The sequence below is a fragment of the Martes martes genome (assembly GCF_963455335.1).
Source record: "Martes martes genome assembly, chromosome: 16".
Taxonomy (NCBI): Eukaryota; Metazoa; Chordata; class Mammalia; order Carnivora; family Mustelidae; genus Martes; species Martes martes.
In genome coordinates, this window is record NC_137904.1 from 31,868,720 (window position 1) to 31,987,423 (window position 118,704).

General features: G+C 44.1%; 1 protein-coding gene and 1 pseudogene across 4 annotated transcripts; one reads left to right on the forward strand and one right to left on the reverse strand.

Moving 5' to 3' along the window:
* Nucleotides 1–16,385: 16,385 nt before the first annotated feature.
* Nucleotides 16,386–76,111, reverse strand: YPEL2 (yippee like 2). 3 transcript variants are annotated; one of them, XM_080826049.1, is made up of 5 exons: nucleotides 75,898–76,111; nucleotides 55,784–56,097; nucleotides 22,448–22,491; nucleotides 21,323–21,431; nucleotides 16,386–17,419 (listed from the first exon to the last, which is right to left on the reverse strand). In XM_080826049.1, the coding sequence occupies exons 2-5, from the start codon at nucleotides 55,898–55,900 to the stop codon at nucleotides 17,330–17,332; spliced, it is 360 nt and encodes a 119-aa protein (XP_080682175.1). In that variant the 5' UTR covers nucleotides 55,901–56,097; nucleotides 75,898–76,111; the 3' UTR covers nucleotides 16,386–17,329. The 3 variants fall into 3 exon arrangements, with proteins under 3 accessions (XP_080682175.1, XP_080682176.1, XP_080682174.1); XM_080826050.1 differs by lacking the exon at nucleotides 75,898–76,111 and adding an exon at nucleotides 74,987–75,670 and having other exon boundaries at nucleotides 16,790–17,419; XM_080826048.1 differs by lacking the exons at nucleotides 16,386–17,419; nucleotides 21,323–21,431; nucleotides 22,448–22,491 and having other exon boundaries at nucleotides 54,855–56,097; nucleotides 75,898–76,105.
* On the forward strand, nucleotides 26,809–27,813 carry LOC308356651 (glyceraldehyde-3-phosphate dehydrogenase-like; annotated as a pseudogene). The gene has a single exon. The product of its transcript is annotated as a glyceraldehyde-3-phosphate dehydrogenase-like (transcript).
* Nucleotides 76,112–118,704: the final 42,593 nt, after the last annotated feature.

The following is a 118,704-nucleotide window of genomic DNA, read 5'->3' on the forward strand; positions in this document are numbered from 1 at the left end:
ATGGTGAGTGCTGTGAAATGTGTAAACCTGGCGATTCACAGACCTGTACCCCTGGGGATAAAAATACATTTTATGTTTATAAAAAAATTAAAAAATTTAAAAAAAAAAAGAATGGGGCCCAGGTCTTCCTTTCACCAATTGGCCACAGTAGCTTTTTGATCTGTGTATTTCTAAGAACCAGGTGAAAGGACGCTTCAGGACATGGTGAAGGGCATGGATCCCAGAATCTCAGATTGGAAGAAATCCTGAGAAAATTGTAGTCCAAGTTCTTGCTATCAGGCAGGCCTGAATTTAACTCTCAGACAGATGGGAATCCTTTCCAATACATCGTTGAGCAGCTGTCACCATGCTGCCCCAGCAGTATTGTTCTTGTGATCACACACATTTTGCTGGAATTACTTCACTCATTCGATACGTTAATTTAAAAAATATTTACCAAGCACCTACTACGTGCTGAATACTATTCAAGGCACATGGATACGGAGGCGAGAGGACAAAGTCCTGCCCCTCATGAGACCAGCCATACATACAGATTGAAGAAGAAACAAAAACAGTGAGAAGAGGGAGGGAGGAAGGGAGGACACAGAGAGAAATGTTATGAAGAAGATACAACGAGAACAGAATGCTGAGGCGGAGCAGGAGTACTGAGGTGGGGTTTTCAGAGGGTGCCTCTGAGCTGACATCTGACCAGAGACGGATGGATGAGAAGGAGCCCGCATGGGAGGACATGGAGAAGAGCATGCTAAGCAGTGGAGACTTCCGTGTAAAGTCCCTGAGCAGAAACAAGCTTGATGCACTCAAGGCACAGAAAGAATTCCACATGGTTGTAGGCACTGAAGCTGCAGGTGCCAGAGTACATAGAGCCTTGAAGGATGAATTTTATTCTAACTGCGGCATTAAGGCAGAGGACCAGCGAAGTCTGATTTAATGCCTTGAAAGGATCCTTGTGGCTATTCTTGGAAATACGCTGTAAGGGGCACGAGTGCAAGAAAGGAGACCCGCTGAGGTAGTTGTTGCAGGAATCCAGGGAAAGGAGGATGAATGCTTGGACCAGGTCGTAGCATCGGAAATGGTGAAAACTGGCCAGATTTGAGATATATTTTAGGGGTAGAGCTAAAAAGACTTCCCTATGGGTTAGGTATGGGGTGGGAGTTGATAGAAAAGGGAGGAATCAAAGATGAGTCCTCAATTATGAACCTAATAAATTGGGAGGAGAGTAGTGCTATATATAGAGACAGGATTGTTTGGGAGAAATTACATACTCGTATCTTTCTCCTCCTCTAGATTGACGGTTTCATTGGGGCAGGGCCCCTAACTCTCTCGTTCACTGCTGTATGCTCAGTGTCTGGCTTGGTGCTTGGCTTGCAGAACAATAAAAGCATCTACCAGTCCTGGAGCGTTAGTACATGCACAGTGCTGTGCTCTACTCTTTATATTCATTGTCTCATTTACTTCCCACAGAAGAACTGTGAAGAGATACTTGATGGGTTTTTTTCTTTATTTGTTTTTAATGTAGGCTCCAAGCCCAACATGGGGCCTGAACTCAGGACCCTGAGATCAAGAGTTGTAAGCTCTACCCACTGAGCTAGCCAGGGGCCCCCAGAGATACCGGTTTGAATCCTCATTTTACAAACAAGGAACTGGGTTCAGAGAGGTAACGGGACAGCCTCAAGGTCTCACTGCTACTAGTTAGGAAAGCTTAACAGTGGTGTGTCTGGCTCCAGATTCTATGTTCTTCATCACTGTATCACACGGTGTGGGTGGGTAGATAGATGGGTGGTTGGGTGGATGGAGAGTTGGGTGGGCTGACAGATGGATCAGTGGATGGGGATGGATAGATGGATGGATGGAAGGCAACATACTTAGTGAAAACCTTCTATGCTAAAGTGGCTAAGGGAAAAACATATAGAAAGTTCTAGAAAGCTTGGTTAAATTAAAATACATATATTTCAAGAAATTATCTTAGCACTTTTTCAATGATCTGGGATGACTTTCAGAGCATTAGGATCACACGAAACATTTCTGATGTTTGAAAATATTTCTGGGGTAACGTGATCAGAATAAAGGCAGAAAATATTGCTGCGAGTCAGGCAGCACAGAACCTGGAGCTCCTCAGCAGTGTCATTTTTTACTTCCATGGCTAAACAAGCACAGCAAATCTCGTTATAGGTTGTGGCCTATTAGGATCAGTTCCACAGTGCTTCTAGTAGGTGCTCCGTTACACCATGACTTGCTCAAGGAGAGGATCCTGCACTTAGTTGGTGCTGACACAGTGACCCAGGTGGGGAACCTGGGACCCAGCCCAGATCCCTCCCTTTCTATCACCAAAATAATGAAGAGAAAATTTGTTGAGCATTTACTATGCCAGACACTATTGTAGGCACATGGATCTCATTTGATCTTTACCATAACCCTATGCTGTAAATACTATTATTATTCTCATTTTATAGAGAGGAGGCTGAGGCAGACAGCTTACATGACTTGGCAAGTCACATTGCTGGAAGTGAATGGAATCAGCGCAGGCTGAAACCACACAGCCTGTGCCCTGAACCCATCTGCGGCCTCACTGGACAAGCCTCTAGTCCTGTGGATTCTGCCTTTTTTTTTTTCTTTTAAGAATTTATTTATTTCTTTGACAGACAGAGATCACAAGTAGGCAGGGAGACAGGCAGAGAGAGGGGGAAACAGGCTCCCCACTGAGCAGAGAGCCCGATGCGGGGCTCGATCCCAGGACCCTGGGATCATGAGCTGAGCCGAAGGCAGAGGCTTAACCCACTGAGCCACCCAGGTGCCCTGGATTCTGCCTTCTTAGGCATCCTGTCATTCATCTCTTCCTCTCTATCCCCACGGTTACTGCCCTTGGCTGGACGCTGTGTCTTTTCTCATCAGCAACAGTACTACATCCTCCTAAATTATCTCCCTGTTCCCATCTGGCCTCTCTGCCCTTCTCTCACCCTTCCTTCCATAACTGACCAAACTGGAGTTTGATGACCACGCTGGCCTCACCCACCTTATACAGCCTCTTCTTCCTCTCCTGCTGTTCACCATGAACCCTGTGTTGTAGGCATCATCAAACATGTGCTCTCTCAGGTTGGAATAGTGGGGCTGGGCTGCCCCGTCTACCCACAATGCTTCCTCCTTTTCTCCTGGGTGCAACAGCACACCCTTCCTTATGTACTTGCATGCACACATACCTTGTCTATTCAGTGATTCCTCTTTATTCTTTGAGACTTGGCTCCTAAGATGCCTCCTCTATGAAGCATGCTCTCACTCTCACAACCAGATTCGGGTACCTCTTCCTTTTCTCTGGCACCACCCCTTCATACCTCCGATGAAACCCACCATCTTTTTTTAATTGCAATTTTCTCTTTACAAACTCTCTCTTTTTGATGGTAAGGTCCATGAGGGCAGGAACCATAGTTATCTTGTTACTGTTGTATCCCCAGCACCTATACATATTCAAAAATCACTGTTAAATGAATAAATTAGGGACTGCTGAGATGACTCGATTTTCAAAGTAGATCTTGAAATCTGGAAAACATTTGTTCTCACACTTTCCCACTGTCACACTGATCTACCTGGGGATTTTCACTGCAATGGGGCTCTAAGTGGTAGTTATACAGTAGAGTGGTTAGGAATGAAGACTCTGGAGTCACATTACCTAGATTTAAAATTTGGGGCTATCATCTACTAGCTGGGGGCCCTTAGGAAGTCACCATCTCACTAAACCTCAGGATGTTTTAAATTTTATTTATTTTTTTACATTTTTTTATCTTTAAGTAATCTCTATACCCAGTGTGGGGCTCAAACTCACAACGCTGAGATCAAGTCACATGCCCCACCGACTGAGCCAGCGAGGCATCGCGGTTTACTGAGTTAATGATAGGACCTACATTATAGGGTTAATGTGAGAGCTAATGAAAAAAAGAACATGAGGAGGCATTTGATGATTGGCACAGAGCTAGTGCTCAATACATATGATCTGTTATTATTAGCTATTTTCCCGACAGCTTCACTTGACCCCATTGTCACCATCATTCTTCGAACCAAATGTCTAGAGTCTGGTTCTCAAACATGGACACTCCATCTCAGCAGGTTTTGCATTTGCCATAGTACTGGGTCACCCTGGAGACAGAGCCTTGGGGAATATGGATCCAGATGGTAGCTGAAACCAGGAGTGGCCTTTTGCTTGTAAGTTATGATTTATTGCCTAGAAACCAAAGTAAGCACTGCCAACCAGTCAGCAGAGTACCTCAGTTCTTCAAAATTCCCACCCTTCTCCCTTCTTGCTCTCTCTCTCGCATTTGGAAAAACAGAGGGGACTAGTATAGGCAGTTCTGGATATGAACAGCAAAAGGAGGAAGGAGGAAAAGCAGCAGGATGTAGAGACCGTCAGGTAGTCTACAGGGTGTTGGCCACACAGAGGAGTACAAGAAGCAACTTCCGGGTCTACAGATCCCCAGTGTGTATTTCATACGTACCTGGAAGACGTATCTTCTTTGAATTCTCATGCAGAAGGAAGGGGTTGAAGTTTCCATTTCAGATGCGAGTTTTTTAGGTGCCAACTCTAGCAGCCTGTTTCGAGGACATAGGAGTTTCACTGGGGCCTTGAGCTAAATGGCCAAGATTATAAATTGCAAGATTATCTTGAAAATGTGTGTGTGGATGAAGTGAATGAGGAGTAATGAGGAAAAGAACAAGACTGATTCCTCAAAAGGTTTCAAAAGCTTCATGGCAAATCACCTTCCAAAGAACTAAGAAAATACGTAATTTGGGATCAAGGGTTAAGGTTGTCCTTTGAATGCACAACCCTTCATAATTATTTTACATGTGGCTACTTTAGCATTATTTTACATTATTTTTAGCATTATTTTACATGTGGCTACCTTAGCTACTTTAGCTGTCACCACAGCCGTCTTTCTGCAAAAGTTCCCATTTCTGGTTTGAAGGACACGAGGTTAGAACACAAGAGTTAATAGAAGGGGTTGGTTTTATAATCTTTTTTTTTTTTTAAGATTTTATTTATTTATTTGACAGACCGAGATCACAGTAGGCAGAGAGGCAGGCAGAGAGAGAGGAGGAAGCAGGCTCCCCACCAAACAGAGAGCCTGATGCGTGGCTCAATCCCAGGACCCTGGGGTCATGACCTGAGCCGAAGGCAGAGGCTTTAACCCACTGAGCCACCCAGGCGCCCCTGGTTTTATAATCTATACCCAGAGCACAAGTGGGTTTTTCTAAAATGGATCAATCAGAAAATTTGGCCAAACTGTTTCCTACCTAGATAGATGACAAAAAGGAGTCACTTTGGAGAGCTTTTGAGATCCTATACCTGGGTCCCTCTTTCCAACACCTGCTCTCTTACTTCATTTTTTCATTCTTGTCTTTATGTTTTCTTATGAAGTAAAAGATATTTTTGCTTATCATATAAAGCCACTTTTAGGGATGCCTGGGTGGCTCAGTCGGTTAAGCCGCTGCCTTCGGGTCAGGTCATGAACCCGGGGTGTTGGGATCGAGTACCGCATCGGGCTCCTTGCTTGGCAGGGAGCCTGCTTCTCTCTCCGCCTCTGCCTGTTTGTGTTCTCTCTCTCTCTCTGACAAATAAATAAAATCTTTTTTTTTTAAAGCCACTTTTAAATTTCTTTCTCGCTCTTTTCCTTGTTTGGTCAGATAGGAATTTCTGTACATTTATACCATGAGAGGAATGTGGCAGTAGAAATCGGGTAAAAAAAAAAATAGAGAGAGAGAGAGAGAGTATCCACATCTATCGGAATGACTAAACTGAAATATAAACAAACAGAATTTTCATGGACTGCTGGCAGAAATGCAAAATGACACAACCTTTTTGGAAAAAGTTTGTTAGTTACTTCTAAATTTAAACAACCACTTGCCACATAACTCAGCAATCTGATTTTCCCAAGAGAAGTAAAAATATAGACACAATATGCACAAAAACCTGTTCATAGATGTTTATAGCAGCTTTTTCCTAATACCCAGAAACTGGAAACAACACAAATGTCCATTGCTGGTAAACATACTGTGGTATATCCATATGATGGAACACTATTCAGCAATAAAAAGGAATGACCTATTGATTCAAGCAATAGCATGGATGAATCTCAAAGTATTATGTTAAAGCATTCTGAAAGAAGACAGATTGGGGCACCTGGGTGGCTCAGCCAGTTAAGCAGCTGCATTTGGCTCAGGTCATGATCCCAGGGTCCTGGGATCAAGCCCTGCATCAGGCTCTCTGCTCAGTGAGGAGTCTGCTTCTCCTTCTTCCTCTGCCTCTCACCCCTACTCATGTGCTCTCCCTCTCAAATAAGTAAATAAAATCTTAAAAAAAAAAAAAAAAAGACAGATTGAATGAGTTATGTTATTATATGGCATTCTGGGAGAGGCAAAACTACATTAACAGAAAATCAGTGGTTGTTGGGGGCTGGAGATAGGAGGGGCTTATTATAAAAGGGACATGAAAGAACTTTTGGAGGTGATTTAACTATTCTATATCTTAACTGTGATGGTTAGTTATGTGACTGTATACATTTGTTAAAACTCAGAACCATACACCTCAAGGGGGTAAATTTTGCAATCCATAAACTACATGTGACTTGAAAAATGATTTGTATTTCTTTGGCTTTGAGTTTCAAATATTAGGCCATCAAAGGTAAGAAAATAATACTCCAGGCAAGAACAAAGCATTTGGGAGAAAATACCATACATGAAAGTAAGATGTACCCACCTCTATCCCTCACTTGAAAGAGATTCCCTAGATTAAAGAGATAGGGATGAGAGAGGGAAAGAAAATGATCAGAGAGATTAGTGGGGTCTGGAGACAAAAAGGTTAAACCTAAAGAGACCCCATGGAAAGGATTAGAAGCCATGTTCACTGACTGCCCGATCTATGACTGAGTGAGCCCATACATGGCCTCACCAGGTCATACTGCTGAGGACTTTCCTTGGGTGGCAGACCGCACATCACCCTCTGGCAGCCAGCTGAAATGATTCATGTTTGTGCCCCCTGCTTAGCTCCGTCCAACATACCCCATGTGGAGAGACCCTTTTCCTCGCTATTACATGAATGACTGCCGGCCATCCCAGGCTGCTCCCCCCTTGTACTTAGATTGGACTGAATGAAACCATCTGAGAACCTTCGCTCCCACCATGAGATGTGAAACACATGCCTGCTTTAGTAACCTTTCCTATCTTCTGAACTTCTCTCTCATTTACCTTATTGTTTCCAGTGGAATGAAGTTAAGAGCTAAGACAATCTTTCCCTCCCACAACAGTCAATATGTAACACTAGTTTCCTCTTGGGTTGGGGTTGAAAGGAATAAGTCTTTTGTTCGATGACCATCCTTATATCCACATGAGTATTTGTTCATCAAACATAAACTGAGCTACTAGTGCAGTCAACCGTGAAGACTCTGGGTTCCTCCCTCAGAATCTGGTAAGGATCACAGTACAGGCCTGCGTCAAGAGCTGGAGGGACCCAGTGGAAGACAGGCAGCAAGGGGTCTCTGAGAAGCCTTTCTACAACTATACTTTTCAGTCCAAGCCAGTAATAGCAATGGTGGCTCTGACCTTTCCCTCATTGGGCAACTATCCACCGCCCCCGCCCCCACCGGCTGTTAAACAAGTACTCCCTGAAAGGGTTGAGAAGACTCCCTGAGGGCAGGGATCTCGTCTATCTCCAGCACAAAGTCTGGCTCATAAAGACTCGTGGAAAGAAGGTGTAAGTTACTGTCTTTGGGGTATATACTCTTTGCCAAATATGAAGAAATATCAACCAAAATATGCTGAGAAAATGTATGCAATGAAAAAGGATAGTTCTAAACCATCTTAGGATTCTTCTCATTTGTTCAGTGATTCACATGCATTTTTCTGCTCGGAAGGACACACACCCCTGCCTTGCTTCATCACTACTTCTGAAACGACAAAAAACGTTTCTTCAGCTCTAGGGAGCTGGGCTCCATCTCAGCACTTGCGTACATTATCACACTTAGTGTTTATGACCCTAAGGACCGTCCGTGGAGCCTCAAAAGGGAACCAACTAGCCAAGGTTACAGAGCTAAATTGAGCCTGGAAGCCTGCTTTTCGGTCCCCACCTGCCAGTTGGTGTCCTGCCCACAGGCAGAAAGGATCTTCACAGGCATTCTCGTGTGGAATTCTGCCTGCCTCCTGGCATAGCTTTTTCGACCAACTCTCCCTCAGGCTAACCCTGGATCTACCCCAGGCAAGATGAAATATCCGAGGCCTTGGACACAACAGGTCCTAACCAACTCCTCACCAGAGTCTCTGTGCTGACTCTGATTTCTCCTTTGCAAGATGACGACCCACACCCCCTTGTTAAACACAAACTCCCACAGGAGCTCTTCTGACAGGTAGGGTCCCAGAAGGTCAGTGGCTCTTCTTTCCTCAATCTTCCTCCCTCAGATGGCTGGCATTCTCACTGGTGCAATTTCTTCATAATATCATTGAGATATAAAATGAAATGAAACCCGAGTCCTGGGGCTGTCTGTCACCATGGAAACAACTTCAAGCCTGAGTGCCTCCAGAAGTGGGTGCTGGTCTTACAGTAGCAGCGGAAATCAGGGATGGGGAACTGGACAAAGCTGGGTTGGCGGCGGTTTGGGTCTTAAACACAGCCATGTTCAACATAGGATTATGTCACCGGTGGCATTATCAACCTATATTCTTAATTTTTGACACTGTGCCAGTCTGGTACACAACATACGAGGCAAACGAACGACAGCTCAGATGATCCCACTTTTGTGAAGGGACATTTTAAAGTCTATTAAGGTGGCTCAAAGAATGTGGTAGGGGAAAAAAAAAAAACAAATGGTAATAAATTTAAAGAACATTCTGTGGATGGATTTTTTTGCTTCTGGGAATGGGAAACCAAATTTTCCCAAGAGACTCCATTATTAAAGCCATAAATAAAACATCCCTGCTTGGTTGCTGTGCTGGCGGGGCCTTGCTCTGGAAACTAGCATTAGGGACAGGCAGTCCAGGGGAGTCTGGGGAGCTGAGTGAGATCTGAGAGCATTCTGTCCTTCTGCGTGTTGCCTATCAAGGCCAGGGTGCAAGAACACAGAGCCAATTATGCTTGACCGAAGACCACCGAAGATGGTTACTATAACAATTCTCAAACAAGATTCTAAAATTCAAGGATGTTTTTCTAGCCGATGCCCTTTTTTTTCTTTCTATACATGTTAACACCATAGAGCTAAGAGCAAGTAGCATGGAACAGGGACCACTAGCCTGGTCACCTGGGTGCTGGGTTCTAAGGTCAGTCTGCTACTTCCCAGGCCCCACACCAGGTGTTGACTACACCTCCTCTCCTCCTCTGTAGAGGTGGGCTGGACAGATGAATTTTGGATCCTCACTATCCTTTGTGCTAACAGTGCTCCACGGGGGAGTGGCAAGTGACACTCGGTAAGGCCTATTGGATCTGGGCAATGTGCTGGGCACTTCATGGCTATTATTTGATCCTGACAATAACTTAAGTGTGGTTGCTGGTATATCTGATTTACAGATCACAGAAACCATTCCCGAGAACTGCAGGGACTTCCTCAAAGCGATCAACAGATAAGCATGCAGTCAAGCTTCAAATCCCCATCTATCCGACTCCAAAGCCAATCTTCTTTCTACTCGACCCTGGTAATTTCTGAGCTTGGAATAAACCATTTGCATAGTTTTAATTCAAAATAAATACAACTCAATAGTTCTGTCATAGTTTTCAAATAGGGCCTTGAAAAATACAGCTTTCCCAGAGCTCTCCTCCCTCTCATTCAAATGATCCCATTATCACCTGGGGAGGAGAGAGGGGCAGATTAGAAGTTTCTTCATGCCACATGAACTTCCGATGTTTGGCTTGTTCCAGGCTGGCCTGGAGAGTTACCCCCAAACGTTCCCCAAGGAAATGTGCTATATGTTAGGATACTTTAGTCACTTCTGCATGGGCATGGTTTTCATTTCCATCTTTTCTACCAGTCTGAACAACTAACTGGAAGCAACACTTCTTCCTCTTAAAATGAAAGCCCTGCAACCAACAGGCCTGAAATTCTATAAAATATTTTAAAGGTATGATACAACTCAACTCTTCCTCAGTTCTAAGCTCCTGGCTTCCAAAGGAAAAGCCAGAATTTCTATTTCATGAAAAAAAGAATAAAACGGGAGTCAACAAAACACTCATGACAGTCTGGGTGTGTGCTTGGTCTCATCTGTCAGGAAATTTCATATCTGGTGGTTATTCCTGCTTCCTGAATAGTAGGCTGGGGCCACAGAATAGAGGGGGTGTGTGATGGAGGAGTTGGGGGGTGAGGGGAGGACTTCAAATCAGAACAAGAGTTTAAAAATCCCAGCTCTTCCGTGAGCATGTTATTTACACCTGGAACCTCAGTTTTGTCTTCTGTAAAGTGGGAGTATCTGCTTCACAGGACTGTTGCAAAATTAAGCAAATAATGGAAATAAAAATATAATTTAACAGGCCACTTCATAACAGCACTTGGTAATCATAGCAACCACTGTATTACTGATTCCTTGCTATGTGCCAGGCACTGGGCTGAGCTCTTTCCATAGATGACCTTTTTACTAAGTGAAACCAGTATTTGAAATCAGGCACACTAACTCCAGAGGTTGCCCTGTGCCCTGCTCTAGGTTCAGATGAAAGGATTTATGCTCACTTGCTTCTACAGCAAACAGCTGCCGGTGAGGGTGGTGGCTGATGCGGCTGAGATTTCCCCAGCTAGGGAGGGCCACGCATAACCCTTTGTTCTCCCACTGGGTACAGTTGGTACCACTGATTCTCTGCTCCCTGGGATTAGTTTCCTGACTAGACTTAAGCACATAATAGATGTCCAAAAAAAGTCCTTGCTGAATAAATAAATGCAAAGAGTAAACGGAATGTTCCATATGTAACCATTTACCTTACGCAGGAAACATTCAGTGCTAACCTCCTCTCTTCTCCTCTTTGGGATACCAACATACTAAACAGATTTTGAATCCACATTAATTCAATGTTCACCAAGCAGCTGTTAAGTACCTACTATTAATCAAGGGGCCAAGGATTACACATGTGATCTACCGCAGAGTATTAAAAACAACAAAGCCCAGCTTACGCTCAGCTATGGAACACACAATACTTTTCAGGTAGCAGTGACCTTTGTGGCTCCGCTTAACATTAATTTGCTGATTCACATTCCCTGACCCCTCATATACTAAGCAGTCACGATGGGCAGACTTTAGAAACTGTTCTGTGAAACCACACAAGAATTAAGAAGGCTGGAGGAAGAGAGAGGCTGACATTTGGAACACAGTGCAGGGAAAGAACATAGAGTGGTGAAGCCAAGCTATGTGTGAATCCTGACCCTGCCATTCTCATGAAACCTTCCTGACCTCAGTTGCATCATCTATAAAATGGGAATAATCGGCATTTATCACTGCTTTCCCATGCGGTGGTGAGGACTCCTGGGATGATGCGAGGAACTGCCTCCCAGCCATGATCTTAAGTGAGGTCACATAGGCAAAGCACCCTACCCAGGGACAGGCCTGATGTCCTGGACAGCCACTGCGGTGTAAGAGCTTGGAAGGGAGAGGACCCAAGGATTGCTAGTTTGGAAACGGTTGTCTCCCACACATGTTATCTTTTCTCTCCTCCCGGTCTGCCAAAGGCAAACAAGAACCAAATGATAACAGACACATCCACTGAAGCAAAACAGGTCACGGGAATAAGATAATTCCCTCAAGGACAAATAAAAGTCAACTGCAGCTAGGCCCAGACTGGGAAGGTGACAATTCATGGGAAGACAAGGTATTTCTTATTTTATAGAGAATAGGCTTTTAAAATACTCTCACCAATGTGAAAACACACAAATACACACACACACACACACATTTGGGCGGTTGTAATATCCTCTCTCTTCACTATTTAAGTTGCCTATATAAGGTGAGAACACTGTAAGCTGTGGAGGCAAGCTTTTGAAAAAGCTGAAGTCTAGGCAAAAATATTTAGTCTGTTAAATCAAGGCACCACGATACACAACTGTGGACTCTGCCTGGCGATGCAAGGCGATGCATATGGAAGATACTGGAGTTGAAAAGAAAAACAGACAATTTACTAGAATGGTCCAACTGCCTTACCCAGTGCCTATAGAACCTAACAGATGTTTAATAAATATTTGCTCAGTGAGAAGACTTGAGTTTCCATATACTATAACTGTGACTACTTCTTTCCCATTGTCAGCCAATTATTCAGAGATAATGCTGCCTCTTTGTCACCTCATTTTGTGGTTTTACAATTCTTTTATCTCTTCACTTAATGCAATCCAATTTCCCCCAAAGAAATTGGTATAAACAGAAAAGTTTGCAGAGTTTTAAGAATACAGGGCTTAGTAGACAGAAATCCTAAAGGTCACTCAGGCATTTCTGATATCTGAAGATAAGAGAAGCATTTGCAGATAAGCAGGAGACCTGATTTTTATTCATTAATTGGCCAACTGTCCTTGCAGTAAACAACCCCGCAGGGTCTCTCAGTCAGAGCTCTGTGAATGGGGTTAGACAAATGACCTCCTACAGGCTTTTCAGTTACTTTCAATGTTAAAAGTCATGATAAAACATGCTGGGTCAATTACGACAGTAGAGCCCTCCAAAGAATATTTGAAAACTTTATTTTCTCAAATGAGCACCAACACAGATTGGAAATATGACAGAAACAATGCACTTTTCTCTAATACTGAACCACTATGTACAAATACAGGAAAAGGTGAAGACAAATTATTTGAAAATAATTATCTTTGTTATTGAAGCAAAGTGACCTGAAAAACGCCACCAGAAAAAAAAAAAAAAAAGATAGGGAAAATAACAAAACCCAAACCCAACAAATACAGTTTGTAAACACAAGCATAAATAAACAGATTCCGTATTTAAAGATCGTCTCTGCAGGTTGAAAAGGGAACCAACTCTCACTTTCACCAAAATGTTATATAAAAACATACAGGCAGATTGAATTTGGTGATGGGAATAGTTAGTTTCTTCTTGGCTTTACCTTTCACTGCTGGCAGATTTCATGACTGTATTTTGCTTAGGAAAATGAAACATCTCTCTCCTCTACCTTGACCACCAGCATGTTTCCTCATGCAAGGCAGACTCTGTTAAAATATGTTAAGCTGATTGTGTTGAAGATTGGATTTCCCAGCCTCTTCCTGAACCTGAGGCAGTATGGCCTTAAAATAAAATAAACTGTTTACTTACAAGGTATGTGTATTATTTTACTGATGTTCTTTCAACCCAAACCAGACATGGCTTCTACAACAACTGGAACCCTAGGGTATGTAAGGAACACACGCACATGTCAGTTAGAAACACAGATTTGATTCCGTTTGACCTTCACAAACAACAGATTTCCTTTACCATCTGGGAAAGCTGAGCACACAAAGAAAAAGGAGCAAAGTGGCAATAGCTCCATGCTCAGAAAATCAAAATCCTCATGGTTTGTGCTGTTGGTCCACTCAGAAAAACAACAACCAGCAAGAAAGGGAAGAAAGCCTTATGTGCCCAAGGTGTAAACTGTAGGTATACTGTCCCCAATAAAAAAGAAAACAGGAGGCACAGTCCAAAGTGCTTTTTACACACTTACACACACACACACACACACACACAATAAAAACAAGATTCCGATTTATTGGAAATTCTTCCAAAAAGAGGAATCACTAAGCTGTAACTCTAACTGATTTTATTTATTTTTCTTAGCCAATATTGGTGCAAGAAACTATTTCAATTCTCAACCTGGTAATGAAACTGCAGAGTCTGCTCCATAGGTGGGGGCGGGGCGGGGGGGTGTGGAACAGAGAAGCACTGCTTTACTGCCTCTGTCCAGACAAAAGTGATACAGATCTTTTTTTTAAAAAGAGTATATTGGTGATCACTTGTTTCCCTTAATATATACTTCAAGAAATGCAGAGGAAACCATAGAATTTAAAAATGAAAATAAAAAGTGCTCTCAGGGGATCTGAGAAAACAGCACCAAATATATTATTTAAAAAATTAAATATTATTTACAAAAGTATATTTCACAAGCAACTTTTTTTCATATATATATCCACTTGAAAATCTTTTTCTAAAGGGGACACCTCTTTTTCACACACTGACCCACCTGCCAAGATTTATCCCATCTCCATGATCTTGCTGTCTCGGAGTTGGGGCAGCACTCGGTCGGGCCCAGCTGACAATCTGGGGCCATCAAGTCTGGCTGTATCTGATTCATGTCAAATCAATCCATCACAGCCTGAGACTAACATCCTGGGGTCTCGGTGTATCCAGGGCCACCGAGGCCACACGACCTAAGACAGCACAGGGGAGATGGACCTAGAGGGTTGGCCAGCTGGACTTCAGTTGCAAAGAAGGCAGCTGCTGGCTGAGGTATAGAACATCACGCCTTTCCCTTTCTCACTTTGCCCTTTCCCCTGCCCTACTCCCTGCACCCTGCCGAGGCTTTACCGTCAAACTCCAATTCCCTGAACCTGCCAGGGGTGAATGGATGAGGTCTTTGGTTATGCTCTGAGTCAATAATTTGGTGAGGAAATTAAAGAACGAACTGACTGAGGCCATGAGTTGATGTGTCTCCATCACTCCGCTGCGGTCTCTCCAATACTGCTTGACGTTAGGTAGACAAACCATGAATGGAGCTGAAGTTATAAGAAGCACTTTTGGTTTCATTGACACAAAGGGAAAGCCTAATGAGTTGTTTTTTCCCCCCTGTAGTTATGGAAAAACCAACATTCTACTCAGATCTTTCGCACCAAGTATGGTGCCACACACCCACTGGATGCTCAATGGGTAAGAACTGGAAAATCAAAAACAAAAACAAAACCAAAACCAGAACCTGGGTCTAACTGGAGCCTGCTCTGATCCATGCCAACAGTCAGAGGCCTCATCTGCAAGGAAGAACAGTGGCACATCGGTCTCCTGTGCCCCTTGAAAATTCTAGGGCACCCCGTGTCTGGTTTCTATGTCACCACATTCCATTTTCAGTATCAAAGACAAAATCCCTACCCATGCTTAACCCCCATTTTCTTTCTATGGAAAGGAGTATCAACAGCCAGGACATTCCCTGAGCAAAGGGGCTAATCAAAATCTCTAAGTGAAGGCCACTACCTTCAGCACAGACAGAAAGGGGGACCTACGGTTTTTGTGCTGGCAAACCAGCTTAGGAATGTGAAAGTCGAAAATGTTTTCATTGAGATCTTGGCCCTGGGAGCCAGAAGAACTCTTTCTTTGGGAGTGGAAATGAAATACTTCTTCTGAACCTCAGTCTGCTTTTTAGTAATGTGGGGAGCACTTAATCTCCCAGGGTTGCTGAAGTACCAAAAAATGTGGGTTAAAAGCCTCTGGGAACAAGATTCAATTTCTAAGAATCCTTTTGTGTCACAGAAGCCATTTACCGCTAAGCCTGGAGCCACCCAGCTTCCTGTCAATCCTGCATCAGTCACCCTCCAGGGCAGGACCACGCCTAGCACCTAGCTCTGGTCCCCCTTCTGCAATCAGACCACAGCCACATGAAAAGGCATTTCCACCATGGACTCACTCCCTACGGGAATTTGTCTGAATTCTGGAAATGTCCCTTGCCGGCTGCTTGAATCCTGATGAATCAATTTTATAGATTCTTGTCTCTACGAACTCACTCTTCCGTGACTTTTAAGGTGAATTTTCCTATAGGATCAGCCTACTTAGAGAATGAGATGCTGAGAATTACCTAACATAACCTGCACATATCTTAACATTAATTACATTTTCGGTCTAAGCAATAAAATTAACTCGGTTAAATGAGTTTTGGTCATGCACAGTGTACTGGCTTAGCTGTCGGTAGAATACACTGCACAGTGTTGGTTAACTGTAACAAACTCCTTTCTCTCAGGAGACTTGGTAAGGATTTGTTCTCCATTTCCTTAATATGAAGAACTTTGGTTTGGGTTGCAAGATGGGAGGCAGGGGCTAATATTGGAATTTGTAACTTGATGTTGGCTATCACACCCAGGCCCTTCCCACTAATGGACCACTCACAATTTCTCTCCACACAAAGCAGTCAAGTCCGAGAACAGATCCAGGGGCATGAGGAATCTCCTAGCCAGGTTATCACTCAGCTCAAAGCCTTGAGACTTTGTTTTCCACAAGTCTACAGGGATAGAACTGGAGAAAAACACCCAAAACTCTATGTACAAAGAATTGCTGATCTCACTGAAGCCACTGCATACCAAAGGGGAAAGATACACTAACCTGTCATGGTTCAAATCTAAACTATTCCCAGTATTGCCCCACCCCACCCCCCTCCTTGCCACAAGGCTCTTCTCTTACTAAGGGTCAGGAAAAAAGGTTAGATAGTCAGAATTGCTAACTGGTTCTACTTTTTATTGTTTCTGGCGCAGCATCTGAGCCATTTCTGTAGGAGCTCCCAAACTACTGCCCCCTTTGTTCCCTGTCCTCCTCAGTTACTGATTTTACTTGGTTGGTGGCCAAAGCCTTTGGGATGTTTGAATCTTGCACCCACGGCAAATGGCAGTCCCCCTCTTCTCACCTACGGTTACTGAAGAGGCAAAGATGACCCGAAGGGGCAGTGAGGCATCAGAGTTATCAAAACCACCTGGGCTTTTCACCCTCTGCTTCCACGACACCCCCAACTCAACCCAGGAGAACCAGGCCCCTGACCCCCTGGAGTTAGGGCCAGTTCCTGGACTCACACGCTAACCTGGCACTGTCGGTGTCAGGAACAGAAGCTTCTGATCAGAGAGAATGCAGTCATGAGGTATTTTTTTTTTCTCTTTGTCCTTTTAGACAAGTCGATTATTTCAAGCCTAAGTTACCAGGACTCCGGGAGCAGCACAATTTTGTTCCTACCTCTAACGGCCCATCCCCTGCCCACCCCTGGGACCCTCAAGGCTCTCTCCTTCCCCTCTTCCTCACACCCCCGTGCTGTGCCACTGCTCTCCCGACAGGAGGCCATCAGGCAGCTCTTCTATGGGCCCTAGGGCCCTGATCAAGGTGGGCTGCCGCCATGCGGTCAGGTATCTGTTCCTTTTGTTGTTTTGTTTTCAGCCAACACTAGAACAGAGAGAGAAGCCAGGATCAACTCACAAACAGATACAAAGCAAAGAGACAGAGAGACAAAGATTTAGAGGCCGGTCACCAGAAAGACGGTGTCAGGGTGGGAGAATGCCCCAGATGGCAAGGCCCCTAAATGGATGGAACCAAGTGTTCAGTCACTCTCTCACGCTTGGGTAGAATGTTCGGTTGGATGGCGTTCACGTGGACACTGGGTTAGGTGGAAACCCTCCGATCAGTCCCAGCCATTGTCCTTGATCATGTGTGCTAGCTCAATGATGTATTTGCCTTCTTTATATTTCTGGCTGCTTTCAAAGGCATGTTCCTAGGAGACACAAAGGAAAAGACAATGAATGACCAAAGACAAGTATGTGACTTGTAGCGTGGGAGCAATCAGGACCGCCCCACCCAGGACGAACGCATTCTTGCCACTCGAACATGCCACTGAGCTCCAGCTCTGAGGCAGCCCCGGGACTCTCTCAATATTTACAACCAAGTTTCAATATTTTGCAATTTAAGTATCTGAAACATTTTTCTCAATATTTACCATAGAATTTCTTCAGGATCTCTCTCATCATTTAAGGCTTTGCCCAAATGTCATCACCTTAGCAAGGTCTTCCCCACCTATTCTACTTTAAAAGCAAAACTTCTACCCCTGACTTCTCTCTCCCCCCTCCCTTTCCTGCTTCAATCTTCTGCACGGCACTTATGATTTTCAAACCCACAGTACAACCTGCACATCTACTGTAGCTACTGTCTCTCACCACAGTGACACAAATTTCATGGCAGGCAGAGGTCTTCATTTACGATGTTCATTGCTATATCCCTCGTGCCTAGAAGACTGCGTGCCAGGTAATAGGTCTTCAATAAGAAACTGCTGTGTGTGTGTGTGTGTGTGTGTGTGTGTGTGTGTGTGTGTGTAAAATCTGAGGGAACTTGGTTTGGGATGCTAACCAGGAATGTGCTCTATGGATGTATCCATCAAGTTTCTATGGCAGAACCCTCAACTGCACTTTGTTCTGCTTAGAGAAAAGACACTCAGGGAGAGTACTAAGTATTGGGGAGCCAAACAGGTCTCTCTCTTGTTTATCTTGCTGTTTCTATGTCAAGTGTGTTAAGTCTGTTTTTCCTTCACTGCCTTTCTTCAGGGAGTAAGGAGCTCCACGGACTCCAGCCTGAAGAACCTGGCAGCCCTCAAGCCCCACCAGCTGCCCGGCCTCCAGAGAGAAAAATGCAACAGAAACCACCTGGCAGATAACCATCCTAAATGTACAACACTGTGGGTGGGCTTGCAGGCTAGTAAGCCACACAGGGGGATATTAAACAACAATAAAAAAAGCCCTGCACAGGTAGAGGCTCAAAGGGTATTTTATTCCCAGGCGTAGATGTATAAAAACAAGTTGGTATGTTGTATGAAAAGCATTGGTCATCAGAGTCATTAGATGGCTGAGCTCGATGTGCAGAAGCAGTGGACATCAGCTTTGTTTCCCAGCCTTCCAGCTCAGGAAGGGACCCAACCCTCCCGCCTGTAGTCCCAACTCCCCTGTAAGTTCTGGGCAATATTTGTATGAAATGCATCTTCAATTCCTAGAGCTCTGGGGATCTGGGACTCTGAACAAGGGCTCACACTTGAGCCTCTCACTGAGAGAGGAATCATTCCACAAAGTGGAGAGGGGAGGGGCGTTGAGAGAAAATGTGCAAACACATCACACACACACAAGAGCTGTGGACTCAGCAGTCATTTCCCTGACACTTCATTATTCCTCAGTTCCGTGTGTGTATGTGTGTGTGTCTGTGTGTGTGTGTGTGTGTGTCTACACAACAAAGGAATGTGGTTCGAGAATAAGACCTATTGTTCCACGGTAGTGTGTTCAGGATAGGGGGGAGGTAAAAAGAAAACTAGGAAAGTAAGAATATGTCCCTATTAAACAACAACAACAAAAAAGCCAAAAGGAAAAAAAAATTCAACAGCCCCCAAGCCACAGGACACTTGCAAAATGTCCTACCTGGACAGAACACTAGATGTGGAGTCTGCAGAGCATCCCAGACTGAACCCTGGCCGCAGAAGCATCACTTAACCACTTGCGTTTACAAATGCAAACTTTCCGTTTACAAAACTGGGAGAATTATTAAAAGTACTTCACAGGATTTCTGTGAGGGTCAGAAGAAATAATGGAATGAAAGCCTGGAGCATGGCCTGGGATGTGAGAGGTAATCAATAAATATTTGGGGAGATGGAGGTTTTCCCACTGTCCTGTGCATATCACTATGCTTGTCAAGCTGTTTTATCTGTCTACCTGTAGTTTTCCTCCTTGATATCATGGCTATAAACAACTTCAAGGGCAGGTGTTAGATTGCATTTACTTTTCTATCCAACACGCAGTCTTTTAATAAACCTTTGTCAAAGGACTGAATCATTTTACCTGAAGTAAGGAGCAAAACCAACCAACTCAGATTTATCTTCTGTCTGTAATCCTGCACATCTTCAATGGATTAAGATGACCAAGAGGTTGGAGAAACAGAAGGGAAGAACCTTTCTGAATAATCACAACCAGAACCGTGGCCCCCGGATGACCCAGAGGGGGCCGCCGGCCATCCAGGGGAGAAGAGCCAAGGCCAGGTTTCCCACAAGAGGCAATCAGGGCAACCATAGGGATCTGTGACCATCTTGGCATCGTGAAACATGCCATCCAGGGTTTCTTTCTAATTCTGAACATTTCAAGGGAGATGTGAAAGACAGGATGTAAAGGCAATGCCGCTCCATGGCAGACTCTCCCTGTGGCAGTGAAGATTTGCACATTTTTAAACTTTGGTTAAATGGAATCATGTTTTTGTTTTTGGCAGATATTGACAGGGAGAGAGAGAGCACAAGCAGGGGGAATGTGACAGGGAGAAGCAGTTTTCCTGCTGAGCAAGGACTGGATCCCAGGACCCTGGGATCATGACCTGAGCCGAAGGCAGACGCTTAATGACTGAACCACCCAGGCGCCCCTGGAATCATACTCGTATGTCGGGCTTCTTTTGCTCAACATCTCTTTTATTTAAATAGACTTCATATTTTTAGAGCAGTTTTAGGTTCACAGCAAAAGGGAGCAGAAGGCAAGGAGGTTTCCCCTGCACTCCCTGCTCCCACATAATGGGCAGCCTCCCCCATTCCCGGAGTCCCGCAGAGTGGCGTCTTTGTCATAATCAACAAACCTACACTGACACATCATTATCACTCTGTGGGCAGTTCTGACAACTCCTCCAGGCTCTTCCCAAGCTAACTAAAAGCTACCTAACCACAGATCATCTGAGCCAGCCCCACACTGACCCTGGGCAACTGATGGGACAGGGAATTTACAGCATTTACGTGGAATAAACTGTCCTCCCAGAGATGGGAAGACTCAATATCCCTACCATGACTGGGCAGAAGAAAGCATGTGAAGATATCTGCCAGTAATTAATGTATCTACCAGCAGTAACAACAGAAGTTTATTTTCACCAATCACCCATACCTCCTCTCACCCTGACGAAGGACTGCTCACTCTAGGTGTCACGAAGACATTAAAAATACTTGTTGCGTTAAACAGTCAAGGAACAAATGTCCAGTAGAGAGATCCCAGCCATGACTATACCTAAGAGTGGACATTAATTAATATGTTTGATGATGCTAGCACAGGGCCTAGGACCTGAGCGATGTTTGGGGGACATTTACTGGATGGGTTCTGTAGTGAGACTCCCAGATGCCTATATCCCAGTTTGGCCATGTAATGGCTAGAAAACATCAGATGGACTATTCACCTCCCTATGCCTTCGTTTCCTCATCCACAAAATAGGGATTAAAATATGACCTACCTTCTAAGAATGCTGTGAAGAGTACATAAAATAATACAGGCCTGGAACACAGTAAGTTCCCACAGTAAGGGAAATGTTATGTGCTGTTGTTATTATTATTATTAATAATAATAATTAAATTGTAAAGGAGATGTGTGTGTGTATCTGTCCATCTCAGGGGCAGGTGCGAAGGAATGAGTAAGAGAACAGGACTGTCAGAGGAAAGGGAAGAGTGTGTGTGGCAGACAGGAGCGTGCCAGGAGCTGCTCTTTGGGTTCAGCTGCCTGTTCCTGGACTAAGAACCCCACAAGGCCACAGGAAGCCAGGAGAAGAAAGCAATCTTCCAGCACGAGGCTCTCAGCTACTCCCTTCACAGCCCTCTCGCCACCCGACCAGACTCCTCAGTACTCACATATTTCCAGCCCAGAGTGGTTTTGCAGTTTTCACAGTAAATGTCTGCGACTGCGTGGAGTCCTGTTAGCAACACTCGCTCTTCTGCGGGCCCGCAGCCCACATTAACTCTGTGCCAAGGGACGGAGAGAGAGAGAACGGGTAGTTAGTCACACACTAAGCCTCAGTCGTTCAAGCTGAGCTTGCGGCGAGAAAATAACTGAGCACGAATGCCTCAAGAGAAGCCAATGCTGAGAAGGGCGTTGTTTATGACCAAACATGGTAACAGCCCCTAAAATGTAGCCACGTGGAAACATCTCCATTGAAATGCATTTGGGATCTGCAAGTTCTGATTCAGTGAGTCTACAAAAAAAAAAAAAAAAAAAAGTCTTTATGCTTGAGACTTTGCTTGGAATGTTTCTAACTAATCCTTCTAACCTTGTGACCTAAGGGGACTAAGTGACGGCCACACTGTGAAGACCAAAGCCAGGAGCATGGGTCCTCAGCTCAGAGCTCACTGATGACTGAACACAGCTGAAGATGTCGAATGTGACATCTGCACGGTCTTGTCCCTGATTGCAAGGATGAACGAGCCCCGTACTATCTCCAGCGGAACATGCGAGACTGCCATTCTCCCAGTTCACCACACTTGTGTGAATTTCACCTTCCTTTCCCAGGTAAGAGGCTATAAATGCCATGCCCCGCAGCGACGGAGAGCCCTCTAGGCCAAGACTGCAGTGGGGAGGCTCTTCACTGCCCACACCTTTTCCTCCAGTCCCAGCTCCTGCAGCGGACCTCTGTGTCTTCTGTTCGACCTCCTCTCTTCCCGGATGACTCATCTTAGACCCGGTTCTGAAGCCTCCATGATGAGGCTCTCGGAGGCACTTCAACTTCTTCCCTATGAGCCTATAGCCCTCTGATGTGCCTACTGTGGGTAGTAAGTGTGTTATTTTTAGCCAAAGATGCTGCCCCCCAAAAAATTCCCCAAAGATTTGGGGAATGCTGCCTACTGTGGAGAGTAATGTTTCGTAAGGCTTTTATCATGGCAGAGGGGGGCAGGGACCATTGTTTAATTATCACTGAGCGTTCCTTCTCCCCCCACCCGACAAAATTTGCACCAAACCATGGATGTACCAGAGACACTCACACTGAGTTAAAGAGGTATGCTCGTCCTTGACTTCCTTGGAACGACTGAAATGCAAGAAAACAAATCGATAGTTAGAGATCCATTTCACTCACCCATTCGGGAAACCAGCCCCAAATCACAACAGTCATGACCTTCTAGGATGGACACAGCAACAACAACAACAAAAAAAAAAAAAAAAAAAAAAAAAGACTCTGAGCCATTTAACAGCCGAGGTGGCAGCTAGCATGGGGGAGGACAAGGGGAGATAATAGAGCTACAGCTTGGGCCAGCCCACATTCGGACTGTTTTCATCAGCCCAGGTGAGAAGACAGAAAAACCAAACTCCACAATTACCACTGGAAACTTCTTCCCTCCTGACACCATAAGTTTTATTAATCCACCCAGATAATCGACACCGGCCTTTGCTGGACCCACTTGATTCCAGGGATCTGTGCTGGCCATAGCTTTCCTCCCATTGGTTAGGGAAATCAGTGCAAGCACTTTGCTTGTCCTCTTGGTCCTACCCTGAGAAGATGGCAAAGAATCCCCAAGGCAAGAAGGAATACACCACCAAACCTGTACTTCTCACCTGCTATAAATCCTAACTGCCCTAAGAGTAAAAATCCTCCCCACCGGGAGCACGGGAGCTCTACTTTCGAGGTGTAAGCAACTTGATCTCTAGATCACAGGAATGCTCATTAAGCAGCAATCCCATTTTAAATTCTAACTTAAATATGAGCTGCTCTCTTCCGGCTGAAGGGTGGCAGGGAATAGGAGAAACGTGAGCCAGACCTTACCATGCAGTCTGGCATCTACTTCCATTAACACAGGCTCTCGCCGTGTTTCTCTCCTCTGGTTACACTGAAATGTCTGGCTGACATGAGCCATCCGTGTTATGCACCACTGCCTGCATTTTTAATGTGGTCTGACAATCGTACTCTGAATCCAACCTCCTAGTCTTCTCAGAAAACCACTCTAAAAACAAACAAACAAATAAGGGACTCTCCCATGACCTCTATTACTCCGTGGCTGGAGAAATCCAGTGGTGACTGATTAACAGAGCACCAGAGGGTAGGAGAGAACCAGACAGGACACAGATCACTGCACACCAGACAGCCACTGTCAGAAATACAGGACTTTAGGGATCAGTGCCACCCGCCAGAACCAAAGGCAACATTTCTGGCCTGTGGAAAAACTGCCTTTGGGGCAGCTGGATTGTTGGTTGCCTCCGACATGCAAATGCACCAGAGGCTTGTGCTCCCAGGGGTAGCTCCAAAAAGCGAGCAGATGTTCCCCCAGCTGTCGCTCAGACCTAAACCAGCTCTTTCCTTTGGGTTTTGAAACATTCCTGGGGAACAGAAGAACTCCCAAGCTAGCATGAAGCAGGCATAAAAACCTGGAGGTCTATGCTAGGTGTTTGGAAGAGACGGTGTCCCTGTGACACAGACTACGGTTGAGACCACCTGTTAGTTCAGCCCTGGAGAACAAGACACCCAAGCACTGGCAGGGAAGCAAAGCCTCACCGTCTGGCCCCACCAACCTCTGCAGTCCCTTCTCTCGCTAGAGTGTCCTTTGCTCTAGTCAGGCTGAACCACACACAGTTCCTGGAACTTGCATTTCCCCCATCTGGCCACAATGTTCCTTCAGAAGGGGGGGGGGGCTCTTCCACCTGACCAATGCTACGCCGGCTTTGGCTCAGCTTCCTCTCTTTCGTAAGGCTTTCCCTGCCCTCCCCCGGAAGAGGCACCCATTGGCACCCATGTTCAGGACTCCTCCTGTTCCCCATCTGTTCCTCTTTCATAGCACTTAACATACTGGATCTAATGTATATGTTTATTTTCTAACTTCCTCACGAGATGGTGAGCTTCCTGAAAGTATAGGCCAAGTCTTGACTCTCTCTGAACCCCTAGCACAGAGCACAGGAATCTGGCATACTGCAGGCATTTACTAAATATTTACTCCACAGGTGAATTGTCTCTGATTTCCTTTATTTCTCTAAGTGGCTTTACTGATATGTAAGTGATGTTGTAAACCGTACCTGTGTAAAGTGCACTATTGGTATCCACCTGTGAAAACATCATCAGGATCAAGACTGTTACACCCATAAGTTTCCTCTCGTCCTTCTTTCTTTGCCTTCCGTCCCCTCTTCACTCCCTTCCCACTCATCCACAGGCAGCCCCTGCCGTCACTGTCGCTTGCGTTTTCCGCTTTTTTATAAACAAAATCATACAGTACGCAGTGCTTTTTGTCTGGCTTCTGTCACACAGCATAATTACTCCAAGATTCATCCATGTTGTTGCATTTTATCAAAAGCTCATTCCCTGAGGCACCTGGGTGGCACCCTCACTTAAGCTTCTGACTCTTGGTTTCAACTCAGGTCATGATCTTGGGTCGTGAGATCGAGCCCCGCATCGGGCTCCATGCTCAGCGTGGAGTCTGCTTATCCCTCTCTCCCCCTCATCTCTCTTGTTCAAATAAATAAATACAATCTTTAAAAAAAATTCCCTTTTTATTGTTAAGAGTCGTATTCCATTCTATGCATTTACCGTAGTTCCTTTTTATTTGGTTTGATTTTCGTAAGTGATTTGGACTCATCAACCTCCCAAGTCCCCTTACAGCTTCAAAATTATATTCTCTTACGATTCATGGTTCTACATTATGGATAATCGGGAGCATCATCTTCTAAGAAACATTTGTTACAAACTTCAAGTTTGGAGCTTGGAAGCATGTGGTTATGGGAAAATAAATTCTAGAAGAAAGCAGACAGGAAGATGACAACACAAAGTAACACACCTCTATTATTTGTAACAGGACAAGGCATTTATTTCCCCAACAAACACAGATCATCTACTATACCTAGAGACCATCAGGAATGCAGGGAGAGAAGCAGCACTGTAAGACTTCCCAGGGTTAGAGGTATCCCCAGAAGGCATATAAGACAATCGGAGTAGGGGGGAGAAAACCCTAAAATTTTAATCTACTTTTATCTTTTTACATTTTTATCTCAAAAAAAAAAGTTTCAGGGGCGCCTGGGTGTCTCAGCCCTTAAGTGTCTGCCTTTGGTTCAGGTCATGCATGATCCCAGGGTCTTGGGATCCAGGCTCGCATCGGGCTCCCGGCTCAGTGGGAAGCCTGCGTCTCCCTCTCCCACTCCCCCTGCTTGTGTTCCTCCTTCTCTCACGGTGCCTCTCTCTGTCAAATAAATAAAGAAATAAATAAAATCTTTTAAAAAAAAGTTTCACTGAACAGTCATAGAGCTTTGCCACTGGGATCTTCCCTGGGCTACCGCCATGTGTGCACAGGTATCCAGAAGGAAGTGTGGGGTCTCACTGTGTGTGTGGTGTGACAGTGGTACCCTTCAGTCTTTGCTTTCAGCATATTGTGAATACTGCTGTTTTTTGTGCAAAAGGATGTCAGTAATGAGACTAATCTTAAAACAAACAAACAAACAAACAAACAGACAAAAACGGGATACTTGGGGCTCCTAGGTGGCTCAGTCAGCTATGTGTTTCGGCTCCAGTCCTGAGATCGAGCCCCCTATTAAGCCCGGTGCTCAGCAGGGAGTCTGTCTGAAGATTCTCCCTCTCCCTCTTCCTCTTCCCCCTGCTCATTATCTCTCTCTCTCTCTAAAAAAGTAAATAAAATCTTAAAAAACAGGATATTTAAACAGTAGGATCCCTGCAATTTTTTGTATAGAATAGCACACCACAAAGAGGTTCACTTACATCAAAGTACTTACAAATGTAAAAAAGTCATACATTTTTCTTCTGTAAAAAGATTAACATTCCAAACTCCCTGGCCTTTGCTGTTAAAAAGTAGCTGACAATACTATGGCACTCTTACTCTGCAATATTTTCCAAAGAATAAACCCACATAAATCTGTCCCTTCAAAGTATAGGTGGTATTTTAACAGGAAATGGGAATATAATTTCTTTTCAAAAGGTACTTATGCTATGGAGAAAACTGGTATCTGGCAATGTATCCATTTTATATGATCTTTGTACTTTAGAACTGGTATGACTGTACAAAAAATTGATCAAAATGAATGATATTTAGAAGATAATGCAGGTGGAAATTTTTGTGTTCGGAAAGATTTCTTAGATCCTGCCCCATAAACATTTTATAAAAGAAAAAGACTGTTAAATTCAATGTCGTCAAAATTTCAATCTGAGAAAAGTTAAGCCACAGACTAGGAAAAAATACCCAGAAATCACATCTACGACAAAGAACTTGCACCTAAAACATACAAAGAACTCTCAAAATTCAACAATAAGAAACAAAAACCCCAATTTTAAAATAAGCAAAAGTAGCTCTCTGCTCCTAACCCATTCAACAGACATCAGAATTTTCTGGTGCAGTGCCACCCACATCCCCAAGACACAATGGTAAAGGTCAGAGTAAACGGAATTCGTCATATTGGGTGCCTGGTCACCAGGGCTGCTTTCAACACTGGCAAAGTGGATATACTGTTGCCGTCAGTGACACCTTCATAGGTCTCAACTACGTGGTCTCCATGCTCCAGTAGGATTCCACCCACGGCAAATTCAACAGCACACTCAAGGCTCAGAATAAGAAACTTGTCGTGAATGGAAAGTTCATCTCCATCTTCCAAGAACAAGATCCCTCCAATATCAAATGGGGTGATGTTGGTGTTGAGTATGTTGTAGAGTCCAGTCCACTGGGCTCTTTGCTACCACTGAGAAGGCCAGAGCTCACTTCAAGGGTGGGGCCAAAAGGGTCATCATCTCTGCCCCTTTCTGCTGATGCCTCATGTTTCTGATGGGCATGAACCATGAAAAGTATGACAACCTCCTCAAGATTGTCAGCAATGCCTCCTGCACCACCAACTGCTTGGCCCCTCTGGCTAAGGTCACCCATGACAACTCTGGCATCATGGAGGGACTCAGGACCACAGTCCATGCCATCACTGCCAACCGAAGACTGTGGACAGCCCTTCTGGGAAGCTGTGGTGTGATGGCTGAGGGGCAGCCCAGAATATCATTCCTGCTTCTACTGGCACCATCAAGGTAGGCAAGGTCATCCCTGTGCTGAATGGGAAGCTCAATGGCATGGACTTCCTGTCCCCATCTGCAATATGTCAGTCATGGAACTGACCTGCTTCCTGGAAAAAGCTGCCGAATATGATGACATCAAGAAGATGGTGAAACAGGCATCAGAGGCCCCCTTCAAGGGCATTCTGCGCTACAGTCGAGAACCAGGTTGCCTCCTGAGACCTTAACAGTGATACCCACTCTTACACCTTTGATGATGGGGCTGGCATTCTCCCTAATGACCACAGTGTCAAGCTCATTTCCTGGTATGACAGTGAATTTGGCTATAGAAACCAGGTGGTGGATGTTACGGTCCATATGGCCTCCAAGGAGTAAAAGCCCCCTGGATCACCAGAACCAGGGAGAGCGAGAGAAGAGACAGGCCCTCAGCTGCTAGGGAGTCCTTGCCCCAACTCACCCCTGGCACACTGAGAATCTCATGACCTCTAGACAGTTTCCATCCCAGAACCCCAAAGAAAGAGAGGGACTCAGGGAGCTCCTCAATCATCAATGAAGTATATCACCAATAAAGTGTACTGTACCCAGTCAAAAAAAAACCCCTCAAAAATGTTTAAAATAAAGAATAAAATGAGCCAAAGATTTGAACAGACTTCACCAAAGATAAACAGATGGTAAACAGTCACATGAAAAGATGTTCAGCATCACTAGTCATTGGGGTAAGTGCAAATTAAAATCACAATGAGATACCAACCCTCATACCGGTCAGAATGGTTAAAATTAACAAGTCAGGAAACAACAGATGTTGGCGAGGATGCAGAGAAAGGGGAGCCCTCCTACACTGTTGGTGGGAATACAAGTTGGTGTAGCCACTCTGGAAAACAGCATGGAGGTTCCTCCAAAAGCTGAAAATAGGGCTGCCCTATGACCCAGCAACTGCATTCTTAGGGATTTACCCCAAAGATACAAATGTAGTGATCTAAAGGGGCACCAGCATCCCAAAGTTTATAGCAGCAATGTCCACAATAGCCCAACTATGGAAAGAGTCCAGATGTCCATTGACAGATGAATGGATAAAGAAGAGGTGGTATACTTATACAATGGAATACTATGCAGCCACCAAAAGAATGAAATCTTGCCACTTGCAATGATGCAGATGGAACTACAGATGGTATTATGCTAAGCAAAATGATCAGTTAGAGAAAGACAATTATCATAGGATCTCACTCATATATGGAATTTAAGAAAACAAAACAGAGGATCATAGGGGAAGGGAGGGAAAAATAAAACAAGATGAAATCAGAGAGGGAGAAAAATCACAAGAGACTCTTAATCATAGGAAACAGACTGAGGGTTGCTGGAGCGGAGGAAGTGGGGAATGGGGGAACAGGGTAACTGGGTGATGGACATTAAGTAGGGCACGTGAGGTAATGAGCACTGGGTGTTATAGAAGACTGATGAATCACAGACCTGTACCTCTGAAACTATTAATACACCAAATGTTAATTAATTGAATTTAAATTAAAAATTTTTAAAAACAAAACCAAAAAACTGTGGAATGAGATTCTGAGAACTTCCAGGTTAGTGAACACATCACAGCACTCAGTGAGTGACATGCCCTGAAAGGGCATGAAAGTTCCACCCTCAACCTTTGCTCTCTGTTTCACCACCATTTGGCTGTTCCTGAGTTGTATCCTTTATAATAAAATGGTAGTCATAAGTTAAAAAAAAAACAAAAACACACACACATACACAGTGAGAATCAGGACACACCTATTAGAATGGCTCAATTTTTTTAAGTTAACAAAACCAAGTAAAGAATGTGTAGCAACTGGAACTCTCTCATACACTACAAAACAGCATAGCCACTTTGGACAAGAGTTTGGTGGTTTCAATTATCCAAGTTAAATGAAAACCTATGTTTAAGCAAAGACCTGCAGGAGAATGTTTTTGGAGCAGCTTTATTCTTAATTGTCCAAAACTGGAAACAACCTAAATGTCTCTCGGTTGGCGAACGGATAAAATGGTGCCGCCCATATAACCGTAGTCTGCAATACAAGGAACCAATTGCTGATACACATACCAACATGAATGAATCTGAAATGCATCAGGCTATGGTAAGTGGTTGCCAAAGATTACAGCTGGGGGGAGAGTTTGACTACAAGGAGTAATGGGGGAGACAGAATTATTATCTTCATTACAGGGGTGGTTATAAGACCAAGTGTTTATCACGTATGAGGACTGTATACCAAAGAGTGAATTTTACTTCGTAAAACTAAAAAAAAAAAAAAAAAAAAAAAAAAATTAAATCCAGTAAAAATTTAAAAATAAGCCATCTCTACAATCTCCCATCCATACACTGTATTTCTGTATTTAGACAATTAGGAAGACACAATTTCCTAATCTATTCAAAAGTATCCCAAACAAAGAGCCAACTGCAAAGTTCTGCAAAAACCTTTGTGTAACCAGGTAAATGGGTTGGAGCATGGGGATCATGATTTTCATAAGCACAAACATGCTAATCTTGCATCTGAATCTGCCTTTCTTATAAGAACTTTCCAGTAAGGGAAACTGTTAAAGTATGAAAAATACTCTCATTAGGACATACCTTAGAATTACTATATCAGAAAGTGATAAACCAGTAATCTTTTTAAAAGAGCATATTAAATCACACAGCTTCAGTAAGATTTGAAAACCAATTTATAATAGTGTTTTCTTCCTTTCTAAATTTTAATTATTAATCATTTCTTTGAATATAGGTTTATAATGTGTATATTACATAGCAGTATGTGTGTACCACTCTTAAGTATCTACAGACTAGGAGTATATACTCAAAACATTTTACTAGTACGGATGTGTGATTTTAAAAGTCTGGGGACCATTCTGGGGGTTTCTGCCTGCTTCAGGGCACGGCCTACGAGTAATTTCCCCTAGCCTGGCATAGCCCAGAATTCCTAGAGAGTAGAGGATGGGGAGGACACATGGCAGAGAAGAGAAATGCCAGCCAGGCCCAGAGGTGCCGCCCAGGGACACTGTGGTTCCCCCAGGCCACTTCCACGAAGTGTGCTGGCTGAGGCCCACACTATGCAAAGGGCTGTCTTGGAGGCACCACCCCCTCACGTACCCTCCTGGATAATGGTGAACCTGCTGGCTCAGCTGGCACTCAGGACCAGCTGAATTTGCTGGGATAGAACTCTGGAAGCTCTTCCACCATGGCTTCCACTCTGGGTCTCTGCCAAGGCAACATTTATAATGGGGAAAACAGCCACTGAGAACAACAGGCATCTTGCAAACAGACAGACGAGAATAGCGCTGGCTGGGTCACTGTATCCTGTGGGGCCCGGCCCAGCCTGGCATACCCAGGCACGGCCTGGCACTCCCTTGAGTGAGGGTGGTACCAAAGGTGGGGAGACTGAAAGGAAGTTAAGGAAGCAATTAGAATGGAGCAAACAGAATTTCAGACCAGGAGATCCCAAACAGACTGTCAGACACATTTGTTTGCTGTCATTACCGCCAGGCAACAAGGCCGTTCTTTTCCGTGTTGTGTATCAACGGAGGCTGGTTTCAGGACTCCAGGAAAGGTTTTTTGTTTTTTTAAAAAATTACACAACACTTTTCGTCTGTCCTTTAAAGGAAAGTAATAGTTCCAGGCCCAGCCCTTCCAGCCAGCTCAAAGGAACGGAAAGGGCTCTGAGTTTCCTGTTTAGTATCCAAAACCACTGATTTCTGGCCCCTTTGAAAGTCTGAAGGCAGTAATTCCGTTTAAAAGCAAGGGGGACCGTTGAAAATGAATACTTTTCGGGGGGAGGTGGCAAAGAGCAAACAGGGGTTCCCTCCCATCGGTACCAGGCACAGGTCCTCACCCTTGACAAGACCCAGGCATGAAGTCGTCCTAGCATGAAACAGAGCTTCTCCAACCTGGGCCCTCTCCTCTCACTGGGAAGGTCAACCATTTTTTCTTTTTCTCTTTTTTTGGGAGGGTGGGGGAAGAGAGATGGGGGGGGCGGGCAGAGCCAAAGAGGCTCTACACCCAGCCCAGAACCCAAAGTGGGGCTCCATCTCACGACCCTGAGGTCATGTTCTGAGCCAAAACTGAGAGTCCGATGCTCTACCGACTGGGCCGCCCAGGCGCCCTAGAGGTCAAACATTTTTAATGAAGCATGTGCCTCAGGAGGGGCAGAGATATGAGGGAAGCAGATGTCTATCTGTCCACCCAGTTGCACCACCTGGGAGCTAGGTGCCTATCTGCATATGAGAAGAGGATCTAGCCTTGGAATCAGAAGATCAGGATCAAATCCTGGTTTTACCACAACTTATTATCTACTTGACAAGGGGAGAAATATTCAGTCTCTCTCAGCTTTGACTCTTTTACAACTGCAGATGGAAACCATGCCTATTTCATAGGGTTTTTGAGGATAATAAGTAAAACAAGGTAAATGAAGTCCAGAGTAAAAGGAAGGTTAGTTCCCTCTCTTTCCTCTTTGGCCTTTTCAGGAGCCTGGACAAGTGAGATGAAAAGGCTGATCCTAATCTACTTGGGTTTTCAAAATCCTTTTCTTTGGTGACTTTGATCTCCCCATTTCTCTATTATGACAAAGGGCAAGGGTTCCACTCTTTGCAACTCAACGTCTTCATAAAAATGGAGGGATGAGACTGAAGCTCCCCACGATCCTTTCCAGTCATATTTTGTGAATCCTTTAAAGAGCTTAGTGCTTGCTTCTTCAACCTCCCAACCACAGGCAGTGTGAATTACATGGGCTTCAAATAGGCAGACTACCAGAGCTTTAGTCCTGGCTTTGCCATGTACCAGCGACGCTACTAACTTGAACAAGCCAATTAACTGCTGAGACTTAATTTCCTAATCTGTAAAATGGGCACAATAAAACAGTACTCATACCCGCTTTCCATGAGAAATAAAGGAGATGCTGTGATGAAAGAAAGTGCTTCATAGGGACACCAGGGTGGCTCACTTGTTAGGCATCTGCCTTTGGCTTGGGTCATAATCCCAGCGTCCTGGGATCGAGTCCCACATTGGGCTCCTTGCTTAGTGGGGAGCCTGCTTCTCCCTCTCCCACTTCCCTTGCTTGTGTTCCCTCTCTGGCTATGTCTCCTCTCTCTGTCAAATAAATAAATAAAATCTTTTTTAAAAAATCAATAATAAATTTAAAAAGAAAGTGCTTCATAAACTTCAAGGCTTTATGTATATTTTGTTGTTGTTACAATTTTTTTACTATACGGTTATAAAAGAACTTATTAGTACACAAATAAAGTTGAGTTCTTTTTAACTGAAATGTAATTCCCATTATCATAAAAGTCATCCTCTTAAAGTATACAATTCAGTAGCTCTTGATATATTAGTAAGGTTGTGCAATCATCACCACTAAAATTCCAGAACATTTCCACTCTCCAAAAGAAATCTCATGTCGTTACCAGTCACCTTTCACGCCCCCTGTCCCAGGCCCTGGCACCCACAAATCTATTCTCTGTCTTTCTATATTTGCAAAAGGCATCATACACTATACTATCAACCATCTGAGCAAGAAGACAGCAGAAGTATTAGACAGAGATACAAAGGAGGGTTCAAAAAACCCCCTGCCCTTGGGATGTTGGCTAAACATCCGGCCTCAGCAGATCCGACAGTCTGCTGGGGAGGGCCCAGTCAGTCCTTTTTCCTTTCTCATTCTTTTCTCCATCCATGGTCAGGCCCAGTGGAGTTTCCCATTTAGGGTCAGGGTAAGCCACAGGCTCCATTCCAAAGAACTGAAACCCATGCAAAATAATACTGGATCCTGTCTGGACTTCACCCTTGAGGAAGCATATGGAGAAAGTGGGAAGGGTGATAATAAGGAACAATAAAAATGATGCAAACTTCCAGAATTAGAACCCAAGTGCAACTTAGAGCCAGTAAGCCTTTAGCTAAGAGGAATAGAAGACTAAGGGGATTTCTTCCATTTTCTCTGCCATAAGAGGAGGAGGAGGAAATAGACATAAATGGAAATAAGAGAGACTTGGGTTAATTATAAGGGAAGAAGTTCCTGACTCTGTAGGACTTCCACATGAGGACACGAGTCACTAGGAAAGATCAAAGCCATTTATATGTGTTTGTGGATTACAAAAAGCTTTCACATATCTGTCTAGAAACCTTGAGATGAGCTAGGAAGCCAGGTGGGCTGCCTAGGGGCAGAAGTATGGCCTCCTACAGCCCTCGCCCCCTGGCTTTGAGCTCTGGTAGGTCTCAGTTCACCCTCACATTCCCTCAACAGATGGAGGGAGGGGCTGAGAAGGCACTGGCTCTCAAGGAGGAAATATCTGCTGTGTGGAGTCATAAAATTCCAAGGGCATGGAAGCATACATGATGCAAATGATGCAAGGACTGAACGGCAAAAACAAAAGGTGCTGAGCAGTCTGGGCGCCACAATTTATTGCTTAGAGGGGAATATTCTGGGATCTAAGTTACTTAACGGTCAGACCATTCAAATTCACCTTCCTGTTGACCTGCCTAAAACAGGCTGCTTTTAGGGATGGACATAGACTACAGAGAAATGTAAGGGAAACTGAGAACGGACTAGAGAAAGAGCCTGCAAAGTCTGCTCCCTCTTGATGTCTGCCGGATGTTCACTGGAAAGGATGCAGGCTTTGGAGCAAGCTGTGTAGCCTTGAGCAAGTCACTGCATCTTTCTGAGCCTCAGGGTCCCATCTACAAAAGGGAGAAAGCGAATGCCTACTCCATTACGCCCTGTTCTACAGGGATGTTGTGTTCAACAAATGCCTGTACATAAAGCACAGTGCGTGGCTCATGAAACAGCACTTAATAAATGTCTGTTTCCTTTCACCACCACGGGCCTTCCAGATTTAAAATGAGAGATGCAGGACTACTCTGGAAGGGGTGGGCTGTCTTGCCAGAGCCTCCCCAGACTCTCTTCCAAACCCCCAACAGCCACAGAGCCCCACATTTCCTCTCCCACACCTCTCCCAGATGTTCTAAGAGCTTCAGATGTGGTTTGGGGCCGTGGGGTTGTTCTGTGTTGAACCAAGAGCAGATAAGACTCCCTAGTTTGTGGCAAAGGGTTAGGACAGCAGATGCCAACATAAACATGCAGCCAGTGGGAAAACAGATGCTGCCCACTCAACATCCTGCATTCACTCCTTGCTCTCCATACAGAAGGCCCAGAAAACATGCATTCTTCAGAAAGATAAAAGAGCAGGGGATTCCTGTAATCAGACAAGCCCCACCCTCCATAGAAGAAAGCTGGTATGTCGTCACCCTCACTAGGACTGTTCCATGGAGACTGGCTTCTGAGTTAAGAGAGTAGAGGTGGTAGAATCAGAATGCAATGGCAGCCAAGTGATAAATACTGGGGCCCTTTGCAGTTCAGTTCAAATATAAAACTAAAATTTCAAGGGGGCTGAAATAATGGAACTCAAATTTCTCTCAAACCCCTCAGCCTCTTGGAAATAATTCCCTATGAGCTGCTAAAATAGATAATGCAAGTTAATATACCCAGGAAGGACAAATACCAATTTCTTGGATTTCTGTTTCAATCCACACTTCTGTTTCCAAAGCCAGCTGGACACTGGTAGATAGGGATGTCCTTACACCACAAAAGATATCTGATGTCAGGGGGCAAAACCCACAGACTAGTGTAGGGGAGAATGAAGACAGGACATCAAGGGTATTGTCCAAGGGACTCCCTAAAAGAAAGGAGCCTAACACAATTAGACTAATGCTGACATGCATATAGGGCATCAGTATACAAAGCCCTTTCCCATACGTTAGGTGATTCAATCTCTAACACAACAGAGAAAACTGAAACCCAGAGCTGTTTGGATGACTTTCCCATTTCATATAGCTTATTAAGTCAAGGTCAGAACATAAATCTATGGCTTTTGACTCCAAGTTCCAAGATTTTTCTAGAGCATGTTCACCTGGAAAACCTGTCTCTTTGATGAAGAAGGATGGATCAAGCTGTCAGAATTGATGACAATCTCTCAGGCTATTCAGCTTCCTCTGCTCTGATTCCATATTTACTTAGCAACTGCCTAAATTTAATTCTCTCGCTCAAATGGGTTTACCTTCAAGGAAGACAACACACAGTCTGAGCTTTCGGGATTATCTGTTCCACTGTAAATTAATGAATTAAAACTCTGGTCTACCAATTAAATTCCTGTGAGTTGTGCTAGGTGAACGGCTTCACCAGAGCTTGGCCACTCTTGAGTGGAGAGGTAAAATTAAATTTGTAAACCTACAACGCTTAAGGCTGACTGAAGACCACCAAAGGAATGTTCTCTGCAACCCAGCTTGAAAACAGCCTTCCCAGCTCACCCCTGAATGAATGATTCTCTTTCACAACCTGTGGGAAAAAATGATTAAAAGCAAAGAAGCCCCTTAAAATTCCTTCTTTGGCACCTGGATGTCATGGCAATGAGCAAGAGAACCCAGAAAAGTGAGCTAAAAAAGAAAGACAGACTTAACTAATTGTAGTTTTCAGGAATCTCATGCAGTGGACTACAGTTTGGGTACAGCAGAGGATCTCAAAACAAAACAAAACAAAACAAAACATACATATGACTCTGTCCAGTTTTAATTTCACAGACCATAGGGACTTGAAGGATCTTCAAAGATCAGCCACTCATCTGATACATGGCTCCTACCCACATTTCTACCAAACCTCTTCCAGGGATAGGGTACTAGCTACCTCCCCAGGAGGCCCATCCTACTTCCAGTTGCTCTGACTCTACCAAAGTTCCTTGTATGAGCTGAACTCTGTCTCCTGAGAGCTTCCTGAATGCCCCACCTTTGTATCCTCTGGTGCCAAATAACACTTTGAGTGACAGCTTTAGAGTTCACATCAAGGTTTCCTTGTACCGGCTGAACTTCCCCCGGGTTAGGAGCTTGGTATGATGGAAGAATTATATAGTTGTATGAGAGATACAGTTCCCAGCTGTGGCACTTCCTCTACCATGTGCTCTTGTGTAAACTCACCTCTGGCCTCAAGTTCCTTCTCTGCCAAATGGGACTGCAATACCCACCTTACAGAAAGTCAAGGGGATGGCACGGAACAGGCTTTCATAAATGGCGGCACTCTTCCAGTACTTCCTTCTAATTTCTGTATGTAGCGTGGCTGTACCCTTACCGAGTTTACCACTATTTTCTAAACTTCATTTTTCACTTCCTATTAGGTAGTCTCTAAACACCTTCAACACTCTGCTCTCCTGGAAACGCTAAGCATAGCACAGGGCCTTACACAATTGACTTTGGGTTGCACATGCAAAAAGCAGGTTAACTAACGTATTGCTCCCCACTGTGGCAGCTGTCCAGCATCGGGCTTTCCTCCAGCGAGCAGAGTAGCACACATCTACACCTACCCCCTATATCATACACCACCACCCTCACCCAAGAGACTGGGCTTAGGAGTCCAGTTATAAGAAATAGTAATGAAGGATGAGACAATGTTATTTAAAAGGGCCACGGTGGGGCTTGAAGAAATCACAGCCAAAAGGCTCTTATGAAAGAGAGAGGAGGGGCGCCTGGGTGGCTCAGTGGGTTAAAGCCTCTGCCTTCGGCTCAGGTCATGATCCCGGGGTCCTAGGATCGAGCCCTGCATCGGGCTCTCTGCTCAGCAGGGAGCCTGCTTCCTCCTCTCTCTCTGTGCCTGCCTCTCTGCCTACTTGTAATCTCCGTCTGTCAAATAAATAAATAAATAAATCTTTAAAAAAAAAGAAAAGAAAGAGACAGGAGCATATAAATGAGGATAAGGTGCTTGCCAAAGTGCAAAAGCTGGGCACTGGTAATTCAAGGTACTCCTTCTAGAAACAGAACATGACTGGGTCAGAATAACTAGCTCACTCACTCTCACCCCTGCCAGACAAGGCTAGCTTGTCTGCCTCCAACAACATGATGTCCTTGGGCAGATCTCTGATCCTCTGAACTGGGAGTTGCATCATCTGTGAAATGAGGGGGTTGAGTAAGGTCTCTTCCAAGGATGAACACTCTGTGAGTCCACGTTCTCAAGAGAGTAAACGCCTTACACATTAAACGATCAATTCTGACTCAGAGTTAGACCTCTCCTCTCGTGTTTTTAAACTTCCTGTTTATCTGCATAAAAAGTCTTTTCTGTTCATCAGCTGGCCTATCTTATCTGACAATTCCTATTTTAGGACTCTCATCTTCAAGACAGAGACTTAATCCTTTTCACATATTCTGGTGCTCAACCTTCTTCCCTGGCCAACACAAAAGCCCCAGGCAGATTGTGAAATATCAGGCACTGGAAAATCATTTTCCAAACAAAACAGTTTTGTGTCACATGAATGTAGTCTATGATTTAAAAAGAGGGGGAAAGGGTGCCTGGGTGGCTCAGTCGGTTAAGCGTCTACCTTCAGCTCTGGTCATGATCTCAGGGTCCTGGGATGGAGCCCTGCATCAGGCTCCCTGCTCAGCAGAGAGCCTGCTCCTCCCTCTCCCTTTGCCCCTCCCCTCTTTGTGTGCTCTCTCACCCTCTCTCTCAAATAAATAAACAAAATCTTTAATAAATAAATAAAATTAAAAGTGGGGGAAACTCTAAATGTCCAATAGTAAGGCTGCAGCTTAGAATCTTGTGATAAATCATAACAAGGAATGCTGTGTGCCTCCATAATTATGAGTCAACACCTGTATCTAATAAGCAGCTATGGATGGCCCAGACCTTGCTGGGCACCAAAGAAAACAGAGCATGCCAGCTCTGTCCTGAAGGTGCTTATAATCCAGCTAACTAGAAAACAGGACTAAAATACCCAAAATATGGTATCAAACAATGCGTATCACTGTGACACATTATGGATGTGAAAGGAGTTTTTGGGAACACATTTGGAACTGAAGAGGATGAGAACACTCTACGGTTACTGACAGAGCAGAGGTCTTTCCCACTGAAGAAATAAGAGCACTTAGCCTAGTCTCAGCAAGACCCATCTACATCCCCATCTCCTTCCTAGGAGAGGCTAATAACTCCACGAGAACTCAGCAAAGGTCCCTAGATGTTTGCAACCATACCTTGGGTCTTCCATAGTTTGCTATCACCTCAGGGCATTGTCTCAAGTATTATCTGTGTTGTTTTATAAGTCAGTAAAGACAACAGCTGATGGGGACAAAACCACTCCTGGAAGCTAAGTCTCAAGAAATCCCTGCCTCTCTTTTGGCTGAGTGTAAGCATTGTCTATTGTGCACACATCTTACACAGGGCATTCTTACCACTCCCCCTTCCACTAATTTTTCCCTACTGATGGGGGTGGAGATGGTGTGGGATCCTTAACAGCAACAGGCAGCAAATTTGAAAGCAGAACTTTTAGTTTTTAAACAAGGACCAGCCAGTTGGACCACAGAGTGGGTGTTTCCATGCAAATTCCAGCACTTTCAAGTTGCTCCATGAACTTTGAGCCCAGCCAGGACAGCAAACCTTGTTTTTTTGCAGCCAGCTCTTTGATTAGGTCTAGAGAGGGACTCAATTAGCATCATGGAAACACGGAGCAGATTTCAGAAAGGAAAGGTCAGCTGCAAGCCCTAGCATTTGCTATCAGCCATCTGCCAAGCAGGAAGTGCTACTCAGATCTATTTTTAATCATCTTCCCTAGGCGAGGGCTCCTGGGAGAATGCAGAGGCCAGGCTTATTCCAAGACAAACATTTAATTGCTACCTTTCTGTACACATTTTAAAACAGTCTCTGGATACTCAACACTAGCTTATCCATCCATGCCCAGTTCCTGGGTTCTAGTGCACTGGTATCAACTTGCAAGGCTGTGTTTGGAGGCCACAGTTGAGGACCTCGTTTTGAGGAAATCTCCTGCCTGAAATATCAACTACTCCACATAACACAACAATCCCTGTACCCGGGTTCCAGTGATTTGTTCTGGCTGCAGAGGACAGGGAAGAGAGAAAATGTGTGTAAATCTGGGAGTACATGTTCATTCCCCAGAGCAGTGAGCCGGGCAAAGCTAACTGTGCAAACTTCCTGCTCATTTATTTCAAGTGCATCCACCTCTTCAAAAAGGTAAATTAAAACCAGTTCATGTGGCAGTAACTCATCTGTTTACTCAAGATACGGGTTGGCAGGGGCACCTGGGTGGTTCAGTGGGTTGAGACTCTACCTTTGGCTCAGGTCATGATCTCAGGGTCCTGGGATCGAGCCCCACATTGGGCTCTCTGCTCAGCAGGGAGCCTGCTTCCTCCTCTCTCTCTCTGCGCCTGCCTCTCTGCCTACTCGTGATCTCTGTCAAATAATAAAAAAATTTTTTTTAAATTTTTAAGAAAAAAGAAAAAAGAGATATGAGTTGGCTAACCAAAGAGTAAAGGTTTCTTCTCAGTTCCCAGGGACTCAGCCTGTGTTGTGGCTGGTCATCCAGGCCCAGGAACATTTTGTCCGCTGGCTTCATCCCCCTCCTGACTAGTAGCAGCACTCATGTCTCAGTTCCAGCCAGCCCAAGGAATGAAACATCTCTGCAAAAGTCTGGACAGGGAGTCAGGCACGGCCGTGGCAGTTATGCAGAAACAAGAGCCTGGCTCAGGAGTCCCGGCATTCTCTTCTCTCAGCCCACACATCCAACAGAGAGTTTCCTTGTCTCTTGACACTTAAAAACTTTCAGCCTCCTATTTCCACCCTACAGTAAAGTCTGAGCACATGTACAATTATGCCTCAGCCAAGTGAAGTCCCATCTACCAATAAAAGGCAAGGGATGGATGGATGGCTGCCACTCAGGGCCTGCCCCATCAAACACAATACTGGGTAGCAGCAGAACCCATTATGCCGCATGACAAAGAGACAAAAGGGTCTGCTCCAGGTTTTACCCACCTCTCCACCCTCCCTCTTCTCTCCTCTTAGGAGCTTATCTGTCAAGAGAGCAACCAATGGGAAAGCTAAGCCGAAAGGGCACCTTGGCTGTGGGATCTTTGCCTGACAATGTGAAATAAGAGACTGAGTATTTGGGGCAACTTAACACCAGCAGGAGCCCAGCCAGAGGGTCAGGGAGGAAGGGACTGAGTAGGCAGACAAGTGTTTCACAGGAGATCTCTCTCCCAGGGTGGAATTCCTCCCTTCAGTGCTGTGGAGCTCTACTCTAGTGAGCTGGAGACCACATGTCCCTGGGGGGTGGGGGGGGGTGGGGAGCCACTGCACAGGGTCACTCTCCCTGACCCAGTTGGACCACAAATTAATTAGGGCTTCTGAGCCCTGCTGACTCTTGAGTTCCTCTTTTTTCTGGTTTCAGGAGCAAAAGGAGCTAATTAGTAAACAGCTTAAGAAAGAATAACTCTACTTCCACCCCTGCTGAGAATCACCTATGCTCTTTCTCCATCGCTTCCCATGTGCCATGGCTCTATTAAAAAACAAACAAAGAAACAAACAAACAGACAAACCAGGGGTGCCTGGCTGACTCAGTCAGTTAAGCATCCGCCTTCCACTCAGGTCATGATCTCGGGGTCCTGGGATCAAGTCCCGCATTGGCTCCTTGCTCAGCGGGAGCCTGCTTCTCCCTCTGTCTGCTGCTCCCCAGCTTATGAGCGCACTCTCTCTCTCTGGCAAATAAATAAATAAAATCTTGAAAAACAAACAAACCCAGAGACCACTGAGTGCCATGTGGGTGCAAGTTCGAGACCCCAGGAACAGGGGGTTACCTTGAGATTCAGAGCCAGGCATACAGCCTCAGAAGCACCAAGAGAGTAGGCTGGGCTGAGTTTCTCGGCAAATTTAGAGCAAGAAATTCTTAGAAGTATGAACTGAGAGTCACCCTTGAATTCCAATTCTGGTTCTGCCATTTCCTAACTTGGTCCCCTCCAACAATTCAATGTGGCTAAGTCTTGTCTTCCTCATCCCCAAATGGTCACAATGGTAGTATATCTCTCCCTGGGTCAGTCTGAGACAAAAGATGCGAGTCACAGAAACAGTGCCCAGCACTGTGCTAATGGTATTTTGTTAGCACTCTGTAATATGATGACTATTACCACCACTATTAGAAGATGGTCTCCAAAGAACTTTCCTTTTTCAAACAAACTTTAGTCAAAACCACCCTTTGTGGGGTGTGCAGGTGGCTCAGTGACCCACTTAGGGGGTCGGTTCAGTGCTTGGCAGGGAGTCTGCTTGTGATTCTCTCCCTCTACCACCTCCCCACTCCACCTTGTGCATGCTCTCTCTCAAATAAATAAATCTTAAAAACAAAACAAAACAAAACATAAATGCCCTTTGTGCCATTGGGGAGTGGAAAGGGCTAGAAGGTAGACAGTAAGCCCTGGCTACTTTCAAAGTGCTGAGGACGCTGGGACTAGGGTGAGGCAAGCCAGAAAGCTGGCACAGCATTTTTAAGGAGGACCTTGGTTGGAGGTACCGCCCCTACACTTGGACAGCCCTGAGAGTGGGTGTCTCCTTAAATCTCGGGTCCAAAGTGACTTGTTTCCTTCCCCTAGGCAGGGCTTTTGTTCCAGTCACATCCAGACCTACAGAATGGGAATTTCTAGAGGTAGGTGGTGAAGATTGGCCTTTTTATCCCAGGTTATTCTTATGTGCTGTCAGATCTGGGAATCTGTGCCCAAGAATCCCTGTTTTCTCAGGCCAGTTTCCACCACCCTCAGGCGTAGGCTAACATCTGACTCTCCCCTTCACTCTCCCCTGCTCCCAACCCCCATGACTCCACCAAAAGCCTTTTGAGTTCTGCAACTCAGTTCTCACTTTAACGTAATAGAAAAACTCATAAACGTGGGGTTGCAACTGCCACCTCATGATGACTCAGTGAGCTTCAAGCAGCCAGCCAAGAGGGTCACGCAAAAGGGAACACATGCTCCAGCAAACCAGAGAACTGTGAAAGGCCCTCTTCTCAGAGTTATGGGTGCTTGGCGTCTGCTAATGCTTTATCTGGCTGCTGCTTAACTGAAGGCATCACCAGGGAGGAAATGAGCCTGCCTATGAATTATAGCACTGGTTTGATTCTCAGCATTTTTGAACTTGATACAGTATCAACCTTCATGTCCACACAAAGCTCATGGATATACAGTTTCCAGAAGGTGGGTAAGTTGATTTTATGAACTAAGCCATGCTATATATAACGTTCTAGTCCAATCTCAATCAAATGCTCTCACTCCCTTGCCCGAAGTGCTTTTCGTGGCTCCCCACAGCATACAAAACTGAATCTAAATTCCTTAGCAGGGCCTTGTGCAATGCACCCCTGCTGACCTCCTGCTTCCCCTTCTCAGCTCTCCATCTCTCCTTTGATTCCTTACACCTGATCTCTGCTAAGCTATTTCTCTGCCTCTCATCAGAATGAACCCCCTTCCTTTTCCCATTCACTTAGAAAAAACTCATCCTGCTCCTTGCCCCTATAGCATAGTGAACAATCACCTCCTCAAAGGTGGTGTTTCACTACATCTTATAATAATTTATCTGTCTGCCTTCCCCACTAGCTCATAAGCTCCTTAAGGGCAAACATTTTCATGTGTCCACTGCTGTTTCCCCAGCGCCTCATGCAGCAGTACTCCACACATGTTGAATGGTCAGAGAGGTGACAGGACTTACTCGATGCCATGCTGAAGAGTTTGTGGCAGAGCCAGGCCTGGAGCAGAGGTGGCTTAACCCTTCATTCAGGGCTTTTAAAATGATGCCTCGGACTCTCCATCTGTGGGGCCCCACACGGTTTTCCCATGAGGGTGATGAGACCGTGTGAAACTATGTGCACTGTCCGGCTTAGTCACCTTGTAATTTTGGTGGGAACCTGGGGCTGAGGCTGAAGTCTGGCCTGAGCAGCTGAATGACACCAGAGTATCAAGCAGGGCTACTCAATGAGCGCAGTGCACCGGCTCCTACAGCATCTGGACCACCTGTAGCCACCGTGATGGTTTTAGAATCCTCCTGAAATCACATAACCCCTTTCCCGAACACTCACTTCACAACACTCATTCCTGTTCTGTAGCCTAGTAATCAGCAAATAATGCGCAAGGGCCCAACTGAGCCTCTCACCTGTTTCATGAGCATTTAACTGGAACACAGCCATGCCAGTTTATGTCTCTATGGCTGCTGAGTTGGGTGGTTGAGACCATATGGCCAGCAAAGCCTAAAATATTTACTATTCGGCCTCCACAGAAAAGTTTGCCGGCCCCTGATTTAGCTGAAGGCAGAGGGATGGAAGACTCCTAAGAGTGCCCTCCCCCAGCAAGAGACTGGCTGCCCCCACTCTGCAAGTTAGTGGACCAACTGGCTTTTGCATGATGTCATTTCTTTTTTTAGCACTGGTTACAGGCCTGGGATCTAGGAGGAGATTTTTGCCTGACAGAGACACAAAGGGGCCTGAAACACCTAGCACGTAGCCTGGGATAGAGGAGTGCTCAGCAAGTGTTTATTAAATAAAGACACAAACAAAGGCCTGGGAAGTGAGTCCATCTGTGCCCCGGAACCCAAGTCCATCCTCCCTCCTGTCAGTTTCAAGGTGACCAGTCACACAGGTGCCTGGCAGCAGCCCGGTGACCTAGATTTGTCAGACCTTATCTTATCGGCTTTCCTTCCTCGGGTATTTACCCAGCACCTGCCCCCACAGTGCCCAGGGCAGACTGGCCTGTTGTTTTTACAGAGAAGGAGACAGACAGGGAGGAGCTTTCCTCCCCCACAGATATATACTTTGCTTTTTCTTTCTCCTGCTGAAGCAGGGATCAGGAAATACCGGGCCTTGGAGCTGACGGAGGTCCAGTAAGTCGGGTTTCTCCTGCTTCCTCTCTCCTTCGGTCACCTGGGTGAATCTGTCTGAGGGCTGAACCTGAAAGGGCTCTCCAGAACTTGTCATTTGGAACATTCTGCATCTAGAGGGGAGGGGCTGAGGGTAAAAGCGTGCAGCTTTCAGAAGTAAACAAAGCAACCACCACCCAAGGGTTAGAGGTCTGTTCCTGAGAACAGACATTCCTTCAAAGCCACATCAGAGAACAGCAGGTCTAATTCACTGGCCACCTTGAACTTCAAGAGCCTACCTGGCACTTCTACTAGGCTGGGGTAGCCCAAGCTGACACTGCAGTGGATGACTGGGACAATCAGGGGGAAAAAGCTGTGCACAGGTGGGAAGCTCATGAAAATCAGGCAAACTGGATGGAAAGCACTATGGAAATGTTGGCTTCTCAGCTGCCTCGGACAGCCCTGGGGAGCAGGTTCAGGATAGGGATCCCCACTTCTATTGCCACCAGCTGCTTCTTCAGATGATGGGCTTTCCAGTGACCAAAGGGTACTACACACAAGCTGGGTGAGGGCAGAGCATACACCTGTTTGCCACTGTGTTCCCCAATATCTAATACACAAGAGGAGTTCACAAAATGCGGAACAAACTATAGGGTCTAGAGTGGGAGGTTTCACTCTGGGATCTTTCGTTATGGCAAGGAATAACGTTTCTGACCCCTCATGCGTCTGTTGGGAGAGTGCAAGTTACAGCAGATGCTACTGATGAGACCAGCCCTAATGGAGAAAAAGGAGTTTCCTGGTCCCCCAAAGATAGATCATGTTCCTTTTGACAATATAAACTGTCCCTTCAAAGACCCAAAGGTGTTAGGGGGCACGGGGGAGGGGGGGGGCACGGGGGAGGGGAGAGCCAGTGCCACCTGTTCTTGACATCACTGTGGTCTGGAGGGGAGAGAGTTCAGGGACTGATGAGATGTTGTTGTTGTTTTTAGCAGCAGCTGGCAGAGCCATCTCCTCCTCTCTTCCTCTCCTCCCCCCTCTGCCCCTGAGTCACAGCCCAGCCACCAGCAATAGGCAAGGGAGGGGAGGGAAGCCCAGAGCTACAGTTCTCCTCGGCTTGGCAGCCCTGACCCCAGAGACAATACTCTGGGTCACCAGGTCAAACCCTCCCCAAAGGAGCTGACTGAAGGCTTTGGAAACAAAGGTATCAGAGATTCTTTTCCAGCTTTGTTTTTTTTTAAATAATGAAAATGGCTTCCTTCAAAAGAACCTCTGCTCCATCCCCACCAGGAAGCATCACAGGGTGAACCAAACTGACCACCAATTCTCTGGCTGTGGCACCAACGCCCAAGGCTGCCTGGGTTGCTATTACAGTAGTGAGGTCTCTGACTGCTGGCTCTGGGGGACGAAGGAAAAATCACCACCTGACAGACCAGAAGGGAACGGAGCAGGGGCAGATTTTCCATTTAAATTCTAGAGTGGCCTCAAGGTTGCTTGTGGGGAAGCTCAACCCCATCACTGTCGAGAGAGTGGAGGCTGCGATTATTTATCTCCAGAGACCTGCTGGTCCCTTCAGAATTACAAGGAACCAGAGATTCGATGATCCTGTGTAGCTGAAGGGCAATAGGGGAGACTCGGGAAAAAAAAAGGGGGGCCAATACACCAGGACAGTTAGGGGCGCCAGCATGTTTGCCACTCTGGTTTTGCTTAATGAATATACTCATAGGTAACAATTACCAACCTTTATGGCGTATTTCCTATCATGTCAGGCACTGTGAGAAGTACCATATATTGATGACCTCAGTAATTTCCTCAAAAATCTTATAGGTATCTAGTATTACTATTACTTCCATTTTCCTATAAAGGGCATTAAGACACAGAGAGGTGACTCACCTTGCGTAACTACTAAATACGGAAGTCAGGGTTTGAACCCAGGTCGTCTGGCTCTCAGATTACATCGTTATCTGCTAAACTATGTTGCCTTGTATCATTGGCTGCTGCTCTATTAGAAGCAGGAGATGGGAGAGGTGGGCACTCACCTGAATGACAGGCTGAGCTAATGCCTCATTTGGAGGGCTGAAGAAAAAGGAAAGCCAAAAAGAATGGTCTCGGCCAAGATCATACACCCTTGATGCTTTCATTCTGCCCCCGTTGGCCATCACCTCCAGGCCTGCCTCCAGCATTTACAAGCATCAGTTACGTGCAAGGCAGTAGGTGGTTTGGCAGAGAGGACGTGGCAAAGTAGAGTCAAGAGGTTCTCTGGGCTTTGGTTTCCTAATCTGTAAAATGAGGACCTGAGGTAGAAAATCCAGGTTCAAAGGTCCCTCAAACTCTAACTCTCTGTAGAGTCTTTGACTCCAGGTCATTTAGAATCTTAGTAGGAAGCAAGACAATTATGTGTAAAAAGTGCATGTAACCACAATAACACAAACCATATTATTATAAGACAGTCATTATTAATTGCCAAAATGAACAACCAGGCAGTGAACTTCCCTAGGAGTTCAAGAGAGGGAGATAATCCCATAGTCTAACAAGACGTCCTAGAAAATACTTAAACTGTTCTTTAGGAACGGGTAGAAAGTGAATAAAAAGAAAGGAGGACTCTTCAGTCAAGGAAATGACAGGAAGGAAGACAGGATAGGATTTACCACCAACACTACTGAGAGATCAGAAAACGGTTGATGGTGGAAAGCCTGGGTGGCACAGTGGTTAAGTCTAACTCTTGGTTTCTGCTTGGGTCTCACATCAGGCTCTGTGCTCAGTGCAGTCTACTTGGATTCTCTCTCTCTCCCTCTCCTTCTGCCTCTCCCCCCTGCTGTGTGTGTGTGCTCACTTGCTCTATTAAAAAATAAATAAATAGGGGCACCTGGGTGGCTCAGTGGGTTAAGCCTCTGCCTTCGGCTCAGGTCATGATCCCCGGGTCCTGGGATCGAGTCCCGCATTGGGCTCTCTGCTCAGCAGGGAGCCTGCTTCCCCCTCTCTCTCTGCCTGCCTCTCTGCCTACTTGTGATCTCTGTCAAAAAATAAATAAAATCTTAAAAAAAATAAGTAAATCTAAAAAAAAGAAAATAGCTGATGCCAAAAGGAGCTACCTAGATATGACTGTCAAGCTATTGTAAAGAGGGCATAGACCTGTCTAGATCTGTATTCCACACGGCTTCTTGGTAACCTATAACCTCAGGCAAGTCACTTAATTCCCACCTTGAAGGGATCTTGTAAAGTTAAGTGATGGAGTAAGAAGGAATCCCTACCACACAGATGTTCAAGAAACAGTAGGCAGCAGCGTACATTTCTCATCCTGTGTTTTTTAGGGCTGGTACCCAACCACATCTGCAAACATTCTCCTGCCCTCCACAGTGAGCCTCACATTCTCATGCATCCCAAAGATAACAGGCTAAGTACAGGAATCATGGTGACTTCATCTCCCTATCGCTGGCACCTGGCAAAGAGCTTGGTATGTTGTTTGAAATAAAGAGTATTATTAAACTGAACTATCAGAATATGACAGTGGATTCTGTTCAAGCCCCCAAAACAAAAGAGCCGGACCAGCAATGGCACAGCTTTACCATTCCAGAGACAGACCGAATGCCAGTGCTCAAATAAAAACATAGGGGGAGGGTCCTGCACCTAGTACATGTTTCCCAGAGAAGACACCCTGTTGAAAAGCGTGTCTTTGGATTTTGAGTAAGTACACAAGCTTGCAATCATCAGCATCCTTACTGAATGCCAAAACACTAATGTACAAACCAGTCTTATGATTGGAACCTTACAGGCATCTGCAAACCACAGAGTTAATTTTCAGGGTAAGCCTCATAACTCAAGTCAACATTTCCTTTTGGTATTTAAAGCAACCACATAGAAAGGATCGCATTTGAGCAGATTCATGTTCCAGCTGCCTGCAGTCTGCAGCAAAAAACACAGATGATTCACCAGACTTGGTCCTTAGCAGCTCCTCTGATAATAAATGGGTGAGCAATTCTACTTGTGCCTATATCATTCATTTCCACAGGGAGCAGGCACGACTATGGGACAGGTCGGCCTCCCATCCAAAGACTGTGACCTCCTGAGCTCCACTGCTCTTATTTGTAATTACAAATGACAGAATTTTTTTAAAGCCCTACAATGCCTGTATTTCTTCCTCAAGTAATGCTCAATGAATCTTCGCTGAACCACGACCACGTGCCCCCAAACACCCACAAGCCACCGCGACGTGCACACACTGACTGGTTCCTCCATCTCCAGTCTCTCTCCAGCAGTTTGCCGACCACACCATGACAACATCTGCCATCTCACAGCAAAGTTCTCTGGTGTTGGCATTACGTGCTCAGAAACTTCAGCCGTACCCAACTGCCAGCAGGAGAACGTCAGGACTTCTATTCTTCCAACAATCTGGCTTCTTCCAACAATCTGGCTTCAGCCTACTCCTTCGATCTGTTTTCACACAGCTCCTCAGTATCTAACCTAAAAGAATGGGCTGTTCCCCACATGCTTCCTGACTCCACTTTGTTATTCTTGCTGTTCTTTTTACTGGCCCCTCCCCATCTATTTCCACGTGTCTCAGTTCTTGTCTCCAGGCACATCTCAAAGTCACTTCTACCAAGTCTTCCCACAACTTCGCACTTCTAGACAGATGAATCTTAAGGTTTTGATCAACCTTTTGAGAACCTGAAGGCAGCTATGGAACCCTCCCATGAAAAGCCAACTACACACAGAATTAAACATATAATTTCAAGGATCCCTTGAAGCCAGTCCATGGACCCCAAGTTAAGATCCTCTAGGTCTGTCTCTCCAGTTCAGAATACTAATAGTCATTCACTCGTATATTCAATGAAAATCTACAGCAGTCTTTCCGAGCTGTGCGGAGTGCTAGAGAAACAAAGATGGTATCACAATTATCTCCTCAAGCAGTTCACAAGCTAATGGAGACATGCACTGTTACACTGCGATAACTGCTCTAAGATAAACATAAGGTGAAACACAAACTTCAAGAAGAGATGACTTATGAACCTATTATCTTCCAGCTAGAGTCCAAGTTCCAAGATTAGAATATTCTAATACCTCCTAGAGTGCCACACACACACACACACACACACACACACACACACGAGTACATATTTAGTATATGTGCAATGACAGAACAGAGCCAATGAAACAAAACAAGTCTAGGCACAGTGCCCACTGCCATTACCCACACATGCTAGAGGCCTCAGAGATTCAGTTAAGGTGGTCGCATGTTCAAACAATCATGCTATACAAATTATCCCAGCCTTATTTATGGCTTATCTCATCCTGAAGCAATTCAATCTCTATCCCCGTGGAGAGAAGACAGCATAAGATATTACATCTTAGGAGCTCCAAATGGTTTCTTTTCACCAAGGAACACAGTCATCTAACCATATCCCTTTGTTTGCAGATTTCCTGTATAGATTTGGTTCACCTGTCACCCCTTCCCGAGGGACCAACAGATAACCCTTTTGCCCTCCTCTAGAAATAACACTTCATTAGAAGATCAGGGCTTTCGGGGCTCCTGGGTGGCTCAGTGGGTTAAAGCCTCTACCTTCAGCTCAGGTCATGATCCCAGGGTCCTGGGATCGAGTCCCACATCGGGCTCTCTGCTCCGTGGGGAGGCTGCTTTCTCCTCTCTCTCTCTGCCTGCTTCTCTGCCTACTTGTGATCTCTGTCAAATAAATAAATAAATTTTTTTTAAAAAGAAGATCAGGGCTTTCAAAGGTCAGATACTTGGGAAAAAGAAGTCAGTAATTTTAGGTTAGATATGTTTGTTTGTTTTTTTACAAAAGATAGATTGATTGAATATAAGGGCACGTGGGTGGATCAGTCAGTTAAGTGTCCAGACTCTTGATCTCAGCTCAGGTCTTGCTCACAGGGTCCGGAGTTCAAGCCCCATTTGGGGCTTTAAAAACAACAACAACAACAACAACAACAACAAAAAACACTGATTGAATGTGTTAATGGGGCTTATTGGCTTACTTTGGAACTCTTCCATAATTTATCACTTTTGCCTTTGCTATACCTCAGAAATGCTCTGTAGGAAACCAACAAACATTCAATGATGTTTTATGAACATTGCAAAAGAAGCAAAGGTGCCCACTGTGGTGTGCGTCCTACCAGCATAGTTGTTCTCAATGTCATTTTTCTTAAAACCCATCAGTCACTCTGATACAATCAAAGGTTCTACTATTTTTTTTTAAGATTTTATTTATTTATTTGACAGACAGAGATCACAAGTAGGCAGAGAGGCAGGCAGAGAGAGAGGGAGGGGGAAGCAGGCTCCCAGGATCCTGGGATCATGACCTGAGCCAAAGGCAGAGGCTTTAACCCACTGAGCCACCCAGGCGCCCCGGTCCTACTATTTTAGAAACAAAATTTTCACTTTTTATGATAAAGATAATTATAGGTTTATATACAATCTAGTTTTTCTTCCTCCTAGGAATTCAAAAGAAATACTAATTTTATTGAATTATAGTTTTTGTAAAAGTCATTGTCACATATCCACTGGATACCAAAAACCTCTTAATTCATAAAATTAGAATTCAACATTATTTTGCAAGTCAGGAAAGCTCAGGATGATCTTCAAGAGCCACATCTTCTCATCCATAGTCTTCGTGAATTATTCCGCTTAATGTGATACAACCATCATCAACGCGGCTACATACAATCCACTTAGAGAAAAAGTAATGAGTGGCTTTTTAGAAATTCTATTCCTGTATTTATTATTTTTTACATCAATTTTCCAGGACATTTATTATACATTAAAGACAAGCTGGTGGATGGTGTGAATTAAGAGAAACGCATCCCCAGTAAGTAGACTGGAAAGGACGGAACAGGTCTCTGTACCTCCATATCAGCACCCCTCCATGTCCACTACCTTCAAGCCACGATGTTAGGGGTACAAGTCTCTTTGAGAATCACTGATGTGGAGCACTAGTGCTCGGAAGCTGAGGGTGGCAGGGGGTGCCTGGGTAGCTCAGTCATTGAGCAGCTGCCTTTGGCTTGGGTCATGATCCCACAGCCCTGGAATCGAGTCCCACACTGGGCTCTCCGCTAGGTGGGGATCCTGTTTCTCCCTCTCCCTCTACCCCTCCTCCAGCTTGTGTGCTCTCTCACTCACCCGCTCACTCTGTCTCTCAAATAAATAAATAAATGAAATCTTAGAAGCAGCAGCAGCAGCAGCCTCAGAGTGGGAAATGGCAGGCAGAGGGGGCCTCTCGGTAGCCAAGAGACCAATACGCAGCTTCAGAACATCTTCCTCCCTGCCACTCCTCTCAGAGCAATACTCCATCTTACATCTATCTAGGCAGGCAGGGAAAACCAAAATGCTACTGCTGTAAGCCCAATGGAGCCCAAAAGAACCGTCCTCCTAAAAGCTCCCAGCCTCAGGAGGAGGTCCAGTGGTTGTAAACAGCCAGAGCCCCTCCCACAGAGCACAACCAAGGGGTATGCAATGGAGAGGTCTGACTCTGAGGTCATGGAACCTCAGGCCAGTCGCTGAGCTGCCCATGGCTTATTTTCTCATGGAGAGAGGCTGGGCTAGATGACCTGCAATTCCGGGAATTTTGTATTTGTCACCAGGAGATAATCTGACCCGAAGATCTGACACAGTGATAACTTACATAGCTCTGGATGGTGAGGAAAAGATTTCAGCCTTCCCCCTGGACTGGGCACCCACTCCAGAGCCTCGCACAACACCATCCCTCTAGGGCCCCAGAACACTAGAGCAAACTGTGTCTTGGAATGAGGCCACCATCCCCAAAGTGAGTTCATGAGAGATTAATCCAATTCACCATTCCCAAATAGCCTATTCCACAATGCCATCAAAGGGTGATGGGTCAGCGGCAGGGAGGCAAAGGAAGGCTTACAGACAGAAAATTGTCATGGAAAAGCTTTGTGAAGATCTGGTTTTTCATGACAGCTAGTTTCCACTGAAATGAGCAATAGATTGTTCTCGCTTGGGGCAACTAGTTGTTCCAATTGAAACTATTATTATTTTATAACCAAAGTATATTTTTATAATGGGGCTTGCACCATTAAGCGAGAAACAACAACGTGAGCAATTCCTCGTGCCAATTTAAAGTACCTCCACATGCAAACACTCCAGCATTTAGACCACAACACCCCCTAAGAAAGAAAATGTAGGATGTCTCAGCACATTCCCTAGATAGCTCTGTCATCAATTCAAAGAGGACCCCTACAGCCATCCTACAGAGAAAATGCCCTATTACCTTTGAGCAGACACACACAACTCTGCTTCTACGGCCTTTGGAGAAATCCAACTCCTGGACTCCAAGTTCTGAAGTCAAACTATCTTGGCTAGACTAAATTTGCTTGGTATCAGGCAAGAATAATCCCTCCACCACCCCCAAACCTTCTCTGAACAGCAAAACCAAAAGAAGCAAAGGGACTTTCTATTTGCATAGGAGCTTTGTGATTTGCCAACCACCCCCACACACCCATGATCTCATCCAGTCTCATAACAACCCAGTGAGGTAACCCTCCTCACCTGACCTTCAAATAAGGTATGCCTACCTCACAGGACTGTCATGGGGATGGCACACAGTGAGCACACAGTAAGTGCTAGCTACTAGGCATTACTCACAGCAGCGAATATTACTTTACTCATCTTATTAGTGAGAAGCTGAGACTCAGAGGCTGGACAGTTGATTCCAGGCAATGAGGCCTCTGGGGGTTTACAGCAAGCTGGGAAGGCAGAAAGGCTGGTGGCGGATTCTTTCCGCCACATCGGTAGAGACCCTAATTGTTCAAAACATTACAACTACACATTTCCATGGGAGCCCAAGGTCCCAATCCTGTACCCAGTTCTCTACCAGCCACAAACTCAGAGCTTTAGTTCTCTGGACCTTTGTGTTGCCTTCTCCATAATGAAGTCAGGCCCCCCACCCCACTTTTTTAAAACCAAACAAGGGAATGTCAGGCTTCCAGATGAAAGGCTCTATTACAAGTACAAAGTATCATTTAATTACACTGCTGCTCCAGTTATCTGCTTCCCAGCTCCTAACTCCCACTGGGCAGATTGTGAAACCGCACAGGAGATTATGTCAAGAGGGGAGAACAGGAGAAACATTCTCTCCCTGAACTTTCTTAAATGGAAGAGAGAAGCAAAATGAAAAGAAAGGCCCATTTTCCAAGGAGGGGGCTGGAGGAATGATGTTTCCATTAAGCGGACCTGCCTAAGAATCTATAGATTATTTAACGCCGGGGGTGGCTGTGGAGTGAAATAAAGGAATCTTTGTGCAGCGCCGGCCACAGTTCCCTCATTCCCTCCCCACAGCCAGGCATTTAACCCAACTCTTTAAATCATCAAGCTCTAATGCACCCCATCTGTGCACCGGTTGTAGCCCATGAAACTGAAGCCTGTGCTGACTTTGGCCTGGACTTGTGAATGAGCCTTTCTGCCCCAAAAGGGGCAGGGAGGAGGACTAGAGGCCAACAAAGACTTTTCTGCTCATCACTTGTCTTCTCCCAAGGCTCACGCCCCACCCATATCTATTTGATCATTTTGTGAGCTCTTGACCATGGGTCAGGTTCCCGACCAGGAAGATACAAAACTAGGAGATGTGGTCCCAGGTGAAAGAGGATGTAGAAAAGCTCCTGGGAGAGAGGAAAGAGGTGAAGGGAAAGGGCTGCTGTTGGCTGAGGCACAGCCGCCTGAAATACCCCCATCTGCATATTCAGGGATGTTGGTTAGTTCCAAGTGGTTGGAACATAAAGCAAGGAACTGGCAAGAAACCTCACTCAAAAAGGCCAGACTGTCCAAGGCCCTGAATACCAGGCTTTAAACATCAATGCTGAAGACCACTACCATCTCCACATGTTCCCTCTGTCCATCTTACAAGACCCAGCTCAATACCACCTCTTCCAGAAGCCCATCTGGATTGAACACGCTCAAAGAAACTGCTCTCTCCTCTTTGAGCCTCTAATTTGCATTCTTGGACAGCCTCTCTGAGTCTCAACTTCTCCATCCAGAAAATATGATAAACATCATCTACCTTAAAGTCTTCTTATGAGGGTTAAGTGAGATAACATTTATAAAGTGTCAAGTAGCAGTTTTTAGTACATAGAAGGTGCTAGGATCCATTTTATTGTTACCTAAATTTCTTATGATACATATGCACTTCCTCCTGGTATTAAAAAGATGTCTTGGCTTCCATTTTCTCTGGAGATTTCGAGAAACAGGACAGCTCACATTTTCCCTCCAAGTTTGCAGGCCCCCTTCCAAAGCAAAGGGGATGGACTCCTCTCTTCCCTCACTGACACAGTCTCCCCACATCCAAAATTCCAGACTTGAGGGTTTCCCAAAAGATTCAAGAGGAATCTGAGACAAGGTGAGTACGTTGGTAGAGAAAGAAGCTACAGGCTGGCTGGAACATAAATGGCATAAAGGAGAATTAGCAGAAGCCTAGGGAAGTGAAAGTAGGCCAGAGGCCAAGACTCTGAGGGCTCCAGGGTTCAAGCTCTGTGGTAACCCTAGATCTTGGGACAGGCCTGGAAGGACTTCTGTCCTCAGACCTGATTTGAGAAGCCCCACAACCACAGACATGGTTGTTCAAGCAGCCTCCTTCACTTCCTGTCAAATCAGCCAAGTGGACAGTACTGTTCTAGAACTACTGATCCTTCATCCCTCTGTGGCTGGGACTACCAAGCTAGAGGCAGGAAAAGCAATGCCACCTTTACTAACAGATCAAGAACACTACCTTTTTTTTTTTTTTTTTTTTTTTTAACTGAGTCTGAATATGTAGAAAGGTCGGTTTCTTTTTTCTAATCTTAATGGCCTGAGTCCGTGTTCTGAGGAAGGGTGCTTTTTAAGGGGAAGAGGTCCCCATGATCTTTCTCCTTTTCATGCATCCTAGTTAAAACCAATTTCTCCTCCCATGGGAATTCAGGGCTAGGAGAGAGGGAACTCCCCTGAAAATGCTGCCTGAAGGAGCCAGTTCCTGGATTGCACAACTGGGATGTTAGGTTTATTGGTTAACAACTCCCCCAACCCAACTTTAGGAAGCAGCTGCTAAAGTGTTTCAGGAAAAATAGGGTTCCATTCTTTCTTCTGATTATGATCAAGTGTCACTCCATATTTTACCTTATGCAGAAGCCCTAAAGATCCCCGAGGCCAGTGAGTGGGTCAGCGCTTTACCAAGCCACTTTTGGTCCTCCCCAAAGGCCACCCATTTTAGTAGTTCAGCAGTGTTATAACCTTCCCAGGGAGCTTGGAAGGCAATATCCTCTCATCTCAGCTAAGAAGCCCCTCCTACGAGGTATCCTGCCCTGACCACCTTTCTGGACTTCTCTTTCCAGGCAGGCAGCACTCTACATGGCGTTCACCCGCCAACTTGAGCTAAGCCAGCCAAGTGAGAGGTTCCAATCACTGCTCAGCCCCTCTCCCCTCCGGCCTGAGAGCCACCAGCCCCCCACCCTCCAACAGAGATCACATCTAACTTTCAAAATTACAAATTAAACTAGTACATCCTCCCTCCAACTCAGAGTTATCTCTCAGCTGAGTGAGACAGCCACACACGTTAGCCCTCTCTGTACAAGAGATAAAGTACAAGGATCTTGGGCTCTTCGGAAGAACTTGTAAGCCTATGCAACCTTATGAGCCAGAAATGCCCCCCACCCAGAGGAGGGTAAGGAAGGCCTACAGGGGAATGTACCTTGGAAATGAGTTCATCATGATTGGCCAAGTGGGCTCTGCAGTGAATGCAGCTGTAGGTCCGGTGGCAGGAGGGCAGATATGCCTGGAAAGTCTTGGATCTTGTCATCTTCACCATTGGCGCCGCTGAGCGTGGGGTGAACTCTGGAGTGGCCCACGAGGCACTCCCACAGGATGGGTCGCACGGGAAACACCGGAAGACACAGGTAAAGGCCGTGGTTTGGCAGGGGGTGGGTGTGGGGCAGGCTCCACACACTGGTGATGTCTTCAGAGGAAGGACCCTCAAGCAGAGGTCGAGGGCTGGTTCTCAGCAGCCTGCAATGCCAAGATAAGGGGAATACCATGAGCTGATGGAACAGGGCTTCCTGCAAAGCAAGTCAAGTCCAACTGCCACCCAAGAGAGAGGGCAACATTTACAGGAAGAAATGACCGCTTTTCTGTTTCTTACCATCATTGTCAAGACACCCAATTATGAGAAAGGAACTACTGGGGATCTCAGTGCTGCTGCTTGTCCAGAGTTGGAGGTTCAGTATCAACCCAGGGTTCTTCTCAGCAGTCACCCAAGGTAACACCCTCCACCAACATTCAGACACTGGCATGATCACCATTCTTAGGGAACCACAGAAGAGGCCAGGATTAAGGATGTGCCACCTGTAGCACCAAGGAGAAGACTCTTAAGTGGCCTCCTCTTCTGAGCCAACCAAGATAAAGGCTAAATGAAAAGGGAAAGTTTAACCTCTACAAAGTCACTAGATCAACAGTCATGCATGTATTTCTCATCCATCTCCACAAACCAGTAGTCTTCCACTACTTAAAACCACCACCGACCAGATACCTGGGTGGCTCATTCAGTTAAGCAGCTGCCTTCAGCTCAGGTCATGATCAAGGGGTCCTGGGATCAAGCCTTGCACTGGGCTGCCTGCTCATCAAGGAGTCCGCTTCTACCTCTGCCCCGTGCTCGCTCGCTCGCTCTCTCTCTTGCACGCGCACACACACTCTCTATCAAATTAAATCTTAAACAAACAACAACAACACCAAAAACCCCACCATCTACAGAGATAACAAACACCACGCCACCCTTTGCTTGGGACTAAGCAAGATACAAAGGATCAAACTCCCAACCAGCAGGGTTCCTCGTGGCTAGCCAGCTCTTTTAGGCAAAATTATTTCCTTTGCTATACCTTGCCCAGAAATAGATGCTCAGTACTTTTTTGTCTGAAAAGCAAGCAAGCAAATGAATGAAACAAATGGCATAATCAGACTCCTGCATCTAGAATTCACAATGACAGTGAATTTTACCAGAATTTCTCTTCAACCCTCAAAGTTTCCATTAGTCATCCCACAGCACCAAACATCTCTCCTGCCATTGCCTCAGCAATTCTATTCTACTGGGAACCAAGGACACCGAGAAAGTGGGTGGTTTCCGGGCTATGTCCAAGTAAAGGTCTGAGGGGAAAGCCCTAAGGTCCAATGCACACTGTGCCTCTCGGGCTCTCCTGCCTGAAACTTCTGGACCTGCCTATTCCTTGGGCTTCACTGACAGGGGTGGTGTTCCCACTTGCCTACCTCCCAGGGGAGGCACAGTGTTAATTAATGCCTGCACCACGCTTTGAAGATAAAATTATTTAGAGAGACGGGGGAGGAAGACAAACAAAATCAGATCTTTGCAGGATTATGTCTGGGATCCATCTGGATGTTTAGAGAAAGCTGCAAATCATAGTTCTCTTTTTCCTCTAAACCTTACTAACTAAATATTTCCAAAGGACTGCTGTCCTCCTCCCTGACATCCTTCCCACCACAGCAGTCACTGAAAGTCACTACACTCCCGGGACTCTGCACATCTTCCTGAGGGGCCAACAGCACTGCCCAGCACCAGGCTGAAGCAAAACAGCGGTCACTACTCTCACCCCGCATTTCCCCTGTGCAGTCCTGAGCCACGCAGGGCTGCCCCTTCAGGGTGACCAATTACACACGAGATGCCCTACTGCTGAAGGAAATCAGACCTACAAGGGCCGAGGCATAGTGTCTTCCCTGCTTGGTCCACCCACCACTATTTTTAAAGATGTGAAATCAGGTGACACTGAACATTATAGAAATACTTGGATACATAGTCTTGGGAGACTATGGAGGGGAGAATGGGTTTCCCCGGCATTGGAATTAGGACTGGCCAGAAGATGAGGAAGGAAGACACATGACCTCTTGGATCTAGGGCCCCTCTTTCTCATCCTGGACATCCTCTGATAGTAGGTAAGGTGAAGTGTGGTCAAAACGTAAGCCCACGGTAGCTCAATCGTGTTGTATGTTGAGGCTGTTGAGTTGTTATAGGCAGTAGAAAGAGACAAGTACCCTGTCTGAGATTTCCTGAAATACCCTTGAACTTTCCAATACCCCTGTTTCGCTCTCAGAAAGGGCGGTATCTCCAGGAAAGGAAGGGGTGGTAGGTCAGGGTAAGAAATAGGAAAAACAGGCAGGGAAATGAGCTGGAGGCTTGCCCCAGGCCAGCTTCTGAAGTCCACAGCCCTCACTGCCCAGTGGGGAGCACTTGGAGCAGGGGTCCCATCAGTGTTATAAAAACACTGAAGAAAGAAAAGGAAACCATGAGCCCTGGCTGCCAGTCTGGGTTTACAGAGCAGCCACAGAGTCTGTTTTCTTATACATGCAGACAGCTTCTAAATTATGCATTTCCCCAGAGTAGAATTATTTCTTTTCTCACTTCTCTTCTGTAGGAAACAAAAAAAAAAAAAAAAAAAAGTTTGCAGGCAGGGGTTTCTGGTTATGCTCAGCTTTAAATCTGAATTCTAAAATTCGTTCAAAGCTACCTTCTGAAGAATAAACATTTATAGTCTGTACTATACATACATACTGGACATACAAACCCATACCCACACACACATTCATCACACACCATAGCTCTGAACTTAAAGACAAGAACTGACCCCGTAAGCAACGTCCCAGGCTGCTTGGTGCTGGAGAAACCTCAGAGTGCCTAGCCAGCCAGCACGGGACTCTGCTGTCACTCTGCTCCCCTCCCTCTCTCACAGGAATTCAATTCCTAGGCATCCAAAACAGGACTCCCTCCCTGAGAAGGAAGAAAGGAAAAAGTGGCTTGTTGAAATACGCATCTTGTTCAACTACGACAGGGCAAGATGGAAGCAATGAGAGGAGTTAGGAGAAAGCAAGCTGAAGCTGAATCAAGAGAGGGTCCTTGTGCCTGAGAAGAAAGAGAGCAGGCTGTCACAGGAAAGAGGTGACAGCGAGGTCCCAGAAATAATCACCTATTACTGTCTTCTTTCCTAAGGGAAAATTTTAAAAGCTGCTTCTTTGAGTCAATTGTTAGGAAGGAAAGTAAAATAGATGGATTTATTCTTTTTTTTTTTTAGTGTTTAAAAAGATTTTTATTTATTATTTATTTATTTGAGAGAGAGAGAGAGAAAAAAGAGAGTGAGAGAGCATGAGCAGGGTGAGGGACAAGCAGGCTCCCTGCTGAGCAGACCCTGAGATCATGACCTGAGCCATGAAGTCAGATGCTTAACCAACTGAGCCACCCAGGTGCCCCTGAGTTTTTTTTCTTTAAAGGAAGAAATGACCGGTATGGGGCTGTAGAACTCACCACATTCTGATTTTTGGACTTTGGTACTTATAAGGGGGCCACAGGCTCCATGGGGCTCCATGAGTCCAACTCATGGAGTCCAACATACTGTGGAGTCCAAATTGATTTCCAACATTCGTCAAATGAGCTCGATGTTTAAAAGCCTCAGGGCACATGTACAAATTAAACACCATTTTAAGTGAAGCAATAATCCATCACAGTGGAAATTAAAGGAAGATTTGCTACCACCCCCAGCTGGCTCCCGCTGATCAGCATGGAAAGAAAAGATGTGAACTATTATGATTAAAAACAAACGCCTCAGATACTGCACTCAGAGAGCCAAAAGCACAGGCAGCACACAGCGAACCTGGCCGTCTCACCTGACAGGCCTCTTCCAGGGAGCCACCAAGGCAGCTGGAACTCAAAACAGAAATGTCTGCGTGGCCCCAGGATGGAGGGGTAGGAGGTACCGATGCTCCAGGTAAGCCATGAAGGAACTGGATGAACGAGGTGCGACACAGGGGGCCACAGAAACTGAGAAGATGGGGGAAGGGGACGCCAGGGTGGCTCAGTCATTTCGCATCTGCCTTCTGCTCAGGTCATGATCCCAATCAAGCCCTGCATTGGGGCACTGGGCTCCCCTCTGGGCAGGAAGCCCATTTCTCCCTCTCCCTCTGCCTGCTGGGCTCCCCCGACTTGTGCTTGCTTGCTCTGTCTCTGTCAAATAAGTAAACATATTAAATAAATAAATAAACAAATAAATAAAGCAATGGCCTGGTGAGGAGAGATAGGAAGGATGCCTCAGGCTGAGGTCACAGCATCAGCAAAACCATGCAAGGGTGTGTAAAATATAGTGTATTAGGGGGAACTAAAAGAATTTGGTTGCTAAACTGGAGCACTTAGGACAGTCCCTGACACAGGGCAGACCCTTAATGTCAGCTTAAAAAATGGGAGTGCAGAGTATGAGATGGCAGAGAAGAGTGTGAAGCAATGCGTGGGTGCCGATGGCAGCTGGCTGTCAGTGGTAAGACGCCTGAAACCTGACAGTGCACTTCCTACCTGCCAGGTGCCCATGCAGAGTATTAGCTTAGTTAGTCCTCACAGAGCCTTCAGAGGTTGCTATTATTATTCCTCTTTTCTTATGAGGAAAGTATGGTCCAGAGAGGTTAAATAAACCTGCCCCAGGTCACACAGCTTGTGTAGGATAAATCTGAGATCTGAAATCCCTGAGCGAGGTTCCAGAACCCATCTTCTAAACCACTGCCCTGCATTGCCTTTCTGAAGGCCATGAGAGTGGTCATGGTCAAATCCGCTTTTTATACTGGCTGAAATGCAGAAGGTGGATTTCAGGGGGAAAAGAGGTGCAGAGACCTTCTAGGGTTGTGTAAATCAGAGATGCTATGTTCTTGGTATTCCCTTAGGGCCTGTGGGAGCATGGCCACTGAGGAAGCCACCTCTTAGAAGGACCTCAACAGCAATTAGGGTAACACTCCAAAGGCTCCTCCAATGTCATCACCTGCTTATCTTTCCTTGAGAAGAGAAGTCTAGGTTTGGAGAAACATCATCCCAATAGGACCATCTCCTGTGGTGCCCAAGGACAAGCTAGAGTGTCCTCACAGAAGTGGCAATGTAACTCTCAGGTCTCCTTTTTCTTTTTCTTCTTTTTTTAAGCAGCAGCATTTTTTTTAATTGACCACTAAGAGTAATAATAGTTGTAATTGTGGTGTGTATTGTGTGCCAACACTGTGTATGCTCGGGCATCCTCTTGTTTGCTGCTCATAACCCTGTGTATGTTGGTATCAGTTGGGGAAGCTGATGGCCCAGTGGCTGAATAACTTGCCAAAAGTCACCGAGCTAGAAAGGAGTAGAAGCGATTTGCGATTCCACACCCCACTTCTTTTCCAGGCAGTCTTTGCCCACCCTCCACCAAACACCCAAAAAAAAAAAAAAAAAAACCAACAATGGGATGGTCTTCTCCTGGGGCTGGAGGTGTTACTTCTTTTATTTTCTTTTACTTTTTTTTAATGTTTTATTTATTTGACAGAGAGAGAGACAAGCACAAGCAGGGGGAGTGGCAGGCAGAGGGAGAAGCAGGAGGCTCCCCCACTGATCAGGGAGCTGAGCCCAATGTGGGGCTTGATCCCAGGACCCCAGGATCATGACCTGAGCCATCCAGGCACCCCTCACCAGGCCCTTTAACTTGTCCATTAAGACTCAGCTCAAGGGGTGCTTTCAGTTCAGATCATGATCTGAGTGTCCGCTTTCGGCTCAGATCATGATCCCGGGGTCCTGGGATCGAGTCCTGCTTTGGTCTCCCTGCTCGGAGGGGAGTCTGCTTCTCCCTCGCTCTCTCCCCTGCCCCCTGCTCATGCTCTCTCTCAAATAAATAGAATTTTTAAAAAGTCTTAAGGGAAAAAAAACAAAACACCTCTCACCTCTACTGAAACACTTACTATATCAAAACTAAAATTATCCTTTCCTGCCTCTGTATCCTCTACTAGAGGTAAGCTCCAAGAGTAGGGACCACATTCTTGTACTCCCTGGACTCAGCAGCACACAGTAGCAGCCATTATTGAACTAAACTCCCTCTGTGCCCCATTGGGCTGCTGACTAGACCAGTCCACCCACCCATGTGGGTAGCAGACATGACTGTGGTCCCTCCCTTCTCCCTCTAGTAATGAGGTAGGAGGCAAAGTTACTCTAGGTCCCCAAGGCCCATGAAATACTATTCTACCCTGACTGCCCCCACTCAGATCCTGTGCCAAGATGCCCAGAACTATGGTTCCTCAGGACTACAGATGTTCTAAGTCCTGGGTGTGAACCAAAGGCCCGTCATTGACATCCAGGTCCATTCTTTGCTTTTGTGGGGCCTAGGTTAAATATATACATGTATTGGGAAAGGGAGAAGTCCTGATTAGAGGCAATAAAAGGCAACAGTGGAAAAGACCTGGTGAGCCATTTCTAGGACTGGGAGGCAGAAAAAAGAGACAATGTCCGTGGAAGGCCTCTATCCCAGAAGGAAGTTCCTCCTTTCCCATTTCCTAATCTCACCAGAATCCTGAACCCAGACCAGGGAGCGGAGACCCAATTTTCCTGCACCATCAAGTAAGTGAGGGCTTACAGGATCTAGAAGCCAACGGACCTGGGTCCAGTCTCGCTTCTTCTCACTCACTAACTGCCTCACCACTGGGCAAATTGCCTGAAAAGGACCAAAAACACTGCCTACCTTGTGGAGGAGACAAAAGAAATCAAATGAGACATTCCAAGTAGAGCACTCACCACAGCACCTGGCACCTGCGTTTGCATTCAATACTGCTAATTAGCTACAATCGTCCTCCCCAGCAACGGAGAAAAAGTGCGGGAACTGTTCCTATTCACATGACCCAAACAAGCAGTGTCTCTGTCTCCCATGTTGATTCATGGTGGTCAGAGGGTCAGGGCCTAAATTAATCCACTTAAAGGTACACTGTGGTTTTAAGCAAGTTCTTGTGGCTTAGCTGGGGATCTTACGTTATTGCCGTATCATTCCAAACAACAGACCAATCCATCACTTATCGCAGTGGAAAAGTTACCCTGGCAGCCCACATTGACTCATGAGGCCACTACTAACAACTTTACTGAAATGCCCCTATTATAACGACCGCAGAGCTGATGAGCAATGCACACAGGAAAATCACTGTCATCATTTCATAGTTACCCACTGTATAGCACCGGACCCAGGTGGTACTTCATTTCAAATTCATCCCGATGATAATAAAAGTCAGCTTGGACAGTCAAGGAACCATGGTCTTTCATAAACAAAGCCAACCATTCATCTCGACCCTGGACACAGAGCCTAGTCTTGATTTACAGGGCTTATCTGTCAGATGATAATCCTACATGAGCTCTGAGATTCCTTCGGCTCTTTAAATCCTGATTCCATGCTGTAAGGATGTCTCTGCCAGCCAAATCATGCCCCAGAGTCCAGTAGCCATCCACCAGCCTTCACTGTGCTAAGACCTTGATTTCAGCGAGATCACAGAACATGTCAGTCGTGCAGAGCCCACTCAGAAATGGCTGCTGGACGGTGCCTTTGCAACATCTGTTGGCAGAGCAATATATTACTAAATGGCCCTCAGTTCAACACTCTGGGGACCTGGGAAGGTCCCCACATGAGGCCTGCACCTGTCAGAACATCTGCAGAGAGGGGAGGTGGTTCCCCTTGAACATCCAGACACTGGCATAGAATTCACCAGGTATCAGACCGAAGTAGCTGCTACTAGCTGGCTATGAAGAGATCAGGTATTACTTTGCATTGTTTCTACAATTTCAATAATGTTAAAAACCCAAATGATCTGTCTGAAGATTCATTACCAAGGACACCTGACTAAAGTTCATCAATGGTTTCCTCCTTTTTCTTATACAACTCCCAACTCCAAAAAGAGGATTTAAGGTAACTTACAAAAACAAACAATACTTTTTTTTTTTTTAAAGATTTTATCCATTTATTTAACAGACAGAGATCACAAGCTGGCAGAAAGGCAGGCAGAGAGGGTGGGGGGGGTGGGTAGCAGGCTGCCCGCTGAGCAGAAAGCCCAACGAGGGGCTTGATCCCAGGACCCCGAGATCATGACCTGAGCTGAAGGCAGAGGCTTTACCCACTGAGCCACCCAGGCGCCCCCAACAATACTTTTAAAATAGATAAAATTAGGGTAAGAAAAGCAGAAGAACACAAGGTGAGTTAGGACAGAGAAATGCATGCTTATATTAAGCTGCTAAATATTTACTGAATTTCAACTGCGTATTTGGCTTTGAGCTCTGTAGTAAGCAAGGCAGAAAAGAAAAATCAGTAGTTAATAAGGTTTACAGTTCCTATAAATCCTGGTTGTTCAAGCTACAGATTTTTTAAAAGTATTTATTTATTTATTTATTTATTTGAGAGAGAGAAAGAGAGCACTTGAGCATGCGAGCATGAGAGGGGAGAGGGTCAGAGGGAGAAGCAGACTCCCCACTGAGTGGGGAGCCTGATGCGGGACTTGATCCTGGCACTCCAGGATCATGACCTGAGCCAAAGGCAGTCACTTAACCAACTGAGCCACCCAAACGGCCCTCAAGCTACAGATCTTCTAAGAGACATTTCTCCTGTAGGTGGTTGCAGAGGGAACCATGAGCAATGAACCCAGTGGACAAGATCTTCAGCACACACCAATAGTTCCTACCATAAAACTCTTCCAAGATTGTTTCTCAGCGGTCCCTCCATGAAAATGCACAGCTTAAGTCAACACCAAAGGGCAATTCAGTAAAAGGGATTCTACATGGGGGTCAAGTCAGGGCAGCCCAAGAACACAGCTTTCTGATGATCTGGCTAGATCCACTGATACAGACTCTCCAGAGGAATGGAAGAGCTACAGAGCCTTCTGGCAAAGCTCCATGAATATCATTTATCACAACCAGGCTTTTGAGTTACAAAAACATGGGTAGCCTCCAGCATGCCAAGTCCAAACACTAATACTTTTGAATGCTAACACCATTTGGCTCTGGTGTTGCATTCAGTTAGTTCTCTTACGGTTGGTTCAGCCTACTTTTCCCTCAAACTCTCTCCTTCTGCACCTCATGCCTCTCTTGCTGCTTCTCTTTCTCTAAGCCTCCACCTCTCTGGCTGCTCTTCCTTCCTCCTCCTCCTTGGAGGTGCTTCTACCATGTGCCTGACTGCCTGCTCCCCATGTACATCCTTAGCCACACCCAAGTCTTCTAAACCTCTGCCTCCTGCCCCTGAAGCCTGGATTCCTTTCTAAAGGAGGCCTCTAACTTCTCCTAGGAAGGCATTTCAAACCAAATGCCTCCAAAGCCAGCACCATTTTTCTTCTTCCCCTGGGTCCTACCACCCTCATCCTAATTCTGTTCCTTTCTTCTGAAGGCCAAGTTGCCAAAGCAGTCAAGACCCTTTACTCTTTCTCTCCCTTCTCTGTCGTATTCCTTCAGTCCCCTAGTTGGCTCTGTAATCCAGTTTCCCAAAGCCACCTTCATAGCTACGGCCAGCAGCACTGTAAGCCCTCCCCTCCCGCATCCTGAACTCACGTGACAGCTTCCTAAACTGGTCTCCCTGACTCAGCTCTTACCTCTCCAGCCCGTTCTAGAATTCTATTTATACAACACAATCTGATCACATCGCTCATGTTTCAAAACCTCCAGTGGTTTCCTAGCAGCCTATAGGACAAGGTCCAACCCCTCCAATAGCACTAAGAAACTGGGCTGATTCTCCTTATCTCTGTTCACTATCACCTTCCCACCTCCCTGCAAACCTGTTTCCCCAGCGGACCAAGCTTGCTCACCACCTTTTCCCAAGCGGTTCAGCCTCTTGCAAAGCCCTAACCTATCTTTACCACCTGGTAAACGCCTGATCATCCCTTAATACCCAAATGAGACCCTAAGCAGAGGTGGTGGCTCCCTTTTCCCAGCATGCAAAACACTCTTTTTGCCTGAATGGCACTCCGTCACACTGCTCCCATCTGTCTCCCAGACTGGGAGGTTCCTGCAGCACAAGTCCAGTCTTTAATGCCCCTTGGCTTCCCCAGGACTCCTAGTCTCAGGCATATCAGAGTCTTCTTCCCCCTCCCCGGAGAATCTTGATAAATGGTAATTAACTGAGTAAAATGAGTGACCATCAGTGAAACTGTGCTGCCCTGTAAAGCTGATATTTTTAATCTTACTTAAACACTATCCAGTGCATTTAAAATATCTAATTCTGGCCATCACATGGGACTCGCATACCATTAGAGCTCCACAAAGCTGAAAAGCCAGCAAACTCCTGTGATGTCAACTCGCTTGGTCTGGCAGATGGAGCATGAAACTCAGAACTGTGGAGCCACGGCTCCAACACAACACATGACAAGACTGTCTGATGCCTTTATCTGTGCTGTCGGATGGCAGAAATACTTCCCATTCCACCTCCCCTGGCCCTTCACACCATCTGAGTGCCACCAGGTAGCTTCCCAAGGGACCCTCCCCAGACTGGCATGGACTTCTGACCCCCAGAGAAACCCTCAGACTTCCAACCCACAAAGGTTCTTTCTCCCAGGGTGGTCCCCACAGAACCTTCCTGGGAGGAGAAAAATGAATAGTCAGATACGGTTCAGGTCAGCAAGGAAAGGGGTCCCTAAACCCTGCCCCTCGATTCTATGTTCAAAACAAGGCTAGATCTGCCCTTTCCCTCCAGTTTCCCAGAGACTGCTGCCCTCAGCATCAGTCCTTGTATTGTACAGGCTCAAGAGGACAATCCTAGTGAAAACAAAATAAATACCTTTTTCTCGTGATTTGAGACCCAGAGTGGGGCTCGGTCCATCCCTCTGCCCCCAGACAGGGCTACACTTGAACCACAGTGTAAAACAGTCACTTAGAAGATCTATCAAGAAAACAACATTCTGGAAAGTAACGTAAGAGATGGCAGACAATCTTTGGAAGTGACTTCACGGGGGACCCGTCCCCTTAGCCTCCACCAACGCCCACTGCCTGGGTTCCTCTCCCACAGGCGGAACACTCTTCACAGCTGCAGCTGTATTTTACCAGTATTTTACCGGGGAGATTATCTGACTGTCGTCTGTATCTCACACTCTCAAAGATCAAATATTATTTACTGAATAAATGAACTTCTTTGGACCCTGGGCACTGCGTGACCTTGATTTCTCTTTAACTGCTGCTCCCCAGGGCACAGCTGGGGCCCCAATTAGTTACAAACCATCCATCCCCAATCTGCCAATACGATTCTGTTGTTCAGCTGTCAGCATGCCTTTGGCGTCCTCGCTTTAATCTCCCAATTCAAATAAATCCAAAACTCTAGACTCTGACATCTGTGGCTAGGCTTCCCGCCTCTCCACAATTGGAATTTGGAAACTGAACTTAAAACTCGAGAGGGGGCGGGGGGGGGGGGGAGGCAGAAGCACTTTCAAAGGGAGGCCTGTATGTCTAAAGTCCTAAGCTTCACCACCTCAAAGATGGACGTATACTGTCCTAAGAATTATTAAACTGCCATCCAGTATTGCCATCTACTGAAGAAGAGGAAGAGGAGGAGGATGGGGGAGAGAGTGATTCTAGAGCAGCTTTCTGGATTTCTCCTGTTACGGGAATGGCAGATAGATGTTAGGAAGAATTGGAACTTCTTTTCCATTCAGGCGTGGCATATCAAGGGGCGCCATGGATGCTGCCAGTGCAGCTTTTCATATAATTCAAGAAACATCCACAAAGCTGGTTGTTTATGGTAAGTCCCTGCCTCCCCCCACCCCCACCCTGATTGTGAGCCATTCCTGGCCCAAGACCACTTCTGGTTAATCATCCTTCCTACCCAGGCCAAAGCCTGGCTTACAGTAAGAGCTCAGACTTGTTGGTCGAAGGAAGTGAGGGGAGGAGGTAAGAGGAGTAGTCATCTGCTGTCAGTAAGCCTCCAGGATTCTACAGTTTATAATAATAATTTCCTATCTTGGTTCCATGAGGGGCCAAGTACTTGATATAGATGATCGCAATTAATCCTAACAACCCAGAGAGGCAGGAATTATTATGATTACTCTTGTTTGAAAGGTGAGGAAAAAGTTCAAGAAATTAAACATTTTGCCCAAGATCACTCCACTAGAAAGTACCAGCACCAGGATTTGAATCCTTGGACAAACCTCTACCCCTACCCCACATGGATCCTTCAACCCAGATGAGCCAGGGAAGATGGGCATCATTGGTCCTTAAGCCCTTATTACAGCAACAAGCAGAACACCTTCCAGAGGAAGAGCCAAGTGCTCTTAGAACATCTTCAAACTCTCAGGGCTGGCTCACCGCTTCAACTTTTAATTATAGAAATACAAGAAAACAAATGAGGGAAGGGAATAACCTCAACCAGAAAGCAGGACAACATATCAGACACAAGAAAAAACCAGTTTTCAGTTCCTGTCATATCTTCCTGCTAAGGGATTTTTAGCTTTAAGGCAGCAGTCATACATAGGGATCGTTTGTTTCCTTTAGGATTTGAGGGGGAAAAAGAATCATGTAAGGAAAACTAACCAAATGCCCTATTTAATTTGCATTTATACACAGTACACATGCTTATACATCATGTATATACAACAAATACTGAAAGGGAATTCATTTCTACTTGACAGTCCATTTGGCTGTGGATCAATTTAGGGAGGGACCCCCAAGAGACAAAAGACCAAAGCAGTAAAAGAAGATATAAACAGGAGGCAAATATAATGGATGACACATGCAGGAGATACAAACAAGTGAAGGAAAGGAAGTGGTAAAATACAGTGAGGGGAAGGAGGCCAAAGGTCAAAGACGCTGCGTAGGTGGTTTCTGCTAAGGAGATCAACTACCTCCGTTATTCCCAGGCCTCAGACATGTAGGGGTGACTACATCAGAAAAACTTGGGAAAACTGTAGGGGGGGACTATTATTTGCTTGCTTCTATTAGATTCCCCAGCTGAAAATTCTCATTTTGTAGGCCTGTGGTTGGACCAGAAATTCTTATGGCAGCCAGGTTTGGGAATCTCTAGGGATAGTCCCATTTTTGAGGATGTCTATCATCTATGTCAACTAACCACTGTTCACAGACTTCTGTGAATGGAAGCCAACAGTCCACTTCCATGGAGTTACTCTAAACTGTAGCAATAGTGGGGTATCTGGCTGGCTCAGAAGAGCATGGGACTCTCGGTCTCAGGGTTGTGGGTTCGAGCCCCATGCTGGGTATAGAGACTGCTAAAAAAATAAACTTTGGGGGGAAAAAAATAAGTAAACTGTAGCAATAGCAGCCCAAGCAAAATCCCAATGTTCTCTTTGCAACATCTCATGTGCCTACTGAACATTCACCACTCGTTACCTTTTATGTTCATACCTCTGTGCCTTTGCACACACTGTTCCCCCTGGAGCGTTTCTGCATGTTTAAATCCTCATCATTCTTCACACCTCCATCTCCAAACGCCCACCCTTCTTTCCGTAGCTCCGTAATGACTTTAAGCATTTGTACCTTATACTCTGGTTATTGATACATATGCCTTAATCACTCCTACTTGAGTATATGCTCTTAGGGGCAGGGGCCATAGCTTATCCCATCTTCATCTCGCAAAGGTCTTATATTATCTGTTGAATTGTTATTAGCCAGGAAAATAAAGCAAAACCAAGGTTCATTTTCAGTCCTAGGCCAGAGGTTCCTCTTCTAAGCAGCCCAAAATAGAAATCAAAATTCTACTGACTCAGGCAGGATATGCTCCAAGCCTATCCTCTCTTGCCCCAGGTACTCACAACCAAACAGCACGGAAAACAAAACAAATCATTGGTAAGGTCAGTATTTCCTATTATTAAATTTCTTATCAGATAAAATAATGCCACTTTCTTCAGCAGAACCAAACTCAGCTCCTGTTCATGACAAGACCCTGTTTCAGCCTTAGTGACACCCATCGACCATCTGGGTATCAAGCCTTCCTTCCCTAATAAGAAATAGACAAGGGAACTCCAGACACTAGAGACTAATTTCATTCTGAGCTGGCAATCTAGTTTCAGATCAAAACCACCAAATCCGGACATACCACATTCTCAAGACCACAGGGGAAGGCTGTAGCTCAGGAAACAGGAGAGCACAGGGCTGCTGACCCAACCAGGAATATGAGTGGCAGTGTTGTTACCTCATAGGCAGAATATTCCTTTGCCTCATCACAGAAAGGAGGTAGGCTTTACCTAGGATCAGGACATTATGGGTTATCTGGGGGTTTATTCAGGAGTTGACATTCTTCAAGAACGTACAGGAACAGAAAGAACTCTGGGCCTGGAATTGAAAGATATGGTTTACAGTCTCTGTTTCGCCTTAATTAGCTCCATCTTAACCAAGTCCTTTTTGCCTACTTGAGCCTCAATGTTTGTATCTCTAAAATGTAAAATCTGAAATGATTTTAATATCCAAATCAGCAGCTATCCAATTAAAAAAAGAATTATAAATCATTAACTTGAAATTAGAGAAAATACAAATTACAAGGAAAAAATTAGGATGAGGGGCCCTAAAGTTACTGAAGTCAGGCCACAGATTTGGCTCTGTGCTTCCTGGCACCCAAAGCAAAAAGGAGAAACATGATCAGTTATACATTTCCAATTGTCCACAAAGAAATATCATGCCCATTCCTCAGGAGAGGCAAAGCTTTTTCTGGCACCTGCCCCTGAACGAAATTTCTCCTATTAACTACTTAAAGGGGATACTAAATGAAACTGTAGCTTAAGGGAGCAGCAACATCATCCCTCATGAGAAATATTCTAGAGTTATGAAGCTGTTTAGGACTGTGTCCCTCCATGAAAGCAAAGGGCAGGACACCGAAGTTCATCTCAGTGAAAATAATTCTGGGGGGGCTGAGGTAATATGGGCCAAACATGCAGCTTTCAGTCAGCCTAGCTTAATCGAAGGATAAACTAAGAATGGCCAGAGGAATAGGCAGACGACGTGTCCTTCCAAAAACTTCCATGACTTCTTTCACATAGGTGTTATCAAAAGTTGGGCAGCAATTTGTGATTAGAGGATTCCTAACTTCCACTCCAGTCTTGATAGATCTCAGTGACATGTTTGCTCTTCATTTACTGGCACTAATTTAAGATCTGGTGGTTTTCTCCCTCTTACTGCACACTCCCAAATCAATGGGTTGGGAATTCCTGCCAAAGAGAGGAGGGAAATCTAACTATGAGTGTTATTATTAAAAGCTAACAGCAGGGAGCCTGGGTGGCTCAGTCGGTTAAGTGTGGGGCTCTTGGTTTCAGCTAAGGTCATGATCTCAGGGTCATGAGATGAAAACCCAAGTCAGGCTGAACACGTGGACCGAAGTGGGCTTGAGATTCTCTCCCTCTGCCCCTCTCCCTCTCCAGATCGCACGCACGTGCGCTTTCTCTTTAAAATAAATAAATAAAAGCTAACAGCAAGCGTTTATGTGCCAGGCTCTGTGCCTGGTTTCCTATACATCTTCTCATTTTGTCTTATCAATTCTGTGATACAATAACTATTATTAGTCCTATTTTACAAAGAAAGAACAGATTTAGAGATTTTTAGCAAATTGCCCAAGGTCACAAAGCTAATTATCCAGGTCTTTTTGGTTCCAAAGCCCAGGTTCTTAGCCCTACTTAATAGTGCCTCCTAGTATCAATGAAATGTGATTACTGGTAGGAATGCTTGTTTGTCAGGAAAAGTGAAAACAAAATAAAGCTACTGGGGGAGGCAGGGGCTGTTTATTAACACAACAAAATGACAACGGAACTTCTAGAGACCTATTAAAAAGTGTAAAAGGGTGGAAAATATTGTGGAAAGCGGAAATCCTGAAATAAATTCCAAGGGAACACTATCACACCCCAGGAAAAGGGAGAGAAAAATTATTTTCCTCTTCTCCTCTTGAAAATGAAAAGTATTATTTCCTACTCTTAGAGACTCAAAACCTTGGCTCTCTTTAGTTATTCATTCATTCCACTGATGGGTAGATACTTATCCAGAACTACCGATGCCAGGTACTGTCAGCAGTGAGACAGAAGCATCTAGCCATCAAGCAGATAATGTATTTCCAGATGGTATTAAAGTCCCTCGAAAAAAAGAAAATTAAGGGGATTAAGAGGGGCCGGGACTGGGAGTTGTTGTTCTAAATAATTGATCTGAGAGAGGCTCTCCAGAGACCCAAGAGCCAATCCCGTAAAAATTTATAGAGAATTGCATTCTGGAAAGAATAACTCCCAGTAGAAAGGCCCAATGACAAAAACAAACCTTCAACATTTTAGAAACCTGAGGAAAGGTGGCACACATCGACCTGGTAAGGACCTGTAGGAGATGAGGGGGAGGAGGCTGGAGGAAGGAGACAAGATGTACAATATCCACAGGGAAGGGAGTTGGATTACAGGAAGCCACTGGAAAACTTTAACCAGGGGAATAGCATAATCCAATTTTATTTTAAGCCCTCCAGGGGCTCTATTCCCAAATCTCAGGGAAATTCAGGTAGGTGTGGTCCTTTAAATATGCACGTCTCATCTTTTGTTAAGGAAAAGATCATTAAAAACTATCAACTCTAACAAAATACCGTTAGCCTGCAGGCCCTGGTTTTCCAAAACTGGGAGGCTCAAGTTTAAAAAAGATGACTCCCTTTCCACAGTTTTAGACCCCTTCAGGCTAAGGGAATGTAACAGAGCACCTAGTGGTTTGCTGATGGACCCTAGGGAAATTCCAAGATAACTGACAAAGGAAACTGACACTGATCCTCCATTTGAGTCCTACCTGGACATCTCTTCCCTCTCCTTTTCTATACTAGGACATCCTATCCTCTGCCATCCATTTGTTGCTTTCTTCTTTATTACAGGCTTAAAAACAGACATCCTAAATGTGAGTGGCTTGACCATACTGAACATCATTCATTTCAACAATCCTACAGTTAGTATTCCCATATTAAGCATACCTTTGGCAGGAAGGACCACTGTTGAATTTGAACTGGGATAGAGTTCTATTTGAAGCTAAATGCAGCTTTGATTAATTCAAGGAAATTTCTTTTACCAACATGTTTGGACTCAATAAGAGGAAAACTTCTAACACGGGGATGCATCAGGTGTGGGTATGTTTGTGCCTGAAGGTAGAGATAGAGGTTAACAAGATTCACCTGCACATAGGAGCCAAGATGTCATCACAGGAACGAACCAGGGCTGAGGTAGGCAAGGAGGTCAGGGAAACTCTTATTAACAACTCATCTTATTAACAACTTATGCTAATATCATTAACAACTATTGACAAACCCCTGACTCCCCCATACTCCCAAACAAAATCAACAGCCTGCCTGCCCTTCCCCCAGGGCACATGGCTTGGAATACCCAGCTATTAAACAACACTGACATTTTCTACTGGCCAATTGTTAATACCCCAGGCATAATAACTATGTCACTGCCTCAAAACTATCTGATTTTTCACTGTTTTAATGATTTGAAATAATCTATGAATAGTACAGCATACTCATCAGCACTACTCACAACCCCAATCCCACACACCTAGAAACATCCAGCCATACAGAACACCAAACAGCAGTCCTCAAATGGACTGAGCAGGGTGGTGTGGGAGGGATGGGGGGTTCCTGTGGCCAAGGCTTCACAGCAGCTAAAAGCAAACACACTCTTGGACTTTTCAAAGCCTAGGCTAGTGTGACCAGCAGATGAGTGATCTTGAGTTTGCATAGAATAGGTTACATACGTGACTAAGGCTTTGCATGCTTCATATCCAGTTAATAATGCCTTTCATTGTTCATTGCCCCCAATTCCCATTAGATCTGGGTTTCTCACTGACCACCTGCATCACAATCTCATGGTCCACTTAATAAAAATGCACCCCACTGAGAATAAACATCTCCAGAGTTGACTGACAGACTGCATTTTTAAACACTTTTCGGGTCATCTTTGTGCACATTCAAGTTTGAGGACCTCTGTCCTAGAGCAATGTTTCTTAAACAGTGGGTCATCACCCATTCACCCATTTGGTAAAGAAATCAAATTAACAGGCCATGACCAGCAGTTGGGTTTTTTGTTTTTTTAATGGAGGAGAAAAAAATAGCACACTGCAGGTAGCAAGAACATTTGTTTCCTGGAACTTATCACAGTTGTGGACCTCAGTGCAGTGATGTAAAAGGTATTCCTTACTTTGGATCCCAAAGTTTGAAACCACTCTCCTTGAGGGAAGAAGCAAAACGGTACCCTTGTACTTGATGTTTATTTCCCATTTTCCACCCCTAACTTCAAGTTTTTTTGTTTTAGTTCAAGCACAAGATACCAAGACAGTTCCCAGAAATTCTATTATCAAATCGTAAACCAATAAGGTAAATAAGTTAAGGAGAGGTATGAGCCCCAAGGCCCCCACTCTTGCCTGAGACCCTTACCATGAAGCTGGGGATAAGGGATGGTGCCAAAGGGAAGTTGGCACAACTCTCCTCAGGCTGGACCGTTCCTTGGTAAAGAACTTATAGCCACTCATATCACAGTTCAGAGGAATTAAAATGTTCCTCATCAGGGGCAAGACTCACCCTTAGTATAAGTGCTAAGGAAATGAGGAGAGGAATAAAACTCAGATTCAGCCCATCTTTGCATCCTGTGGCCATGAAGTCAAAGGAAAGCTAGGGAGTGGTCATCCAAGCCCACTGATTACAAGCCCCGGATTTCCCACAACCCGGAGAGTACTGCAGAGCATCAAGCACGTGAGATCAAGTCCCTCCCCAGAGCCAGTGAGTGACAGGAGTCACCTCTGGCAAGTCACTTAAGTTCTAACCCCAAGCTCCTTGCTCTGCCCATGTTCAGTCACCAAATGGGATACAGGGAAGCAGACAACTTCCCTGCTTGTCCAACGCTCTAGGACAGGGAACCCCATCTTGCTGGAACAAAAAAGAACAGAGGAAGGGTAAAGAAAAGATAAATAGCCAGAGGTCTTGTTAGCACTTAGATTCACCAGAAGCAAGGACTCCCTTAAAAGAGCCTTGTAACTCCAAGACAGCAAACTGACAAGAAGGCCAAAAAGCAAAAACCCCACCAAACCCAGGTGCAGGTTCGTGTGCCGTTCATGGCGGTGGGACTACGGGAGGGTCTGCTAACTTGCAACAGAGACAAACGGAGGACACTCACTCACTTGGCTTTTTAAGTGCTTGTAAGCTGAGAGTGAAGTCAGAGGTGGCAGTCTCCTGGGCTTCGTCCAAAAGAACAGGTGGCTACCCCAACCCCCAACGGGAGAAAAGCCACCACTTGAGTCAAGACACCCAGAGGAGGTCAGCGGCCAAGGAGGGTGAACTTGAAGCAGTTGAGAGGTCGGGGCTGCCCCTCTGCGCCAGTTCCTGGGAGGTACTCGCTGGAGAGGCCCCTACATTCCATCGGGCAGGAGAGAACTCGGCGCCCACCCCCTTGGCAAGGGCAGTGGGGAGGCTCCGGGAAGCGGCCAGGCAGGAACTCGGCTGCGGTTACCTCGGCCCAGGGCCGGCCAAGCGCTCCTGGGAGTTTCGTGGGCTGCCAGTCCCCCCACAGGCGGGGGGCCCCGAGGGCGGCGGCCCCGAACCCAGTGGCTCCAGTGGAGGCCCGGCGTCACCGGGGACAGAAAACGCCCGAAGCATCCCTTCCGACCCCACGGAGCCCGAACCCGCAGAAACTATGCTGAGAAGCAGCAGCGACCCGGTGTCCAAGTCCCATCCGCCAAAGCACGCACCCTAGACTTGCCCGGCTCCTCGCACAAGTCCCCGACCCCGACCCGGGAACTCGCGCAGCCACGGGTCCCTCCGCAGCCAGCCGCCGGGCCGGCAGTGTTTGTAAACAAACCGGTCACGTGGCCCCGGCGGCCCGCTTCCCGCCCCGCGCGCCCGAGGCCCCCACGGGGACCCCACGCCGAACCCCGCCTCGGCGGCGCAGCGCAGGGGGCGCCGCGCGCTCCGCCCGGGCCGGGCCGGAGGGGCTCCGGGAGCGGAGCCCGGCGCCGAGTACCAGGCGTCCGCGCTGACAGCGCGCCCCACGCCCACGCGCGCCCGGCCCGCGCGGCGCGCCAGGTCCGCTTACCGGGCAGCAGGCTGCCCCGTCCGGCCAGCGCTGGGCTCGGCTCCGCCGGGGTGCGCAGCAGCGAAGGACCGCCCGGCTGGCTCCCGGGCTCCGGGCGCGCTCTTAAAGCCACAGTCTCCGCCACTGCCGCCGCCGCCACTCCGCATCCCTCCGGGTCGGGGCCGGGGGCTGCCCTGTGACGGACGCGCCCCCGCGCCTATCCCCTCGCCTCAGCACATAGCAACACGCCGCGGGTTGGCTCGGCTCGGCCGCAGCCCATCCGCCCCAAGCCAATCAGCGAAGGACGGAACTCCGCCCCCCGCTTCCCCAACCTCCCACCCCCCACCCCTCTGTCCTGGGCCGGCTGGGGTGCGGGGAGTGCTTCCAGAGCCCAGTCTGGCCCGCCGCGGCTCCGCGGGCGAAGCTTGGCTAAGCAGGGCCACCGGCTGAAGGAACAGAGAGACAGAGTGATGAGGATGGTTAGCTTTCAGTGCTTGGGAAGAGACCGTTTATTTGCGTTTGGGTTTTGTCCCCAGGACAAGGCTGGGATTCCTGGAACCTAGGGTTAGGAGTGGGGAGGCTGTATAGTCCTTAGACTTGTAGGGCCAAGGCAGCAACTCCCTCCTTACACCTTAGCCATTTCTAACTCAGAGCCTAAGTTACCTGAAGAGGGCCTCAGGACCCCGGCCAGCTGAATTTAATAAGATAATGCCAAACCAGCCCAGGCCCTAGTCCGAAGCAAGGCACGTCTCCACTTCTCTGTGTTCTGCCAGTAATTTCAGAGAGTAAAAGCAGGAAAGATGTGGTAGGGGAATTGGAAGGCGCCCAGCCTCGTATTGCTGCTGATTTTCCGAAGCTTTTGCAGGGAAATGCGGATGGTTAGCCTAGAAAAGTAAGATGGTCAGTGACCAGAGGGGAGGAGCCCACGTTCTGGATCAGTGCTTTTCAAGGAAGAGAAGGTTAAAAAATAAGCCCAGGCAGTCAGGAAATCCAGGAAGGCACCAGGTGGGTGGAGTGGGGTAGTCTCCCTGCAGGAAAACAGGTCAATTTCAGAAAGAATGCTGGCAGGGGTGAGGGGAAGAGAGGATCCCAGCCTTTTCACCTCACCACCAAGGTTCTGCAGTTCCTCAGAGAGCGGTAAGAAACCCCATGTTTTATTGAACAGCTCTCAGGATGTGAGATGCCCCTGGAGGTACAGCTGACTCGACCCCCTTCCATATACCGGTTTGCACATAAACTGAGAATGTTCTGGAGTAGACCCCCATGTGGCTCTAACTTCACCTGCAGCTCTAGCCAGCTGTCTTTAAACTATATCTGATTCAGTTATATATTACATATATATTATAATATATATGTTATATATATTATATATATATTAACCGAACCCTGATGCATTTACATCGGGTTCGGTTAATATACCTTGCATGGTTGGATGTGAATCCAGTCCTAATGTCAGTAAAATGTTTGTATAAACAACAAAAGTGCCTCAAATTCATTCATTACTTATGTATCAGCCACAAATTTGCAATCCGGGTGTAAGCAGGAGCACCACGTCACTGTCACTGTTCACATTTGACAAACTTGGAAAGAAAGGTTTAACATTCCTTTATCTGAAATGTGATGGACTCTTTTTAGAGGATCAAGAGGTTGATTTCTATCTAGCTCTGATGTGCCTTCTGGGCAAATTTCTTTGTCTCTCTAGGCCTTCATTTTTACAGTTGAAAACGAAGATTGAGATAGCATGATTTCTAAAGTCCTTTCCCCTCCAAAATTCTAAGGAAGGCCAGGAAGTCAAACTTGTTACAACATTTCAGCAGTATTCTCCTAGTGAATATTTGTGTTGCCAGATCAACACTCCCCAACAGTAGATGCTGCATTAGTTTAACACCCTAGGATACCAGGATGTTATGTAACAAGATTGGTGGCTACTGTTTCTGTTTAAATAAAAGATAATGTTAGCTAAGGAGGACAAGCCTGGTGTAGTGGTTCAGAGGGAGATCTGAGGACCCCTGCAGGCCTGCAGTGTGTATGCAGGGGACTGGGGAAGGGAACAGGACGGTAGGACCAGGAGACATTAGAACCAGCCAGCCAGTCAAGGACAACAACAAAAAAATTTAATAAGCCTGATCATGCCTACTCCCAGTCAAAAGAGCCAAGTGTAGTGAGTTGCTAAGCATGAAGGTAGAAGTGGAACAAAGTAGTAGAAGCAACTTCTGTCTTTCTGAAAGCAAGCACCTCTAATTGCCCCTGAGTACATACATTCTCAGTGCCTATTATGTGCAGAATTTCCTACCTGCATGGTAGTATTCTGAAGAATCTGCTGAGGAGAGAAGCTGGGACCAATGGAGAGTGTGTGAGAACAGACAGATATTTATCCCCTTCTCCCACCTTATTTTCATCATAATACATATCACTCTGAAATTACTGTATACACTGATTTATTTGTTTTCTGTTTCTGTCCCATCCAGCTCTCAAGTGTCAACTATATGAGAGCATCAGGGACCTTGTCTATCTTGCTTCCTGTTGTTTTCCCTGTGCCAAGAGGATCTGACATTCAACCAATATTTGTTTGTTCAATAAATAACTGAACAAATAAATAAATATGCCTACTGCCTCACACCCTTGACCCCACAGTTTCCTTCACTTGGAATGTTATTCTCTCCTTAACCACCTCCACCTTTCCCCACCGCTTCTTCCTCTCATCATTCCATCTCAAAGCCTTTTGCTGAATGACTCAGGCCAAAAATCAGATCAAATGTCACTTCTTTGGAGAGTTTCCCTTAACCTCCCTAGAAAAATTAATTTTTTCTCCTCAGTACCCTCATAGTACTTTATCCATAGTCCTGTTATATCACTCAGTTATCAGTTATCCATCCTCCTGCCAGTCCCTCCTGGGCTGGAACCTTATCAGATGTCTTTGTGTTTTCAGCAGCTGACACATGGCAGGCCCCTTCTCAAGGTTTGTATCTGAATTGAATCCGGTAGAGATCCAAACAGAAGCAGATAGGGTCTGTCCTCAGAGCATACTGATCAACAGATAGCAGTCTTACTTTGCAGTATGACATTAAACCTGAAACTTAAAGGATATTCTATAATAAAAGGGCAGCCTGCATTTTAAAATCACAGTACAATAGAAAGTTCCTGGAGACTAAAGGCTACAGGCTCTCACACTACCATATCACCTGGGAAACATTCCCTTCTGCCTCTGTGAGGTGGGGAAGTTACTCCTCCTGGGCTTTATTGTACCCCCTCCTCCCCCAGCAAGTAAAATCCCATGACATTACATCACAGAGGAGGGCCTGGTGCCATCTTCCTGTGGACAGATCTTGGTAACAGTGCTTTGTTTCTTTATGTACAATAAATGCTTTCTCTGATCCTTGTCCAAGTCCCTCATTTTCAGTCATGAAAGTGGCTGATTAAATGCTTTTCAGACTGTAAATGGGTTAAGTGTTGTACCTAAGTCCTCCTGAACATACTCCAACAAAAAAGCTGCCATCATTTAGTGAGTATGTATTGTGCACTGAGCAGTTTCTAGTCTATCTAGTTGTATTTAATCCTCAAAGCAACCTGGAAGATAGGTAATTTCTTCTCTCTCTCTCTTTAAAGCTGATCTTATAGAATTTGAACCCTGATCTATCTAGCTTCAAAGTCCATTCACTTTCTTTCTTCTACACCAGCAAAGAATAAAAATGCTTCTCTCCTCTTCAAATATCTTAGTCACCTTTACAAGGAAACTCATCTGAACATCAAACTACCGACAAAGCAAAACCCTATATCGAGCTAAAGGGCCTGGGAACAGGAGTTGTAGGGGCATAACACTTCCTTAAAAACTTAAGGAACAATAATATTTATCTTATTCTTCCTATGTTCTAGGAGCTACTATAGACACTTTACATGCCTTGTTTCATTTAATTCAATCTTCACAACAAGGTACCACAGTTCTCTATACCTTAAGCACTGTTCAAAATCCACAAAGCTCTGAAAATCAAAAAGTGAGTTTGGCAGAGCTCATATGGAACAATAACAGAACACTAGTATTCAATAAGTAAAATCTGTAGGGTAAAGAAACACTTGACAGGATACAAGCAATTATATTGTTCTTCCTTTATTTTCATAAGCTACTAATAGCACTCTCATGGAGCTTCTTTTCATTCCCAGTCCTTCCCACGTGGACTCGTCTCATTATTTGTCTCATCAATAGGTTGTATCTCTCAATCGATTATAATACTGTTGAGGATGTCTCTCTTTGCACAATTTTTAACTTTCAACAAACTAATATAATAAATCATGGAAGATTTTTCCATGCACCACTTTTCAAGAAAAAAAAAAATTGATGCAGCTCATTTGATGGCAAACTTCAACTGATATGAGGTCATTCGTAGGCTTTGTTAATCCCATCTAGTATATTCATATGTTTCTTGTGGGAATATTAATGCTTGAAGAGCTCACACTCCCTAGGGTTTTATGTGATATATAGTGTATGCACTGAAAGCTCCTAGAATTTAAAACCTCTCTCTCGGGAACCTGGGTGGCTCAGTGGGTTAAAGCCTCTGCCTTTGGCTCGGGTCATGATCCCGGGGTCCTGGGATCGAGTCCCGCATCGGGCTCTCTGCTCAGTGGGGAGCCTGCTTCCTCCTCTCTCTCTCTGCTTGCCTGCCTACTTATGATCTCTGTCAGATAAATAAATAAATCTTAAAAAAATAAATAAATAAAAATAAAACCTCTCTCTCAGGGTTCCAAATACGGGATCAAGGACTATGTCATTATCCCTATTTAATAGATGAGTGAACTTAAGCTCAGAGATGTTAATTAATTTGCCCAAGCTCACACAGCTAGTAAACAATAGAGCTAGGATGAAAAATCTGTCTAAAACTGTGAAAACAAAATTTGGAACACCTCTGATGGATAAGGGCTCATTTTTCTGAAGGCAAAGATTGAAGTGACAATTCATGGTAGAGGAAAAAGAAATAACTTATAAAGATATGAAGAAAATATTCAATCATAATAATAAGAAAAAATTTAAATTGGAATTATAACAAGGTGCTATTTTTATCCTATTAGATTGGCAAGTAGTAAAAGGTTCAATAACATTGTGTTGGAGAAGATATGAAGAAACAGCCATTAAAATGTTCACAGTGAGGTAAATTGTATGATTTCTATGAAGGGCACTTTGGTAACCTCTCTCAAAAGTAGAAATTAATATAGTCAGAAAGTTCACTTCGAGGGACTTATCCTTAAGATACACTCACACAGAGGCACCTGGGTGGCTCAGTGGGTTAAAGCTTCTGCCTTCGGCTCAGGTTGTGATCCCAGCGTCCTGGGATCGAGTCCTGCATCGGGCTCTCTGCTCGGCAGGGAGCCTGCTTCCTCCTGTCTCTCTGCCTACATGTAATCTCTGTTAAATAAATAAATAAAATATTTTTTTAAAAAAGATACACTCACACATGTGCACAAAAATGAATATAAAAGTATATCGTAGCATGGTTAGTATTAGCAAAAACTCTCTCCGGGGAATTTAACTTTGCTGTTGATGAAAGGCCAAACATTTTACAGCTCTCTAAACCTGATAATGGGAGATGATTATTTCCTCTATCCTGTAGAAGAAAATCTCAGAAATTATTTTTAGCCTGTAGGCCAGTAGCCAGTTTTGTATGAAAATTAACAATTTCAGGGGCACCTGAGTGGCTCAGTCAGTTAAGCATCTGACTCTTGATTCAGCTCAGGTCCTGTTCTCAGAGTCCTGGAATCAAGCCCCACTTTGGGCTCCCTGCTCATCCGGGAGTCTATTTGAGGATTCTTCCCCTCTGCCACTCCCCCTGCTTGCTTGCTCTTTCTCAAATAAATAAATCTTTTTGAAAAATTAACAATTTTATTTCAGAATTTCTTTTTATCCACTGACTACAATTTTCAATTTTCAGATGTTCTTTCTTTCTTTCTCTCTCTCTCTCTCTCTTTTTTTTCCTTTGAGAAAGAGAAAGAGTGCATGGGGGAGGGGGCAGGGGCAGTGGGAGAGAATCTTAAGCAGGTTTCATGCTCAGCACAGAGCCCAATTCAGGGCTCGATCTCATGACCCTGGGATCATGACCTGAGCTGAAATCAAGAGTCAGATGCTCAGCTAACTGAGCCCCCCAGGTATCCCTCATATTCTCCTTCAAACCAACTTTGTCATCCTGGTGGGTTCTTCATTATAGGTTAAATAAAACTTGAATATATGCTTTCTATGCATTTGTGTTAAAAATATGATTTTTACCTTTTGAGACTGATGCTTTGAGATAACCTAAATCCATCAGTAAAGGACTGGTTAAATAAATCACAGTGCCTTTAGACAAAGGAATACTATGCAGCCATTAAAAAGAGGAAGGTCTAGGGGCACCTGGGTGGCTCAATGAGTTAAACATCTGCTTTTGGCTCAGGTCATGATCTTGGGTTCCTGGGGTCAAGGCCAATGTCAGGCTCTCTGCTCAGTGGGGAGTCTGCTTCTCTCTCTCTCCCTCTGGTCTTCCCACCAGTTGTGTGCTCTCTCTCTCTCTCTCTCTCTCTCTCAAATAAATAAAATCTTAAAAAAAAAAAATGAGGGGCACCTGGGTGGCTCAGTGGGTTAAAGCCTCTGCCTTCGGCTCAGGTCATGATCTCAGGGTCCTGGGATCGAGCCCCACATTGGGCTCTCTGCTCAGCAGGGAGCCTGCTTCCTCCTCTCTCTCTCTCTGCCTGCCTCTCTGTCTACTTGTGATCTCTGTCTGTCAAATGAATAAATAAAATCTTTAAAAAAAAAAAAATGAAGCAGATCTATATGTAGGTCTATATATTCCATAAGTTATTCCATAACTTATCCCATAAGTTCCCTAATGAACTTAAACACCTAGAAAATTGTCTGAGCACATAGCAGCATTAATTTGCTTCTGGCTGTGGTAACAAGTGACCCCAAAACATTTCTTTTTCCATCATTGATATGCAGGGCACTGCTCTAGGCTGAGGGTCACATGTTAGGTTTAGACTGGCTTCTAGTATCTTATTTAGGGGCCACTGCTATACAAGAAGCACATGAAACCATATGATGCCCCTTAAAACCTCTACTTTGAATGACACACTGTCACTTCTACCTACAATCCATTGGCCAAAGAAAATATGGCCAAACCCTAAGTCAAGAGAGAAGTTTATTACACTTTTCTTAACTAGAAGAGCCTCCAAAGTCAGTAGGATGTGTAACCCTATCATGAGGAATAGAGAAAAATATTGCAATCTATCACAATGCTCAATAAATATATAAATATATATTGAATAAAAAGTGAACAAATTCCAAGAATTAAGTTTTTTTTAAAAAGCATGGTGCAGAACAATTGTACAGAGCATGCCACCATTTGTTTTAAAATACATATTTACATGTAATATATATACAACTATGCTTTGATATGCCTTTGCTACCTCTAGGAAAATACACAAGAAGTTTGTAAATGTGGTTGCCACTGTGGAGAAGAACTAGAGGAGGGGAGCTTAGGAACGAGAGGGAGAGCCTTACCATTTAGTATCATGTGTGTGCATTACCTATTTAAAAGTAAAATTAAGGGGCGCCTGGGTGGCTCAGTGGGTTAGGGCCTCTGCCTTCAGCTCAGGTCATGATCCCGGAGTCCTGGGATGGAGCCCCGCGTCGGGCTCTCTGCTCAGCGGGGAGCCTGCGTCCCCTTCTCTCTCTCTCTCTCTCTCTGCCTGCCTCTCTGCCTACTTGTCTGTCAAACAAATAAATAAAATCCTTAAAAAAAATAAAATAAAATAAAAAAATTTAAATTTAAATTAAATTCTCTGGAGGAAATAAAAATAACAACCCAACACTATCTGACCATAGAGTTCAAATTCTAAAACTCTATGCTATAATATCGTTAGGATAAAACATGGATCAGAATTTTGTTGTTGTTCTTAATTCATTGCAAACGAACTGTACATGGGATCTCCTTTGTCTCTAGTTCCTGGAGACTTACTTATAACACAGCACTAATTATAGCAGAATTCCAGCTCGACCAATTTTTTCATGTTCTGGAGCTAGAGTTTTCAAACTCTGTGGATGGCTTCCCACTCCTGGGAAGCCCTGTATGTAAAATCTCTGAGGGCAGAGGTACAAAACTAGTTCATTCCGATCCTTTCAACCAAATTCACTCTCTGTTCAGCTGTTTTGCTCCTGAGTTTGAACAAAACCATTCTCCTGATAGTAAAATGTGATAACGACGGCTCCCTCATACTCATTTCGTGGTTCTTACAGAGCAATCGAGTCCATAGGCACCCCCAAATCTTCAGATAAAGTTTCCCTCAGGACATAACAATAAGCAGAATCAAAATATGATGGAAGATATTGAACATCTACACAAAAGACTCATCTAGTCAGCAAATAGGTAGAGGTTTGTTTTTTTTTTTTTTTTAGATTTTATTTATTTATTTGACAGAGAGAGAATGAAGGGGAGCTGCAGAGGGAGAGGGAGAAGGAGGCTTCTCTGCAGAGCAGGGAGCCCGATGCTGGGCTCGATTCCAGGGCCCTGGGATCATGACCTGAGCCGAAGGCAGACGCTTAACTGACTTGAGTCACCCAGGGACTCGTAGATGGAGATTTAAGAGTGCCACCGTCCAATTAAGGATTAGGGCATAATTTCTAGAACTATTGTTCTAGAACTTGAAACTATTGTTCTAAGGACGACTATATATAGCTATTGTATCTAAAGCTGCAAAATATTCTAGGCTCTGAGTGAATGCACTGTATTATACGTTGTCTGAAGAATAGCCTCATTCATTCCTGAGGTATCCCAGTGAAGAATGGGAATTCCACAACGGGAGGGTTGACAGTGGTACCTCACTCAATGCTTGCCTCTCAGCATTGAGTGTGTGTGGCACGCTCAATGTGCCAAGTGTGGCACCTTGCAGTTTACTAAGCCCTGTTCAGCGGATTTACAGATTATATTCTGTCAGTAGTACTCAGGTTTTCCCTTAGTTGACTCTCGCGAAATGGACAAGGGCTTAACAAAATTCCTGCAAAGAAACCACAAATTAAAGAGGATACTAATAATTAAAGCACAAGCAAACTGTAAAATGGTAGGGTTGACATTTCTATTACCTTTAATATAAGCTGTCAGCTACATTATTCAGTAAAAGCGGTAACCTTCTTGTCAGATCTGACAAGAAGATGATACCAAAAAAAAAAAAAAATCAAAATTGTCTGCAGATTGTATGAAAAATGGATTATAGGGGCGCCTGTGTGGCTCAGTGGGTTAAAGCCTCTGCTTTCAGCTCAGGTCATGGTCTCAGGGTCCTGGGATCGAGCCCCGCATCGGGCTCTCTGCTTGGCGGGGAGCCTGCTTCTCTTCCTCTCTCTCTCTGCCTGCCTCTCTGCCTACTTGTGATCTCTCTCTCTGTCAAATAAATAAGTAAAATCATTTTAAAAAAAAGGATTATAATTTTTTTTTCTTCTGTTAGGAACACACAACCAGAAAAGAAGTTTGGAGATCTCTGGTTTGAAAAACTGACTCCTGGAGAGCAAGAATTTGTCAGTGACTCTCCAGCATGATCCAGACAGAGGGTGCCTGGCCAGAGTCTGAGGTATTTTATTCTACTTCACTGGTTATGCTTACAGAGAGATGGACTGAATCCAGCTACTCTAGCTAGCTTGATGGTACCATCTTTTACGATCACCCAACTAATTTCTTAATTATATCCTTGGCTTTCAAGTATAATTTATGGTTCAAATGTGGCTCCAAATGTTGTCTTTCTTACAAGGAGAGAATGTACCATCTGGTGTTAAGGTCTGGTCATTGTGTAATTCAGCATTGGACTTCTTGTGAGCTTGGTTAATGTGGGTTTATTCCCAGGAGACTGCTCACTTCTGAGAGTTATGACATAGTAAGTTCCTGGATTTGTGACGGTGATGCCCAGACCCTACATGACAAGGACCCTCAGTTCCCCCAGATGACTTCTCGGTACTCTCTCTTAGCGGTGGTTGGCAGTAACCTAAACTCTTCCACCAAAGACCCTAAAGGGCAGTACATTTAGGGAACTGGATGGGCCTATTTCTAAAAGAAGGGGTTTTCTAGCTCTGAATTACATTAATCTGTAACATACCTAATGTTATTCTTGCTCAACAGCTTTTTTCTTCTATGGCCTCAGGTTTTGAATACTGTTGATTTGCTAATTTGTAAGCTGATTGTTGCTTTGGTCTGCCTGGCACCAAGGCCCAGGATCCCAACAAAGGCTCTCAGACTGCATGATAGCCAAGATAAACCAACCTGCAGAGCAGAGTTTGCAAAGACTTCGGAGCAGCCTCTCCGCTAACCTGGCTGGTGATGGTGGCAGAATGCTAACTGATGACATAGCCGGCCTCCGTAGGATTCTCTCTCCCATGACTGGACTCTTCCTTCTTTGAATAAAACCAAAATAGATCCATTTTCTTTAGTCAAATGACAAGATCATCAGCTGTCCTAGCAGCTTGGCTGACCAGACTTTTATTTTAGCCTCACTGCCTGATGGTAATATTCCAACTCCAGCAATTTCCAGGGGTAAGGAGCAGCCTACATAGGGAAGGTTATGTTGGGCCCCATGGAACTGGACTTTAGATCAATTAGAATGGCAGTTCTCAGTCTTCTTTGCATATTAGAATCACCGGAGAGCCTTTTAAAAACAGCACTGACTGTGCCCTCCTCCCAGCCATTGTAATTTAATTGGTCTGGGGCTCAAGGACCTAGGCACGGATGCCTTTGAAAGCTCCCCAGGTGATACGTGCAGTCAGTGAAGAAGACCACAGACTTGAGATCTTACATTCAAAGGTTTGAAGCTGACACAATTCTCTTGTAAGCCTTCTGCTCTGAAGCTCCCTTCAATCATCTGCTCACATCCCGTTTTGCAATTAGCTCACAGACATGTTTGCAAAAAGCTGAGAAAGTAAAAACGTGTTAATGATACAATGCCACACTTCACCGGTTGCAAGACATTTTCTTATATATTCTTTCATTTGACTCTTTAAATAACCCAGTGAGGTAAGCAGGACGGGTATCATTATCCACAATTTTCTGGTAAGGAAATTGATATCCTGAGCTGACCGAGGCCCCAGACTTGTGTTTTTTGCTCAGCACCCTTTTAATTATGCAATACTTACTCTACGGTGAAGGTTAATAACCTCGGCTGCCAAATATAGGCCGAAAATAACGCGCAGGAGTCAAAAACGAAGACTTTACAATCAGATGTAAAAATCTGAATTTTAGTTTTGCTACTTACTAGCTCCATGATCTTGAGCAACTATGTTATCTCTTTGAGACTCAATCTTCCTCACCTGAATATAGTACTGGACTATAGAACCCGCTTCAAGGGGGGTATCAATGAGATTTAACAGTTGATATTCTCATGACACGATCATGCCACATTTACCTACTTGTTAGTATAGAAATGATCTCCAAGATTGTTTTTAAGTAGTTGGGCTCCTTTATTCTATTAAGTTGTCTTCAGTATCAGTAGTTGATTTTCTTGCCTGATACTGATTGGTTCATGATGGTGGCATTTCTAATTATAGTCACCAAGTGATTCCTTTTCATTTTTTTTTAGATTTTATTTATTTATTTGAGAGAGAGAAAGCACAAGAGTGGAGTGAGGGGCAGTGGGAGAAGCAGACTCCCCGCTGAGCAGGGAGCCTCACGTGGGGCAGACTTTCCTTGTTTTTAATGACCTCGACAGCTTTGAGGAGTTCCGGGCAGGTATTTGTAGGCTGCCTCTCAACTGGAATTTGTCTGATATTTTTCTCACGATCAGACTGAGATTATGGGGTTTGGGTAGGAAGATCGTGGAGGTAAAGTACCATTTTTATCACATCATTTCAAGGGGACATAAACTATCAATATGATTTATCAGTGTTGATGTTGACCTCCAACACCTGGCTGAGATCCTGTTTGTCAGCTTCCTCCACTGTGGTTACTCCCCACTCCCCTTTCTTTTCTTTTATTTTTTTTTTAAAAGATTTTATTCACTTATTTGACAGACAGAGATCACAAGTAGGCAGAGAGGCAGGCAGAGAGAAGTCGGGCGTGGGGTGGGTTACAGGCTCCCCGCTGAGCAGAGAGCCTGATGCGGGGCTCGGGGGTCAATCCCAGGACCCTGGGATCATGACCTGAGCCCAAGGCAGAGGCTTTAACCCACTGAGCCACCCAGTTGCCACCCCCACAACTCCCCTTTCAATACTGTATTCTTTGGTAGGAAGTCACTGTATACAGCACACTTTTGGGATTCATACTCCTGTCCTTTACTATGGAATCTACGTAATTTATTTGGAATTTTTCCCGCACAGGAGATTGATCTCATGCTTCTATTTGTAAACCTTTTGCCGTCACCTCCCACCCAGACACGACAATTAACCTATTTGGTGGTGGCCATAGATAGCCCCGTAATTGCCCGATTAGAACCATAATGAGGTATAGGGAGACCTCTTGTGGTTAAATGAGGGCATAACGGGACAACTACAGGTTCTCACCTTCCGCCCCTGACAATCCCTTCAGTTCAGTGTTTCTCCACAGGATTTTGCTCCCCAGCCCTTGAGACCATTTGGCAACATCTGGAGATGTCTTTAGTAGGTTCGACTTTTAGGAGGAGATGCTACTGATGTCTAGTAGTAAGAGGCCAAGGATGCAGAGGTTGAGAAGCCTTGTGGTCCAGGCAGTGTACAGGTGCACAGCTACAGCTATGCTCAAAGGAATACCGTTATAATGGGGTGGGGGGGAGACCCTGTTTTGTGAAAAAAAAAAAAAAAAGAGGACAAATTCTTCAATAAAATGTGGGCTCAACACTGTCACAGCACAGAGGAAATGGTCAAGTGACTTCTGGGAATGTGCAATTTCTATTTGGGTCAACCTTGTTCACATGAATATGAGTGGCAAGAGCTCATGCTGTGGAGCTGAACAGAAGAGGACAATAAATGGAAAGCTTTTCTGAGCAGAAGAGGTACAGATAGAGAAAGAAACTCGACTGGGGCCAGTATTTTGAGAAGGTGATTATGTGATAATACTCTTCATTTCAGATAAATTTTAAAAAACTAAATTTGGAGGGGCACAATCAGCTAAGCACCCACCTCCTGGTTTTGGCTTAGGTCTTGATCTCAGGATTGTGTCAGGCTCTTTGCTCAGTCTGGAGTCCGCTAAGGTTTCTCTGTCCCTCTCCCTCAGCCCTTCCCCTCTGCCCACATACACATGTTCTTTCTCTCTCTCTCTCTCTCTCTCTCTCTCTCTGAAATAAATAATAAACTAAATTTTGAGGGTTGCTTGGGTGGCTCAGTGGGTTAAAGCCTCTGCCTTCGGCTCAGGTCATGATCCCAGGGTCCTGGGATCGAGCCCCACATCGGGCTCTCTGCTCAGCGGGGAGCCTGCTTCCTCCTCTCTCTCTGCCTGCCTCTCTGCCTACTTGTGATCTCTGTCAAATAAATAAAATAAAATCTTAAAAAAAAAAACAACTAAATTTTGAGGGAAAAAATTACACCCAGTCTGTTACAACTGCAATCCAAAACTTTTGATTGCTCTCCTATACATATATATTTTTGTTTGTGCAATGAATATAAGCTATTGTATTCCACTTTTTTTTACTTAATATTGTATCTGAAGTATTTTTTCATATCCTTAGAATTCCCATTACCTTTCCTAAAGTCTATAATAATCCATTATGAAGGTAAACCATACTATAGCTGTTCTAGTTAGACAATTACACTGTTTCAAATTGTTCTGTTTTCTGATGTTGCCATATAGTATTTTTCTTTAAAGTATTTCTTCATTTTTTCTTTAAAGATTTTATTTACTATTTGACAGACAGAGATCACAAGTGGACAGAGAGGCAGGCAGAGAGAGAGGAAGAAGCAGGCTCCCTGCCAAGCAGAGAGCCCGATGTGGGACTCGATCCCAGGACCCTGGGATCATGACCTGAGCAAAAGGCAGAGGCTTTAACCCACTGAGCCACCCAGGCACCCTTTTAAATTATTTCTTAAGGGTACCTTTCGAGGAGTCCAATTCTTAGGGTCAAAATGTAAACAGCATATGGCAACACAGAATGGATAAGAATATTGAATTTGGAACTAGGCACCCTGGGTCCAAAACTCAGTTCTGTCCATTACCACCTGTGCAACTTGAATGATTTACTTAAGCTCCCTGATCCTCTGGGGATTGTGGTAATGATTAAACGAAATTGTGTATGCCAAGTACATCATATAGATGATGGCAAATAGACAAATTACTGTTATTCTTTTTCTTTTTTCTTTCTTTTCTTTTCTTTTTTTTTCCCCTTAGGGCTCTTGATACTTATGTCATGTTTCTAAAAGACTGTACCAGCTTCCAATGCCACAGGCAATGCAAAATAGGACCATTAAAAAAAAAAAAAGGAACCATTTTTACTACAATCCCATGAGTCATTTTTTTGGTAAGATTTTATTTATTTATGAGAGAGTACGAGAGAGCCCACAAGTTGGGGAAGGGCAGAGGGAGAAGCAGGCTCCCGGAGGAGCAGGGAGCCAAATAAGGGACTCGATCCCAGAGCCCTGGGATCATGACCTGAGCTGAAGGCAGACCCTTAACCAACTGAGCCACCCAGGCACCCCACAATGAGTCATTTTAAGGTTAGCTTAATTATTAGGAATTATTAGGAATTATTGGGGGAGGGACAGAAAGAGGGGCTTCCTGCTAAGCGTGGCGAGATCACAACCTGAACTGCAATCAAGAGTCAGATACTTAACCTGAGCCACCCAAGTGCCCTAGGAATAAGTTTTTAATTAGGTTATGTTGCTTTCGTGGGCAAATTGTCTTCCTAACAATGCAAATCTGTAGGTAAAGTGTGTTTTGAGATCACTTTAACCAGGAAAATTTGTGTATGGGAGGAGAGACACAAAAAGGCCTTGAATTTCATCACTCCTCAGAGAATTTGCGGTGAAGGAATGTACCTTATATTTCTGGCAATTATGCAGAGCCTTCAGCTGCATGATGTTGGCTTAGGCCTTGCTTCCCTGCGAGTGCCCACAGCCCTTACAACTATGGCACCCCATTCCCCTCCTGTAAATGTCCCCATTTGGCCCTTCTTGTCTTTCCCATAAGCCTGTGAGTTTTCCTTTATTGCGGGGCACTTGGGTAATCCCGAAATATAACTGAGCATTTCAGCTGAGAACATATACCCTCTGGTTCTCATTAGAATCTTCTAAGTGCTTTCTCTTAGGCTGCATAGGCTATAAAGGAAATAAATATATAAGTCAATTCATAGCCTCTACCTTTGGTTTTGCATTACGAAACAAAGGCTTGGGCCTGAAAGTCTTTGCCACCTTCTGCGCTAATAGTCCGTATTTCCAGGGTAAAAGAAGTCCCAGCTGTATGGAGAAATGAATAGTATAAATTGGATACATATAATTTCTTTTTTTTTGTCTTTGTATCTTTATCTTCGAGACCATCAAATTTATATATACTGTCTCCTTCTGATGTTTCTAACATCTATACTTTGCTATAACTGTAGAAAATTATAGAAAAAAAATCTAACCACTATTAGCCCTTTAAAGTATTTACCACAAAGGGCACCTGGGTGGCTCACTCAGTTAAGCATCTGCCTTTGGCTCAGGTCATGATCCTGGGGTCCTGGGTTCAAGCCCTGCATTGGGCTCTCTGCTCAGCTGGCTTCTCCCTCTGCCTCTGTGGTTCCCCCTGCTTGTGCTCTCTCTCTCTCTCTCTGGCAAATAAATAAGTAAAATCTTAAAATAAATAGTGCTTACTACCAGTTTTTTCTATAAATATGTAATGATTTATGATTTTTAATATGAAATTTGAATGACATGGCATATACAGTGTTATTTCCTACCTTTTCTCACTTACTATTATATTGTGAAACATTTACCTGGATTTTCAAAAATATGATTTTTATTGGCTCCTTATAAATATATTTCATTTAATGATTCCCACTATTGCTTAAACATTCTGGTGACTTCTAAATTTCATAATTATAAATAATTCAAGGGGGTGGGTGGGGGTTGGAGTAACTGGGTGATGGACATTAAAGAGGGGAGGTGATTTAATGAGTACTGTTTGGTTGTTGTTTTTTTAAAGATTTTATTTATTTGACAGAGAGAGACAGTGAGAGAGGGAATACAAGCAGGGGGAGTGGGAGAGGGAGAAGCAAGTTTCCCACTGAGCAGGGAGCCCAATGTGGGGCTTGAACCCAGGACCCCAGGATCATGCCCTGTGCCAAAGGCAAATGCTTCACTGACTGAGCCACCCAGGTGTCCCTGAGTACTGTGTTATATGCAACTGATGAATCACTGAACTCTACCTCTGAAACTAAAAATACACTATTTGTTAATTAATTGAATTTAAATAAAATTAAATAAATAAATAATTCGACGAGGATCCTTGAACATATATGTTTATTCATATTAATTATTCCCCAAGAATAGTGTATTACTTTCCTAGGGCTGCCATGACAAACTACCACAAAGTGGGTTGCTTAAAATGTAAGAAATGTACTGCCTCACAGTCTGGAGACAAGGAGTTCAAAATCAAGGTGTTAGCAGGGCCCCGATTCCTCTGAAATTCTTCCTTTTTTACTCTATCTTGTGTTGTTTGCTGGCAATCCTTGGTATTTCTTGGCTTATAGAGTGGTATGAGACCCCTTATCCATGGTTTCACTTTCTGTGGCTTTAGTTACCCATGGTCAACTGCTTTCGGGAAGCAGATGATCTTCCTGACAGATCCTGGGAAGGTCCACAGCCGCCCAGCACTACGTCATATGCCTGCGTCAGTCCTCTCACTTCGTCTTATTACATCAGCTTGAGGTATCGTCTCACATCACCACGAGAAGAAGTGTGAGTACAGTACCATAAGATATTTTGAGAGAGAGACCACATTCACGTAACTTTTATTTCAGTACATTGTTATAATTGTTCTATATGATTATTAGTCTTTGTGGATAATCTCCTACTGTGCCTAATTTATAAATTAAACCTTATTGTAGGTATGTATTATACAGGAAAAAAACCATCGTTTTTATAGGGTTCAATACTATCCGTGGTTTCAGGTATGCAGAGGGGTTCTTGGAACATACCCCCCCCCAAAGATATAAGGAGGGGGAACTACTACAGATAAATAACTCCAATCTCTGCCTCCAAAGCCACGCAGCTCTCTTTTCTCTTTACGTTTCTTTCTTCACATGGTGTACTCCTCTCTTGGGACGCCTTTTATTTATTTGTTTGTTTTTTGTTTTATCTATTTATTTATTTGTCAGAGAGAGAGAGCACGCATGTGTGAGCAAGCACAAACAGGGGGAGGGGAAGAGGGAGAAGCAAGTCTTGATGCGGGACTTGATTCTGGGACCCCGGGATCATGACCTGAGCCAAAGGCAGAACCTTAACTGACTGAGCCACTCAGATGTCCCTAAATAAAATCTTATTAAAAATAAATTTTAGGGCGCCTGGGTGCCTCAGTGGGTTAAGCCTCTGCCTTCGGCTCAGGTCATGATCTCAGGGTCCTGGGATCGAGCCCCACATCGGGCTCTCTGCTCAGCAGGGAGCCTGCTTCCCCCTCCCCCTCTGCCTGCCTCTCGGCCTACTTGTGATCTCTCTCTCTCTCTGTCAAATAAATAAATAAAATCTTTTAAAAAAATAAATAAATTTAAAAAATATTTTTTAAAGATTTTTTTATTTATTTGACAAAGATCACAAATAGGCAGAGAGGCAGGCAGAGAGAGAGAAAGGGAGAAGCAGGCTCCCTGCTGAGCAGAGAGCCGGATATGGGGCTCCATCCCAGGATCCTGGGATCATGACCTGAGCAGAAGGCAGAGGCTTTAACCCACTGAGCCACCCAGGCTCCCCAATTTAAAAAATTTTTAAAGAAAAAAAGAACTAGCTTCCAACAAAAACTATTCTGTCACCAAGAATGGGAAGGGAGTAGACAGGAAAGAAGGTGAGGAGTCAGATTGTGAAAGGTGTTGTGTGTCATAGGGGGCTCAACCTCTAGACAATGGAGTGCTGAGATCAAATAAATAATAAAGTGATGATGAATGGCACAAATAGTAATAACTGTGGGCATGGAGAGGAGGGAGTTATTACTTCAGTGGATGATCTTATCCCTGAAATCAGACCTGGGTAGGAATTCCAGCTCTTCCACTCATCATCTGTGCACAAATTTTGTAGCCCTTTGAACCTCATTTGCCTGACCCCTAATAAAATAACAAAGCTAATAACACCTACCTAAATATCTGTTGCAGGAACTAAGTGAGAAAAATCTGTTAAATGCTAAACACATAGCAAGTACTTGATAAATGTTATTTCCAACCATGCCAGGTCCTACCTTTATGATTAAGCTTACAGTTGAAAAGTTGACACTTTTACTTATCACTGTTTTCATGCTCCTGTACTTCTCAAAATCCTCTACCCATTTCATTTTTCATGTCTACATTCTTGCACTTCTACCCTAACACAAATACCTTTTTGTTATACGTTCCTTATCCTCTCCCTGCATTTTACCTTTCGAATCAACACCACCATTCTAGGTCTGGAGGCACCACCTCCTCCATCCTGTCCCCTTTCGTTATATCATGTTTCTTAAGCTTTGCTTCACTAATTTTTTCTACCTGATTCCAGGGTCAAAAATCTTGACTATAGAGGTACCTGGGTGGCTCAGTCATTAAGCGTCTGCCTTCGGCTCAGGTCATGATCCCAGGGTCTTGGGATCCAGGCTCGCATCGGGCTCCCTGCTCAGTGAGAAGCCTGCTTCTCCCTCTCCCACTCTCCCGGCTTGTATTCCCTCTCTCGCTATCCTTCTCTCTCTCAAATAAATAAATAAAACCTTTTTTAAAAAATCTCGCCTATAGGCAATTTTGCTTAGGGAGACAATGATTTATTTATTTTCCTTTTCTGGCTTCTGAGAAAATAATACTGAACAACTCAACAATCTTGGGAGAGTGAGAAATATGAACCAATGTCCCCCACTCTTCTGCCTTCTTAGCTTTGGGCCCAGAAGTCAACCAACTAATGTCTTTGTCAGTAAAACCTGCAACTCAACCCAAAGATTGACATCATTGTCCCCAAGCCCATTTCACAACCTGTAAGCAGTTTGTAAATTAGTCATAGTGCTGATTATAGGGAAAGAAGAGTATCTCCTGTTCCAGACAAAAATTGATTTGTGAGTACATCCAGAGCTGAAGCTACAATATAGCAATTCATTTATTTAACAAATCTTTATTGAGATCTTCTATGTGCCAAGCATTGTTCTAAGCTCTAAGATATAGCAGTAAATGAAACCCAGTCCTCCCTCTCATGGAACTTGCATCCTGGTGGGAGAGAGGGATAATAAATAAGCCAATATATTAATTATATAAAACATGTCAGCTGGTGATATGTGCTATGGATAAAAAAAGAATGAGGAAAAAGAGATGAGAAGGTAGAAAAGGCTGTTTGCTTTTTTTTTTTTTTAAGATTTTATTTATTTATTTATTTGACAGAGAGACATAGTGAGAGAGGGAACACAGGCAGGGGGAATGGGAGAGGGAGAAGCAGGCTTCCCGACAAGCTGGGAGCACGATGCAGGGGTTGATCCCAGGACCCTGGGACCATGACCTGAGCCGAAGGCAAACGCTTAATGACTAAGCCACCCAGGCGCCCCAAAAAGGCTGTTTTAGATAAGTGAATTTGCTTTTTTTCTTCCTTTTTAACTATCAAGATAAACATACATACTCTAAGGTATGTAAACTATTCAGCTGTGCACAACTTGGTGAATTTTTACACATATTCCTATAAGCACTGCTCAGGACAAGGAAACAGAACATTTACAACATCCCAGAAAGTTCCCCTGTGCCCCTTCCCAGTTAGTGCCCACCAAGAGCAAGCTACTGTTCTGACTTCTATCACTGTTGATGAATTTTACCTATTCTTGAACTTCAAAAAAAGTGGAATCCTAAAGTATGTATGTATTTGTGTCTGGCTTCTTCCACTCAGCATAATGTCTGTGAGATGAATCCATACTGTTTAAAGTTAAGGGAGCTGTCCCCTTCATTGCTATACAGTATTCCGTTTCATGATTATATTCACAATATATCCATTTTCCTCTTTTTTTAAAGATTTATTTTAGAGAGAAAGAGCACATGAGCAGGAGGAGGGGCAAAGGGAGAGGGAGAGAAGCAGACTCCTTACTGGGTGTGAAGCCCAACACAGGGCTCGATCCCAAGACCCCAAGACCATGACCTGAGCCAAAATCAAGAGTCAGCTGCTTGTGTGACTGAGCCATCCATGTGAATCCAATCCCTTCTCCCCTTGATGATAGTTGGATTACTTCCAATTTGGGACTATTATGAAGAAAGTTGCTGTGACTGTTCTTGTCTATGTCTCTAGGGGTATGCACTCATTTCTCTTGGGTATCTGCCCAGGACTGGAATTGCTAGGTCATGGAGTCGGCATGTGTTTAACTTTAGTAATTAATGATGAACAGTGATTGAACCAATTTATACTCCTCTCGGTGGTGTATGGTGGTTCAGGCTCCTCCACATCCCTGCTAACACTTCAATGTGTCCGTCTTTTTCATCTCAGCCATTCTGTGTGTTTGTTAAGTGATTTTTTAGCACAGACCTGAAGCAGTATGCACTGCTTGGAATTCCTTGTCTCTGGAAGAGCAGTACAAAGGTTTCAAGGGAAGCAAAGGGGTCAGTCAGTGTGGCTGGTATTGAGTAAGCAATGGAGAGAGTAATAGGAGATGAGGTGAGAGGTGTGGGGGCTGGGGAGGCTAAAGTAAGCCATTTTAAGATCTTTGGCTTTATGCTGAAATAGAGAAAAAAATCATTGGAGGGTGGGGTTGTTTTTTTTTTTTAAGATTTTACTTATTTATTTGTCAGAGAGAGAGAGAGAGTGAGCAGCTGCTGCGATGAGCAAAGAGCCCTATGTGGGACTCGATCCCAGGACCCTGGGATGCTGACCTGAACCAAAGGCAGACGCTCAACGCTCAATCAACTGAGGCACCCAGGCCTCCCCATTGGAGGGTTTTTAAAAAGAGAACAGATGTGATCTAACTTGAGTTTTTAACTGGACCACTTTGGCTGCTTTGTTAAGAGTAGACTAAAGAAGACCAAAGGAAGAAGCAGAGCAGGGAAAAGCAGCTTTTGCAGTAATCCAGGAGAGAGCTGGTTCGGGCTTGGGTCAGGCTTGTGGCACTGTACGAAGAAATAAGAAGGGATCCGATTTTGGATGCGTTTTGAATGTAGACATGACAGCATTCTTGGATGGGATTGAAATACAAGAAAAAGAGTATCAAGCATGATTCCAGGTTTTCAGACTTGAGCAGGATGGGTCTTTTGTACAAACTTTTCGGTATGATTGATCACACAAAGAATCCAGCAGGGGTCCCTCTTTCAAACCTCAACGTAGTAACATCAAGTTTAAGAAAAAGCTCGTGTGACAAAGCTGTGCTGGAATAGCCTTGAACCTGCTTGCATTGCAATCAAGAAACTGTTCCGACTGGAAGAATTTAAGCCAATTTACAATTATAACTGACAAAGATTGGCTTTGTTTATAAATCTTCCCCAAAGGCTCTATACACTTTACAAATGCCCCATGGCCAGTGGCTTCACCTCAAAAACAAAGCCATTTCAAAAGCAGAGAATTAAGAGATGTGAAAGAGGCAAGGGAATCTAGGTCAGGAAAACTAATGCTTTTTTATAAGAACATAGCACAAAGCTATCTGAAATGCTTAGTTAAGCTAAACAGAGCTCTAAGTCGTACGGAAGTGCTTAGAAATGACCTAAACAGGAAGCAAAAATATTCTTCTTCTTTCCCAATACAAGAGCAAACCTAAGGGAGTGGCTTAGGGAATGCCTAAGGGAATTTCTTCATTCACAGAATGAAATGATCCTGGTCAATAAAAAGTTTGAAATTAATACTAAATAGGCCCAACATAGCTGTTTCGCTTTCTCAGAAAATTATCCAAAATGCTTACGAGTCAGTGTTTCTACGTGACAAGATAGATTTCTGCCTTTCCTGCCTTAGTAAGAGGGCAAGAACACACAACGATTTGTGTCACCTTACTTTGAGAAAGTGGAATTCAGAAATTTTCGAGTGACAGAAAAAGTGTGAATAATGCTTTGCTAGAAATGAAAGCAAGAGGAAGTGGCATTTTTCACTGGCTTCTACTGGTGACAACTAATGGCCCGCATCTTCCAGCCACTGTCCGCCGGAATGGAGGGTGGGAACTTGAAATTACAGAGGTTCACCAGTGCAAAGGTGATGTAATCATTCATGTGAGGATTAAATCCACAGACCTGGCTGCATCATCAGGTCCTAACTAACTGAACTAAACAGTCCTTCTTATGAAGGCTTGGCCAACTATGACTCATGGGCCAAATTTCACCTTTTATATGGCCCACAATCTAAGAACGGTTTTGACATTTTTAGATGGTTGGGAAAAAAATAAAAATAAGAATAATGTCTTGTGATGTGTGAAAATTATGTGAAGTGTAAATTTCAGTGTCCATAAATAAATTTTTTTGAAGATTTTATTTATTTATTTGACAGAGAGTTCACAAGTGGGCAGAGAGTCAGGCAGAGAGATGGGGGGAAGCAGGCTCCTGGAGATCATGACCTGAGCCGAAGGCAGAGGGTTAACCCACTGAGCCAAACAGGCGCCCTCATAAGTAAATTTTTATTGGAACACAGCCCCACTTATCCATTTAGGTAGAATCTGTGATTGCTTTTGCATTTTAACAGCTGCCTTGAGTAGTTGTGACAGAGACCCTATAGCCTGAGAAGCCTAAAATATTTACTGTCTGGTCCTTCCCAAAGTTTTCCAGCTCTCTGCTTGATGTCACACAGAAGTATAAAAGATAAAAATAACAGTTGAGGGCACCTGGGTGGCTCAGTTGGTTGGGCGTCCACCTTCGGCTCAGGTCATGATCCCACGATCCTGGGATCGAGTCCCACATCAGGATTCCTGCTCTGCAGGGGAACCTGCCTCTGCCTCTGCCTCTCTCTGTCTCTCATGAATAAATAAATTTTAAAAAGAAAAAAAAAAAGAATAACAGTTGAAGGAACTTATATTTCCAAAATGCAATTGAGGGCACATCTTGAAAATGGAAAAGCACAAAAACAAAACTGGTTCATGTTGCATGTATATAGCTTTTACCTGTAGTACTTGGCATTCCTTTTTTCTAGGCAGTGGAGAGCGATCCCTTTTCCAAGAAAGAAAAGGGATACTAATCCCTTTAGTCAACTAGAATCAGATGATATTCATGTTTTCTGTTCTTACATTGTTCTTTTTCATGGAGAGTTAGTAAAAGAGAAAAGGTCGCTTAGGGTTCAATAATACAAAATGGGGATTCAGTCAACCCGTACACGTTTGGATTAACATTTTTAAAATGGGTTTTCAGGTCAGAGACCTTGTGTGTGTGTTTTGCTACTGTGTCCCTAGACTCTCTACAATGTGAATGCTCAAATGTTTGTTGAGTGAATACACTATAATAAACTCTCTGTTCACGCTTAAGAAGAAAGCTATATATATACTACATTTCATGTTTTCCTCTGTCAGTGGTATTGAACACAATTTTGGGTACTGTAGCCGGGACACAGGGGTGCAAGAGCACCTGGATTCTGGGATCCCAAATAGGTGCGGCCACTCACCACTGACAAAAATCCAAAGCAAAGAGACAGGCAGTAGTGAAACAAGAAAGGAATTTACTAGAATCTCAAAGACTGTCTCTAAAGTGCCAAAAATACCTCCAGGTTTAGAGAAGGAAAATGTGGGACAAAGGTCAGTGGGTGCATGCAGGTGGGCAGTGAAGGTCAGGTCATCTTTGTCTTGGGGTCAATCACAGTTGAGATATTGCTGGCCCGGGGCAGTCCTTACTGCTTGAGGGGGTAAGGTATGCTTTGCCTGCAAGGTCTTTTGCCTGAGTTTGGAGATAAGCTGGAAAGAAGAACTTTATCAATTAAAGAGTTTGAGGTCAAAATGGAGCTAGCTGACGTCCTCTTTCAGGTTGGCCAACATCAGACAGTGAGAGCAGAGTCAATGTTTTACAACCTTGCTCAACCTCCAGATCACATCTTCTGCAGTCAAAGCGTTTTTCCCCTTCAGTTGTTTTTCAGACTGCTGATTACAGAAGAAAATGCTGACCAAAACAAAACAAACCCCAAACCAGAATGCTCTTATTTACACAAAGAAATTTATGTTACCTTCATTCACTAAATACTGAAAGAAGTTCGTGGGGCTCCCAGCTGATTTTTCTAATTGCAAATATGAGATTAAATTATCTGAAATATGAACCCTGAAGAATGTTGTTGTCATCCATCCAAAAATTTTCATGACTCAGTTTCTCTTTTCTTGCTCTTTTCAACTTGAAGTTTTAATGAGGATCTGTCGTGTACCTCATATGCATTTCACCAAGTAGGGACAGAGAGTAAGAGCAGAGGTGAGTAAGACGAGCTTCATTCACAACAGAATCTCAGTGTAATGAAAGATTTTTGTACATGACTTTAATAGCTGACGGGAAAGTGAAATTCATGTAACTACACTACACATTGTAGACGAAAAAGAAAAATGTAAGAAATCTCTCCTGTACTGGAAATTACTTAGTTTTATGACAAAAACAAAAAGTCCGACAAGAGCACTTTGGAGTTGTTACACTATCATTTAAGATCTTCTAAAGATTATTGCCTAAGTGGTCTCAAGAGGTAAATAGCCAGAACGTGAATGGTTCTCTGAAATATTAAGTACCAATGCACGACGGGTGAAGAATGAAAATTTCCTTTTGCCTACTATAAAAAAGAAAAGAAATAGAGAGACATAAGTCAGATCTCCAGGTTCTCTCCAAGTTCAGATACTAAATGTTAATCTTTGTATAGATCATGAGATTTTCTGCCATCAGAAAACCTGTTTGAATGCTCTGGGATTTACTTGATCGTCAACCGTGGGCAATTCTTGGAACTCTTGAGCTTCTGTCTCTTCTGTCTCTTGGCTCAGGTCATGATCCCAGGGTCCTGGGATCCAGCCCTGCATCGGGCTCCCTGCTCAGCCGGAAGCCTGCTTCTCCCTCTCCCGCTCCCCCTGCTTGTGTTCCCTCTCCCGCTGTGTCTCTCTCTGTCAAATAAATAAATAAAATCTTTATTAAAAAATGGAGATAATTTTACTAACAATATCAGTCAGATATGGTGCCTCAAGTTTTCTCAATAGTTTGCGATGAACCAGCCACACCATTTCTCTCAGTTTTCCCGTGAATAATGGCACACATTTGTGGGGCAGATTGCCTGGGTTCGGTGACATGAAACGGCTCTCAGGCAGAAGCGACATATTCTAATGGGGGTCAGAAGTCACGTGGGTATCTCATTAACTCAGGTTCCAATTAATTAAACTAACCAGACTATAAAATGCAAAGATATCGGGCAATTAAAAGACCAACTAAGGATCACAGGCTCTGGGAAAGAGAAGCACCATGAAAGAATTCTAAAGATCAGATGGCCTCAAAACTTTTGGTTTAAAGCAACAGCAAACATCAGAATTGTTTGGGTTTTTTTTTTCTCTAACTTGCCTATTTATATTGTTTGCCCCTATTTCTTTTGGGTTCTTCATCTTTTCTTTCTTCATTTGTGTGAGCTCTACATAAGATAAAGAACTTAATCCTTCAACTATCCTATGTGCTGCAAATATTTTTCCCAGTTCTTTTGATTTTAGAGTACTTTTGGATATATGGTCCAAATTTTCAACAGCTCGTTGGGATATAATTAATATATCATACATCCAGAAGGTTTCATTTTTTATGTAGTCAAATGTATATATATTTTCCTTCTTTGGTTTTGGATTTTGTTTTTAGGAAAGGCTTTTACAATATAACATTATTTTAGCCTATTTTTTTAAAGATTTCATTTATTTGAGAGAAAGAGAGCATGAGCAGGGTTGAGGGGGAGGGGTAGAGGAAGAGGGAGAAGCAGACTCCCCACTGAGCAGGGAGCCTGATGTGGACCTGGGATCAGGACTTGAACCGAAGGCAGACGCTTAACTGACTGAGCCACCCAGGGGCCCCAATTTAGCCTATTTTAATAAAAAACTTTTAATGATTTCATTCTGAAATTTAAATCTTCATTTTGATTTTGTTTTGTAATAACATATGTGGCAGGGATTCTTATTTTTTATTTCCCAGGTGATTAGCAGGTGTCACATACCATATGTATAATCCCATTTTCTAACTGGTTTGAAATACTATCTTTATAATGAGCTTAATTCAAATTTCTATTTTTCTAGAAACTGTAGTTTTTATTTCCAAACAAAAAATTAGCTTTTAGTATTATAAAATCAGTTTGTGAGCATTGTAGAAAATTAGAAAATACAAAAACATACTAACACAATCAAAGATTATCTTACTGTATATTCCTTTGAGATATTTTTCTTTGGTAAGATATGTAGATATATGCATTTTTACCAAAATGAGATTGTATCCTTGTTACTTTGTAATCTGCTTCAATTTAATGATCTTGACTTACTCATTTCAGTAATTGTTCATCTCATTTAACACCTGTATACAAATTTCAACAATCTCCAAATGGCCTTTACAGTTGGCTTATCAAAACCAGAATTTAGGGGCACCTGGGTGGCTCAGTGGGTTAAAGCCTCTGCCTTCGGCTCGGGTGATGATCTCAGGGTCCTGGGATCGAGCCCCGCATCAGGCTCTCTGCTCAGCAGGGAGCCTGCGTCCCTTCCTCTCTCTCTCTGCCTGCCTCTCTGCCTACTTGTGATCTCTGTCTCTGTCAAATAAACAAAATCTTTAAAACAAACAAACAAAAAAACAGAATTTAATCCAGAATAATGCATCAAGCTGTTATGTTTCATAAGTCTCTTAATCTTTTTTCATTAACATATAATGTATTATTTGTTTCAGTGGTACAGATCTGTAATTCATCAGTCTTACACAATTCACAGCACTCCCCCTAGCACATACCCTCCTCAATGTCCATCACCCAGCCACCCTATCACTCCACCCCCGTCCCCTCCAGCAATCTTCAGTTTGTTTCCTGAGATTAAGAGTCTCTTATGGTTTCTCTCCCACTGTGGTTTCATCTTCTTTCATTTTTCCCTCCCTTCCCTTATGATCCTCTGTCTTGTTTCTCAAATTCCTCATATCATGAGATCATATGATAATTGTCTTTCTCTGATTGTGTAAGTCTCTTAATCCTGATGAAGTAGGAACACAGTGCAGATCTTTCTACAGTAAAGTTCTTGGGACTACTCTTCCAGTCCTTGAGATTTTGCTCATAGAGTACATACTGACATTTCTACTTAGAATCTGAGTGACTATATGTCAGAAATATCATAGAAGTTGTTTTTTTCTTTTTCTAAGTTTTTATTTTTAAGTAATCTCTACACCCAACATGGGGCTCGAACCCACAACTCCAAGATCAAGAATCACAAGCTCCACTGACTGAGCTAGCCAGGCGCCCCATAGAAGTTATTTCTACAAAGGCTGGCAGAATCTCAGACTTTACCCTAAACCACATACCAGTTGCGTAGGGGAGTATAGGTCAGGTAGTAAAATATAAACAACATTTCAAATAGAATGCAAAAGGAAGAACGTGGAACAAAGAAGTTCCTACAAGAGGAAGCAATCAACCCCAGATGGAAATAGGGTACTTGTGAGGCTACAGGACTTCTGTTGGTCAGGGATTTTTCAGGAATTAGTGCTAATAATTCATTTCAAGAACTCAAAAGAAAGATAACAGAAATTCAAAATACGGTAAAGGTCATTAACTTGTATGTTTTCCTATAGAGCTCTTCAAAAGCAATTTGCCAGATTTTAAGTTTGTTTTACCTTAGCTCATGTTTAGATATTATACATATCAAATCTTTGGTTTGTGAGAAAGTTTTAATTGGATAAGGAAGTGGCAAGACAAAAATTTGAAAATCCACAATTCACTGTTGAAGCCCTCACTATGTTTTTACTGATGCCTCAAAATATCCTGTGAATAGAATATTTTTGGATAATTAAACAACACAGAATAGATTGCAAAATGAGAAAAGGAAGCTATGGAACAATATAAATAGTATGATATCATTTGTGATAAAAACAGAATGATTTGTTTATACTTGAAAATATTCTGAACACATGATGGACAGTTGTCATCTTTGCAATGTGGAACTGGATGAGGAATGAAAAAACCATTATTTTCCTCTACATGTATCTATAATTTTTAGATTTAAAAAATAGAACATTTTTACCCTCTGATGTTTCCAGAAGACCAGAAGACATGTACTGAAAAAGCAGAGTAAGTTAGAACACGGACACTAAAATCACATTCATTAACAAAGTGTAATCAGGGTGCCCGGGTGACTCAGTCGGTTAAGCATCTGCCTTCCATTTAAGTCATGATCCCGGGGTCCTGGGATTGAGCTCTGCATCCGGCTCCCTGCTCTGCGGGAAGCCTGCTTCTCCCTCCCCCACCCTCCCCCTGCTTGTGTTCCCTCTCTCGTTGTGTCTCTCTCTCTGTCAAATAAATAAATAGAAATCTTCAAAAAAAAAAAAGTGTAATCATTTTATTGCTGGTATCAGGATAGGACTGAATCTGGTGCAACAAGAGGACGATTTCTTTTTTTACTTTATTTTATTTTATTTATTTATTTGACAGAGAGAAAGATCACAAGTAGGCAGAGAGGCAGGCAGAGAGAAGAAGGGAAGCAGGCTCCCCAATGAGCAGAGACCCCGAAGCTGGCCTTGATCCCAGTACCCTGAGATCATAACCCGAGCCGAAGGCAGAGGCTTAACCCACTGAGCCACCCAGGCGCCCCAAGATGACTATTTCATTGGACTTTTCTTGTAGATTAAAGGTGGCAAAGTAGCAAAGCATAGAGAATTTGAGTTGGAAACCAAAGTGGGCATCGAGGAGCCAAAATGATCTGTTTTCCGTGGCTGTGAGAGCTCCCAATAATTGGAAGAGCACAATTAGAGAATAAATATACTTCTATTGGGGATAGAAGTGTTTCTATTTGGGTATGTTTATTTATTTATTATTACTTTTTTTAAATGTGCCATCTAGGAGCTCCACATCTGACTCTTGATTTCCATTCAGGTCATGTCCTCAGGGTCATTAGATCAAGCCCCACATGGGGCTCCCTGCTGGGCACAGAACCTGCTTAAGATCATCACTCTCAGGGCACCTGGGTGGCTCAGTTGGTTAAGTGTCTGCCTTCAGCTCAGATCATGATCCCAGGGTCCCAGGATAGAGCCCTGCTTTGGACTCCCTGCTCAGTGGAGAGCCTATTTCTCCCTCACCATCTTCTTCTGCCTGCTCATGCTCTCTCTTGCGCACTCTCTCTGTCTCTCAAATAAGTAAATAAAATCTTAAAAAAAAAAAAAGAAATTGAACCACTTTCTTACACCATACACAAAAATAAATTCAGGGGTACCTGGGTGGCTCAGTCGGTTAAGCGTCTGCCTTCTGCTCAGGTCATGATCCCAGAGTCCTGGGATCAAGCCCCGCATTGGGCTCCCTGCTCAGCGGGGAGCCTGCTTCTCTCTCTCTCTCTCTCTGTTTGCTGCTCCCCTGCTTGTGCTCTCTCTCTATCTCGATGTCAGTTAAATAAATAAAATCTTTAAAAAATAATAAATTCAAAATGGATGAAAGACCTAAATATGAGACAGGAAACAGTAAAAATCCTAGAGGAGAGCACAGACAGCAACCTCTTTGACCTCAGCCATAACAACTTCTTACTAGACATGTTGCCAGAGACAAGGGAAACAAAAGCAAAAATGAACTATTGGGACTTCATCAAGATAAAAAGGTTCTACACAGCAAAGGAAACAACCAACAAAACTAAAAGTCAGCCTATGGCATGGGAGAAGATATTTGCAAATAACATATCTGATAAAGAGTTAGTATCCAAAATCTATAAAGAACTCATCAACTCAACACCCAAAAAAAAACAAATAATCCAGTTAAGAGATGGGCAGAAGACACGAATAGACAGTTTTTATAGAGAAGACATCCAGGTGGCCAACAGACACATTAAAAGATGCCCAGAATCATTCATCACCAGGGAAATACAATCAAAACCACGATGAGATACCACCTCACACCTGTCAGAATGGCTGATATTAACAACACAGGAAAGAACAGATGTTGGCAAGGATTTGAAGAAAAGGGAACCCTCTTAACACTGTTGGCAGGAACGCAAACCGGTGCAGCCACTGTGAAAAACAGTTTGGAGGTTCCTCAGAAAGTTAAAAATAGAACTATCCTATGACCCAGCAATTGCACTACTTGGCATTTATCCAAAGGATACAAAATTACTGATTTGAAGGGGTACATGCTCCCCTATGTTTATAGCAGCATTATCAACAATAGCCAAATTATGGAAAGACCAAATGTCCATTGACTGATGAATGGATAAAGAAGATGTGGAATGGAATATTACTCACCAGTAAAGAGAATGAAATCTTGCCATTTGCAATGACATGAATGGAGCTCACGTGTATTGTGCTAAGTGAAATAAGTCAGTCAGAGAAAGACAGATACCATATGATTTCACACATATTTCGAATTTAAGAAACAATATAGGGTTGCCTGGGTGGCTCAGTCAGTTAAGCATCTGTCTTCAGCTCAGGTCATGATCCCAGGGTCCTGGGATCGAGCCCAACATCAGGCTTCCTGCTCAGTGGGGAACCTGCTTCTCCCTCTCCTACGCTCTTCCTCTCTCTCACTATCTCTGTCTCTCTCAAATAAATGAAATCTTTAAAAAAGAAAACAGATGAACATAAGGGAAGGGGGGGGGAAGAAAAGAAAGGGCAGCAAACCGTAAGAGACTTTTAACTATAAAGAAAAAACAGGGTTGCTGGAGGGGAGGTAGGTGGGGGCATATGGTAAATGGGTGCGGGTATTAAGGAGGGTACCTGTGTTGAGCACCAGGTGTTATATGTAAGTGATGAATCACTAAATTCTACTCCTGAAGCCAATATTAACTAGAATTTAAATAAAAAATTGAAAAAAGGGGGGGGCACCTGGGTGGCTCAGTGGGTTAAAGCCTCTGCCTTTGGCTCAGGTCGTGATCCCAGAGTCCTGGGATCAAGCCCCACATCGGGCTCCCTGCTCAGCGGGGAGCCTGCTTCCCCCTCTCTCTCTGCCTACCTCTGTGCTTACTTGTGATCTCTCTCTGTGTCAAATAAATAAATAACAATCTTTAAAAAAAATTTTTTTTAATTAATTGTGGCAAATTATACATAACATAAAATTTAGCCTCTTAATTTTTTTTAAGTTTTAGGTGGAGTTTTAGTAAATGTCAGCTAACCAGTTTTACACAGATAAACTTTCACATTTTGTTTTTAAATGAGTAAGGTAGGGGCACCTGGGTGGCTCAGTGGGTTAAAACCTCTGCCTTCGGCTCGGGTCATGATCCCAAGGTCCTGGGATCGAGCCCCGCATCGGGCTCTCTGCTCAGCAGGGAGCCTGCTTCCCTTCCTCTCTCTCTCTGCCTGCCTCTCTGCCTACTTGTGATCTCTGTCTGTCAAATAAATAAATAAAAATCTTTAAAAAAAAAATAAATGAGTAAGGTAGCATGCTTTGCCAAATATTACAGGCCCCCTTGTAACTTTTGGAATGACTGTATAGATAGAAAGCCCGAATTATCTACCACCAAAAATATATTAAAAATTAATTTTGAACTTATTTTTTTGAACCATACCTTTATTTAATCTGTCCTAACCATTTTTTAAAAGATTTTATTTTTTTAGTGATCTCTACACCCAATGTGTGGCTCGAACTCACAATCCCAGAAATCAGGAGCAGCACCCTCTACTGACTGAGCTAGCCAGGTGCCCCCCTCCTAACCATTTTTAAGTGTACATTTCAGTGGTATTAAACATATTCACACTGTTGTGCATTCGCTACCATTTATTGCTAGAAGTCTTCTAATCTTGTAAAACTGAAACTCAATCCATTAAGCAAACTCCTCATTCCCCCCTGCCCTAGTCCTTGGCATCTGCCATTTTACTCTCTGTCTGTATGAAGTTGACTATTCTAGGTACTTCATATAAATGGAATCATATAATATTTATATTTTTGTGACTGCCTTATTTCACTTAACGTAATGTCCTCAGAGTTCATCCATGTAATAGCATATTGCCAATTCTCCTTCTTTATCAAGGCTGAATAATATTCCATTATATATATTTATTCATCTGTCAGTGGACACTTAGGTTGCCTCTGCCCGTTGACTGTGGTGAAGAATGAACATAGGTGTATGTGTATCTTGGTGACAAATTCCAATTTTCAATTTTTTTGTATATGTACCCAGGAGTGGAATTGCTATAGGATAATTCCATTTTTTTAATTTTTTTTAAGGAATTGCCCTACTATTTTTCTATAGCAAGCTGCACCATTTTATAGTCCCACCAACAGTGCACAAATGTTCCAATTTCTCCACAGTCTTGCCAACACTTATTTTCTGAAAAAAATTTTGTAGTAGCCATTGTAATGATTGTGAGATGGTTCTCATAAATTTGTTGTTGTTGTTCTCATAATTTTTTTAAAATTTTATTTATTTGTTTGTTTATTTGACAGAGAGAGAGAGAACACAAACAGGGGAGGGGCAGAGGGAGAGGGAGAAGCAGGCTTCCTTCAGCAAGAAGCCTGATACAGGGCTCAATCCCAGGACACTGGGATCATGATCTGAGCTGAAGACAGACACTTAACTGACTAAACCACCCATGTGCCCCTTAAATTTTATTTTTTAGAAGATTTTATTTATTTATTTGAGAGACAGAGAGTGAGCTGGAGCCGGGAGAAAGAGACAAAAGGTGAGGGAGAAGCAAACTCCCCACTGAGCAGGGAGCCTGACACATGTCTCCATACCAGGACCCTTATCTCGCAACCTGAGCCCAAGGCAGACGCTTAACCAGTTGAGCCACCCAGATGCCCCTGTTCTCATAAATTCTTAAAACAAATTATTTGGGAGAGATTCCAAAAACTGAATTTAGAAAAAGACATCTTTTTTCATGAGAAAAATGTTGCTATACTTCTTCTTAGCATTTCCCACCTGAGCCAAGAGGTTATTTCTTCCATGATGATATCATTTATCTAAGTTCTGGATAGGTTAAATTTGGATTGTGCCAAGTGATTAATAGGGCCAGGTATATCCTGTTTCATTTTGCAAAGCTGCCTATATGCTTCTTATTTCATAATCACATGACCTAAAAATGATGACTTTGGGAATACCCAAGAAAAAGGGAAATGAATCAGCTAAAGAGAAGAAGAATTGAATTGGCCAGGGAACAAGCAGGAAATAGATGCACACTCAATTTAGAATAATTTGAGTATTGTTTAATAAGAGATCATTTACAAAGGTATGAGGAAATAAGGATAGTGATATGCCCGAGGCTCTCCAAGCCATGAAATATAGAAAGCTTGGGAGCTGTTACTGGAACTTAAAAGGAGAACGTGCTGGAGACAGAGCCAACTTGAAATGAGCTTGCCCTTCAGTCAAGGGACTCAGTCAGCCCAAAGCAATTTTTTTAAAAAAGATTTATTTATTTGACAGAGAGAGAGCAAGAGAGCACAACACAAGCAGAGGAGAGCAGCAGAGGGAGAGGGAGAAGCAGCCTCCCCAGTGAGCAGGGAGCCTGATGCGGGGGCTGGATCCCAGGCCCTTGAGAGCATGACCTGAGCTGTAGACAGACATTCAACTGACTGAGCCACCTAGGCACCCCCTCCCAAAGCAATTTTATAGAGAAAATCAATACCAATCTCTCTTCTCTCTCTCTCTCTCTCATCTCATAGTAGGTTCCCACTGGCAAAACTGGAGGGAGAATGGGACTGGTAATAGGACTTAGATAACATTTGTCTATAAGGTTGTTGGTTTTTTTTCCACTAGAAAAGACAAAGTCTCAGCTGGTGGAGCCTGTGATTCTTGATCTTGGGGTTGTAAGTTTGAGCCCCAGGTTGGGTATAGAGTTTACTGAAAAAAATAAAATCATAAAAAAAAGAAAAACACAAAGGCTCATGTAATCATATACTAATGGTTGTCAGTTCTGGATGTTAGACTCACAAATATTAACTTACTTTTTTGTTTTTAGCTGTGATTTCTTAATTCTCTCAAAAGTGGTGGCACAGTTTTCCATCTGCTCCCACTGTTGATAAGATCAGTTACTGTTGGGAATATTGGCCATTGATTCCCATTTCCGTGTACTACCAATATTGTTGAAGCTGTGTCAGAGAATAGTAAATGCATTTGACATGTGGAGAGTTTCCTTTTTTTAAAGAGATTTTATTTATTTATTTGAGAGAGAGAGAATGAGAACACGGGGTGGGTGGGGCAGGGTCAGAGGGAGAAGTAGACTCCCCACTGAGCAGAGAGCCTGATGCTGAACTCAAACCCAGGACTCCAGGATCATGACCTGACTGCTTAACCCACCGAACCACCCAACCACCTGAGATTTTCTCCTTTGTAGTTTTTATTTAGAAAGTTCACTTTTCATAGTATCACATTATAACCTTCCCTTCGACCTGGTTTTTAATGTTTCTCTCAGTATTGAATGGTGAATTGAAGACAAACTAGAAAAATCAGAGTGAAAGGGAAGGTTAAGAAGATGCAGTTACATCAGTTCTAGTTAGGTGACTATGTCATTTCCCTAATTTCAGTTTCATCTAAAATATGGGAATGTTGATCAACCTACTCTGCCATGTTGTTGTAAAAAATACATGAGAATGTATGTAAAAATGAATAAAACCTAAATACTTATATAGATGTAATATATTACCATTATTCAGCAACACCCAAATTTTCAAACTCACTGTTACTTGAATCTTACTTTGAATTTAAATGTTTGAGAAGGTGTTTGTTTGTTTTCCTCTAGCAATCTATGGGCTTGTTTGGTATCAGCTGTCTGTAAATCTCCAATTAGTTATCCTAGAAAACTAAGAAATAAACATCAGCTTCTTTCTAATACTTCTGGGCCATGCTAGATTTCCTGTCTAACCGAGCCCCACCATAGGTGGCCACAGTGTTTCCTTCTCCAAATCTCTCAGATTTCCTCCATTTACCCTTCCCATCTCTACCTTGTCCCACACATAATCGATCTCCAGCTCTCCCACCTTGCCCCATCCCCAAATGTTACAGACTCCCTGAATTTTAGGGGAACTGAATTGTGCCCCCAATATTCATATATTGAAGCCCTAACCCTCAGTGTGACTATATTTGGAGGTAGGGACTTTAATAATTAAGGTTAAATGGGGCCCTAAGGGTAGGGCCCTAATCGGATAGACTGATGTCCTTTTAATAAGAGATCTCTCTTGGGGCACCTGAGTGGCTCACTAGGCTAAGCATCTGACTCTTGATACCAGCTCAGGTCTTGACTCAACCAGCAGAGCCACCTGGTCGCCCCAACATCCTAGGTTTTTTTGTTTGATTTTTAGATTTTATTATTTGTGTGTGTGTATTTGAGAGAGAGCGAGAGAGCGCGTGCGCGCACAAGCAGGGGGAGGGGCAGAGGGAGAGGGAGAAGTCGGCTTTCTCCTGAGCAAGGAGCCGGATGCGTGGGCTCAATCCCATGACTCTGGGATCATGACCTGACCCGAAGGCAGATGCTTGACCTACCGACTGAGCCACCCAAGAGCCCCAACATCCTATTTTTATACTCCTATTCTTCACTGGAGTATAACAACAAAAGATAACCTCTGCCTCCTTTTCTCTTCATTCTCAATTGCCTAACTAGACCATAAACACTAAGTAGGGTAGGAGTTGTTCTGTATGCTTCCAAGCTGTAAGCCAGGCATCCAGCATGGCAGGGATTCATAAACATTTATTGAATAAGTTACAACCCGTTCAGTCTTGATTGAAAGAAATCCTTGCTCACATGTCCTCTCTCCATAGCTCCAGTTCTCTCCACTACTTCCTTCTTGCTTTCACACATTGATAAGCCTCCCCATTCAGAACACAACCTGCTTGATACCACACTGCCCTTTCAAATGTCCTGGTTCTCCAATTTCTTTGAATAAATGACTGATTTTACTAGCCTCATTTAGTATCATTCAGTCCTCTTCATTCCCTTGCAATCTGCCATCAGTTAATAAATAAACCGTAGTTAAGGAGGCTTCCTTTAAGGGGCACCTGGGTGGCTCAGTTGGTTAAGTAGCTGCCTTTGGCTCAGGTCATGATCTCAAGGTCCTGGGATTGAGTCCCACATCAGGCTCCTTGCTCAGCAGGGCCTCCTTGGAGGCCTCCTTTATTTTATTTATTTTATTTTTTTTGGAGGCCTCCTTTAAAACCAAATGCAGTCATCCTTGTCCAGCCCCTACCTTCCTTGATCTCAGTGTCCTATTCGGGACACTGTTGATAACTACCTTCTTTATTAAATCTGTATTTTCATGGGATTGTGGACACTGTACTTTCCTACTTCTGTTTCTCAGACCACACCTCTGTCTCTTTTGGGCATATCCTAAGGCTTAACTCTCTGCTCTTTTCCCTACTCACTTCCTTCAAGAGTTGTTTTTTGTTTTTTGGTTTTTTTCTCCTCTTGGTTAACTCTTTTGTTAATGACTCCAGAAATTACAGCCAGGTTGATTGATTTTGTTTCAAATACAGTATCTCAGCTATTTTGTTTCAAATACAGTATCTCAAGCCTCAAATCAGCCCTCAGAACAGCCCAGGAACCCCACAATGTTTCTCTAATAGGAACCCATTCCCACTCCTGAAGATGACTATGAAAGAATACCTTCTCTTTCCTCAAAACTTTTCTACCTCTTTCTCCATTGTGAGTTTTAGCAAAGACCTTGGCTCAGCTGTCATGGAAAAATTAGAAACCACTGGATGAAAATTCTAATTTCCCTACCACCCAAACTATAAAGCCCTGTTTTTATTTGTGCCTTGATTATTTTCATTTACAGTGGTGGAAAAGTCCTTCTTCTCATGAAAAGCTAACCTCTCAACTTGTGTTCTTTCTCTTCCTTTTATTCTTAGTACCCTCCAAGCTCTTTCCTGCCTCAGGGCCTTCGCATTACTCTTCCAGCTGCTTAGAACACTCTTCCTCATTTTCTTTGCATGGTTCATTCTTCTTAAGATTTCAGTGTAAATGCCACCTCCTCAAAGAGGCCTATCTTGACCCTTTACCTGAAATAAGCTTGACTTTATTCTTATCGCAATCCTTGTTCTATGTCTTTCAGAATATTTGCTTCAACTTGAAGTTATCATATTTGTTCGCTCTTTTTGTTTATATTCTCAAACGGAATGTAAGATCCATGAGCCTGTATACCATGTCTCTCTTGCTCACTATTATACCATACCCCAGATCTAATAAGTGACTAACCTACAGGAGGTGCTCAGTAAATATTTACTGCAAAAATGAATGACAACATCAATTTCCTATGTCATCCAGAGAGGGAATTCAGTGATTGGGGGATGGGAGGAAAGAGAAATGTCACTGTATACCCTTTTGTACTGTATGAACCAGTGACTATGTTAGCTATTCAAAAATAAATTTCATTAAAATTGGAAAAAAAGAAAGCAGTTGTACTGTTTCAGTCTAGAGATGATGGTGGCTTGTACTGGGATGTGGCAGTGGGGTTGGGAAGAAGTGAATAGATTCGATATCTAGGATTGTGGAGGCTGAGAAAAATTAAGGCCATCCCACCTCAGGTTTAGCCTTAGCATAAGTACAGCTATCTTAGCTTCGGCAGCCATCTCAGGCCCCTGTGACCAAGGGCTGAACTTTCCCCTACTTTATTTTAGTTCCAGGGACCCTCACCCTGCTTTAGTTCCAAGAAAGTACCCCACCCTGCAACACCCCGGCAACAGCTAATCAGCTTACTGCAGAAAAGTCTGAAACTTCTCCTCCTCCCCCTGCAAGCCTCTTGTAATGACCCATAAAAACCCCTGCCTTAACTAGCCTCAGGGTCCAAGTCCCTACTCCACTGTGTTGGGTATACTTGGGCCCAAGCTTAAGCTTGTCAAATAAACCCCCGTGTGATTGCAGTGGTGCTTGGCTCCTTGGTGGTCTCTCGGACATGAAAACTCGGGCATCACAGGATTTCATGATTGGGAGGGAATGAATAAGGTGTACCTAAGAATGTCCATCACAGCATTATTTATACTAACAAACAATTAGAAACAACTTAAATTTCTAATGACAGGGTAATAGTTAAGTAAATCATGGCATATCTACTTGATTAAACAGTATTCCATGTATTTTTTTAAGACGTTCATTTTACAGGGAGAGAGAAAGCACACACGTTCACGTGCAGGGGAGGGGGACGGGCAGAGGGAGAGAATCTTTGAGAAGACTCCCCACTGAGCACAGAACCCGACTAGACTCAGTCCCGCGACCCAGGAGATCACAACCTGAGCCTAAACCAAGAGTCAGATACCCAACTGGCTAAGCCACCCAGGGGCCCCCAGCATTCCATATTTTTAAAGAATTTGTAACATGGGAAACTGTTCATGTTATATGAGGTAAGAAAAAAAAACACAGGATGTGAAAGTATTTATACAATGTCATAATCATGTAAAAACCTCTAAAATTATGTACTGTGAAAAATAATGGAATAGAGCAAAAATTAATAACAAATAACTGTCTTTGAGTTGTGGAATTATGAATTTCCAAAAATTACGCATTTCTAATCTCTAGATCATATCCAAAGCAAAGCCATAATCCCTCCTTCCTGATTTGTGGACTTAGCAGGAAACCTGGATTCTTTGGTTAACTCCAAGTTGGCAGTTAAAGGTTTCTTTCCCTTTTTTTTTTTCCCCCAAAGGAAATAGAAGTTTATTGAATACAATGCAAGGGAGTGGCAGGTAGGACAGTAGAGAGGCTGTCTGGCCAAAGGTTTCTTTTCTTAAGAAAGAACACCAGATTTGGAGAAGAGTCCCTTGCTAAGGTCCTAGACACAAACAACTCTATAGTAGCTGGACAGCCTTTTTTTTTAGAGTGATTTTTCATTAATTTTGATTAATTAAAATTGATGTCTATTCATTGTAGATAAAGCTGGAAAACTAGATAAGTAAGAATAAGTCACTTATAATACCAATATCATAAAAACCACAACTGAAACTTTGATATCATTTCAGTTTTAAAAATGAGTATGTAGGGGCACCTGGGTAGCTCAGTTGTTAAGCCTCTGCCTTTGGCTCAGGTCATGATCCCAGGGTCCTAGACTCGAGCCCCGGATCGGGCTTCCTGCTCTGCAGGAAGCCTGCTTCTTCCTCTCCCACTACCCCTGCTTGTGTTCCCTCTTTCACTGTGTCTCTCTCTGTCCAATGAATAAATAAAATATTTAAAAAAAAAAAAAGAGTATGTATATTTTTTGTTTACACAGTATACAGCTTTATGACTTAGTCTTTTCACTTAATAGTAGATATAGAACAGTAATATGAGATCATTCAATGTATCTGTAATTTATTTAACTAGTTCCTTCATGTTGCATAGTTAGATTGTTTCCAGCCTTTCACTCTGCATAGTTACTGTTGGGGCATTTATCCTGTTTTCTTAGGATGTTATTTATAGCACTGGAATTTCTGAATGAAAGGATGTATTTAAAGATAGAGTCAGGGATGCCTGGATGGCTCAGTAGGTTAAGCATTTGCCTTCGGCTCAGGTCATGATCCCAGGGTCCAGGAATCGGGTCCTGCATCAGGCTCCCTGCTCAGCAGGGAGTGTGCTTCTCCTCCCTCTGCCCCAGCTCGTGCTCCCTCTCTGTCAAATAAATAAATAAATAAAATCTTTTAAAAAATATTTCAGCTCAGTGTGGAGTCTGCTTGAAGATTCTCTCCCACTGCCCCGCTTCTCCTACCCCTCACCCCTGCACTTGCACAGTTCTCTCTCAAATAAATAAAATCTTTAAAAAAAAAGAGAGAGAGAGAAAGGAAAAAGGCTTAGAGTGAATTAGGAAGTAAGGAAGGGAAGAAAGAAGGAAAAGCCTGGAAAGGAAAAAGATCTTAGATCAAAGATTATAAAAGCCAAAAAAATTTTTTGCAGAAAACTCCTGTTTTAAACCAAACCTTATGTGGAACTCACATGTGAAACAGGAAAAAGTGAAGCAGTTCTGGTCAAACTGGGAATGGGTAACACAAAGCTATACCTGCTCAGCCTCCTCTTAGCATAGTCATCCCCATCCCCCCAGTAGAAGCTGTCTGGACCCCATCTTGTTATCTTATGATGAAACCTTCCCTCTAAATTTTAAAACCACTGGACAAACAAGACCAATGTATGGCGTAGCAACCTATTCAAATTGCAAGTAGAATCCTGAGAAGGAACTGACATCACCTCTAAAGTACTACCTTTGCAAAATCATACCTAGAAAGCATACAAAACTCCTAAATCTATTTCTCCAACTAGCCTTTCCTCCAAGGGCTAATATACTTAAAGCACAGCCACTCAGATGTCTTTCTGTCCTTTCAAACTTTCTGTCATTTTAAAGAGCACAACGGTCATCATTTTTACCATTATAATGGTTCCCTTCTTCAAGTTCCCCATTTTCTCGCCGCTTTGGAATGAGTACTGACTTTCCCTTCTCCTTTTAAGCTCTAGTCACCAACTCTTATTAATTCCTCCTTTCGGAGAAACGTAAATTCATTGTTTCCCTACTTACATGGCCACTACTTTCATTTGCACCCTTATTACCTCAGGCCTGGATTGCTGCAAGAGCCTCCCAGTCTGTACACTATTGCCAAATTAGTTCGTGTGCAATTGAAGATCAACTGGATCTGGTTAGCCTTCTGACCTGATTTCTGGACTGTTCTCTCTGGTCTAGGCTTGTATCCTTCCTTTGTACTATAGGATGTTCCCACTTCCCAGTGTGTCTGCTATGTTAAGAGTTAGAAAAGCTAGACATCACTCGTGGCTTTAGGAATTGTCTTTAGGAATGCTCTTTAGGAATTGTCTTTAGGAATGCATTCTGATCTCTTTGATTCCTGGATCTGACTGCTTTAGTTCTGATCTTATTTTGGTGCCTGGTCTGCCGGTGAATTACATTTTCCTTTTGGTACTAAAATGATTATGTCATATTACTGCCTAGCAGTTTTGGTTCCTGTTTTTATTATTATTATTATTATTTAAAGATTTTTATTTATTTATGTGACAGAGAGAGAGCACAAGTAGGCAGAGAGGCAGGCAGAGAGAGCAGGCAGAGAAGCAGGCTCCCCGCTGAGCAGAGAGCCCGATGTGGGGGCTCGATCTCAGGACCCTGAGATTATGACCTGAGCCGAAGGCAGAGGCCCAACTCACTGAGCCACCCAGGTGACCCTGGTTCTTGTTTTTAATGTCTTGGGTTTAGCCACCAGCTTGGAAGAGGTTCTGTTCAGAACAAACTCTTCAACCTGGCACTCATGACTTTCCTTCAACTGTAACTTTTTTTTTTTCCCCTAAGATTTCATTTGTTTGAGAGAGAGAGAGAGCATGAGCAGGGAGAAGGAGCAGAGGAAGAGTGACAAGTAGACTCCCCACTGAGCAGGGAGCCTGATGTGGGCTCAGTTCTAGGACCCCAAGACCACGGCCTGAGCCAAAGGCAGATGCTTAACCAACTGAGTCATCCAGGTGCCCATCCCTTTATACTGTTTAAATGCACCTTTCCACCACCACTATGTTGCACAGCTCTAAGCAGAATCATTCATGTATGAATCATTCTGTTAATGATTTCCCATACTATAATATCCTACAATTTATGTTTTATGTTCTCTTTTCCCAACCCATTGCAGCCATTCTTTCTCCACAGTTGTGGCTCCTAGATGCCCACTTGTTGTTAGGGCCCCACTCCTATTTCTAGAACCAGTCCTGGCCAGAAACATGAGGTTTAATAATCCTGGGACTCAGTAGCATCTTACTCCTATAATTAGTCCAATGTTATCACTCTGTTCTTCAGTTCTATTAAATGAGCTTCTTTCCAAGACCTGGGTCCTAGTCCTAGTACCTTGTGAGCCTTTTTTTTTTTTTTTAAGATTTTATTTATTTGACAGAAAGAGAGACACAGCGAGAGAGGGAACACAAGCAGGGGAAGTGGGAGAGAGAGAAGCAGGCTTCCTGCAGAGTGAGGAGCTTGATGCAGGGCTTGATCCCAGGACCTTGAGATCATTACCTGAGCCGAAGGCAGACACTTAACAACTGAGTCACCCAGGTGCCCTGTCTAGTACCTTGTGTTCTGTTTTGCCTTGGTAACATGCCTAGGACTTTAGTCCTATAGGAAGCTCTCACTACTTTGTATTAAAACTCCCTCCTGCCAATTGCTTGCTAAAATGCTTGGCCAACTCTTGCCTATTGCCACATACTTGGGCTACTGTTGGCATGCTAGACTAGACCTATAGCTGGGCCTGTCATATTTACTGCCAGCTTCATCCCAGTAGAAAGGTCTAATCATATCTTGTGACCAGTTCTCAACATTTCCCACTATGCCTAGCAATAGCTATCTCAAAATGAAAGAGTATTTAAGCTCTTTTAAAATGTGATGCTCCATGGGGCGCCTGGATGGCTCAGTCGGTTAAGCGTCTGCCTTTAGCTCAAGTCATGATCCCGGGGTCCTGGGATGGAGCCCCACATCGGGCTCCCTGCTCAGCGGGGAGTCTGCTTCTCTCTCTCTCCCTCTCCCTATGCCCCTCACCCCACCCCCACTCCTGTGCTCGCGTGCGCTCTCTCTCTCTAATAAATAAACTAAACCTTAAAAAAAAAAAGTGATGTTTCAGGGGATCCTGGTTGGCTCAGTTGGAGTAGAGTATGTGACTCTTGATCTTGGGGTCTTGGAGTCTGAGCCCCACATTGGGCATAGAGATTACTGTAAATAAGTAAATAGATAAAATGTGATGTTCCAATCAGAAAAGCAGTATTGAGATGTTATCTGATCATGAATATAAACTCTCTTGTTATAGTAAATACTCA

Bases quoted from the DNA above. Each gene is read 5' to 3' on its own strand.
- YPEL2 (XM_080826048.1), bottom strand. From the start codon at position 76,043: ATGCGGAGTGGCGGCGGCGGCAGTGGCGGAGACTGTGGCTTTAAGAGC. The intron at 56,098-75,897 runs GTAAGCGGACCT...TTGGCATTGCAG, and splicing joins ACGGGGCAGCCTGCTGCCCG to GCTGCTGAGAACCAGCCCTC.